Consider the following 106,518-nt stretch of genomic DNA (forward strand, 5'->3'; position numbering starts at 1 on the left):
TGGAGGACATAAGGAGGTGGGTCTATTCTCCGTTACCAAGGACAACCTGGCTGGTGCTGTCTGCCAACCCAGGAAAAACAGTATATAATGTTAAGACATTAAGTGACCTGACACATTAATTTCACTCTAAAATGCAATGCATGGCATGAACTGGTATGCCAGTTGGGTAACAGATCGTTTTTCTAGTGGACGTGTGTCTGAAATCTGATGAGAGGTTATGTACAGTTAGTCAAAATTATAAAACCTACTAACAGATTTGAAACAGAATGGAATATTTGATACTGAACAGTAGTGGTTACTAAACTTACAGAGCAATAAAAAAGAAAATCCCTGCTGTTTGCATAATGCTGAGATGTAACCATGAATATGTCTATAACATGTAATTGTCTGTTGTAAATTCTTAATAGAGGAATATTTTTTGATATTTACCTTGATACCTGGGGAACATAAGGAGGTGGGTCTATCCTGTGTTTCCAAGGATAACCTTGCTGGTGCTATCTGCTAAAAGGGTATAGAAGACATTAAGTGACCTGACACATTCATTTCATTTAAATGCTCTGCATACCATGCACTGTTATGCCAGTTGTGTGACATTATAACAAACAATCCTAAACTGTATGGGTAGGTGTTCTTAACTGTCTCAAACGTGTTTCGAAAACTGTTCAACTGTCTGTGATCACTACTATATCTTCTTTACCTGGTCAGATGGAAAACTACTGACTGCCTCATCTTGGTTGTGGCCAGTGAGCATTGGGACAGCAGGATCGACCAGGTCAAGTGGTTTCCAGCGCTTCTTTTGTGCCTGGGATCTTTTATTTTTTCTCGGCATCTGGTAGAATGTCAGCAGAAAAACAGAATATTAATTGTTGGCATTTCAAGCATGTGATCAGACCCAGCTTTCATTTTAAGTCAAGCATAATAACCAGGTAGCTGCATTGGTAGCCAAAAGACTTTACAATGCAGTAAATCGACAAACAGTAAATGAATCAAAAATTCTGATGTATACCAGCAATTTTTTATTTTAACCCTCTGATACACAAGATAACTACAAGAACCAAAAAATAATAATAAATCTCTCTTTTCTTTAAATAGACATATTGATAGTGTCACTGCCCGGTCTTAAGGCTTTGTTAAGTAAAGTTCCATAACAGTTTGTATATTGTAATTGGGAAAGTGATTACCTTGAAAGTTGGGAGGCAGATTTGTTGACCACGACAACTACTCCATTTTGGTGTACAGTAATTGGGAAAGTAATTACCTTGCAAAGCTGGGAGGCAGTGTTGTTGCTGGGGCGCTGGTAGAATGCCAGCAGCAAGCAAACCCAGATGTTCACAGCTCCTACTTAACACCTTAAACTTTCCAAACAAATCTTACAAGAACATTTGGCAAAGTGATTGGCTTGCACACCTAGGAGACAGTCTTGTTGCCCACAACAGTTTTGTTATAGAGTAATTGGAAAATTGGGTACCTTGCAAGGCTTACAGGCAGTCTCGTAGCTGGGAGGCGGTCTTGTTGCTGGGGCTCTGGCAAAGTGCCAGCAGCAAGCAGACCCAGATGGTCACAGCTCCTATTTAACACCTTAAACTTTGCAAACAAATCTCACAAGAACAATAGAAGTACATTAAAGAATGTAAAGAATGTTACAAGAGGACTCACCTGTACTTCTTGTTGTAGATGCTGATATCCATATTTAGGTCCATCTGTGTGACTTTTAGGCGAGAGTAGGCCAATAGGGAGTGACACTTGGCAAGTCCATATCCCTCATACCCTTGCAGTCATTTTGTGTTAGTGAATAACACAATAAATGGGGTTATGATAACTGTGATATGTATTCAGAACACCTGATTGGAGGCAGGCGTATGGCTGTGATATGTAAATGTGATCAATCAATGTGTGTTTTTCGGTAGTTGCAGCAGTAATCAGTTGTGCATATCCTCTTGACTGCAACAGTTCTTGGATGGGTTTTTTTCCTCTGCTCATAAGGTCCTCATTGAAGTCTCCACAAACAATAATTGGTTGGTGATTCATCATTTCCAACGAGTCCAAAAGACATTGCATTTGTGGTAAAAACCTCACATGGCTGTAATTTGGTGGCCTGTATACAGTTGCTATCAAAGCTGTGACTGGCGATTCAACCTTGACAACAACAAATTCAAGGTCAGTCACATTTTGCAGGTATTTTCGGGACTCTGCTGTAAGAATTGTGTTGTAGTAAATTGCAACTCCACCGCCATTTACCTTTGCCATGTCTGTATGATTTGTGTAAGAGACGTGTCTGTTGCGTGTGGCCATGTTGTATTGTTCCAGCTGGAAGCGGGGAGAAACCGATGATCCAGACAAGTGTGTTTCTGTTATACATAAAACATCAGCAAGGCTGAGTTCATGGTGGCATCTCATGTCCTCCATGTGAGTTGGGAGACCTTGTGCATTATGATGGATAATTGTCAACGTGGGGACTGTGGGATCTACTGATTTTAAGAATTGCAACAGTGGTCTTGCATTCTCAAATGATGCATGTCTCATATTTTTGAGTGCATCTGTGATGGCAGGATCAGCATAGATTTTCTTTTCATCAAAGTCTGTGATGTACAGTCCTTTAAGTGAGGTTGTGCGGCTGAGTGCAACATAGGCCATTCCAGGTTCAAAAACACGCTTCAAGCATACTACTGCTGATTCCATTGTCATGCCTTGTACTTTGTGAGCTGTACATGCAAAGGCCAACTTCATTGGAAATTGCCTGCGAACCACTCCTTTTTTACTTGTGCATTCTTCACATTTCTCAATATACACAAGATTGTCTGAGGATCCTTGTATTTTTCTGCGAAATTTTTGCCCAGAATTTTCATTGTCCAGCGTGAGTCCAATGAGATTCACAGTTTTTGGTCCATCCTGTGTGGCTGTCACAATGTTCGTGATTGTTCCAAATGTCCCATTAACAAGCCCATCTTCAACATCCAAATTTCTGATAATCATAACACGCACTCCAGGTGCAGCTTGTATGTTATCAGGTAAATCTCCTTTGTTGCCTTTCATCATTTCTGCCAGGAGGACCATGTCACCCGTTCGTGGGTCTTTTCTGTAGTCTTCTGCCTGAATATTTATGATATCAGAATGAAGAGCAGTTACAGTTGCTGAATTGTGTTTGTCGACCTCTTTGTTTGTAGCATAAATGTGTAATACATTAGATGGACAGTCTTTTATGTCATGGATAGCCTGTGTGAGCAAGGCTTTGTCATCGGCTTCAAGAGAATCTGTTTTTTGCTTCACTCTTATCCTGTTCAGAACTTCAGCAAAAGAATGATCATCTTTCTGTCGCATGATTTCTGTCAGGTTGACCATGTGGAAATAGTCTTTCCAGAGATCAAGGACATTGTCCTCATACACACAGAGTGGTTTGGCTTTTCCAAGGGGTGGCAGCTGGTAAAAGTCTCCTACTGCAAGGATAGACATCCCACCAAAAGGTTTCTTGTTTCCTTTGATCTGCTGAAGTCTCCAGTGGATGTAGGCAAAAAGGTCTTTAGAAACCATAGATATCTCATCAATGATCAGAATCTCTGCATTTGAAAGTGAAGCTCTCACTTCATCCAGTGCATTCCCCAGTCCCTGATAAGGCTGTTTTAAAGATCTTGGCAGCTTTAGCAGAGAGTGCAGTGTTTTCCCAGATATGTTAAAAGCTGCAGTGCCAGTAAATGCAGTCAGCAGTACTGCAGGGTAGGACATGTCTGCTTGGTCTCGGAATCTGGGGAGTTGGTGCAAAATCTTTGTTGCCTCCTCATATATGCACTTGATAACATGTGATTTTCCACAGCCAGCTCCTCCAGAGACAAAATAAAAGAACTGCTCAGGACAGTGACCCCACACAAGTTTGAAACACCACTCACGCACTGCGTAGAATATGGATGCTTGGGTTTCATTCAGACTTTGGTACATTTTTCTGACAAAGTCTGGGCTCAGCTTTGGTGCTATGATTGCTGGCATGGTTCCACTGCTGCTACCACTGACTTGGTAGTCAGGAACAATGTCCATTTCATTTTCGCCAGTGTCATGTCTGGATTGTCGTTGGGCCACACACTCTAAACGATCTACTTCAACCTCAGGTGCAAAGGTGTTCCATGCATTGATAAGTGGGCCTTGTTGTTCAATCTGTTCCAGTGCCCTTTCCATTGTTTTGCCATGGCCTTCATATCGCTTTTTGTTAAAGGTAACAATTGGCCGTACTGCATAACCATGTTTTCGTCCACTTTTGTAGAACTGCTCGGATGTGGGGTATTCTGTGTTTTTAAGGTCATCATTTGATCGATGTGGATAATAAAGTTTTAGCAGTCTGCTATAAAACTTTTCTGGTTGTTTCTTTTCTGAGAACCGAGGATATCTGATTATTGCAGGTTTCCCTTTTGTTCTTTTTTGAATATAACCCATGTTATTCAAAAGACGGATGGCATTTTTGGACTCTGTTTGACGGCCGTAGAGAATCCTGTACTCTGAAGCAAATTCACCCAAACACATTCTTTCAAAGTCAGGTGTTCTGGGTCTGTTTGCATATTTTTCTGGCAATCCGGACATCCACACATTTTCATCATCTGGTGCCATGCTCTGCAACCTGCTCATCGGGAGACTCATTTTCAGGGCATCATCATCAGTCTGTATGAAGACCACACTGCGTGAACACTTTTTTAGTGGCAGGCTGCATGTCCTTGCCACGGATTCTTGGGCACTGACTTCTCTGTGTTTAGCATATGCCTGCATTATCTGTTTCATTTCATCTCTTTCATTGACACTGGACTTTTTTACTTCCTGGATGACTCCATTAAGAAATTGTGTCATCTCAAATTCGGGTTTAGAGACATAAGACATCATGTACATCAGGCAGCTGTAGTCATCAATGACATATTGGATGTCCATGTTGGCATTCCAGGCCCTCAGCAGATCTGCATTGTATGCATTCACCCAGCAGTCATTAGGTTCACGCTTTAAGAGGATGACATGACTATTGGTTAAATTGAAGACACAATCCAAGTATTGTTCATAAGTTAATTTGCATTTGTGAAGCAGCTCAGACAAGTCTTCAAACGAGGAATTTGGGTCGCAGAGCAAATCTCTCAATGGCTGGAGTTTTTCTTTGGCCTCTTTCATTTTTTTTGCGAGAGCCATTCGTCTGTTCTTTTGCTTTTCATTTGTGCCTTTCTCCTTACTTGTGCTATGCTGCTTATCATTGTGATCATCATCATCATCTGGGCTTGGGAAAGTGATCATTGTTTGATCTACAGGTAGTTTGGGGAAGCCAAACCTACATGACACATTACCTTTTTTACAGGATCTGGAGTGATTTCTGCTGTGGACTTGAACCTCAGACACAATTTTGTGAAGTTCAGGATCGGCATTTTGGTCAGGCATCTTACATGTTATGTACTTGTCAATAAATTTGTACACGTGGTCTTCAAGGTCGCTTCCAAATTCAGGTGCATCTTTGACCCAAACCAGTAAATGGATATGAGGGCTACCTCTGGCCTGAAACTCCACTCGATAAAAGTAATCTTCTACTTCACCGATGGGCTGTGCTGGGGACAGGATCAGTGTTGTCATTAGTGCATCGACTCTTTTTTCAAACAATCGCATCACAGTCACAGGGTTGCTTCGGAGAATTTCACACTTTGTGTTCCAGTCAAGTTGTGAAAAATCCACCTGTTCACCTTGTTGAGTTTTTATGACCTCAACAACCTCAGGCCATCTCATTTCAGCAGCTGAAAATGTCAGGAAAAAAGTTGGCTTTCCTAACTGTCTGACCATAGCATGTAGGTCTTTCAGTGCCTTCTCCCAATAGGCTGGAGTACCTCTCAGAGGTTTCATGAAGCGTGTTGCGTCTTTGTTATTTATCAGTTTCTCCACTTCGTCTTTATTTTGAAGCATTCTGTTAGAAATTTTACGCCCATCCTTGGTGATTGCCTTTCCTTTGCGCAATTGGATGGACATGCTGTTTGTAGCCATGTGTGTTTCTGTTACAAACTGTGCAAAGAATAGGTAGCTTTGGTCAGTTGCAAACCGTGTGTCTGCAGAGAACAGCCGTGTATTAAAATACATGCTTGGGTAAAGTTTCACTTGTCTGGCTTCATCTAATGTGTTCTGTCCAGTTGGGAACTGGACAGGAAAGGCCATGGCTTCAAGTTTAGGAACAGAGAAGAAGCCAACAGGTCTATTTCCTTGCGCGGGTGCAATGCTAAATATTCCTTCACCATATGATAAAATGTCCTGTGCTATATCTGGTGGTTGCATACAGGTGTCTAGAACAAGACCAGGTCGAAGTTCTTCCTTTTCTTTCTCCATATCTTGTAAGGGCTGTTCATTTGACTGTTCAGGCTCCATTAGTTGGTTTACATCATGACATGGCTCAAGCAGTCCAGCTGTTGTATCCTCAGTGGTTCTTCTTTCTGGTACAATTTGCTGGTCGAAGTTTCTGGGCAGTGCATCTTGAATATCTGCATCAGCAGTGTCATGTTCCGTCTCGATTATCTGATTACTTGTGGGATCAGCAAAAGTAGCTTCATCATCAATAGATACATCTTTGTATTCTGAATGCATCTCTTTTAGCTTTGATAATCCTGCTAACACGTTCTTCATGTTTACAGTGTAGAAGTGTTGGTAACCTTTGAATCTGATGTGTCTCTTCAGCTGTACCTGCAGGAGCTGGGCTTCACTGTTAGGTCTGGGAAGACAGTTTACTGTGGTTTCCACATCCGATGGTACACAAACAACAGCCCCATGTACGGCTCTTTGCTGTCCTTTTGGTAATGCAATGATTTTTGCAAACGGGAGAATTTTAGCAGTCAGTTGTCGTTCTAGTACATTTAATCGACTCAGTTCAATTGGAATGGTTGCTAGTGCTAAATTGTTTGCTACTGCGACGGATGGCATCTTGCCTCTTTGTAGGTGGTTGTCACAGTTGTAGCAAATCCACTCTTCCATTCTTTGTTTTGGGAAAGTACAATTAGCTGAGCATTCCCTGTCACAAACATGGACAAATTTTCCTGTCAAGCAAGTGGCAACAATGTTACTATTAGTAACATACTTTGATCTTTTGCAATGTTTAACTTGATTAGGAAACAGAGTTCTGTGGCACACTGTACAGACATGGGTGGGTCCTAACTGAATGGCTTCACGGAAAGCTAATGTGGCTGCTTGCATCACACTGTTCACTACAAGCTGGGGCTGTGCTTCAGACTGTGGACCCTGCTGGAACTGTGTTACTAGTCGTCTGTATTTCTTCTTTATTCTCTGTGCACACAACTTTTTATAAATGGCAAAAGATGCAGTGGTAGCCATTTTGTGTCTCTGGTACTGGGCACAGCGCTGTATATGGTGCAGTCTGAATTGTGAGTCATTGTGATACCTGGCATAAATTGATTTTTTCTGTTTGTGCCTGTAGTTTGGATCAGATGCATATTTTGTTCTTATGTATTGCTTCTGTCTGGTTTGAAAGTCAGTATCCGTGTTGTACCTTTGGACCAGATATTGCTTCTGTCTGGTTTGAAAGTCAGTATCCGTGTTGTACCTTTGGACCAGATATTGCTTCTGTCTGGTTTGAAAGTCAGTATCCGTGTTGTACCTTTGGACCAGATATTGCTTCTGTCTGGTTTGAAAGTCAGTATCCGTGTTGTACCTTTGGACCAGATATTGCTTCTGTCTGGTTTTAAAGCTGGTATCCGTGTTGTACTTCTGAACCACATATTTTTTCTGTCTGATTTGAAAGTCGGGATCCGTAGTATATCTTCTGATAATGTAGTCTCTCATTTTTTGTTGAAAATGACGATCACTTTGGTATCTCTTCACCTGGCAGGCTTTTACTTTTTCTTGAATATGAGGATTTGCGTAATATTTTTTGGCTGATAACAGTCTTTGTTTACGGTAATGATAGTTTTCAGCATATTGAGTTTTCATAGCCTGTAATTTTTTCATTCGAAATTCACGACAGGAGGCATATCGTTCTCTTTCGTGTCTTCTTTTGTTTGTCTTCTTTGCCACTTCTTCAGTTGAAGATTTGTCTTTAGCTTTTACATACTCCCTCTGAGCTTGACGAATAGCTTTCTTACGTTGTCGTTTATTTAATTTGCTCACATTTCTTGCTGTTCGGGGGGTTTTAGCCATTTTGTCATCTGGTGAGTTTAAAGTATTGTCTAACATCGTCATGTGGGTTTTGGCTGATTCTGGTTCAGGCATTTGCGCAGTGGGATTCGTGATTTGTGGTTCATCATTTTGTGTTGATGATGTAGCTGTAGCTCCTGGTGTTACCTGAGTTGACTGTCCAGGGGGTTCCGTGTGAGTGCTGACTGTTTTGAAAGAAACAGGCACAAACTCATATCGTGCATGCTTGCCTTGATTTTGAAAAAGGTTATGCAGGTGGGTGATCAGGTCATTCACATGAGTGAAAGTGAGCATGACTGCTGTTCCATTTGGCTGACGTAAACCCGCTGCACTTCTTGAGTGTGAATCAAATAATCCATACCTCCCAGATTTGTCACGGAAAACCGCAATGCACTCAGGTGAGACCATGAGCAAAGCAAAGTTCACATCTGTTGACAGACATTCAAGGCGAATAGCAAGAGGCAACCACCACTCTGTTCTTTGAGGACTGTTCTCTGCTGCTTCCAGAAATCCATAACTTATGTCATCCATTTTCACACTGTAGACATTTGTGTCAGTATGAAGTTCTTTGGGCAGGTCCTCCATGGTCAGATGATCCTGTGTATAACGCTTCTCCTGCAGAAGATTTGTTTTAATCCAACAGTAGAGTGCATCTCCCTGTTCAAGGACCTTATCAAGCATGGCTATGTTGAACTGGTATTCCTCATTAAGGTAGGCCAGGAATGTGAGGGCATTACATGTGCACTGATGATTTCGAGAGAATTCTGTGTACCTCTCATCACTCTGACAATGAGTTGCACTGACACTCCAAAACGGCTGAACTGTGTTGCTCTGTAGCTCCTCCGTCAGTAGGTCTTCATTTGTGTCATGGAAAGGCTGATCAAGAAATGCAAAGGTGACACATATTATTGTTAAACATTTTATGATATGTGTTTCAAGGTTGAGCAATAAAATACATTTAAGTGTTGCTGCAATAATGTAGAAAAATGTGTTTTTATTTTTTTAAGTGTCAACGACTGAACATAGTGTAAAGCGCTTTGGGAGCCTTGGAGACTAAGTAAAGCGCTATACAAATACAGGCCATTTACCATTTTTAATTATGTTAAAATAATTAAGCAATGTGCAGGCAAATTAATCCAAATTATATCACTCGTCAATCATAGTATAGCATAATCTGAAGATAAACAGCATGAGATATGCCAGAAAGAGAAAGGCAGAAAGACAGTGACAGGAACAGTGAGAGTGAGTGAGAGAGAGCAGAGGTGGAAAGTAAAAATGACAAATATTTCAGATATCTGTAATTTGCTTGAGTGCTGTTTTTTTTAACGAAGGTCATATCTGTACCTTCTGCTCCTCATATTTTCAAAGCAGTTAATTTCTTTCAGTATAACACATTATTTTAGGTTGCTGCGGGCCTTCAAACATCAACTAAATTGCAGCCTAAATATAAATATATGAAAGGAAATCCTGTTTACGTATTATTCGTAAGAGGATCTCAGATGCTCTTAAATTAGATGTAATTCGTTCACTGATTTCAGATTAAACCAGATGGTTCTGTACATGTGCCATAAAAACACGTTTCATAGTTGTGTTACATTTTGTAAAGAAATGACACAAAATTCAGTTAGAGGTTAAATTGTCATGGTCCTGGGCCATGTGGGCCCAGTATTCTTAGTTCTTTGTATTTTTGTATTTCGTTCCTTATTTAGGCCATGTCTTCTGAGTTGCCCTGTTGTGTTGTTCCTTATGTGTTTTCCCTTCGTGACTCTTACCCCCTGTGTGCCCCTCTGTGTATTTATGAGCCCTCGTCTCTCTTTGTGCTTTATTCTATGTGTTCCCCAGCCCGTTATGTCTGTGTTTTCCCCGTGCTCTCTCTCCTCCTGTCTGAACCTCTGTGCCTGTACATGTCATGTTCAGTTCACCCCGCCCTGTCTCGTTAGGATTATCAGTATCACCTGTGTTCCCCGTGTGTGCCCACTTTCCTCGTTTACCCTCTGTGTATTTCTGTCTGAGTCTCCCTCTGTTCAGCGTCGCGTTCTCCCTCATGTTGTGTGGATCTTCCTGTGTCTTCCTGCGAGTGTTAGTTTACTTTTCCCAGTTAGTTCTGTATGTCCTGTATTCTACCGTGCCAGCATTAAAGCTGTGTTCTTTAAGTTTATCCCCGTGTCTGTGAGTCTGCATCTTGGGTCCTTCTCCTGCCTGCCACACAACGAACCGTGACAGAAGAACGCGACCACGATATGGACCCAGCGACTCCTGGCAGAGACGTAATACAAGCGGTGGAGTCGTTATGCTACCAGTGGAGCCGAAGCTCTAGCGAGGAGGAGAGGGAGGAGTTACTTTCCTCGTTGGGGACAAGCGTCACGGTTTTTCCCTGGTTATGGGAGGCGCTACCCCCTCTGATCTCGGACTTCCTCCGCACCATCCTCCCAGCCTGCCCTCGGCAGCATCAGCGGTCCGGTGTGCGGACTGCGTCACCACAGCCCCGTGGCCGCGCAGCCTCCCCTCCGCCTGCTGTGAGCATACAAGTCGGCACGCTGAGGTTCGCCACGGCACCACACTCCTCTACGCTGGCGCCGTCCCTCTACTCGCCGGCTTCCACTTCGCTGTCGCAGCTCAGTCGTTCACCCTCACCGCCTCGACCGACCTACCCGTCTTCCGCTTCCTATCTGGCACGGATGTGGTCAGAAGACGAGGAGCCGGTCGCCACAGAAATCGAAGTTTCATCCACGACCACCTCGAAGAGGAAGTGGCGTTCGCGTCGCCGTCGCCCAGCGCTACGGCATGTTTCGCCCTCCAACGAGCCACACGAGGATGCGGGGGAGGTCATGGATTTCGACCTGGAGGAGCGGCAGCGTGCAGCATGCGATCAACTGGATGAAGAGCTCCGGTGGAAGCCGTGGCTAGCTCCTGACTATGAGGAGATCTTCCGGGGAACCCGCCTGGCTCTCGGGGGTCCCCTGAGCTTCCGGGAACTCTCATCTACCGCTCCATCAGCACCCAGTTCACCAGCCTCTGCGACGCCGCCCGGCGCGCATGAAGCGCCGTTGTCTGGTTCATCGGGAGCTGCAGTCAAGAAGGAACGGCGTTCACGCCGCCGTCGCACCACCCCACAGCCGGACATTCGGACTCCTAATTCACCTGCTGTGGTGAGTGAGGACTCTGTGTCTTTTCCAGACATTATGACTGTTCATTCAGGAGCTGTGTCTTGTGTGGCGGAGGTCAAAGCGAGCTGCTTATCGCCTGCGCAGCCACCCTCAGTTCAGTTAGCACCCTCGCAGCCACCCTCAGTTCAGTTAGCACCCTCGCAGCCACCCTCAGTTCAGTTAGCTCCCTCGCAGCCACCCTCAGTTCAGTTAGCTCCCTCGCAGCCACCCTCAGTTCAGTTAGCTCCCTCGCAGCCACCCTCAGTTCAGTTAGCTCCCTCGCAGCCACCCTCAGTTCAGTTAGCTCCCTCGCAGCCACCCTCAGTTCAGTTAGCTCCCTCGCAGCCACCCTCAATTCAGTTAGCTCCCTCGCAGCCACCCTCAGTTCAGTTAGCTCCCTCGCAGCCCTTCACAGCTCAGTCGGCTACCCTCCTGGAAGCCCCCGCTGCCTGGTATTTTCAGCATCGGCATCTTTTCCCGTCAAGATTTATCGCTAAATCATTCGATCCTCCCTTAGGAGAGAGACTGCATCCTCGCTGCCTTCACCCCAGTACACCAGTGTCACCTGGGTCTCCAGTGTCACCCCCAGTTCAGTCTCCAGTAGCTCCAGTGTCACCCCCGGTGCAGTCTCCAGCAGCTCCAGTGTCACCCCCGGTGCAGTCTCCAGCAGCTCCAGTGTCACCCCCGGTTCAGTCTCCAGTAGCTCCAGTGTCACCCCCGGTTCAGTCCCCAGTAGCTCCAGTGTCACCCCCGGTTCAGTCCCCAGTAGCTCCAGTGCCGCCTGTAGCGCAGGCCCCAGTAGCTCCAGTGCCGCCTGTAGCGCAGGCCCCAGTAGCTCCAGTGCCGCCTGTAGCGCAGGCCCCAGTAGCTCCAGTGCCGCCTGTAGCGCAGGCCCCAGTAGCTCCAGTGCCGCCTGTAGCGCAGGCCCCAGTAGCTCCTGTAGCCCAGTCCCCGATAGCAGTATGGTCCGCTGGTCAGCTTAACATCCAGCCAGGGGTCTCGAATCTCTCTGGCTCTGCATCAGCTCCTGCTGGGGGCTCGGATGAGCTCATCCAGGACTCCGCGGCTCCCACGCCGCCATCTACCTCGTCAGCTGGAGGGTCCGAGGGGCCCGTTCAGCCTCATGCCTCGTCAGCTGGAGGGTCCGAGGGGCCCGTCCAGCCTCATGCCTCGTCAGCTGGAGGGTCCGAGGGGCCCGTCCAGCCTCATGCCTCGTCAGCTGGAGGGTCCGAGGGGCCCGTCCAGCCTCATGCCTCGTCAGCTGGAGGGTCCGAGGGGCCCGTTCAGCCTCCTGTCTCCGCTGGAGGGTCCGAGGGGCCCGTTCAGCCTCCTGTCTCCGCTGGAGGGTCCGAGGGGCCCGTTCAGCCTCCTGTCTCCGCTGGAGGGTCCGAGGGGCCCGTTCAGCCTCACGCCGCATCAGCTGGAGGGCCCGAGGAGCCTGTCCAGCCGCCACCTGCGACCGCCTCGTCGTCGCCTGGTCCGGCTGCATCTGCCTGTGCTTCTGCTACGCCTGGGCCAGCCTCTGCCTGTGCTTCTGCTACGCCTGGCCCAGCCTCAGAGTCTTCGTCCTCGTCTGGCCCAGCCTCAGAGTCTTCGTCCTCGTCTGGCCCAGCCTCAGAGTCTTCGTCCTCGTCTGGCCCAGCCTCAGAGTCTTCGTCCTCGTCTGGCCCAGCCTCAGAGCCTTCGTCCGCTGCAGCCTCAGAGCCTTCGTCCGCTGCAGCCTCAGAGCCTTCGTCCGCTGCAGCCTCAGCCTGTGCTTCGCCTGGTCCCGCCTCGACTGGTCCTGTGCCCACCGGGCCTCGGCCAGTACGCCTGACACTGGAAAGCCGCCGCCGCTGCCTTCCGCGCGGCCGGCCCCCTGAACTGCTCCGTCGTCTCCTTCGCCGCCGCCGCTGCCTTCCGAGCGGCCGGCCCCCTGAACTGCTCCGTCGTCTCCTTCGCCGCCGCCGCCGCTGCCTTCCGCGCGGCCGGCCCCCTGAACTGCTCCGTCGTCTCCTTCGCCGCCGCCGCTGCCTTCCGCGCGGCCGGCCTCCTGGACTGCTCCGTCGTCTCCTTCGCCGCTGCCGCTGCCTTCCGCGCGGCCGGCCTCCTGAACTGCTCCGTCGTCTCCTTCGCCGCCGCCGCTGCCTTCCGCGCGGCCGGCCTCCGGACCAGCTCTGCCACCTGTGCCACCCGCCTGGTCGGCCCCCCGACCGTGTGACCCGTGAACTCTGGTGCCTGTGGGCTCTGGGTCGGCCCCCTGAACTTTATTTTGACTATGGTCATGTGCTCCCGTGTTTTCTGTTGTTTACTTTGTTTCCCGTTCTGGTCCCTCCGTCCTGGTCCCCCGCCTCCCGCCCTGGGTGGGTTGTTTTCTGTTTTTGTTTTTGTTTCTCGGGTTTGGGCTGTCGGGAGCCAGCCCTTTAGGGGGGGGGTGATGTCATGGTCCTGGGCCATGTGGGCCCAGTATTCTTAGTTCTTTGTATTTTTGTATTTCGTTCCTTATTTAGGCCATGTCTTCTGAGTTGCCCTGTTGTGTTGTTCCTTATGTGTTTTCCCTTCGTGACTCTTACCCCCTGTGTGCCCCTCTGTGTATTTATGAGCCCTCGTCTCTCTTTGTGCTTTATTCTATGTGTTCCCCAGCCCGTTATGTCTGTGTTTTCCCCGTGCTCTCTCTCCTCCTGTCTGAACCTCTGTGCCTGTACATGTCATGTTCAGTTCACCCCGCCCTGTCTCGTTAGGATTATCAGTATCACCTGTGTTCCCCGTGTGTGCCCACTTTCCTCGTTTACCCTCTGTGTATTTCTGTCTGAGTCTCCCTCTGTTCAGCGTCGCGTTCTCCCTCATGTTGTGTGGATCTTCCTGTGTCTTCCTGCGAGTGTTAGTTTACTTTTCCCAGTTAGTTCTGTATGTCCTGTATTCTACCGTGCCAGCATTAAAGCTGTGTTCTTTAAGTTTATCCCCGTGTCTGTGAGTCTGCATCTTGGGTCCTTCTCCTGCCTGCCACACAACGAACCGTGACATAAATGTGATTGAAACAGAATACAGTGACATCCATCTTGATAAAAGATGAGTGTCACAAAGCCATGTTTGTATTTATTTGCATTGCTTTTCACTGTGGATGTCAATTTATGAGAAGCTTTAAGTATTAAATGGTATAAACTTTTTTCTGAACACACACACACACACACACACACACACACACATATATACATATACATATACACATATACACATATATATACATACACATACACATACACATATATATGTACACATACACATATATATGTACACATACACATATATATGTACACACATATACATATACACACATATGTATATATACACATACACACATATGTATATATACACATACACACATATGTATATATACACATACACACATATGTATATATACACATACACATATATATATACACATATACATATACACACATATATACATATACATATGTATGTGTGTGTGTGTGTGTGTGTGTGAGATATAGCTAAATAGACAGAAATAGCTGTTGAGATGTCTACATTTTAGGAATCCGAAGAAAGACATTTACAAATTTAGTAAATTTGTACATGTTTTTAAAAAGTACATATTTAGTCTAACATTTTAGTATATTTAGTACGAGTTAGCAAGCATACTTAAGGTGAAAGACTAAATATCAACTGGGCTGCCACGATTTGTCGACTAGTCACGATTACGTCAACTAACAAAATCGTCGACGACTGATTTAATAGTCGACGCGTCGTTTGAAGCTGGAATAAGTAGCAGGATTTAAGAGTGTAATAACGGACTGAAACAGAAGATGGCAGCATTGCATGTACAAGGATGTCAGCTGCCGTTAAACCCCGAAGAAGAAGAAGAAGAAGAAGGAGAAGGAGGAGCTGTGTCCCAGAATTCATAGCGCGGCCCAGCGCAGTTTCCAACAATGGCGGCAGCTAGTTAGTTTTAATATTACTCTTATTATTCTTTCTGGGTCACAAAATAAACGTTTAACATATTTTCAGGCGCGAATGTAGCTGTGTAAACCTCAAATATCTGCTCAGTTTATCAGGACACCACATATTTTCAAAAGCGCTCCGACGTTTTCGGAGATGTCTGTTACCCACTAGCTCGTTAGCGAGCCGGGGGCTAGGCTCACTAGCGCAGTGAGAACACCGGACTCCCGGCAAATCGTTTTCAAACCCACCGCCGTCTTTCGCTACTCAGGTTAAATATATATGAGTCACTTAGATAACTTAAAATGTTATTGTTTGGCTTTTTTTTAGTATTTTATTTGTTCCTGAGTAAATCGGTTTGGCTGAGATTAAAGTTATAGTTTTTACACAGCTGAATAAACGTCAAGCAGACAGCTGATTATCAGAAGTGTGAGATGCTGGAGAATTTACTCCGGTGTCCTGTTATATTTTAGATAGCAAGGAGTTTATTAAACTTCACCGAAACAATCTGCAAATTTCATTAAAATTTAATAAACTATCATCTTGTCTTTATTTTTAGTTAGCAGAGACCTGAAACACTTAAAGCTGTAAGCTAATGATAGTTATATAAGAGCAGATGCTGCTGGTGCAATAAGCTGTAGTTTTACGTCCAATGGATGATGATCTGATTAGTCGACTAATCGCAAAAATAATCGGTGACTAGTCGACTATCAAAATAATCGTTTGTGGCAGCCCTAATATCAACCCCGGTGATTATACAGCAAAGATTGCATGTATACTAATTTGTTATAGACATTTGTGGACATACCTTTTTAGGTGGAGAATTTGATGCCGTGTGGAAATCATCAGTTGCCCAGACTCGTTTTGCTGGTGGACGAGTGTCTGAAATCTGATAATGGGTTACATACAGTTAATCAAAATTATAAAAACCTACTAACAGAGTTGAAACAGAGTGTAACACTGGATACTTTAAAGAAAACATGAAACAGTAGTGATTACTAAACTTACAATAAAAAATAAAAAAGCAATAAAAAAAAAAATCCCAGCTGTTTGCATCATAACTACTAAGAGATTTGAAAGTGAGTGTAACTTTAGAAACTTTAACAAAAATATGGAACAGTAGTGGTTACGTAACTAACAAAGGGGATACAACAAAATTCTTGCTTTCATAATGCTAACATGTAACCATATGTCTTTAACATTTAATGGTAATGTAACTGTCCACTATAAATCCTTAATGGAGGAAGACGTTTTTTTAAATTTACCTTGCTGCCTGGAGGACATAAGGAGGTGGGTCTATTCTCCGTTACCAAGGACAACCTGGCTGGTGCTGTCTGCCAACCCAGGAAAAACAGTATATAATGTTAAGACATTAAGTGACCTGACACATTAATTTCACTCTAAAATGCAATGCATGGCATGAACTGGTATGCCAGTTGGGTAACAGATCGTTTTTCTAGTGGACGTGTGTCTGAAATCTGATGAGAGGTTATGTACAGTTAGTCAAAATTATAAAACCTACTAACAGATTTGAAACAGAATGGAATATTTGATACTGAACAGTAGTGGTTACTAAACTTACAGAGCAATAAAAAAAGAAAATCCCTATAGAAGACATTAAGTGACCTGACACATTCATTTCATTTAAATGCTCTGCATACCATGCACTGTTATGCCAGTTGTGTGACATTATAACAAACAATCCTAAACTGTATGGGTAGGTGTTCTTAACTGTCTCAAACGTGTTTCGAAAACTGTTCAACTGTCTGTGATCACTACTATATCTTCTTTACCTGGTCAGATGGAAAACTACTGACTGCCTCATCTTGGTTGTGGCCAGTGAGCATTGGGACAGCAGGATCGACCAGGTCAAGTGGTTTCCAGCGCTTCTTTTGTGCCTGGGATCTTTTATTTTTTCTCGGCATCTGGTAGAATGTCAGCAGAAAAACAGAATATTAATTGTTGGCATTTCAAGCATGTGATCAGACCCAGCTTTCATTTTAAGTCAAGCATAATAACCAGGTAGCTGCATTGGTAGCCAAAAGACTTTACAATGCAGTAAATCGACAAACAGTAAATGAATCAAAAATTCTGATGTATACCAGCAATTTTTTATTTTAACCCTCTGATACACAAGATAACTACAAGAACCAAAAAATAATAATAAATCTCTCTTTTCTTTAAATAGACATATTGATAGTGTCACTGCCCGGTCTTAAGGCTTTGTTAAGTAAAGTTCCATAACAGTTTGTATATTGTAATTGGGAAAGTGATTACCTTGAAAGTTGGGAGGCAGATTTGTTGACCACGACAACTACTCCATTTTGGTGTACAGTAATTGGGAAAGTAATTACCTTGCAAAGCTGGGAGGCAGTGTTGTTGCTGGGGCGCTGGTAGAATGCCAGCAGCAAGCAAACCCAGATGTTCACAGCTCCTACTTAACACCTTAAACTTTCCAAACAAATCTTACAAGAACATTTGGCAAAGTGATTGGCTTGCACACCTAGGAGACAGTCTTGTTGCCCACAACAGTTTTGTTATAGAGTAATTGGAAAATTGGGTACCTTGCAAGGCTTACAGGCAGTCTCGTAGCTGGGAGGCGGTCTTGTTGCTGGGGCTCTGGCAAAGTGCCAGCAGCAAGCAGACCCAGATGGTCACAGCTCCTATTTAACACCTTAAACTTTGCAAACAAATCTCACAAGAACAATTAGCAAACTGATTGGCTTGTAAAGCTGAAATGTAGCCTTGTACTGTATGGTTGAAATGTCCCACTGAGAGACAAAGAGGAACTTTACTCCCTTCCAAACAGTAAAGTTCCTCTTTGTCTCTTTGTTTTAATTACAAACAACGGCTCTGGAATAAAATGGCATCCAGCGCTAAACACACCAATTTTCTAGATATCAGCTGAACACACACATAGAAAATATAAGGGGGGCACTTACCTTGGCTGAAGCAAGAGTTGAGGTGTTAAAGGCTGCTGTAGTTAACGCCTTATAAAAACAGAAAAAGAGGTGTGAAACGCGGCTACAACGAAGCTATTGTTTTGGACGCGGCGACAGTCGCCACTTAAAAGTTTTAATTACAAACGATACCTCTGGAATAAAGTTACATCCAAGTGCTAACCACACCATCATTTTGTAGATATCAGCGTCCAGACACAGAAAATCACTTTCAAAGTCATTTTCAAGCCGGAGAGGCTTACCTATGCTCAATATCCGCTAGCTAGCCACCACCGAGACAAAGGGCGTGAAATGCGATCGCCAAGATACACATACAAAAAAAAAATCACTTCGCTTCTTAAAAGTTTTAATTACAAACGATACCTCTGGAATAAAGTTACATCCAAGTGCTAACCACACCATCATTTTCTAGATACCTCATTTGTAGATACCATCATTTTGTAGACCTCGGCTGAATACCCGCTAACTAGCTTTAGCATGTGCCGAACATGACCACGACAAAGAATCACCCTGACACATTAAAAAATCACTTTCAAAGCTAAATTTCAAACCGGAGAGAGAGAGATACACTTACCTTGTCAAACCTTACACTGTTGTTCCGAATACTTCAGAAAATGACGTTCGGAGGAGAGGTGGACAGATGCATGCGGGTCCAGCATACGCTACGGTGTCTTCTAAGGTCAATTTCAAACTGGAGGAGGGGCGGACTGACGCGCGCCGTTGATAGTGTCATCATTACGTTAATCCGAATAGGCCGCACCACTCCCGGCATACCACTAGAATAAAGGAATTATCGGCCCATATTAACGAAAAATAAGTCCAGTGTGAAACAGTCGCTTGGCGAGCGATCGGGTGGTTTAGCGAGTGTCAGCCTCTTAAGTTTAAGACAAGCCCGGCTGCTTTTTAAGCGACGCGGCGCTAGCTACCCAGCTAGCGTCAGTACACAGGAACTACTTCCGGTAGTTATACAAAATAAAAGCGTCCCCCATTATAATCCGCTATAATGCTCTTATTGTGAAGGGCAAGCGGGACGCCATACTTCCGCTGTGCGCGCCGTTGATATATACCTTGGCACACCACAAATGAAGTTTTCTTGTTCTCCATTCATTTCAATGGGAAAAAACTTGCATTAAAATATTCATATTTAAAAAACTATAGAAGTAATAAACACCAAAAGTCATAGCAACTCATTCCAGCTCCAGCCGCACACAATGATATATCATATGTGAACCTTGTCTCAAAACTGTGGGGCGAGTTAAGGTCCAAAATTTCAGGCGGAAAAAGAATAATAACTAGAAAAATTTGCATTTCCTGCGAAAATGCAGTGTGGATGCTTAAAGCTGAAGCTGTATGCAAAAAGTAGCTGAAAAAGCTGAAAAGTTGCAGAAATTGTAAAAACTTTGCAGAAGCAAAAGAAGTTTGCTAAAATGGAATAACTTAGCAGAACTGCAATATCTTAGAGGAAACATAATACTTGGCAGAAATACAATAGCATAGCAGAATTTAGCAGAAATATTGTAACTTACCAGAAACATGATAACTTCTCAAAAATACAAGAATTTAGGAGAAATAGTATAAGATAACAGAAAGAATATATTTAGCCAAAAATACTTAAACATTACAGAAACACTATGATTTAGAAAAATAGTACAACAGAGCAGAAATATTGTGATTTACCAGAGACACTGTGATGAACTATGAATATTGTAATTTTAAATTGAGACTATGTTTTAGCACAAATATTATAATTTGGCAGAAATACTATAATTTAGCAGAAATACTATATTAAGCACAAATCCTATAAAAAGCAGAAATGGTATGATTAAGCATAAATACTACATTTAGTAGAAATACTTTGTTTTAGCACAAATCCCATAAAAAGCAGAAATACTGTACTATGATTTAGTAGAAAGACTATAATTAATCAGAAATACTAAATTTAGCAGAAATACTATATTAAGCACAAATCCTATGAAAAGCAGAAATAGTATGATTAAGCATAAATACTACATTTAGCAGAAATACTATATTAAGCACAAATCTTATAAAAAGCAGAAATACTATATTAAGCACAAATCCTATAAAAGCAGAAATAGTATATTAAGCACAAATCTTATAAAATAGCAGAAATAGTGTGATTTAGCACAATAGTAATAAGTTAAACAGAAAAATTGGAAAAGCAAAATGGACAGCTGAAAAAATGCTGAACATGCTGAGGTTCCCTCAAATATACTTGTTAAATGACAAAAATCAGCAAAAAAATTTATGACTGCCACACAATTACAAATATGTACACATGAGGAAACACACATGCACAGAGAGACACACACACAAGATCCAATTCAGTCAACCAGTCTAAATATATTGAATTTGAATCTTACAATGGGATCATCCCATTAAAAGGCTTTCTCTCTCTCTCTCTCTCTGTCACACACACACACAAACACACACACACACACACACACACACACACACACACACACACACACACACACACAGGGAGAGAGAAGTAAGTTTCTTGGTCAGCCTGGGAGCTGCTGAATTTGAATCCACCAATCAGAGAGCCTGTGCACCTTTTCCTGCCAAAACAGGTGCTTCTGTTTACACACGCAGCACAGAGACACACAGGATTTTTGCAGTCTATTTCTCATAGTGACGACTCCCCTCAAACAAATGACCATAATTTCCTAACCGTGGGGGCTAGAAGGGTCATTCTTACACCGTTTTATTCAGAAGAGCTGGGGGAATCTTCAAGTGTTGACAATTTATCATTAAAATATGAATTTTTAGAGATATATGACATGGATGACTTGTTGACTTAGAAGCCACGAATTCCCCAATATGCAAATTTGAATGCCTGGAGCCCACATACATGATTGGCTGGCTGGGAAGCTGTGCAGGCCCTGATTTGTGGATTTGAATTCCTCAGCCCTCAGATATGATTGGCTGGCTTAGAAGCCATGAAGGCCCCAATATGCAAATTTGAATGCCTCAGGACACATAAATGATTGGCTGGGAAGCCGTGCAGGCCCTGATTTGAAAATTTGAATTTCTCAGTCCTCACAGAGGATTGGCTGCCTGGGGACCTGGCAGAAATATATAGAAATACTATGATTAAGCATAAATACTACATTTAGTAGAAATACTATGTTTTAGCACAAATACTATAAAAAGCAGAAATACTATAATTTAGCAGAAATACTATATTAAGCACAATTCCTATAAAAAGCAGAAATAGGATGATTAAGCATAAACACTACATTTAGTAGAAATACTATGTTTGAGCAAAAATCCTATAAAAAGCAGAAATACTATATTAGGCACAAATCCCATAAAAAGCAGAAATAGTATGATTAAGCATAAATACTACATTTAGTAGAAATACTATGTTTTAGCACAAATAGTATAAAAAGCAGAAATACTGTAATTTAGCAGAAATACTATATTGGGCACAAATCTTATAAAATAGCAGAAATAGTATGATTTAGCACAATAGTAATAAGTTAAACAGAAAAATTGGAAAAGCAAAATGGACAGCTGAAAAAATGCTGAACATGCTGAGGTTCCCTCAAATATACTTGTTAAATGAAAAAATCAGCAAAAAAATGCACAGGGAGAGAGAAGTAGGTCAGCCTGGGAGCTGCTGAATTTGAATCCACCAATCAGAGAGCCTGTGTACTTTTTCCCGCCAAAACATGTGCATCTTTTTACACACGCAGCACAGAGAGGCACAGGATTATTGCAGCCTATTTCTCATAGTGAGGACTCCCCTCAAACAAATGACCATAATTTCCAAACCGTAGGGGCTAGAGCGGTCATTCTTACACCGTTTTGTTCAGAAGAGATGGGGGAATCTTCCAGTGTTTACAATTTATCATTAAAATATGAATTATTAAAGATATTTGACTTCTAATGCACCATAACTGAGTAGAACGAAGCAAAAACTGCCTTGACTTGCCCTCAAACAACGCTTTGTGACTTGAAATCTATTTGGAGTATCGATATCATTCTTTCACCGTAAGAGACAGCAGGCTTTGGTGAACAATCATGGAAATTTTCAGGTCTCTGTGGAAATCCAACAAAAAGTTATGACGAGAGAAAAAAGTGGTTCATTTCCACAGTTTGAAATCTGAAGAAATCTGAGCGAAGGACGAATTTCCTACCCTCAAACAAGTCCAACTCATTTCAGAACGGTAATAGGTGAGAAAGAAATTCTTGAATTGTGAGCGTCAGGGGTGTCTGAAGATATTCGGGGACAAGCCTCATGTCTTAACTTTGCTTCGTTAAGGAGATATGACGATTCGAATATGCCTCTCATTACAGAAATCCAGCGGTGATTTTGAACAAGCTCTCCATTCACTTTATATGGAGAGTTTTCTGACATTGTGTTGGTCTGAGGAGATTTGCGAAAATTCTATAAATCCCACAACAATGATAGTGACATTTCCTGAAAGCCAGCAAAAATACCTACGTTTTGATGTATAATTTGTGGAAGTTGAGTGAAAATTGAGCAAGTAGCAAACAGTTGTTCGGACATGAAGAGAAGACTGCAAAACCTTCAGTGACACACTGGAAGCAAAGAGCATAGCAACCATAACAACGCATGTATTTTGTGAAAAATCACAATTTTGCAACTCAAAACTTTAAGAGGCATAAAAGTAAAACAGTAGAAGATTTGAAAAAGCTGAATCATACCTGAATAGCCCAATAATTTGTGAACATTTTAAAATTTGAATGGTTGTTCTAGGTGAAAATATGAGGAAGTAGTTAAGTTTCAAAAACAAGCAAATTTTAGCAGAATTGCAGAAGTTTCCCATTCATTTCAATGGGACAAATTAAAGGAAAAAAGCTTAATATTTTAAAAAGTATAATAGTTAAAAATACCAAAAGTCATAGCGCACATTAGCAGAAGAAGCAGAATAGTTTAAAATTTGAACGGTGAAAATCGGCTGAAAATTGTGGAAGTAGTTAAGTGCCAAAAAGTGTACGGAAGCAACTAGAATAATAACTAGAAAAATTTGCATTTCCTGCGAAAATGCAGTGTGGATGCTTAAAGCTGAAGCTGTATGCAAAAAAGTAGCTGAAAAAGCTGAAAAGTTGCAGAAATTGTAAAAACTTTGCAGAAGCAAAAGAAGTTTGCTAAAATGGAATAACTTAGCAGAACTGCAATATCTTAGAGGAAACATAATACTTGGCAGAAATACAATAGCATAGCAGAATTTAGCAGAAATATTGTAACTTACCAGAAACATGATAACTTCTCAAAAATACAAGAATTTAGGAGAAATAGTATAAGATAACAGAAAGAATATATTTAGCCAAAAATACTTAAACATTACAGAAACACTATGATTTAGAAAAATAGTACAACAGAGCAGAAATATTGTGATTTACCAGAGACACTGTGATGAACTATGAATATTGTAATTTTAAATTAAGACTATGTTTTAGCACAAATATTATAATTTGGCAGAAATACTATAATTTAGCAGAAATACTATATTAAGCACAAATCCTATAAAAAGCAGAAATGGTATGATTAAGCATAAATACTACATTTAGTAGAAATACTTTGTTTTAGCACAAATCCCATAAAAAGCAGAAATACTGTACTATGATTTAGTAGAAAGACTATAATTAATCAGAAATACTAAATTTAGCAGAAATACTATATTAAGCACAAATCCTATGAAAAGCAGAAATAGTATGATTAAGCATAAATACTACATTTAGCAGAAATACTATATTAAGCACAAATCTTATAAAAAGCAGAAATACTATATTAAGCACAAATCCTATAAAAGCAGAAATAGTATATTAAGCACAAATCTTATAAAATAGCAGAAATAGTGTGATTTAGCACAATAGTAATAAGTTAAACAGAAAAATTGGAAAAGCAAAATGGACAGCTGAAAAAATGCTGAACATGCTGAGGTTCCCTCAAATATACTTGTTAAATGACAAAAATCAGCAAAAAAAGTTTATGACTGCCACACAATTACAAATATGTACACACGAGGAAACACACATGCACAGAGAGACACACACACAAGATCCAATTCAGTCAACCAGTCTAAATATATTGAATTTGAATCTTACAATGGGATCATCCCATTAAAAGGCTTTCTCTCTCTCTCTCTCTCTGTCACACACACACACACACAAACACACACACACACACACACACACACACACACACACACACACACACACACAGGGAGAGAGAAGTAAGTTTCTAGGTCAGCCTGGGAGCTGGTGAATTTGAATCCACCAATCAGAGAGGCTGTGCACTTTTCCCCACCAAAACAGGTGCATCTGTTTACACACGCAGCAGCACAGAGAGACACAGGATTTTTGCAGTCTATTTCTCATAGTGACGACTCCCCTCAAACAAATGACCGTAATTTCCTAACCGTAGGGGCTAGAACGGTCATTCTTACACCGTTTTGTTCAGAAGAGATGGGGGAATCTTCAAGTGTTGACAATTTAATATTAAAATATGAATTTTTAGAGATATATGACATGGATGACTTGTTGACTTAGAAGCCACGAATTCCCCAATATGCAAATTTGAATGCCTTAGACCACATATGTGATTGGCTGGCTGGGAAGCCGTGCAGGCCCTGATTTGTGGATTTGAATTCCTCAGCCCTCAGATATGATTGGCTGGCTTAGAAGCCACGAAGGCCCCAATATGCAAATTTGAATGCCTCAGGACACTTATTTGATTGGCTGGGAAACTGTGCAGGCCCTGATTTGAAAATTTGAATGTCTCAGTCCTCACAGAGGATTGGCTGCCTGGGGACCTGGCAGAAATATATAGAAATACTATTATTAAGCATAAATACTACATTTAGTAGAAATACTATGTTTTAGCACAAATACTATAAAAAGAAGAAAAACTATAATTTAGCAGAAATACTATATTAAGCACAAATCCTATAAAAAGCAGAAATACTATAATTTAGAACAAATAGTATAAAAAGCAGAAATACTATAATTTAGCAGAAATACTATGTTAGGCACAAATCCTATAAAAAGCAGAAATACTATAATTTAGCAGAAATACTATGTTAGGCACAAATCCTATAAAAAGCAGAAATACTATAATTTAGCAGAAATACTATCTTAGGCACAAATCCTATAAAAAGCAGAAATACTATAATTTAGCAGAAATACTATATTAGGCATAAATCCTATGAAAAGCAGAAATAGTATGATTTAGCAGAAATACTGTATTTAGCACAAGTACCGAAAAGTACCAGAAATACTATGATTTAGCAGAATAGTAATAACTTATTGAAACACAAATGCACAGAGGGACACACAAACACAGGCTCTAATCCAGTCAACCAGTCTAACTATGTTCAATTTAAATCCTACAATGACATGCTGCCAAATAAGGGCAGGGTCCTCTCTCTCCCACTAAACACACACACACACACACACACACACACACACACACACACACACACACACAGGGAGAGAGGACTAAGTTTCTAGGTCAGCCTGGGAGCTGCTGAATTTGAATCCACCAATCAGAGAGGCTGTTTACGTTTTCCCGCCAAAACAGGTGCATCTTTTTACACACGCAGCACAGAGACATAGACCTGCTTCTTTCAGTTTATTTCACATAGTGAGGATTCCCCTCAAACAAATGACCATAATTTCCTAACCATAGGGGCTAGAGCGGTCATTCTTACACCGTTTTGTTCAGAAGAGATGGGGGAATCTTCAAGTGTTGACAATTTATCATTAAAATATGAATTTTTAGAGATATATGACATGGATGACTTGTTGACTTAGAAGCCACGAATTCCCCAATATGCAAATTTGAATACCTGGAGCCCACATTCATGATTGGCTGGCTGGGAAGCTGTGCAGGCCCTGATTTGTGGATTTGAATTCCTCAGCCCTCAGATATGATTGGCTGGCTTAGAAGCCATGAAGGCCCCAATATGCAAATTTGAATGCCTCAGGACACATATATGATTGGCTGGGAAACCGTGCAGGCCCTGATTTGAAAATTTGAATTTCTCAGTCCTCACAGAGGATTGGCTGCCTGGGGACCTGGCAGAAATATATAGAAATACTATGATTAAGCATAAATACTACATTTAGTAGAAATACTATGTTTTAGCACAAATACTATAAAAAGCAGAAATACTATATTAGGCACAAATCCCATAAAAAGCAGAAATAGTATGATTAAGCATAAATACTACATTTAGTAGAAATACTATGTTTTAGCACAAATAGTATAAAAAGCAGAAATATTGTAATTTAGCAGAAATACTATATTAGGCACAAATCTTATAAAATAGCAGAAATAGTATTATTTAGCACAATAGTAATAAGTTAAACAGAAAAATTGGAAAAGCAAAATGGACAGCTGAAAAAATGCTGAACATGCTGAGGGTCCCTCAAATATACTTGTTAAATGAAAAAATCAGCAAAAAAATGCACAGGGAGAGAGAAGTAAGTTTCTAGGTCAGCCTGGGAGCTGCTGAATTTGAATCCACCAATCAGAGAGCCTGTGTACTTTTTCCCGCCAAAACATGTGCCTCTTTTTACACACGCAGCACAGAGAGGCACAGGATTATTGCAGCCTATTTCTCATAGTGAGGCCTCCCCTCAAACAAATGACCATAATTTCCAAACCGTAGGGGCTAGAGCGGTCATTCTTACACCGTTTTGTTCAGAAGAGATGGGGGAATCTTCCAGTGTTTACAATTTATCATTAAAATATGAATTATTAAAGATATTTGACTTCTAATGCACCATAACTGAGTAGAGCGAAGCAAAAACTGCCTTGACTTGCCCTCAAACAACGCTTTCTAACTCTAAATCTATTTGGAGTATCGATATCATTCTTTCACCGTAAGAGACAGCAGGCTTTGGTGAACAATCATGGAAATTTTCAGGTCTCTGTGGAAATCCAACAAAAAGTTATGACGAGAGAAAAAAGTGGTTCATTTCCACAGTTTGAAATCTGAAGAAATCTGAGCGAAGGACAAATTTCCTACCCTCAAACAAGTCCAACTCATTTCAGAACGGTAATAGGTGAGAAAGAAATTCTTGAATTGTGAGCGTCACGAGTGTCTGAAGATATACCGGGACAAGCCTCATGTCTTAACTTTGCTTCGTTAAGGAGATATGACGATTCGAATATGCCTCTCATTACAGAAATGCAGCGGTGATTTTGAACAAACTCTCCATTGACTTTATATGGAGAGTTTTCTGACCTTGTGTTAGTCTGAGGAGATTTGCCAAAATTCTATAAATCCCACAACAATGATGGTGACATTTTCTGAAAGCCAGCAAAAATACCTACGTTTTGATGTATAATTTGTGGAAGTTGAGTGAAAATTGAGCAAGTAGCAAGAAGTTGTTCGGACATGAAGTGAAAAATGCAAAACCTTCAGTGACACACTGGAAGCCAAGAGCATAGCAACCATAACAACGCATGTATTTTGTGAAAAATCACAATTGTGCAACTCAAAACTTTAAGAGGCATAAAAGTAAAATGGTAAAAGATTTGAAAAAGCTGAATCATACATGAATAGCCCAATAATTTGTGAACATTTTAAAGTTTGAATGGTTGTTCTAGGTGAAAGTATGAGGAAGTAGTTAAGTTTCAAAAACAAGCAAAATTTAGCAGAATTTTGGAAGTTTCCCATTCATTTCAATGGGACAAATTAAAGGAAAAAAGTGGAATATTTTAAAAAGTATAATAGCAAAAAATAGCAAAAGTCATAGCGATCATTAGCAGAAATAGCAGAATAGTTTAAAATTTGAACGGTGAAAATCGGCTGAAAATTGTGGAAGTAGTTAAGTGCCAAAAAGTGTACGGAAGCAACTGGAATAATAAAGTAGAACTAGAAAAATTTGCATTTCCTGCGAAAATGCAGTGTGGATGCTTAAAGCTGAAGCTGTATGCAAAAAGTAGCTGAAAAAGCTGAAAAGTTGCAGAAATTGTAAAAACTTTGCAGAAGCAAAAGAAGTTTGCTAAAATGGAATAACTTAGAAGAACTGCAATATCTTAGAGGAAACATAATACTTGGCAGAAATACAATAGCATAGCAGAATTTAGCAGAAATATTGTAACTTACCAGAAACATGATAACTTCTCAAAAATACAAGAATTTAGGAGAAATAGTATAAGATAACAGAAAGAATATATTTAGCCAAAAATACTTAAACATTACAGAAACACTATGATTTAGAAAAATAGTACAACAGAGCAGAAATATTGTGATTTACCAGAGACACTGTGATGAACTATGAATATTGTAATTTTAAATTGAGACTATGTTTTAGCACAAATATTATAATTTGGCAGAAATACTATAATTTAGCAGAAATACTATATTAAGCACAAATCCTATAAAAAGCAGAAATGGTATGATTAAGCACAAATACTACATTTAGTAGAAATACTTTGTTTTAGCACAAATCCCATAAAAAGCAGAAATACTGTACTATGATTTAGTAGAAAAACTATAATTAATCAGAAATACTAAATTTAGCAGAAATACTATATTAAGCACAAATACTATGAAAAGCAGAAATAGTATGATTAAGCATAAATACTACATTTAGCAGAAATACTATATTAAGCACAAATCCTATAAAAGCAGAAATAGTATATTAAGCACAAATCTTATAAAATAGCAGAAACAGTATGATTTAGCACAATAGTAATAAGTTAAACAGAAAAATTGGAAAAGCAAAATGGACAGCTGAAAAAATGCTGAACATGCTGAGGGTCCCTCAAATATACTTGTTAAATGACAAAAATCTGCAAAAAAATTTATTACAGCCACACAATCACAAATATGTACACATGAGGAAACACACATGCACAGAGAGACCCACACACAAGATCCAATTCAGTCAACCAGTCTAAATATATTGAATTTAAATCTTAGAATGAGATCATCCCATTAAAAGCCTTTCTCTCTCTCTCTCTCTCTCTCTCTCTCTCTCTCTCTCTCTCTCTCTGTCACACACACACACACACACACACACACACACACACACACACACACACACACACACACAGGGAGAGAAAAGTGAGTTTCTAGGTCAGCCTGGGAGCTGCTGAATTTGAATCCACCAATCAGAGAGCCTGTGCACTCTTTCCCTCCAAAACAGGTGCATCCTTTTTACACACGCAGCACAGAGAGACACAGGATCATTGCAGTCTATTTCTCATAATGATGACTCCCCTCAAACAAATGACCATAATTTCCTAACCATAGGGGCTAGAGCGGTCATTCTTACACCGTTTTGTTCAGAAGAGATGGGGGAATCTTCAAGTGTTGACAATTTATCATTAAAATATGAATTTTTAGAGATATATGACACGGATGACTTGTTGACTTAGAAGCCACGAATTCCCCAATATGCAAATTTGAATGCCTGGAGCCCACATACATGATTGGCTGGCTGGGAAGCTGTGCAGGCCCTGATTTGTGGATTTGAATTCCTCAGCCCTCAGATATGATTGGCTGGCTTAGAAGCCATGAAGTCCCCAATATGCAAATTTGAATGCCTCAGGACACATATATGATTGGCTGGGAAACCGTGCAGGACCTGATTTGAAAATTTGAATGTCTAAGTCCTCACAGAGGATTGGCTGCCTGGAGACCTGGCAGAAATATATAGAAATACTATGATTAAGCATAAATACTACATTTAGTAGAAATACTATGTTTTAGCACAAATACTATAAAAAGCAGAAATACTATAATTTAGCAGAAATACTATATTAAGCACAAATCCTATAAAAAGCAGAAATACTATATTAAGCACAAATTCTATAAAAAGCAGAAATACTATATTAAGCACAAATTCTATAAAAAGCAGAAATACTATATTAAGCACAAATCCTATTAAAAGCAGAAATACTATATTAAGCACAAATCTTATGAAATAGCAGAAACAGTATGATTTAGCACAATAGTAATAAGTTAAACAGAAAAATTGGAAAAGCAAAATGGACAGCTGAAAAAATGCTGAACATGCTGAAGGTCCCTCAAATATACTTGTTAAATGAAAAAATCAGCAAAAAAATGCACAGGGAGAGAGAAGTAAGTTTCTAGGTCAGCCTGGGAGCTGCTGAATTTGAATCCACCAATCAGAGAGCCTGTGTACTTTTTCCCGCCAAAACAGGTGCATCTTTTTACACACGCAGCAGAGAGAGGCACAGGATTATTACAGCCTATTTCTCATAGTGAGGACTCCCCTCAAACAAATGACCATAATTTCCAAACCGTAGGGGCTAGAGCGGTCATTCTTACACCGTTTTGTTCAGAAGAGATGGGGGAATCTTCCAGTGTTAACAATTTATCATTAAAATGTGAATTTTTAGAGATATACGACATGGATGACTTGTTGACTTAGAAGCCACGAATTCCCCCAATATGCAAATTTGAATGCCTGAGGCCACATATATGATTGGCTGCCTGGGAAGCCGTGCAGGCCCTGATTTGTGGATTTGAATTCCTCAGCCCTCAGATATGATTGGCTGGCTTAGAAGCCATGAAGGCCCCAATATGCAAATTTGAATGCCTCAGGACACATATATGATTGGCTGGGAAACCGTGCAGGCCCTGATTTGAAAATTTGAATGTCTAAGTCCTCACAGAGGATTGGCTGCCTGGGGACCTGGCAGAAATATATAGAAATACTATGATTAAGCATAAATACTACATTTAGTAGAAATACTATGTTTTAGCACAAATCCTATAAAAAGCAGAAATACTATATTAAGCACAAATTCTATAAAAAGCAGAAATACTATATTAAGCACAAATTCTATAAAAAGCAGAAATACTATATTAAGCACAAATCCTATTAAAAGCAGAAATACTATATTAAGCACAAATCTTATAAAATAGCAGAAACAGTATGATTTAGCACAATAGTAATAAGTTAAACAGAAAAATTGGAAAAGCAAAACGGACAGCTGAAAAAATGCTGAACATGCTGAGGGTCCCTCAAATATACTTGTTAAATGAAAAAATCAGCAAAAAAATGCACAGGGAGAGAGAAGTAAGTTTCTAGGTCAGCCTGGGAGCTGCTGAATTTGAATCCACCAATCAGAGAGCCTGTGTACTTTTTCCCGCCAAAACATGTGCCTCTTTTTACACACGCAGCACAGAGAGGCACAGGATTATTGCAGCCTATTTCTCATAGTGAGGACTCCCCTCAAACAAATTACCATAATTTCCAAACCGTAGGGGCTAGAGCGGTCATTCTTACACCGTTTTGTTCAGAAGAGATGGGGGAATCTTCCAGTGTTTACAATTTATCATTAAAATATGAATTATTAAAGATATTTGACTTCTAATGCACCATAACTGAGTAGAGCGAAGCAAAAACTGCCTTGACTTGCCCTCAAACAACGCTTTCTAACTCTAAATCTATTTGGAGTATCGATATCATTCTTTCACCGTAAGAGACAGCAGGCTTTGGTGAACAATCATGGAAATTTTCAGGTCTCTGTGGAAATCCAACAAAAAGTTATGACGAGAGAAAAAAGTGGTTCATTTCCACAGTTTGAAATCTGAAGAAATCTGAGCGAAGGACAAATTTCCTACCCTCAAACAAGTCCAACTCATTTCAGAACGGTAATAGGTGAGAAAGAAATTCTTGAATTGTGAGCGTCACGAGTGTCTGAAGATATACCGGGACAAGCCTCATGTCTTAACTTTGCTTCGTTAAGGAGATATGACGATTCGAATATGCCTCTCATTACAGAAATGCAGCGGTGATTTTGAACAAACTCTCCATTGACTTTATATGGAGAGTTTTCTGACCTTGTGTTAGTCTGAGGAGATTTGCCAAAATTCTATAAATCCCACAACAATGATGGTGACATTTTCTGAAAGCCAGCAAAAATACCTACGTTTTGATGTATAATTTGTGGAAGTTGAGTGAAAATTGAGCAAGTAGCAAGAAGTTGTTCGGACATGAAGTGAAAAATGCAAAACCTTCAGTGACACACTGGAAGCCAAGAGCATAGCAACCATAACAACGCATGTATTTTGTGAAAAATCACAATTGTGCAACTCAAAACTTTAAGAGGCATAAAAGTAAAATGGTAAAAGATTTGAAAAAGCTGAATCATACATGAATAGCCCAATAATTTGTGAACATTTTAAAGTTTGAATGGTTGTTCTAGGTGAAAGTATGAGGAAGTAGTTAAGTTTCAAAAACAAGCAAAATTTAGCAGAATTTTGGAAGTTTCCCATTCATTTCAATGGGACAAATTAAAGGAAAAAAGTGGAATATTTTAAAAAGTATAATAGCAAAAAATAGCAAAAGTCATAGCGATCATTAGCAGAAATAGCAGAATAGTTTAAAATTTGAACGGTGAAAATCGGCTGAAAATTGTGGAAGTAGTTAAGTGCCAAAAAGTGTACGGAAGCAACTGGAATAATAAAGTAGAATAAAGAATAAAGAGAAACAGGAACTCAATAGTGTGGATGCTTAAAGCATCCACACAATAATAAAGAACTAGAAAGCGAAAATTTCTGAAGAAATTTTAAGTGTGCCTATGCCGCCGCCAATGAGTGTAGTTTGCCATTCAAACGGCTACAGAGAGCAAAACTCAGCAGAGCAGCCATTCTCCACCATGAACTATGATAAAACCCAAACACCGCTCGCACCTCACAGATGACAGCTTACAGTTTTGTGTAAAGATGAGGTGACTTCGTACAGCCCCGATTTGTAGACGCTGTGCGCAGAGGTTCATAAGCAGACCCGACAATGTTTGCATGAACACGCTGTGAAGCATTACGTTATGGACCACTTTTCACACATAGTTGCTGTACCCAAACAGCTGGCTGTAGCTTTTCCTCTCACAGCCCGACACATACAAAAAAACAAAAAGCAGAGAGAGCACAGACTTTACACCTGAGAGGCGTGATTGCAGATGCCCCTGAGGTGGGTCCACCTCCCCTGCAGCGGCACTGCAGACCACGCCCTGCCACACACATCAAACACGTAAAATAAATATTTATGCACTTTTGCATTCACTTTTTGTTTTTTGTTATTTTTACACAGTGTTCTGAATGATTAACATAGTCTACAGCCAATCTTGTGTATTATTATACAAACTTTGGTTGTAAGATTCAGATCACTATTTAATAAAAGCTAAATATTTTATATGAGAGTAAGAAAGAAAAGTATATCTTTGTGTCCCCCTCTCCCTGTTAATGCCCTACCTGGCCCCAGGTAGTTCAATTCAACCAGGCGTTCAATTTGTGGCTCGGACTGTTCCGTTTATTCAGATGCTGGGGCAAACACCACTCCAACTCTGCTGCTGGCCCTTTGCACATCACAGTAAACACTGCGTGATTATCAACATAGTAAAATACAACAACATATATATAAAAAAAACACATTAAGCAAAAATAATCATGTTTTTACAAAATTCCACGGTCTCAGGAATGAGTATGACACAAAACTAACATAGCAGGATTACCAGCAAACTGCAGCTGAAAAGCTAATGCTTCATCTTAGTCAATTACTAAAATGAATCAGTAACATCAGTAAGCATGGACGCGGTTCAGTTGTGAGTTGGTAATATCCATTTTAAAGTTAGTGCTTAGCATCTCTTATAACACTAAATAAAGAGAATAGACAAGTCAAATACTCAAATATAAACATAATACAACATAGTTAACATAATCAAATATAAAGATCAGAAATATATAATACACTTCAAACTGCTCACACTATGCAACTAAATAGCATTAGTGCGAGGTTAAGCAACCGTCAGTACACAGGAACTACTTCCGGTAGTTATACAAAATAAAAGCGTCCCCCATTATAATCCGCTATAATGCTCTTATTGTGAAGGGCAAGCGGGACGCCATACTTCCGGTCAAACTACGTTCGCTAGCTAGCCGCGGCTAGCAGCAACATCGTGAGAAATCTCTTGCTAATATGGGATGTTTTGACAAAACGAGCAGATATTTGACGATTACACACCTACATTCTCACCTGAAAATATCTTAAAAGTTTACTTTGTGACCTAGAAACACGAATAAGAGCAATATATTAAACGAAATGGTGGCCGCCATTGTTTCACTCGGTAGAGGCGTGCTTTGCATTGTGGGATTTTGAGTTTTAAGGCAAATTTGCACTAAAATGTAAATATTTACAAAACTATAAAAGTTATGAACACCAAAAGTCATAGCATAGTAGTCCAGACCCAGCCGCACAAAATGATGTAAAATATGTAACCCTTGTGTCAAAACTGTGCGGCACATAAGCGTGGGAAAATTTTCACTAAAATATTAATATTTAAAAAACTATAGAAGTAATAACCACCAAAAGTCATAGCAACTCATTCCAGCTCCAGCCGCACACAATGATATATCATATGTGAACCTTGTCTCAAAACTGTGGGGCAAGTTACGGTCCAAAATTTCAGGCGGAAAAAGAATAATAATAATAATAATAATAAATCCGAGCAATAGTAATAAGTGTGCCTTTTGGCATAGGCACACTTAATAAAGAGAAACAGGAACTCAATAGTGTGGATGCTTAAAGCATCCACACAATAACTAGAAAGCGAAAATTTCTGAAGAAATTTTAAGTGTGCCTATGCCGCCGCTAATCAGTATAGTTTGCCATTCAAACGGCTACAGAGAGCAAAACTCACCGGAGCAGCCATTCTCCACCATGAACTATGGTAAAACCAAACACCGCTCGCGCCTCACAGATGACAGCTTACAGTTTTGTGTAAAGATGAGGTGACTTCGTACAGCCCCAATTTGTAGACGCTGTGCGCAGAGGTTCATAAGCAGACCCGACAATGTTTGCATGAACACACTTTGAAGCATTACGTTATGGACCACTTTTCACACATAGTTGCTGTACCCACACAGCCGGCTGTAGCTTTTCATCTCATAGCCCGACACATACACAAAAAAAAAAAAAAAAAAAAAAAAAAAAAAGCAGAGAGAGCACAGACTTTACACCTGAGAGGCGTGATTGCAGATGCCGCTGAGGTGGGTCCACCTCCCCTGCAGCGGCACTGCAGACCACGCCCTGCCACACACATCAAACACGTAAAATAAATATTTATGCACTTTTCATTCACTTTTTGTTTTTTGTTATTTTTACACAGTGTTCTGAATGATTAACAATGGTCTACAGCCAATCTTGTGTATTATTATACAAACTTTGGTTGTAAGATTCAGATAACTATTTAATAAAAGCTAAATATTTTATATGAGAGTAAGAAAGAAAAGTATATCTTTGTCTCATACTCTCATCAGACAATACATGAACCTCTCAATAAACAAAATATTTGCTCGGCTTAAATGACAAACCGCTATTTTACACAGTGGAACACTTATTTTTAAACAAAACCAATGCAGTTCGCCACTGACAGTGCTTACCTTTGCACATCACAGTAAACACTGAACCAAGATGGCGCCCACGCGAACGAGAAATCTGAACTACGGTGTCCTGCAGAGGACAAATGGTCAAAATTGCTAAAATTTACAACATATATGCAGCTCAACAGCGACACCTTGTGACTTATTCCAGTCACTACCTTACATATACATAACGTCTTACCTGACATTCAGTTCACCGGACACTCATACTGAATCACCAGCCCATATAAATGAAAAATAAGTCCAGCAGCCAACCAAGAGTCATCACGAAAGACTAGGGGTGACACGACAGCGTGAGCGGGCCTGGGTGTCAGCCAGCCCAGCCTGGGTGTCAGCCAGCCCGACCTGGGTGGCAGCCAAGCCGCGCTAGCCAGCTAGCCGCCATGCGGCGGTGAAACGAGAGCGTGAGCCGGCCTGGGTATCAGTCAGCCCGGCCTAGGTGTCAGCCAAGCCGCCCTAGCCAGCTAGCTGCCATGCGGCGCTAGCAGTAACATCGTGAGAGATATGGGACTTCTTGATAAAATATGGGACTTCTTGATAAAACGAGCAGATATTTGAAGTTTACACCCCTACATTCTCGCCTGAAAATAGGGGAGGCTGTCATAAAGTTCAAAATCAGTAACTTAGCGCGCACAGCTGTATAGAAACTCCGTCGTGCTAGCTAGCACGCAGTACAGTTATTGTAACTGTCAGCACAACGAAAATAAACTACACCTAAACTCGGTTTATATCTGACCCAAATAGAGTGCAGTTAATAACGTCTTACCTGAAATTCAGTTCACCAGCCGCCTGCTTCTCCTGCATTGGGTTTCCCTTATCCACGATTGAGCTCCGCGTTAGCCACCACCGGTCGATCGGTGTTTCTTTCCCCGCATACGAGGGGAAGAGACATATACCGGTGGCTAACGCGGAGCTAGCTAGCCACCGGTATATGAACAACTCAGTTATTTTTTCCACATCGACCAGCATCATCGGCCCATATAAACGAAAAATAAGTCCAGCTAAGACAAAGACTGTTTGCGGAGCGATCGGGGGTGAAAGGAGTTAGAGACGCCTCACTGAAAGCCAAGCCTGGGTGCTTTTGAGCGAAGCGGCGCTAGCTAGCCGAGCTAGCTAGCCGGCTAGCCGGCCGGCCAAACTAGCTAGCCGGCTAGCAGCAACATCGTGAGAAATCTGTTGCTAATATGGGATGTTTTGACAAAACGAGCAGATATTTGACGTTTACACACCTACATTCTCACCTGAAAACCGGTCGATCGGCGGCCGCCTCACATGTTTCTTTCCCCACATATGAGGGGAAAGAGACACATACCGGTGGCTAGCTAGCTCCGCGTTAGCCACCACCAAACAACTCAGTTTTTCCTCATCGACCAGCATCATCGGCCCATATAAACGAAAAATAAGTCCAGTGTGAAACAGTCGCTTGGCGAGCGATCGGGTGGTTTAGCGAGTGTCAGCCTCTTAAGTTTAAGACAAGCCCGGCTGCTTTTTAAGCGACGCGGCGCTAGCTACCCAGCTAGCGTCAGTACACAGGAACTACTTCCGGTAGTTATACAAAATAAAAGCGTCCCCCATTATAATCCGCTATAATGCTCTTATTGTGAAGGGCAAGCGGGACGCCATACTTCCGCTGTGCGTGCCGTTGATATATACCTTGGCTTTACATTAATTGTGAGAAAACAAAACAAACAAATAACTCACCGTTGAGTCGATTGTGAGGTAGTGTAAAGACGAATGAATCGGCTGGGTTATTGCACGCTGTCAACTGGTCTGAAGTGTAGGATTTGTCGATATCTGACAAGTAGGCCAACCACAGGGACACAGCGGCCGCCTCGCATTACTCCCGACATACCACTAGAGTGAGCCAGCACACCACAAATGAAGTTTTCTTGTTCTCCATTCATTTCAATGGGAAAAAACTTGCATTAAAATATTCATATTTAAAAAACTATAGAAGTAATAAACACCAAAAGTCATAGCAACTCATTCCAGCTCCAGCCGCACACAATGATATATCATATGTGAACCTTGTCTCAAAACTGTGGGGCGAGTTAAGGTCCAAAATTTCAGGCGGAAAAAGAATAATAATAATAATAATAATAAATCCGAGCAATAGTAATAAGTGTGCCTTCGCATAGGCACACTTAATAATAATAATAATAAATCCGAGCAATAGTAATAAGTGTGCCTTCGCATAGGCACACTTAATAATAAATCCGAGCAATAGTAATAAGTGTGCCTTCGCATAGGCACACTTAATAACTAGAAAGCGAAAATTTCTGAAGAAATTTTAAGTGTGCCTATGCCACCACCAATGAGTGTAGTTTGCCATTCAAACGGCTACAGAGAGCAAAACTCAGCAGAGCAGCCATTCTCCACCATGAACTATGATAAAACCCAAACACCGCTCGCGCCTCACAGATGACAGCTTACGGTTTTGTGTAAAGATGAGGTGACTTCGTACAGCCCCGATTTGTAGACGCTGTGCGCAGAGGTTCATAAGCAGACCCGACAATGTTTGCATGAACACGCTGTGAAGCATTACGTTATGGACCACTTTTCACACATAGTTGCTGTACCCAAACAGCTGGCTGTAGCTTTTCATCTCACAGCCCGACACATACAAAAAAACAAAAAGCAGAGAGAGCACAGACTTTACACCTCAGAGGCGTGATTGCAGATGCCCCTGAGGTGGGGCCACCTCCCCTGCAGCGGCACTGCAGACCACGCCCTGCCACACACATCAAACACGTAAAATAAATATTTATGCACTTTTGCATTCACTTTTTGTTTTTTGTTATTTTTACACAGTGTTCTGAATGATTAACAATGGTCTACAGCCAATCTTGTGTATTATTATACAAACTTTGGTTGTAAGATTCAGATCACTATTTAATAAAAGCTAAATATTTTATATGAGAGTAAGAAAGAAAAGTATATCTTTGTGTCCCCCTCTCCCTGTTAATGCCCTACCTGGCCCCAGGTAGTTCAATTCAACCAGGCGTTCAATTTGTGGCTCGGACTGTTTCGTTTATTCAGATGCTGGGGCAAACACCACTCCAACTCTGCTGCTGGCCCTTTGCACATCACAGTAAACACTGCGTGATTATCAACATAGTAAAATACAACAACATATATATAAAAAAAACACATTAAGCAAAAATAATCATGTTTTTACAAAATTCCACGGTCTCAGGAATGAGTATGACACAAAACTAACATAGCAGGATTACCAGCAAACTGCAGCTGAAAAGCTAATGCTTCATCTTAGTCAATTACTAAAATGAATCAGTAACATCAGTAAGCATGGACGCGGTTCAGTTGTGAGTTGGTAATATCCATTTTAAAGTTAGTGCTTAGCATCTCTTGTTGCTTCTTTACAAGCTCACTTTGTCGGGCTCTGTTAAGGCCAAATTGCCCAGAGTACGAAAGAAGGAGGGAGCTTGAGGTTCCGTTTCAGGCACTTTATTGTCACCGCTTAATTTCTGGGGCTGTAACACAGCGGGTGTACATAAGTGTCTGTCTGGGTGTGTGTGTGTGTGTGGTGTGGTTTCCTACAAAGGAAATAACCAAGGGAAATAACACTAAATAAAGAGAATAGACGAGTCAAATACTCAAATATAAACATAATACAACATAGTTAACATAATCAAATATAAAGATCAGAAATATATAATAAACTTCAAACTGCTCACACTATGCAACTAAATAGCATTAGTGCGAGGTTAAGCAACCGTCAGTACACAGGAACTACTTCCGGTAGTTATACAAAATAAAAGCGTCCCCATTATAATCCGCTATAATGCTCTTATTGTGAAGGGCAAGCGGGGCGCCATACTTCCGGTCAAACTACGTTCGCTATTTTTAGAAACGTTCCTAGCGTTTAAAATTTACCTGATACTACAAGTAACAGCGCACACAGCTGTATAGAAACTTCGTCGTGCTAGCTAGCACGCAGTACGAGTTATCGTTAGCCACCACCGGTCAATCGGGGGTGAAAGGAGAGACTGAAAGGGTGTTTTTTAGCGAAGGCTAACTGCTAGCCGCGGCTACATCGTGAGAAATCTCTTGCTAATATGGGATGTTTTGACAAAACGAGCAGATATTTGACGTTTACACACCTACATTCTCGCTTGAAAATATCTTAAAAGTTTACTTTGTGACCTAGAAACACGAATAAGAGCAATATATATTACACGAAGTGGGAGCCGCCATTGTTTCACTCGGTAGAGGAGTGCAATGCATTCTGGGATATGTAGTCTTCTACCAAGCATACAGCAAAAACTTGCATTAAAATATTCATATTTAAAAAACTATAGAAGTAATAAACACCAAAAGCCATAGCACACCATTCCTGATCCAGCCGCACAAAATGATATAACATATATGAAGCTTGTGTCAAAACTGTGGGATCAGTTACGGTCCAAAATTTCAGGCGGAAAAAGGAAAATAATAATAAAAACTAGAAAGCGAAAATTTCTGAAGAAATTTTAAGTGTGCCTATGCCGCTGCCAATGAGTGCAGTTTGCCATTCATACGGCTCCAAAAGAAAAAAAATCCAAATAAGGGTAGACAGGCCGTACTACTGCTGGCATACCACTAGAGTGAGCCAACACACCACTAATTAAGTGCGTGAGCGAACACACCACAAGTTAAGTTCTTCCCATTCATTTCAATGGGCAAAAACTAGCATTAAAATATTAATATTTAAAAAACTATAGAAGTAATAAACACCAAAAGTCATAGCACACCATTCCTGATCCAGCCGCACAAAATGATATAACATATGTGAACCTTGTCTCAAAACTGTGGGGCGAGTTACGCGCGAAAATTTTAGGCTGAAAAAGGAAAATAATAATAATAATAACTAGAAAAATTTGCATTTCCTGCGAAAATGCAGTGTGGATGCTTTAAAGCTGAAGCTGTATGCAAAAAGTAGCTGAAAAGTTGCAGAAATTGTAAAAACTTTGCAGAAGCAAAAGAAGTTTGCTAAAATGGAATAACTTAGCAGAACTGCAATATCTTAGAGGAAACATAATACTTGGCAGAGATACAATAGCATAGCAGAATTGAGCAGAAATATTGCAACTTACCAGAAACATGATAACTTCTCAAAAATACAAGAATTTAGGAGAAATAGTATAAGATAACAGAAAGAATATATTTAGCCAAAAATACTTAAACATTACAGAAACACTATGATTTAGAAAAATAGTACAACAGAGCAGAAATATTGTGATTTACCAGAGACACTGTGATGAACTATGAATATTGTAATTTTAAATTAAGACTATGTTTTAGCACAAATATTATAATTTGGCAGAAATACTATAATTTAGCAGAAATACTATATTAAGCACAAATCCTATAAAAAGCAGAAATGGTATGATTAAGCATAAATACTACATTTAGTAGAAATACTTTGTTTTAGCACAAATCCCATAAAAAGCAGAAATACTGTACTATGATTTAGTAGAAAAACTATAATTAATCAGAAATACTAAATTTAGCAGAAATACTATATTAAGCACAAATCCTATGAAAAGCAGAAATAATATGATTAAGCATAAATACTACATTTAGCAGAAATACTATATTAAGCACAAATCTTATAAAAAGCAGAAATACTATATTAAGCACAAATCCTATAAAAGCAGAAATAGTATATTAAGCACAAATCTTATAAAATAGCAGAAATAGTATGATTTAGCACAATAGTAATAAGTTAAACAGAAAAATTGGAAAAGCAAAATGGACAGCTGAAAAAATGCTGAACATGCTGAGGGTCCCTCAAATATACTTGTTAAATGACAAAAATCTGAAAAAAAATTTATGACAGCCACACAATTACAAATATGTACACATGAGGAAACACACATGCACAGAGAGACACACACACAAGATCCAATTCAGTCAACCAGTCTAACTATATTCAATTTAAATCCTACAATGACATGCTGCCAAATAAGGGCAGGGTCCTCTCTCTCCCACTAAACACACACACACACACACACACACACACACACACACACAGACAGACACAGAGGGAGAGAGCTGCCGAATTTAAATCCACCAATCAGAGTGGCTGTTTACGTTTTCCCGCCAAAACAGGTGCATCTTTTTACACACGCAGCACAGAGAGGCACAGGATTATTGCAGCCTATTTCTCATAGTGAGGACTCCCCACAAACAAATGACCATAATTTCCTAACCGTAGGGGCTAGAACGGTCATTCTTAAACCGTTTTGTTCAGAAGAGATGGGGGAATCTTCCAGTGTTAACAATTTATCATTAAAATGTGAATTTTTAGAGATATACAACATGGATGACTTGTTGACTTAGAAGCCACGAATTCCCCAATATGCAAATTTGAATGCCTGAGGCCACATATATGATTGGCTGGCTGGGAAGCCGTGCAGGCCCTGATTTGTGGATTTGAATTCCTCAGCCCTCAGATATGATTGGCTGGCTTAGAAGCCATGAAGGCCCCAATATGCAAATTTGAATGCCTCAGGACACATATATGATTGGCTGGGAAACCGTGCAGGCCCTGATTTGAAAATTTGAATGTCTAAGTCCTCACAGAGGATTGGCTGCCTGGGGACCTGGCAGAAATATATAGAAATACTATGATTAAGCATAAATACTACATTTAGTAGAAATACTATGTTTTAGCACAAATACTATAAAAAGCAGAAATACTATAATTTAGCAGAAATACTATATTAAGCACAAATCCTATAAAAAGCAGAAATAGGATGATTAAGCATAAACACTACATTTAGTAGAAATACTATGTTTGAGCAAAAATCCTATAAAAAGCAGAAATACTATATTAGGCACAAATCCCATAAAAAGCAGAAATAGTATGATTAAGCATAAATACTACATTTAGTAGAAATACTATGTTTTAGCACAAATAGTATAAAAAGCAGAAATACTGTAATTTAGCAGAAATACTATATTCGGCACAAATCTTATAAAATAGCAGAAATAGTATGATTTAGCACAATAGTAATAAGTTAAACAGAAAAATTGGAAAAGCAAAATGGACAGCTGAAAAAATGCTGAACATGCTGAGGGTCCCTCAAATATACTTGTTAAATGAAAAAATCAGCAAAAAAATGCACAGGGAGAGAGAAGTAAGTTTCTAGGTCAGCCTGGGAGCTGCTGAATTTGAATCCACCAATCAGAGAGCCTGTGTACTTTTTCCCGCCAAAACATGTGCCTCTTTTTACACACGCTGTGCTGCGTGTGTAAAAAGGCACAGGATTATTGCAGCCTATTTCTCATAGTGAGGACTCCCCTCAAACAAATGACCATAATTTCCAAACCGTAGGGGCTAGAGCGGTCATTCTTACACCGTTTTGTTCAGAAGAGATGGGGGAATCTTCCAGTGTTTACAATTTATCATTAAAATATGAATTATTAAAGATATTAGACTTGTAATGCAGCATAACTGAGCAGAGCGAAGCAAAAACTGCCTTGACTTGCCCTCAAACAACGCTTTGTAACTCGAAATCTATTTGGAGTATCGATATCATTCTTTCACCGTAAGAGACAGCAGGCTTTGGTGAACAGTCATAGAAATTTTCAGGTCTCTGTGGAAATCCAACAAAAAGTTATGACGAGAGAAAAAAGTGCTTCATTTCCACAGTTTGAAATCTGAAGAAATCTGAGCGACGGACGAATTTCCTACCCTCAAACAAGTCCAACTCATTTCAGAACGGTAATAGGTGAGAAAGAAATTCTTGAATTGTGAGCGTCAGAAGTGTCTGAAGATATACGGGGACAAGCCTCATGTCTTAACTTTGCTTCGTTAAGGAGATATGACGATTCGAATATGCCTCTCATTACAGAAATCCAGCGGTGATTTTGAACAAGCTCTCCATTCACTTTATATGGAGAGTTTTCTGACATTGTGTTGGTCTGAGGAGATTTGCGAAAATTCTATAAATCCCACAACAATGATAGTGACATTTCCTGAAAGCCAGCAAAAATACCTATGTTTTGATGTATAATTTGTGGAAGTTGAGTGAAAATTGAGCAAGTAGCAAAGAGTTGTTCGGACATGAAGAGAAGACTGCAAAACCTTCAGTGACACACTGGAAGCCAAGAGCATAGCAACCATAACAACGCATGTATTTTGTGAAAAATCACAATTTTGCAACTCAAAACTTTAAGAGGCATAAAAGTAAAACAGTAGAAGATTTGAAAAAGCTGAATCATACCTGAATAGCCCAATAATTTGTGAACATTTTAAAATTTGAATGGTTGTTCTAGGTGAAAATATGAGGAAGTAGTTAAGTTTCAAAAACAAGCAAATTTTAGCAGAATTTTGGAAGTTTTCCATTCATTTCAATGGGACAAATTAAAGGAAAAAAGCTTAATATTTTAAAAAGTATAATAGCAAAAAATACCAAAAGTCATAGCGCACATTAGCAGAAATAGCAGAATAGTTTAAAATTTGAACGGTGAAAATCGGCTGAAAATTGTGGAAGTAGTTAAGTGCCAAAAAGTGTACGGAAGCAACTAGAATAATAAAGAATAAAGAGAAACAGGAACTCAATAGTGTGGATGCTTAAAGCATCCACACAATAATAATAATAATAATAATAATAATAATAAATCCGAGCAATAGTAATAAGTGTGCCTTTTGGCATAGGCACACTTAATAAATCCGAGCAATAGTAATAAGTGTGCCTTTTGGCATAGGCACACTTAATAAATCCGAGCAATAGTAATAAGTGTGCCTTCGCATAGGCACACTTAATAATAAGAATAATAAGAATAATAAGAATAATAAATCCGAGCAATAGTAATAAGTGTGCCTTTTGGCATAGGCACACTTAATAAACCAGGAAAGTCTTGAGTGCAGACTATACTACAGTGCACAGCCTCTTTACTCTTCCTATAGACAGTGAGCATGATCTAATTTATTCCTGTGTGGCTTTTATTGTGTGGATGCTTTAAGCATCCACACTATTGAGTTCCTGTTTCTCTTTATTCTTTATTCCACTATTTTATTCTAGTTGCTTCCGTACACTTTTTGGCACTTTACTCCCTCAGTTTTCAGCCGATTTTCTCCGTTCAAACTCTAAACTGTTCTGCTCTTTCTGCTAATGTGTGCTATGACTTTTGGTGTTTATTACTATTATACTTTTAAAAATATTACACTTTTTTCGTTTAATTTGTCCCATTGAAATGAATGGGAAACTTCCACAATTCTGCTAAAACTTACTTGTTGTTGAAACTTAACTACTTCCTCATACTTTCACCTAGAACAACCATTCAAACTTTAAAATGTTCACAAATTATTGGGCTATTCATGTATGATTCAGCTTTTTCATATCTGTTACAGTTTTCATCTTATCCCTCTTAAAGTTTTCAGTTGCAAAATTGTGACTTTTCACAAAATACATGCATCGTTACGGTTGCCATGCACTTGGCTTCCAGTGTGCCACTGTAGGTTTCGCAGTCTTCTCTTCATGTCCGAACAACTGTTTCCTGCTTGCTCAATTTTCACTCAACTTCCACATATTATACATCAAAACGTAGGTATTTTTGCTGGCTTTCAGAAAATGTCACTATCATTGTTGTGGAATTTATAGAATTTTTGCAAATCTCCTCAGACCAAAACAAAGTCAGAAAACTCTCCATAGAAAGTCAATGGAGAGTTTGTTCAAAATCACCGCTTGATTTCTGTAATGAGAGGCATATTCGAATCGTCATATCTCCTTAACGAAGCAAAGTTAAAACATGAGGCTTGTCCCAGTATATCTTCAGACAAAATTCAAGAATTTCTTTCTCACCTATTACCGTTCTGAGATGAGTTACACTTGTTTGAGGGTGGGAAATTCGTCCTTCGCTCAGATTTCGTCAGATTTCAAACTCTGGAAATGAACCACTTTTCTCTCGTCATAACTTTTTGATGGATTTCCACAGAGACCTGAAAATTTCCATGACTGTTCAAAGCCTGCTGTCTCTTACGGTGAAAGAATGATATCGATACTCCAAATAGATTTAGAGTTACAAAGCGTTGTTTGAGGGCAGGTCAAGGCAGTTTTTGCTTCGCCTCTACTCAGTTCTGGTGCATTAGAAGTCAAATATCTTTAATAATTAATATTTTAATGATAAATTGTCAACACTTGAAGATTCCCCCATCTCTTCTGAACAAAACGGTGTAAGAATGACTGTTCTAGCCCCTACGGTTAGTAAATTATGGTCATTTGTTTGAAGGGAGTCGTCACTATTAGAAATAGACTGCAAAAATCCTGTGTCTCTCTGTGCTGCGTGTGTAAACAGAAGCACCTGTTTTGGCGGGAAAAAGTACATAGCCTCTCTGATTGGTGGATTCAAATTCAGCAGCTCCCAGGCTGCTTGACTGAGCTAGAAACTTGATTCTCTCTCCCTGTGTGTGTGTGACAGAGAGAGAGAGAGAGCCTTTTTATGGGATGATCTCATTGTAAGATTCAAATTCAATATATTTAGACTGGTTGACTGAATTGGATCGTGTGTGTGTGTGTGTGTGTGTGTGTGTCTCTCTGTGCATGTGTTTCCATATGTGTCCATATTTGTGATTGTGTGGCTGTTATATTTTTACAAAACATTTTGTACCTCCAAAAAAACGGCGTTTTTCGCCTCTCTCCTAATCTAATCTAATTCTGACTGGTCATCACCCTGTTTTTCCAGGTGCCTGCTCGCTTTCCCAGTGGTGCAGTTGGTAATGACACGGGTCTTCAACACAAAGGTTGTGGGTTCGATTACACCTTTTTTTTTTTTCTTTTTTCTTTTTTTTTTTTACACCTTGGTCAAAATGTTTTTTTTTTTCCCTACAAATTAATACACTATCACAGACCAGTAATTCATATTGATCATTTATTACAATTCTGCAAACTTTTATGATTTTACCAGCTTTTCTAATATGGACCTCACATTCTTGTTAACACTCCATGGCACAAATACTCTTCCCTTTAAGGTAGGTGTGTGTGTGTCTGTGTGTGTGTGTGTGTGTGTGTGTGTGTGTGTGTGTGTGTGTGTGTGTGTGAATATTTCTCCCATTTTAAAGTATTACTCCTCCATAATTGTATTTCTGCTAAATCACAGTACTTTTGCCAAATCATGGTTTTTGTGCCAAATCATAACATTTGTGTTATGTTATAGTATTACTACTAAATGGAGTAATTTCTGTCATGTTACAGTATATGTGCTGATTACAGTATTTCTGCTAAATCACAGTATTTCTACTATATTATATTTTTCTTTCTAAATATAGCATTTCTGCTATATAATTTGTGCTGAAACAGTATTTCTGCCAAATGATAGTATATCTATCAAATTAGTGTTTGTGCTAAAACATAGTATTGATTTAAAATTACAATATTCATAGTTCATCAGTGTCTCTGGTAAATCACAGTATTTCTGCTATGTTGTACTATTTTTCTAAATCATAGTGTTTCTGTAATGTTCAAGTATTTTTGGCTAAATATATTCTTTCTGTTATCTTATACTATTTCTCCTAAATTCTTGTATTTTTGAGAAGTTATCATGTTTCTGGTAAGTTAGCAGAAATATTATAAGTTCTGCTATGCTATTGTATTTCTGCCAAGTATTATGTTTCCTAAGATATTGCAGTTCTGCTAAGTTATTACATTTTAGCAATGTTCCTTTGCTTCTGCAAAGTTTTTACAATTTCTGCAACTTTTCAGCTTTTTCAGCTAGTTTTTGCAGACAGCTTCAGCTTTAAAGCATCCACACTGCATTTTCGCAGGAAATGCAAAGTGTTGTAGTTTATTTTATTTTTTTCCAGATCCGCTCTGATAAAGATAAAGCAAGGAAGCTCTATTACAGCATCACTGGTCCTGGAGCTGATCAGCCGCCTGCTCGTCGTTTCATAATGGACAGAGATACGGGCAATCTGTATGTAACACAGCCACTCGACAGAGAGGAAACACCAGAGTACACGGTAAGCATCTCCAAATGTTTTTCCAAGTGATTATTGCATTTGATCCCCATTTTAAAAAGTTGTTTTTAAATCTTTTTTTTTAATTCTTTTTGTTTGTTTGGGTTTTTTTTTTTTTAGTTTTATAAAAACATCTTGTTTTGTCCCAGTGTCATGTTAAACACACAATACTGCACAGTTAATCAAGGTTCAAGGTTCTTTATTTGTCACATGCATAGTTATACAAGTATAACACACAGTGAAATGTAGCCTGACACGCTCCTCGACATGTGCAAAAATGGGGGGGGGGGGGGGGGGGGGGGTGTAGAGGAAGAACAAAATATGTATGTGTAAAACACCAAACACCCAGCACGCCCCTGCGGGCGGTTTATCCTTCAAGCTCGGGTCCTCTACCAGAGGCCTGGGAGCTTGAGGGTCCTGCGCAGTATCTTAGCTGTTCCCAGGACTGCGCTCTTCTGGACAGAGATCTCCGATGTTGTTCCTGGGATCTGCTGGAGCCACTCGCCTAGCTTGGGAGTCACCGCACCTAGTGCTCCGATTACCACGGGGACCACCGTTACCTTCACCCTCCACATCCTCTCGAGCTCTTCTCTGAGCCCTTGGTATTTCTCCAGCTTCTCGTGTTCCTTCTTCCTGATATTGCTGTCATTCGGAACCGCTACATCGATCACTACGGCCATCTTCTTCTGTTTGTCTACCACCACTATGTCCGGTTGGTTAGCCACCACCATTTTGTCCGTCTGTATCTGGAAGTCCCACAGGATCTTAGCTCGGTCATTCTCCACCACCCTTGGGGGCATCTCCCATTTTGACCTCGGGACTTCCAGGTTATACTCGGCACAGATGTTCCTGTACACTATGCCGGCCACTTGGTTATGGCGTTCCATGTATGCCTTGCCTGCTAGCATCTTGCACCCTGCTGTTATGTGCTGGATTGTCTCTGGGGCATCTTTACACAGCCTGCACCTGGGGTCTTGCCTGGTGTGATAGACCCCAGCCTCTATGGATCTTGTGCTCAGAGCTTGTTCTTGTGCTGCCATGATTAGTGCCTCTGTGCTGTCTTTCAGTCCAGCTTTGTCCAGCCACTGGTAGGATTTCTGGATATCAGCCACCTCCTCTATCTGCCGGTGGTACATACCGTGCAGGGGTATATATATATATATATATATATATATATATATATATATATATATATATATATATATATATTCTTGGATGTTCGTTGTCTCATCCTGAACTGTGGTGCTGACACACAGATATCCAGAAATCCTACCAGTGGCTGGACAAAGCTGGACTGAAAGACAGCACAGAGGCACTAATCATGGCAGCACAAGAACAAGCTCTGAGCACAAGATCCATAGAGGCTGGGGTCTATCACACCAGGCAAGACCCCAGGTGCAGGCTGTGTAAAGATGCCCCAGAGACAATCCAGCACATAACAGCAGGGTGCAAGATGCTAGCAGGCAAGGCATACATGGAACGCCATAACCAAGTGGCCGGCATAGTGTACAGGAACATCTGTGCCGAGTATAACCTGGAAGTCCCGAGGTCAAAATGGGAGATGCCCCCAAGGGTGGTGGAGAATGACCGAGCTAAGATCCTGTGGGACTTCCAGATACAGACGGACAAAATGGTGGTGGCTAACCAACCGGACATAGTGGTGGTAGACAAACAGAAGAAGACGGCCGTAGTGATCGATGTAGCGGTTCCGAATGACAGCAATATCAGGAAGAAGGAACACGAGAAGCTGGAGAAATACCAAGGGCTCAGAGAAGAGCTCGAGAGGATGTGGAGGGTGAAGGTAACGGTGGTCCCCGTGGTAATCGGAGCACTAGGTGCGGTGACTCCCAAGATAGGCGAGTGGCTCCAGCAGATCCCGGGAACAACATCGGAGATCTCTGTCCAGAAGAGCGCAGTCCTGGGAACAGCTAAGATACTGCGCAGGACCCTCAAGCTCCCAGGCCTCTGGTAGAGGACCCGAGCTTGAAGGATAAACCGCCCGCAGGGGCGTGCTGGGTGTTTTTTATATATATATATATACACATACACACACACACACACACACACACACTGGGTGAATGTGCAGTAGTAGCAGCAAGCAGGTGAATTCTGTACATTAATATGAATAGACATCTGACTATTTTACAGGATAGACAATATAAACATATTTAAAATTAAAGGAATTTGGAATGTACATTGTGCCTTGATTTAGAGTGTCTGGAAGAGAGTCCTGTCTCAGTCAATTATAGATGATGTGAGAGGGCGGGTGTGTGTGTTTAGGGCACGGATGGCAACAACAGGTTCTTAATGTTAAATCTTCAGTTTACAGCAGTATTGAGCCTCTTCACATTTAACAAACCGTACTAGATTTGTTAAACTTTTCCTGCTGGAAATTGCAGATCTTTTTATTCATTCAAAAAGGAACATGCAACACCCTTTTGAGATACAAAAACAAAGCAGTGATATGCGTTTATAAAAAACAAAACAAAAAAAAGTGAGGCCTCAATATGTGGATATGTAAATGTCTAGCCAGTAAGTCTTTTTACCATTTTTGGGTTTGTTTTTTGTTTTGCTTTTTTTTTTCCCCCTAACCAATTCATTAACTCAAATGCAGTGTTTTTTTTTTTTTTTAGTTATTATTATTATTATTATTTTTTAAATAAAGCATCAAGTCACAGCGACAGTCACCAACTGCAATAAAATCTTTGCCTTGTTTTTATTGTGTGTAGAGATAATGTAGTAAATTTAAAGGTGAATCTGAAACTTTCTAAATGAAACGTATTAAAATCTTCCGTCTGTGTAGTTGCTAGCACATGCTGTGGATGACGGAGCAGGACCAGCTGAGGCTCCTATGAAGATTATAATCAATGTGATCGACCAGAACGACAACAAACCTTATTTTACAGTGGAGTACAACGCAAATGTTGCTGAGGCCACGGCCATCGGTATGTATAGAAACCTTATTGCAACTGGACTTCTTTGGTGGTGTTCTTTGTTTTTGTTCTTGTGTATAATTCTTATCCATGATGGAGTTTTCACCAAGTCCACTATATTTAATGAATCTTAAGATATTCAGAAAATCAGAATGACACCAAAATCAACAGGGTATGTGTTGGGTTGGAAAGAAATAAGCAGACTTTTTGCAGCAAGTCTGTTTTATTTAATAAATCTGGTAAATGAAGCAGTGTGAAGGTCTTCAGAAAATTCTGCTCTTGTTTACCTTTTTCTGAATTCCTCCACTCCAGGGACGGAGGTGGTTAAGGTTGAGGCCAAAGATGACGATGAGCCAGGTACTGACAACTCAGAGCTCCGCTATCGTATTCTGAACCAGGACCCACCGCTGCCCACTGACAACATGTTTGAAATCAACCCAGTTACTGGAAGCATCAGAGTCGCTGGTAGCGGATTAGACAGAGAGGTAAGACCTGTTAAACACATTTAAAACACAAGTGTCCTTTTACACCTATGGGCTGAAAAAACATTTTATAATGAATCCGGATCAGCAGTCTGTCACTGCTAGAAATCAATCACAAAAGGGTACTGCAAAAAATGTTTTGTTTTTTGATAATGAAACTCAAATTTGACACAGCCTCTGAAGTACAGTTATAGTTTATCAGTCTACATTTCTGGTTTGTGTCATGCCTCTGGACACACAATTCCTACTTGGCAAATAGTTTGTCAGACAAGTCTGTGTCTTCCATGCAAACTATGGGAGATCAGAGCAATCTGTTTTTGGTGCAGCATCGTAAAACTCTTTGAGACCGACTTAACACAGCAACAACAAACAGCCTTGTGCCAAATGGTCAAGGAATACTTTATTTTAAAAGGTTTGGCCACGCCTCTCAAAAGCATCATGTTTGTCATAAGCAAAATATTAAATGAGTTTAGCTTCAGCTTCTCAGCAGAATCTGCCTTCATAGATGAAGAGCTTTAGTCCGTCTGAAGGCTGCGTTAGTCTGTAAACTGATGTTAGTGTTTCTTCCTTCCTGTTGATGACCTGATCTACCTTAACAGTCCCTGTATCTTACCAGAAATATCCACAGTACACTCTGACAGTACAAGCAGCAGATATGATGGGAGAAGGGTTAACTGGAAAAACCAAAGTCATCCTCACGGTGACGGACAGCAATGACAACGCTCCAGTCTTCACTCAGAAATCTGTAAGTACGAAGTAACTGGAAACTTCCTGTTTAACTGCTGCTTTTTCACATGGTTAAAGCAGAACATTCATCCTGTATCTAACTGCATTATTAATGTTGCACTCACACATACTGACACAGCAAAAACCCACAATGGGTTTATGGTCATGACAAAATTACATACATGCATACATGCATACATACAAAATGATCTTCCAATAAATGGTTTTATTGAATCTAAATCTCTCAAAACAAACAGCAAGAAAACTCTTAACAAGCAACGATGCTCAGATGTATTTAAAGTCTTTGCATGATAGCTACTTCTCTCTCTGGGTCATGGTTGCCATAAATTGTGAGTTGTGGCTTTTTTTGTTTTTTGTGCCAAAAGACTCAAATGATTTACTCCACAGTTGTAGACTTGCATTAAGTAATGAACCTAATATAATGACACAGACTACAAAATGAGGCCATTATTCTCCATTCCTAGTTAGGAGTCTTTAGATCTGTTTTCACTGCTGTGATTTCTGACCCATCCTTTATTTTCTCACAGTATACTGCAACAGTTGATGAAAACAAAAAGGATGTTGTGGTGGTTAGGATGATAGTAACAGATGAGGATGAACCACAAACTCCAGCCTGGAACGCCAAGTTCAAGATCGTCAGTGGTGATCCTGATGGACTTTTCACAGTAAAAACGGGAACTAACAAACAGGAAGGAATCCTTTCTATTGCAAAGGTACGAAGAAAATCAGGAATTCATTCATAATATTGGGAGATGCTTATCATCTATGAATGTTTGTGTCATTTGATGGCAGCATTTTTGTGATTTCTTGTATCCTCACAAAAATCTGTGCCAACACCCTCATGTTGTGTGTGGTTTTTTTTTTGTTTTTGTTTTCCTTCCTCCTCCCTTCCTTCCAATCAGGAGCTGGACTTCGAGAGGGCCAGCAAGCACACTCTGTTGGTTTCAGTGGAGAATGAGATTCCTTTTGCTGGTGTTTCTGTGGTCACTTCTACCGCCACAGTGGTGGTGAATGTGAGAGATGTGAATGAAGCTCCAATATTTGATCCAAAGGAGATTCTTGTGGTAAAACCAGAGGACCTTGCTGTGGATGAAGCCGTGGTGCAGTACACTGCTTCAGACCCAGACACTGCACGCAAGCAGACAGTCTCGTAAGTCGGGGGGTGGGGGAGAGACTTTCTACTGCTAAAGAAAATGTATCATTGACCTCATAAGTGCTGCAAAAATTCTATTTCTTTCTAAACATTCACTTAAGTTTGGAGCTAAAACCCTCAGTCACATTTGTTTTTCCTAAGGGACTAAGGATTAAATTTGTGGATGAAACCCTAAATGGTTAAATCTCACAGATAAATGTCAAGTATTTAGATTCTTTGTTCTGTCTGATGGTCGAAATTCATTCATTGTCCTTATGTTGGGCAGATAAAATTACAGAATACTGTCTATAGCGATAAAACACTAAATATCTGTCTACCATAATGGTATATTAGGTCCTTAAAAGACCAAAATACAGTTAATTATATTGACATTGTCTTAATTTGTAATGTTAAGGTCTTAAAGCATTTTTCTTTTTTCTTTTTTTAAACCCTTAGTTGTAAAAAGCTCGTGAGGTATTGTCACCACCCTACTGGATGGCGCCATGGACGCCAAAGTTTGTGAATCTGATAACCTAAGAATGAGGCAACTTGGGACATTCAAATTCATACCATATAGGAGGCTGATGGATGGTACTATTGGCCACCAGTATTTTTAAATGATGCAAGAATCCTGTAACGGTTAATGTGTTTAATTCTCGCTAAGGTGTCACCGTGTATTTAGCCTGAGGAGAAAGTAGAGGATGTCCAAAATCGAATAACACACTGTGCCATATTGTGAAACATGCTAATTCTAATCATCCTGCCTGCACAGTATTGCCATCTTTTCTGTGACTGTCTTGTACAGGTACAAAATATTGACTGACCCAGCAGGCTGGCTGAACGTGGACAATGACACAGGTCTTATTAAAGTGAGCGCGAGAGGATTTCTTTGTCACAAACGACAGATACACTGCAACCATTGGTGCCTATGATGATGGTAGGTGGCAGTTAAGACTATTACAATTTATAACTTTTTCAGACATGGGAATTTTATTAAAGTTATGGAGGAACACTTGTTAAATTGGATAAGTTGGACTAGCCTGTATAATGTCCCGATAAAGTTGCAGGACAAGAAATCCTATGTTGCACAGACTGATCACTGAATGATGGGAATGGAATCTTTTTTCAAATTCCAGCACAAACGGCCTTTCCTGGGACATTCCCAACTAATAACATTGCAACCCTTGATTTGAAAAATTTAATAATTAGTAATTCAGTAATTAATTTGATCTTAGCCATTAGTTTTAGCCCTCAAATCTTTGTTTTAAAAGCCAAGTGCCAGTTATGAGGATCAGAGGTCTAGAGGAAAGTCTGTGTGCATTACTATGAACTTGGCTTTCTTCAATAAAGTGAAATATCATTTTAATAAAGGTTCTCCTGGTGGTTTTTTTTCTGTTACCAGATGCAGTCCCGGCTACAGGAACTGGTACCCTGATCATTCAGCTGGAAGATGTCAATGACAATGCTCCTGTCATTGAGCTGCGTAACATTCAGGTGTCTTATTTCCCATCAGCTCAACAGCGGTTTTGTGTTGAACACGTCTAATAGTGCACAATTGTTCCTTGTAAAGTCAATGTATTTATAAGCACAATTTAAAAATGATACAGGTTGACCAAAATGTTCAAATAAATTGAATAAAACAGAGCTTTAAGTTCTGTTAGGACTGTGTGAGGTTAAGAGGGAGCTAATCCGTTTAGGCTTAAAAACAAACAGAATTTTGAAGTCATTTCTAAAATGTTCTGGAAGCCAGTGAAAAAAGAGCCAACACATGGGAAAAATGGTCTTGTTTACGTGTGGCTGTCAGGAGTCGGGCTGCTGCATTTTAACAAGTAGTAGACGAGAGAGCAGAGCACGGCTGATTCCAAAATGCTCTGCTGCAGTAATCAAGGATGAAATAAAGGCATAAATTACTTTCTCAAACAGTAAAATGTAGTGAAGCTAGGATGGGGTCAATTAAAAAGTGCAAGTCCAAGTGTGCAGTCATGTGATACAGCATAAAGAAAAGCTTCACTGTGACTTTGTTTCCTCAGGTGTGCAACAAGGATCCAGCTCCTCACCTGCTGTCAGTAACAGATAAAGACGGACCAGAATTTGGACCTCCGTACTCGGTGTCTTTACAGGGCATGTCAAAGACCAACTGGACCGCTAGGATGAACGACTCCAGTATGTACACTGCTAACATGTGACAAGTATAAACTGATAAGATGGCCAGACTTTTTAAATATTTTGGTTCAGAAACCAAAATATGTATTTTTCCTGCTAACATGTGATTTGCAAATGTCAGGATTGTTTAGGTCGGACATGATTCAGTGTTCACCACTGAACATTGAGATTAGAGTGATTGGTGCAACATGGCTTTGAAGAGGTGGTAAAGCTTTGTGAAAGTGAGACAAAGAAAATCCATGAACACAGAATTAAGTAAAATATCTGCTGTCTTATTTCAGGAACGGGCATCATCTTGAATTTGGCCGCTGAGCTGCCCAGTGGAGAGTACAGTGTTATACTGAGAGTGGCAGACAAACATGGCTTGGGGCAGGACAACATCATCACAGCTGAAGTGTGTGACTGCAGGGGTGCAGAACCGACATGCTTAGGTATAGGTAGCAGCAACCTGCCCCTTATCCTTGGAATACTTGGAGCCATCCTGCTGCTCGGTGAGTCACACATCTCTAGTCTCAGGACGGTGCATCTCTTTCCTTTCCCGGCTAAGTAGGATTTGGTTGGTTACTGTGTGCTAAATGTTGTGCTCGGTGTTCAGCGCTGTTGCTGCTAGTGCTGCTGGTTACAAAACAGAGGAAAAGGGAGGAAAACGAGCCACTCCCGCTGGATGATCTTGTCAGAGACAACGTCTATTATGATGATGATGAAGAAGGAGGTGGCGAGGATGATCAGGTAAATGGGCACTCATTCTGATTACACATCAATCAAAGCTGCGCACACACAAGTCTCAGGAACAGAAAACCTGAGGTTTTCTTTTTGAGATGAAATGTTTAAAAAGGCTGATCAAATTTGTTCCATTTCAGTGATTTGACCCAGGCTTTTTACTGATAGAAGAGTTTGAGTAGACAATGGGCTAAGTGGATGAAGAGAGTGGATTGCAGAAGTACAGCAAAAATATTCCATGTAATAATGCATCATTAAATCACCTTCTTTCAGGACTCTGACCTGAGCGTTCTCCAATCTCCTCGGCCTGCCAACCCCGAGGAGATTGGCAACTTCATTGAAGATGTGAGTGAGATTCTAAAGCTCCTTAAAACTTAATGAAATGTGGTACTGAGGTGTGAATTCAGTGCATCATTTGATAACATTGACCACAGTATTACAGAAAATGGGAACCTAAGCAGCTCTTACTGCCTCATGGAAGCACTTATGTCATTTGAAGGGAGTGCATACATTTTCATTGCTTTTTGTCTAATGTTATCACACATGTTATTATCTTGCTCAAGGATATTTGGTCTGCAGTGTACCAACCTTCCGATTGGTAGGTGACCTGCTCTAAAATCTTAGACATACTTAAGCTGGATGGCATTACTTTGGCTCCAGTCATGGTGAAGGGAATTTTAATTTATTTAGTTTTTAAGAGAAGAAAAAGAATGAGTTGTTTAATTGACTTGCTCCCAGATAAGTGGCAGAAGATGGATGTTTTGGCCAAGAGTACATCATGTCTGTGCTTTGATAATGGTCACGTTTATTATTCTGTTACGTTATTGTGCTCCATGTGAGGTAAATGAAGTAAGTTGTGTAAAATTTCCTCCAACAGAATCTGAAGGCTGCAGACAACGACCCAACAGCACCCTCTTATGACTCCCTCCTGGTGTTTGACTATGAGGGAGGTGGTTCTGATGCAGGAAGTCTCTCCTCTTTGAACTCTTCAAGCAGTGGAGACCAGAACTATGACTGCCTCAATGAATGGGGCCCTCGCTTTAAGAAACTGGCCGACATGTACGGAGGAGGAGATGATGACGATATGCTGTAATCGTACCATATCACATGGCTGCATGTTTAATTTGTAAAAGCAAGCCAGAAAGGGACTTTCACCTACACATTTTGTTTTTTATAGATATATATGTGCACTGTGGTTTACCTTCTCACTGCAATCCCGTTAGCAGTTATCGCACTGATCAGAAGCCAAAGGATGAGTTTTTGTTTTGTTATGAATGCATTAGGCTCTGTATGCTTTTTTTTCTTTTTTTTAAAAACACCTGTTTGACCTTCAGCCTGAACACTAATACCTTGGCACTTATTCTGTTGAATAAGTGCTGGAGCCACAGTGAACACTTCTAATTATCTGGTGCTTGCCATGATTTTAAAATCCTATTTTTAGACCGGCCAGATTATTTGCCTTGTTTTAAAAAAAGACTTACTTGTTTCTAAGTCTGGATTTTAGATAATAAACTTAAATTGAGAATAACCATATAATTGTGTCTATATTAGTACAGAAATGGGAAGAATAACTCTTAAAATAGCCTACATTAGGTCTCTCACCAGATGTCTCTCAAAATATCACTTGTTTCAAGATAGAGTGACAAACTCAATTTGCTTGATTTAGGAAATTCACAAAAGGCACCTGTTGAAAATATGATTTATTCAAAATCATGTCTGACTTCAAAGTTGTACATATAAGGGAAAAAAATTAACCACAATTTATGATACAAATCACATTTCAAAGACAGCTGTTTGTCCCAGCATGCCAGCATTATGTGGTACAACATTGACATTGGTTTAGCGAACATTTAATGACTGTCAACTGATATCATCACAAACTACACTAAGCCAATACTTGGTGCAACCCTAATCTTAAGGGTGATTTCTATGGGAAATAATATCAGAAAGACTGCATTTGATTGGCACAAACACACTGTCCCTAAAACTAATAGAAAAGTATGAAGTATAATCAATGAGCTCATATTTAGCTTACTTTGTTTTTGTTTGTTTAGTTTTTTTATTTTTAACAACAGTAGTGTAAGGAAGAGAACTCCCTTACTATATTTATTTATATTATCCGTATAGCACTTTAGAGCACACCTTTTACTTTATTAAAAGCACCTTATCAAGCACTTTATTTAGCATTGCACTTTAAGCATGGATTTGCACACAAGAAGTTTAAATATTTATTGACTATTAGTAGTAATATAGCTGTACCTCTCTTTGCCCCCCCACACCCCGAGGGCATTTTCCCCCCTCCCTATCCCCCGCCGCGTCCATGTGCGCATGCACGTGCGCGAGAACGGACTTTTTGCACGTGCGTGTGTGTCCAGGGGTCATATGAGTTCACATGTGTTTAATAGAGTATTATTTAATGAAACCATTGTGTTTTAATTAAACTCTTTTTGAAGGATTTAAAGGATTTCTTTCTTTCTCTCCCCCTCTTTCTTTCATTCTTTTCCCCCTGTCCTATTAAAAAAAAAAAAAAAAAAGCAAGGCAGAACTTACTGTTCTGGTAACACCACGGGTTGTGTCTTGATTTTTTGATGAAGACTGAGAATGCGCTCATCCATAAATGGACACTGTGAATACAAAAAAAGTGTGTCGATTTTAGCAGGATCACTAGTACCAAAAAAATGTTAATGTTTTTACCATTCCCCAACTCACCTCTCCAAAGACGAAGCAATACAGCGTCACTCCCATGGCCCAAACATCCAAAGCCTTAGCAGAAAAGCAAAACAGGTTTAATTTGATGTGAAAATGCTTGTTGGGTAGCTGAGATTCAAAATTTCATAAATGTTTGGAAAGCAGGAACATTCTAATGGAAAAAGAAAAGCAAAAACAAAAGTTCTTGCATTTCTGAAAGTCATCCCAAGAGGGCACTAGTTAGCCGAATACTGCTTCACCTTTCCAGAGAAGTTCTTTCTGGTCTCAGAGAGCGTTTCAGGAGCAAGAAAAGCAGGAGTTCCAACTGTGCTGGTCAACAGGGCGTCAGCTCCCTCAAACTGGTTACTAACTCCAAAGTCTGCAATCTTGATGTGTCCATCTTCTCCCACCAGCAGATTCGACGGTTTGACGTCTCTGTGGCTGATCCTCTGGTAATGTACTATTAACAGAAAAAGCAAACAAACTTTATTATCGCAATCGGGTCACATTTGTAGTATTCACTTTATGGCAGAATTAAGATGTTCTAATGGTGAAAAACGGCTTGACCATTTTTTTTTTAATGGCTTGGACTCGTGAAGAAAAATCTCTGGTAGTGTAGTTAGACAGCCAGGTAGACGTTTGGTAAATGGTAAATTATGTCCACACTACCTGGTTAAGATGTGAAAATGAGAGTTAGGTGTGCCTTAATTATTGAAACTGTTTTTAACTAATCTACCTGCACCATGACTAAAACAAGCCTACTTTCCTTTCCAAATGACTCCAGACTGTTTTTGTGTCCATCCCTGCTTGCACTGATATGCATTAAGAGCCGGTGAAATTATGTGAAATGAACTTTGTGGAGTGTTGCTAGAGTCAAGAGCAGCTCAGACGAAGGCCTTGTGTAAATGGCAGGGAAGAGCTGTAGGAGGACAGCACTTGATTATACAATCTGAGCTTCATCTTCTTACCACAATCATAATTCTAATGGAAAGCATTAGCAGACTTGTATCTCTATAAGGACATGCTGATACTATGCAACATCACTGTAATGAGCTAATTTTTAAACAAAACTATTAGTATGGGAAAAACATCTCTGGCTGATATTTTTCTCCAAAAGACTGAATTAAAGAAATGACGCAATTTCAGATCTATGGTCCAAGCTGTATTTGTGCTATTATTAGTTCACCTGGTCAGGAAAACCTGGGCTACCAGAATGCAAAAGTGATGTCATATGAATATATACAAAGTTATATGACCAAGGAAAAATTAAAATGAAAAACTGAATCTCAGAATTTTGTCCAAACAATAATAAAAAGGATATGCAGCTTTTGGAAAAAAATAAATAAATAAATAAAGGATTGTATAGGTCTCAGAGTTCTGTTATTTAGACATAGGTGATTTAATTAAACTACTTTAGGGGTATTTTAACTAGTTAGGAGCCTTTTGCATTTTCTTCAGAGCTATTTAGGAGCAAATAACAGGTATCCCTTTAGAAATAAACAGTGATACTTTTAAAAAGCGTGTATTCCCACACGGCATTTAATTTAGCTAGTTTAGGAAGATTTCACTTTTCTAATAGTTTCACAGGCTAGTAGTTTTTTAAATAGAGCACCACAAACAACATGTATCCCTTTAGAAACAAACTGTGATACTTCTAAAAGTACATATTCACACTAGAGCTGTATCAACCTCAATGTGGCTTTAATGCAACTAGTCTTATAATTATCTACTAGTCTGCAACAGTTAGACTCCATGATTACACATAGATGATTTAACTACTTTAGGGGCATTTCACTTTTCTAAAAGTTTCACAGACCAATAGTTTTAAATAGAGCACCGCAAACAACATGTATTTCTTTTAGAAATAAGCTTCTAAAAAACACATATTCCCACACTCTGTAACAGTTAGGCTCCCAAAAGTCTGTAAAAAAGGTATGAAGCATACAAAAGATGCTCCTTATCAAGAGCATCCCAGCCCAAAGGGGTTTCTCACAAACGGTTAATTCCCACACGCTGCAACAGTCATATTCCCACACTCTGTAACAGTTAGGCTCCCAAAAGTCTGTAAAAAAGGTATGAAGCAAACAAAAGATGCTCCTTATCAAGAGTATCCCAGCCCAAAGGTGTTTATTCACAAACATTTAATGGCTTTCATGCAACTAGTCTTATCATCTCAGAGGTCAACTGAAAGTAGTCCCACCTATATAAAAACACCCCATCAGACACACCGTATTTTTCTCATCACTTCACAACTGCAGCAAGGTATATCGTTTTAACTTTTTATTTTTTCACTTGAATGTGCGTTGGAGCCGACTTCGCTACCCGCACAGAGCGTTTTTGACACTCGGGCGCTGCTTATACAATAGAGCAACAATACAGAGTCTTTCTCTGCTCCAAGAAATCCGAGGGCCTTTCACAAGGTAAGCATGTCTGTTATACCCAGTGCATAAATGTCTGTATGTCAGTGCTAATTATTCAAAACCTGTTTAAAACGTGACACACATGTTGTCCGAAAACATTTCCTCTAAATCTGCAAAGTTACTGATTTAAAAAAAAAATATATTTTCGAATTTTTAGTTGCATGTCAAACATATGATAGACTCTTGAGCATATTCGTATAGCTAAATTCACAATGGTATAACCGTGCTAAATAAAAGAGGCCCAAGCACCAATGCACTCTAATCCACTCCGCTAAACTGTATGTTGATAAGTACATGAAGCGTACCTCTACCTCTACAGCTGAAAACAGTTTGTATCCGCACTCTGAGGGTCTGCTGAATTGTTTTTAATACGGCACTTTTTGACGAACAGCAGATGATGAAATCCTCTTTATTGTAGAAACTGTCCCTAAGCTATTGTTGCTCATACTCACTGAGGTCCCTAGCTACTTCCTTACTATGTCAGTAAACTTTTTTGAAAAGGAAGCTGTTGTAGATTTAAAGAAACATCTTAATTGAAGCAAAGGCAAAAAAAAAAAAACTGGAATGAATTTTATGTGACTGTTCATATTAAAGCCAACAAGTGAAAATCCAAAAACGGCTTCAATGCTTTGTATTAATGATCTCCCCCTCTCTCTCTCTCTCTCTCTCTCTCTCTCTGTGTGTGTGTGTGTGTGTGTGTGTGTGTGTGTGTGTGTGTGACAGACAGAGAGAGACAGACAGACAGAGAGAGAGAGAGACACTTGCTGTGTATTTAAAAAACAAACGCTCAAACAAACCAAAGAGAATGACAGAGGCAGAAAGACACTGTTTTATTTGTGGTAACCGATGATGTCTTGCTATTGAATTGTACAGTGCATCCTGAAGCCATATGTGTTTGTCCCATCCTCTCCTGGCTTTTTCCCCATAACCCCTAACTCTAACCCTAATTTAAAACAAATGTGTGAATTCAGAGAAATTTGAAGTATCCAGATGAGGTGCTGTTGTGTAACACCACAAGCTAAAACAGCTGTTTTTAATTCTAAATTTGGCTGTTTAATAATCAATCGTTATTGTTCATAAAGTCACTGCGTTACAAAAACAATCACGTGAGCAACATAAATCTTTGCACAGGCAAACATATAATCATCATGTAGTGCCTATTAATGAATGTCCAGACAAATAACACAGAAAAATGAGATAATAAATAAATAAATATAATTTGCTTGGAACAAATCCATTAAATATAACGGTGCTTTGTCTTAAAGGGGCTAATGTTGCAATACCTTCAACTGTAAGAGAATCATTATTAAAAACATCCTATACTGTATGAGCGTGCCTTGGGACATAGATCACAATTTGGAGTCTAAAGCGTCATTAAATAGTCAGGAATTTATATGTTTGGGCATCATGGCAGTGCAGTGGTTAGCACGGTTCCCTCTGGAGCACTCCTACAGTTTGTCTCTCGATGCCCTTGTGGGCTTTTTTTGGATACCCAAGCTTTCTCCCAAAGTCCTAATACAAGCATTTTAGGTTAACTTGCACTTCAAAGCTAGAGCCTCCAGCTGTGCCACTGACCCTGAGTTGAATAAGAAGAAGAACGTGGATAGATGGATGTTTTGATGATTTAAACATATTTCTTCAAATCACCTCCCAGTACAGTAGTTTTGATGACAACCCATCTTAAGCAATGATTGAGAATCCAGAAGTCTTGGGTGTAGATAAAGGCTGTATCACATTTACTCATCTACTCGCTGTGCATGCAGCATAAACATTAGCTCAGCACAGTTAAATGGTGGTTCTTATGTAACAAAATAGTCCCCATGAGACTGACGGGATATGAGGAGTGTTGTGAAAAGTCACCATCTGACCTTTGCTCTGGATTTCATCCTCTGCTGGCCAAATTTTTCTCCAATCAATCAATTCAAATTATATACAGTGTCCTAAAATGGGGAGAACACTTAAAGAAATTTACAACCAGGCAAGTGAATGGTATAAAATAATAATGTTTATCAAAGACCATGCCGGGCTTCTTCACATCTAAACAAGGCCTTCTGGTGAGTTTTGTTGTTTTGAAGATGTTGGCATTTTTTTAATCCATACAGAAAAATGTAATCCTTAAAATGAAAATCTCCAAACAACAATCTATGAAGTGTTTACTCATTGGACAGGCTTTCAAAACACTACATTGGAATAACTGTTTAATGAAACCTGCTTTTTCAAATCTGCTGTTTCCACAGTTAATGTTTCCTTTTTGTAGAGCATTTAAAGAAGGAAACTGTGCCTACTTCTTTTTATAACCAAGTCCATTAAAAACTATGAAAACAATCTGTGGGCCAACTAGAGCTGAGTTTATGGAGACAGAAACACAGAAGACAGCAAGGTAACTAAATAGACATCTTTTTGTCTTCCACACTCAGACAAATAATCAAACTAACTAACATCCCTGCTTTCGAGTACAAACTCTATGGTTGTTCAAGATGCAATACGTCTTACAACATGCTGCTGATTTTATTTATCGTTTCATCAGAAAAGACACTGCAAACTGCTCAGATTCAAATAATTTATTTTACCCAGAAAAACAAAAATATAAAATAAAATAAAAAAGTTAAAGAGAATTCTTTGTATTTCCTCTCACAGTATGAAAATCACAGATTTAATATTGCATACATCTACTGCATACATCACCTAAACATCCAGAGCAGCACAGGTGGTGTCACGGTAAAAAGCAATGTGATCTATCTGCTATTCACACTGTGTGTGTTGGTGCAAAGAAGCAAACTGTGCACAGTGAAACACTGTGTGGCATAAATATACTTGAAAACAAATATTGACATCGGCATTACTTTCTTTAGCATTTTAGATAAGCGGAATATAAACATTTAACAAATGGGGTTTAACCAATGTGAAGTGTCTGTTAACAACCATAGCTCCTCTTGTGCAAGCCCACAGTGGATAAACATAAGCAGGATGATGCGTGAACAGATAATGAATAAAAACACAATTTATTCTCAGATGAGAAATTAGAATTGCTGACAGATTATACAGGTTAATACTGAACACTTAAAATGTCCTGATATCTGCTACATTTTAGTGCGCTATAACCATGTCGCAATGTTTATATAAGGTTTATAAAGTGCTGCCACAAAGTATCCCAAAGGTCAACTGAGCAGAATTTATCATCATAACAGAAGTTGCTACAGTCTAGTTTCCATTCAAACACTGCACACATTTGAACACATTTCAGAAAATCATTAAGCTCAAAGCAAACTTCTATGCATATCTGTTTCCATATGTATGTGTGACTGCATGAAGGTGGATACTTGAGTATAAGTAGCTGATGATGTTAAATTTATTGCTGGGTGTTATCACAACCACTGCAGAACAACAGTGTGCAAATTATATATTACAAAAGATCACCAGCAAAATTAGTAGCACTGCCAAAGAATGCAGAAAAAATGAAATTATATTTACATTTGTTTCATATATTAATTTAACTAATGCTCCCCCTCGCCATTAGTTCTCACATATATACTGTATGCTTCTATCTGACATGCTTCATGCACGATTAGTGTATAAAAAGCTAGTTTCAATTGCACTTTGCCACATTTCACTGTTATCAATACACACATATTTTTTTGAACTTTAAAAGTATTTTTTCTTCTTTTTTTCTGAACTTACACCTCAGATTTTATATCCAAAATGGTCAAAAAATGCAGGTGGATGGAAATATCTTTAAGTCTTTTGACTTACTCATACAATGATTCTTGATAAATCAAAGATGCGTGGATTACCATGTTAGCAGATGACAGCCTTCAGACAAAGATTTTGAGAGTTGTCACCATCAATCTGCAAAAATCTACAAGGAGAGTCTGTTGTGCAGGTGAGGTCGGACCGAGTCCATTAAACAGACTATTCTGTCCTGTCTCTGCAAACTGCTGGAAATCAGGTCCCATTTGGAGGAACACAGTTAAACAGTCAGAGGCTACACTTTAATTTATCGCTGCAAATATGCTGAGACATGGTGCTTTACATCGGCAGTGCAATGGTCATGAGAGTCTGTGTACTTGAGATACAACCTTTCTAGAGTTCATGAAGTCTTTTCAAGATCGCAGGCACTGATTATCACATAAAACTGAACTGAAGAGCTGGAATTAAACCCAGTTTTTCAGCACACTAAAGTTTCTAATACGCTTCGTATTACAGCATTTCCTTTTTTGTTTGTCGTTGTCCAACAACCCTGTCCGCCTCGCCTCTCAGCTGCTCCAAATCGTCCTCTGAGCTGTGCCGCACCCCCCTTGAGAAAATCTTGCGACGTGACTGGGAGCTAAGGTCCAGCAGATCAAAGGAATCGGAGGAGAAGAGGCTATCCTCGCTCACAACACTAGAGGGGCGGCTATGACGGCCCTCAGCATCCCCTGCAGTCTGGAGGAGATGCTGCAGAGCCTCTGGGAATATCGCAGGAGTTGGAGAGGGAGACGACTGGTGGTTGTCAGGAAGATCCAGGCTGCGAGAAAACTTTCCATTACGTTTCAAAATACCCTTACGTCTTCTTACTGCTTCTGTGCGCATTGTGGGACTGTCTTCAACTCCAGGGAGACATGTTTGTTGTTTGTGGGAACAGGACTCACCTGCTTTACTGTCTGTACTTCCTACACCTGAGCCCCTTCTGTCTGATGAGGAACCATAACCTGACTCCCCACCATACAAGTTCTTTAGTATCCCTTTCTTGGGCATTTTGGACGACGGCTGACTGAATGTAGTTGGAGACAGAAGGCTGGTTGATAGGACGTCAACATACGCATGAGTAAGACTGTGTGTTCGACAGGGCTGCAGTGCAGTGTTACAGAGCTGAGAGGGGGAGTTATCCCTGGGAGGGGTGTGAAAGACTGAATCTAAACTTCTCTGGTGTTTCAGAATACCTTTGGGCTTTTTTCTTTCAAAAGTGGAAGTGGAGGAAATCACCACGGAAGAAGCAGTTGCTAAACAAACGTCACTGCAAGCTCCCTGTGCAGTCTGGGGAATCGCATTCTCCTTGCGAGACTTCCTAAGACTCGATATTCCACCGCGCACCCTTGCACCTCCCCCACATTCGTGCTTTAGAGGTAAGCTGAAGTAAAAGGGGTTGGAAGCGTGTTGAGGAAGACCGGAAGAGTCTGAGGACAGGCAGTCTGCATCCACCGTCAAACTGCTAGCAGCAGCAACCTGATTCTGCCAGTCGATGTAGCGAGCCAGCAGCGGGGAGGGGCACTCTTGGTGTGGAAATGATGGGCAGTCACACACACTCTCTTCATATCCCCAGTTCACCCACCAGTGGTTAGCCACGTCCTCTATCGTGGCTCTCTCATCCACACGCACTGTCAGCAACCAGCCGATGAGCGCACAGGCATCTGGAGGGGACAGAGTCAACAGTTATTTATGGCCACTACGCTGACAAACCAGATCCCATTTGACAGCTTTAAAAATATATATAAAAAATAAAGTTATGAAGCTTTACCAGAGGGGGGGTTGGGTCTGCGATAGCGACCTTGGCTGATCTGCTCTGTGAGTTTTGTGTGACTGGCCCCATCGAATGGCATGCTGCTGTAAACAAGGGCATACAGCAACACCCCCAGTGCCCAGCAGTCCACCTAAGACACAAACACATACAGAATGAAGTATTACATTATTTTAAAGCATATTCATGAACAAAAGAAGATGTACTGTGGTTTAAAGCTACACTAATCCAGAAGATATGAATTTTACACTGCTAAATTAGTGTAATTTAGCATTGCACTAATATAAATAACAATGTTGGATTCATGAAAGACACAAAATGCAGCAGAACCAGCGACATCATAATTTTTTTTACATTTTAAAGAGCTTTTTTTCATGCCAGCATCTGGTGCCTACAATACCCACAATGCAAGTTGTTAGAATTAGCTAATGTACTAGAAAGCTGTTGTTTTAAAAGAAAACCAGCCACATGTGGTGACATTAAATGATGATGTAATCTCACCAAAAGCAGCCCTCCAGTCTTGCAGTAAACAAAACTGATTATTCTGTGAACATTTTAAAGCAACCTAACATCCATAATGCTGGGAATTAACAGCATGTTGACCAACCTCTGGTCCCTGGTATGGGAGCCCTTTCACGATCTCTGGGGCAGCGTAGAGCGGACTTCCACAGTAGGTTTGCAGCAGCGTGCCCTTGTGGAAATTATTTGAGAGGCCAAAATCAGCCAGCTGCAAAAAAGAAAGAATGCAAATTAACATATTTTGTTAATAATTATTTTTATTTCTTCCTACTGCTGACACTATTCAAAGCTTTCACAGCTGCTGGATGTGTCTGCGCTCATTTTCTGTGTCAAGTAAACACAAGAGGTTCATGTGACACTGTGAATCATAGATGGCGTAACTGTCACATTACAAGACAACAGATCTCAGTCCAGATGTCTCTCCACAAACTCAAAACACTGATATCTCAAACTTTATGTCACAGTGAACTAATCAGTTCACACTGAATCCTGCACTGAGTTTCATTCACTTTAGCACTCGGCCTCACGCAATCTAAATTCCTTTTCAGTGACTATGTACGGAAAGCTTTTAGTCATGTGGGAAAGAAAATACACAATAACTCAAAAGCAATTCCTTTTAAAGGAGCCAAAAATACTGCAGGTATGCTGAGCTTTTGCCAGAGTAAGTGTGAGCGAGGAAAAGGGGAGCGGGCCAAAAGCATCAGGCTGCTTACGCCCACGTAACGGAACAATCACTCACTCGAGGCTCCGAAAGCCATACGCAGACATACTGTGTCCCTCCTCTATCTGCGAAGATTATAAACATGCATGCTGGCTCACTATCAGCCCTCGTGGTGTTAAAAATATTCACAATGACAGCTTCACTTCCATGGTAGAGAGATACGGGGAAACAAAGACCTCATTGAAGAAGACAACACTGTAAATGCAAGCCAGCTCACTGTTCATATATATCCAGTGGCAATTAGCACATTTCTTTGGACTCCCATATGTTTGCATGCATTCAGCCTATAGTGAGACAGTTCTTCATGAAGCTGGAAGAGTGAATGAACGAATACCAAATGCTTACGAAAACAAAGTCAAACACAAAGTTACACTCTACAGACTAATATTCTACTTTAAACTTGACATGACCTAACATTTCACATATCCACCTCTCTCTGCCCCATACAGATGCCATTAAGCAGCTATTGTGCAGACATAACAACGCATTGCACAGAGCCTCGGTCATTTCCTGCAGCAGATGCCGAGAAAGGCCGGTGCGGTGAACCTCCGGTGATGTGGTTGGCAGTGAATGAAGACCCGCAGAGAAGTCTGCACATAGCGTTTTCTTTTGACAGACAGAGCACACATACGTAAACCCCCTGACTGGCATGAATCCTCAAGATTGTCGCTAAATTCCCGGCATTCCCTGCTGATCATGCACAGCTCTGATATAGGGAGAACAATGCCCAAATAAGGCAAGAAATATTCCCTGGGTTCTTTTGTAAGGCCTTACATTGTGTTTTTTCACATTCACTGTGCATTGCTCAACAACACATTGAAATTCCTCTGGGTAGAAAATGCTTCAACATATATCCTGAAAGTACACTGTGTTTGCATTTTATGTTGGAGGTGGCAAAAAAATCCACGTAGCATGGATCAGATGATAATGGGAAACTATGAATTATGCATCATTAAATGCTCAGGAAATGTGGGAAGATGACTCAGTTAGTGCACAATATTTTCTTAGGATCCTACCTTTACATTCAAATCTTGGTCCAAAAGAATGTTCTCCAGCTTGAGGTCTCGATGCACAACCCCGTTCTGCAAGACAGGAGAAACACACTTGAGGTCCTGCTCTTGGAGAGTCTGAAGGAAGATCATCAGACTGTTTAATTATTCTCAAGCATGAGAAGGTGCTCTGTTTTTTCATCGGATGACAGTTTGAGCCGCCGACTGGCATTAAGCACAAGTGTGCAAGGAAAAGGCAGATGACTCAAAATCTACACTATTTGTAGCAAAATAAATTGCATATGTAGTACCTCATTAGGTGTGGTCACCCAGGAAATCATGTGACACTTTAAACATTCATGTCAGTTTGTCTTAAACAAACTTTATTTCATTTATTAAATTCTCTTCTTATGTGAAGGAAAGGGCCAATGACCTAAGACAGTGCTTTGTGTGCTACATATAACTGCACTGTGTGTGTATGTGTGCAAGCACGGCAGACACACATATGGTTAGATGTGGTTTATCAGGTCAATATTCTTATTATCATTTAAAATGCCTGTGAACGGAGCAGTGAATGGCCCTCGATTATTTCCATTTTTCTCGTGAAGCCTTGCTCGTCTTTCCATGTGCACCGCATACTTCTGAGACACATTCAATAATTCATTCACGCTGGAACATTCATGTCTATTTTGGGACAATATTCAAGGGCACGAGGAGCCCAAATTCCATCACCCTGCACACCACAGAGACGCAGAAGCTGAATGATAAGTTTAACGTGAGCAGATTCACACAGAGTCCAAACTGCCAAAATAAGAAAAGCAAAACAACTGCCTTTTTTTTTTCCATGTCCAGCTCAGCTGACAGTCAGGCAGATATCCTAAGTTCCACTGTAATGCACTTCTGTTTAAACAGGACTTAATAACTCCTCGATAATTCCTGCTTTCTGGCCTGATTTTATGTACACAACAATAAATCAGAGAAACAAAGAAGTGTTTGTTTCTATGCCAAGGCTTACAGTAATGTTGAAGGAGGCTCATTTAGCGTTTGTTAAATGTGTCAGTGTGTGACTGTAAAGAACAATCGAGCCTTATAATGCGCTCTTAACCCAAAGAGATGTGAAAACTCAAGTCAAGTTTTTCTGCAGTAATAGGATTAGGATTTATTGGTTTAAGCGGTACAGTATTTGCATGTGTGCACACGTGCCTGTGTGCAATTTGCTAACTTGTAATGTATTCCTGTTGGGCACCTGCAGAACACATGTGGGTAGGTTGTTTGGTGTGTATAAACCTTATGGCAGTAGTGGACAGCAGATGTAATCTGTCTGAAGATGCTGCGGGCTTCTGTTTCTGGCAGTCGCCTCCTCTCCTGTATGTAATCATACAGCTCTCCTCTGCTGGCGTACTCCATCACAATCACAATCTTATCCCGGCTCTCAAACACTGTCAACACAGGAAAACAGAAACCTTTAATGATGTTTTGGCTGTGTAGGTTTTCAACTCCTGTGTAATCCGTGTATGCAAATGCTTATTGATTTCAATAAATCTTCATAGAAACAGTAATATCTGCAGTTTCTGTCATTTGTACAACTTTAAAAGAGTCTCACCTGATGAATGGCTACCAATCGAAATGATATACTTAAGTATAGTGACAGGTGTGGGGCTAACTGGAATTTTTTATCTTATTGATGGACTATAACATCCTCCTCATTTGTTCTATTGAACAACAATACCCATCCAACAATAAATGGGAGACCTTTAGTGAATAAGGGTAAAAATCTTCTATTTTTATTGTTAAGTAACACTACAAGATGATGAAACAAGATACCAAAGACCATCTCTCAAGGCTGTTTTAGAAGTTTTACAATTCTTTTCCATCATATTGTTTCATTTCTGGGTGCTGTAGCTTTTAGCAAATCATTTTTGGGGAGATTACTTCTTGCTGCAGTGAGTATTTTGGTGGTTTAGCCTGAATTGACCCAGAGTGGTATTTGTAGTAGTTTTGGGATATTTTTCCCAAATTAGTGCATCAGTGATATGATTTTAATTTAAGTATTTGACAACAATGCAAGTTTATGGAACAGAGTAAGAAGACATGTGTACGATTCTTTGTACAAATAGGAAATACTTAGTTGGGTCGTGTCATTGTTGGTTTTGGGCTTCAAATAGGATTTGTGAGCATTACCAGCGTTATCCCTTAGCCCCTGGCATTGTTAAACAACACTGCTGTAAATGCTGCTGTGTGTGTTGTGGAACTTAATACCTTTCAACTGACTTTCTTTAAAATATTGACTGCCTAAACGCTAGCTGGATACCAAACTATGAAATTGTCTGATTACGTGGGAAGGTGTGTCAGTGTCATCTTACCCTCATGGAAGCGTATGATGTTGGGGTGCCTGAGTGAAGATGTGATCTCAATCTCTCTCTGGATGTGAATTCTGTCCAGGTCGTCGGTGATGCGCTCCTTGCGGATTGACTTGATCGCCACCTTGGAAGGAAGACAAAGTTTAGAGGATATTATACAAAAAAGGTTGTGTCCAAATTTCATACACCATGTGTTAAATCTAGTGACTGAGTAATAAAACTTGAGCCAGTAGATTTAATTTCCATAAATTCCTCAGAAAACACACAAATTTAACCATTTTCTGCTTTACCTCCATCAAAGCAACAAATAAATAGACAGTTCATGCATCATCTGCACAGCCAAACATCGAAACAAAGGCATACTGTACATACTGTTGATGCTTAAAAACACACACGCTCATACACTAATAAAATCTCTGGGTATTAGACATGATTATGTGGGTTTAAAGGCTGCATGGTGAGAGCAGATCTCGTGATGTGAGATGTTCAGAGGCAGAAGGTTGACAGCTGCAGTGTTCACACTCTGCTTCTTTAATCCCATACACCAGTGCAACCCGAAGCTTCTGAACACACACACGCAGGCCCGCAATAAAAACATGCATCCTAAAACAAACCTATAAAACTGGTTGGATAGAATAAGTGTCACATAATCAACACTTTACAAAGACGAGACAAGTGCATGCAGGCAGACAATGAGGCATCGGAGTGTGCCTAAAATACACAAAGGACAACAGAGACGTGGAATATAACAAGTAGCTGAAGCCATGGGACTAATTTGTGAGGCTGATATTTAAACATGGGACGAAACATGCGCTGTATAATTTTGCATGTCCCTGTGGGTGAGCTTCCACAGGTCAAAACTCGAGTTTTCTCAGCTGGCGGGGGGAAAAAAATGTCTCCGAAAAACTGGAAGAGACACAGTTCGCACGCTCCATCAACCATGATAGTTATGCAACACAACACGAACACCATCCAGGGAACCCCTGAGACTGAAGTGACCTTCTGATTTATGAGGTCATCAGCTGAAGGGCAGATATTAAAAAGTTGGGGAGGCAGATTCTGATGCTCACTAAAGAGCCATTTATGACCCAAATACTTAAAGCAATGTGAGGAAGAGAAGGGGAGACTGTAAAATCAGTTACTGGGATGATTTAGTGCAATATAACAGATAAAAGTTATGGATTAGACACGTCAAGATATAGACTGGGAGTCAAAAAATTCTACTGCCGTCTCAGCTCTAATTTACTACCAAGACTTTGAAGTGACACATGACACAGGGAATACAGACCCTCTGGGTATGGTTCAGGGCAAAGTGAGCATTTTATCTGACTGATTTCAAGGGGCCATGTGTGAGTAGAGGAAGCTGTGGTTGTTTGTGTGATCTCACCCTTATGCCTGCAAATATCCTGCAGATGCATCACGCAGAGATATGACCTCTAAAGTATCCTTCTCACCAACAACATCTCATCGTTTCCTCTAAAAACTGCAACCATGCAAACTGCAACAATGTGTAGGAAACACAACGCAGCATGTGGGAGTCATTCAGGCGTTCTCTGACATCATCACGGCCTATATTATGATGGCATGGCAATTTTAGATGTGCAAAGGGATGTACTAGCTTTCCCATCCCCTTCTTGTTTTCCTGCTGACTCCAGTCTTGACTTATTGCAGGTGTGTTTGTCTGTATGAAGTCATCATGGGGGTTGGGGTGTGCACCAACTTCCTTCCTACCCTGCTATTCTCACAAACACACAAATGTATCCCAGGAGCCTGAGCATCACTAAAGGTCCCTGCTGCATCTGTGAACGATTTAGCGGCAGAATTATACAGGCTTCCTGCCAGAGTGACCCTTGACCTCCAATCATCTACACACAGCCTTAAGCCGTCCCTTTCCTTAACCAGGAATTGCAGAACTGATGGGAAACTGGGCAAAGACATATACATTAAATGCAAGAAAGGAAACAAGAATTTTTTTCTGATGGCATTATCTGATTGCTTCAATTCCTTTTTTTCTTTTTCTTTCTTGCCTACGATATTTAAGCTTTAAAAACAAGTGAGGCTCCAAACCAGGGTAAGTGACCACAGAATACTTAGCTTGCATAACCAAGGCTGGTTATTCATCTTTCCTTTTGCTTTACCCTGTGCATTCATGAGGATGACTTACATTCCTTTCTTGCAGCGTCACAGGAAAACCACTTAGACACTTTACAGGAACAAGTCTCAAGTGAGCTCCTTAATATAAAATCACTCATAGTGCCTTCTCTTCCTGCTCTTCTTCCTGCTTTCCTCTCCCATCTCCCCAAGCTCACAAAACAGCCCGCTAGCCTTGTTTCCAAAAATAATGCCTGTTTTGTTTCAAAGAATCCTTGGTATGTGCCTGCTAATGGCTCAAGGAATTCAGCTTTTCCCCCTTGTCCTACCAAACCCACTCACCCTGCACGCACGCACGCACGCACGCACGCACACACACACACACACACACACACACACACACACACACACACACACACACACACACACACACACACACACACACACACACACACACACACTCTACATGGCCTTGTTCATCTCTCTGTATCCTACCAGCAGTCTCTTATACATGCTTCACTACATGTTAAGATATAGAATAGAATTGAATTGTACACAACAGAAAACAAGTTGCAAAGTGCTTGAAAGTCGTGCAAAGAAATGACCTGGTATGAATAGAGTCCGTGTGTGAGTGGCATGAGTGATGAGGGTAACTCAGGCCATGGCTCAGATTAGTGAGGTGATTGGGCAGGGGTGGGGTGTGGGGAGAAAGTGTTTTTTGACAGTCTGAATGTCCCAGGGGAAGAAGGTGTTTTTGAGTCTGAAGGTGTGGGACCTGATTGACCTGAGGCGCCAACCAGAAGGCAGCAGGTCATACAGGTGGTGGGCGCGGTGCAAAGGGTCGCCTGTGATGGCCCTGGTTTTCCTGAGATAGGAGGATCTGGCGATGGCTTCCAGGGATGGTAGAGGGCAGTGACTGATGTTTTAGGTGATGTTAATTACGCTCTGCACAGGCTTCGTGTTCTCTGTTGTGGCCCCTGCGTAGCAAACACCCAGGAAGTAGAAGAGCACACTCTCCAATGAGGAGCTGTAGAAGGCCACTTCTGGTCCAGGTTATTCTTCCTCAGGACACAGAGGAAATGAAGCTGCTGTTGGGCTTTCTTTACCAGGGTGTTGTGGCTCCAGGTGAGATCCATGGAGATGTGGGTGATTCTACAGATTCCACCCATTCTTAATTTATAATGAGTGGGGAGTAGACCTATCTTTGCCTCATGAAGTCCATTATGAGTTCTTTTGTTTTAAGGGAGTTAAGCTTCAGGTTATTTTCTGAGCACCGTCAGGACATCATTGGCATACGTGTCGATGTCATTAGTTGGCTGGGTTGGTGTGCAGTCATAGGTGTACAATAGAGGGCTGAGAATGATTTGCTCTGTAAGCAAACTGGTGGGGGTTGAGGGAAGGGGGGTAGGCAGTCTCTGATATACTGAGACATTTTCTAGTTGGTGAGGGCTACGACGTCTCCACACCTGGCGGGGGTTACTATCAGTGAGGAGATCTGGCAATCACAGTTGAAGGAGCCAGACAAATTGTGAGAAACTCACTCTAATCAGGATCATCTTTTTTGTCGCAATCAGATTATGGAACTGTGTTTATTTACTCAAATAAACCAGAAAGGAAACTGATGAGGCCCCGTCCTCTCAGATCACAGCACAGAGGGAGGGATTAAGGTCTGACCAGACATAAACCCACGATTATTCAAACTAATCTGGCACCACATTCTGTTTTAACCTAGATATTCAGATTGTGAAGTTAAATAGAAACTTGTTATGGTATTATGTCTCGCTCTCTGTGTGTGTGTGCTTAAGTCTGGGTTTTTAGGGGTCAGACTCTAGTTGGAGCAGACCTATTGTAGTGATTTTATCCCCTTTTTCAATTGCTGAGTGAGTCAGACCAAAGGCATCTCAAGCTGGCAGCACAAGAAATGGGTTCAGGATCAACGCATATCCTACCACACGCAGAGCGCCCCCCACGAAGTTCTTTCCACCTTCAAATTAATATTTAATTACCACTGAGCAACACTGTGGCAAGTGCAACACGCAAGCACAGACGCATGAAGACACAGGCGAAAAGTAAAAGCATGGGAATCACATTACACTTTTTATAGGCTTTTTACAGGGTCAGCAGACGAGGTTAGGAGGTCAGATCAATTTCAGAAACTGATAATTTATCGTTTCCTTTCACCACATTTCGCCCTTTGTTTAGGAAATAACGAGTCCTTCAGCCACACAGCTCCGAAAAGCTTGAGGCAGTATAATATGATGGGTTATGGTGACCATCTTACCGTCTTCAGGCTCGCTCTCTCCACCGCTTTCTTCACTTTGCCGTAGGTGCCTTTCCCCAGCGTCTCCATCACCTCATAACGGTGCTTTAAGTTGTGCTTGTGCTGATGCTTTTTTACTTCAATGGACGCTGTGGCTGTGGATGCCTGGCCCAGCGCCTCCACGCCTACTTTCATGTTTCTCTGTCGCTTCTCCGCGTTGCAGGCACGGCGGCTGTCCATTCTCGGTGACTGCTCGCCGCCATGCTGGCTGCTGGACGCCGCGTCCTGCAGGCAGCCCAGCTCGGAGCGTCCGCTAGTGTTCATTGCGTCTCTGCTGTCCGCCTCACGTCTGCCCATCCTCTCTGCGCACTTTGCGCACCTGTCAGGAGCAGCTTTCCTCGGGACCGGATCCCCAAATCAATTTGAGTTTTGATAAAAAGCAGCTGGAGCTCTTTTTAATGATCGGGTTGTCCATATAGAGTCTCACACGTTTAAAGGAGGCTTCTGTAATGGTCTGAAAATTAAGAAATGCCCCAAAGCCGTCTGATCTATCGGCCCAGCTGTTGTTTTCTACTACCACTCTCAGTCTCAGGAACACAGCAACAGGAGCGACGGGAACCACACGCTCCGAGGCGAGGGGTGGAGCCTCCACAAGGCAACATCCCCGAGCGTCACACTCGTTTGGGATTAATTTGGGTTTTTCCAGCGAATACTTGACCTACCCAGCGGCAGAAACACGGGGGAAGAAGGCATGCGGGGAATGTCCTGCGGGTCAGATTTACCCTAAATCCATCACTTCAATCAGACATTTGTGGTGATGCTGTGCCATGCAGCGAGCTTCGAAGACTCTGAGGAAGTTGGCAGAGACTTTGCAGTCAGAGAAAAGGGATTTTATTCTTTTATTTAAAACGTACATTTTAAACAGTAAAACAAAGAAACAAAAAAAACTGTTATAGATAAAGTAACCTTGGTTAAACGTCATGAAATAAGACAGCAGAAGCAAAGGACAGTGAGAGATACATGCTCTGTGGCTGTGTTGTGTGCAGAGTACAACTAACAAGTTAAGGATGGTTTAGCTGTCAGCAGTTGTTAAACCAGTATCTGCACTATATCTGCCAAATTTCCCTAGCAGAACTTAACACCAGGTAATGTGTGGCCCTTAATTTAAAACACAGCCAGAGAGAGTGAAGCAGCAGCAGCAGGTCCCACTCCAGCTTATGTGATACAAGGTGAGTTTAAAAAAGTGGAAACTACAAGTTATTCCAAATAATCATTAGTGTCAGTAGCAGTTTCAGCTGAAAGGACTGAGCTTTATCATATGCTGGACGAGGAGTTCACAGCTACAAGATATTTTGAGGAAAGCAATGTGTTTGAAACTGAAGATATAGCATTTTAAAATACCACAGTGGCTCTGCTGCTTTATTAAAAGAAACGCTTTTGTTAGTTCTAATGAAACCGCATCAGGCAGGACACCAGCATAACTGTGAGCTCTCTAGTAGATGTTTCCGTGCATGACTAAATCACCCAGAATATCTGCAAGACCATTAGACTGCAGTACATGACGTCTCTGGCTTTTGTGGTTGGTAACATCAAAAGAACACTAACAGAAAGTGGGCTTAAAAGTAGGACAAGGGTTAAAATGAGGTTTACTGTTCTTTGTGGATTTTTGGAAATTGTTAAACTTATTCATCCTCGACTGACTCCTTCGTTGGGTTACCCACCACAAGCATATTATACTGGTTCAAATACTTCTTTCTCATTTGTTTCTCTACTGTTGTTAAAATTTGATGACATATAAAGTCATATTTTTGGAGCTTTGTGCAAACTTTTGACTTAATCACAGCAACATTTGTAATGACAGTTACATACTGGAATTCAGTGCATGCAGCATACAATAAGGCAATGCCAAAGAAACAGTTTTAAACTTGTGGTTGAAGGTTGGAGATCAAAAGACATGCTGCTGAGGCATGAGCATGCATCTCTGAAACATCAGTGACATTTTTGCATGAAAACAACATTTCAGTTGAATGCAAAAGTTTAAACAACGAAATGCTTAAATAAATATATTTCAAGTGTAAGCCAGAAGAATGTGGCCACATGTTGAACATGCTGGCTTTTTTCCTTGTTGTAGTGTTGAGAATAGATTTGTGATGAGATCACAATCCATTGTTTCCACTGCAAACAAATAGATGTGAGTGAACAGTGACATCTAGTGGTCAGTTTTAAAATAATCTTTATAATTAATTTAATAAATGAAAATTCTCTAATTCATAAGTTTCCTTGATTACACATTTTTAAATGAATATTATATTTGGTATTCTGCATCACCTTCAAAGCCCAGCCACAGCAGTCAAACGGTGTACGCTTGGAGTTTGTCCCTGTTGCTATCCTCTCTTTCATAAGTGATAAATGGGATTAAAAAGGTAACATTATGCACATTAATTTAAAGGCAGCTAAGTTACACAGTGTAAGATATATGCACTGGGGGAGTCTCCTGGGATTCAACAGTTACTTAGTAACTTCAACAGTAACAGTAACTTAGTAAACAGCACTCAATCATTGAGATACTGAAGTTAATGAAGAATAAATGTCAATAAAACATGAATTTCATGTTTCTTTGTTTGAAGACCTAAAAATTAGATTTAGCTTGAAATTTAAAACTGAAATAAATACTTGCACTTTCCAATAATCCCACTTACAGTTGATCATGGAATATTTAGTAAGAAACAAAGGAAACGCTCTGATCTTATCTTTTTTCTTTTTCGTTTTTTTAGGAGTGACCGTTTAGGGAGAGGTTCAATTTAAATTGAGTTTATGCGTATGAAACATTTGCTTTTTGGGTGATATTTGTTGCATTTCTGAGATGTTTTGAACTTGCATGGCTGCTACTTTGGTCGGTTCTCTTTTGTAATATATACCACGGGGCTTTCCATTAGCACGAACACAAATCCTGTGGGCTTTAAAAGAAACAGTGAAACCAGTTCCTGCTGAAGTAAGGCGTCAGTGGTATTAATGAGATGAAATTCAGTCTCCTTGTCAGTATAGCTCTGAGTAAACTGGGACAGAAATGCCTATGAGCCTGCTGAGTAATGCTATCAGAGTTCACTTTATATCAGAACTGCCAGATAAGAGATCATTATGGCAGCTGATGCAGAAAAAGGTTTCTGAAGGAAAGCAGTACAAAATCATGTCTACCTGAAAAGACAACAGAAAAAGAAGTCACAGAGAGTAAGAAGACTGAAGAGAGGTTATTCTTTCCACAACACTGTGAGCTGTCAGTCGGGCTTCTGAATCACTGTCCCAGCAATCCTCCAGGAGCTCCCTCAGCGCAGCTCCCTGAGAACAATAAACATTTAGTCCACACATTACAGACACCACAGGTGTAAGTGGTACCACAAAGCCCCTATGCAAGAATACCTGTGGTAGCAGTTCCCAGTGTTCAGGTATACAGGGTCTTTTGTCCATATAGGACACGTACAGCATGAGGCTCTCCAGTGTTACATTGCTTCCCAGCTCTAGTTCATATGGCAAAAGATGCTGTGGTGCAGCTCCGCCTGCAGGTGGAAGCAGTGCTATTAGTTTTTTCTAGGCTTAGTGAATTGAAAATATGACTTGTCAGCCCAGAAACCAATGCATTAACTATCAGATTTCAAGCAACTGGGAAACCAGGCCGGCTGGAGCGCACTATTCACCAGTTTCTGATTCAGATCAGTTTTCCCCTTTCAGTGACACACCCACTGAAAAGCCAGTGTGGTAATTGATATTTTCTGAGAGGAATGAAAGCTGGACACTCTAGCAACAGCCTGAAATTGTACTGTTGATAATGACAACCCATTACAATAATAGGCTCGCCTTAAAGCAGAGAAAACTGAATGACCTGCAGTTTTTTGTTTCTAAATTCAGACTACATTAAAAGTATCATATTTGACTCCAAACACATCAGAAACACTGCAGGTGTATGACATGACATTTATCATTTGCACTGCTGCACCATTATTGTTTGTTTGTTAATTTATTTCAAACGTGTAAACAATATACAGGTACACTTTGTAAAGAAAATAAGAGAGAGAGAGAGAAAATACTATACAAAAGTCAATACATTTCAATATTGCTACCGTTCTGATTCATTTACATGTTGAAAGGGAGTGGGAAGAAGTACACACTTATTTAATCCCACCCCTTTGCCATAAGTTATCAGTTAATATTTAGTCAGCTTCCTTACTGATATAATTTGTAATAAAAATAGTGAACAGATTTCTGAAATAATATATACTATATACTATAATATCACATCATGAAATTTTTTAAATAGAGACATTCACTTATTATCAATATTTTCCCTTTCTTTATAGTTCGAGAAGATCATATTTTTATAACTCTTTTTCAACTGTTTTCTGTTTGGACGTTGCTTTAATTCCATATTCAAACTGTTCCACAGTTTCACTCCATGAACAGAAACACAAAAGCTTTTTCTTGTAGTACGTACCTTACATGTAAAAAAAAAAAAAGATAATTTCTAGTCAAATAAAGCTGCACTTTACAGCTACACAATATACAGCAACCTTTTTACAGTTTGCCAAGCCGTTTAGGTACTCTGAATAACTTTACCTTGGCCTTCTGTACTACTCTAAAGAGCCTTGGACTTATTTTTGAACATCATAACATCATATCATCTACTCATAATGACTAACCTTCAAATAAATCATAGCAGCACATCCAGATCTCCCACAGCAGCAGACCCAAAGCATAAACGTCACCCTGTATGAGAAACATGCTTTCGTTCAGGTTCACAAAGCCTTCCAGGATCTCAGGAGCCATGTAGTGCAGCGTGCCCAGTTGAATACACTACAAAAATACAAATTTATCTATTAGAAATAAGTAATAATATTGGATGTTTTGATTTCATGTAATTCTAGTGTGAAATTTTAATTACTTCAAAAAACAGCAGCAAGTCTAGGTCTTCAAGTTTTTTTGTTTTGTTATTTAAATAAGAGGATTTGAGTGGATAAACAGTAGTACCTGTGTCTCACCTTTGTGTTTTTATTCTGGTTGTGCCTGCGGTAAGGCTCTGAACAAGAACGCAGAATGGTGGAGCATCCAAAATCACACAGGGCACAGGTACCATCTGCCTTCACCAGCACGTTGGAGCTGCTGAGGTCTCTGTGGGCCACAGGAGGTTTGTGCAAATCTGTATGAAAAATCCAATAAACAATATTTTGTTCCTGTAGCTTACTCTCACATACCAAGACAGCCTCACATAAACAGCTTATCATTATTTAAGATTTGTGGCCACATTAGATGAATCACTGCAGTAGATCCATTGTTTGGATAAAAACAACTCATCTTTATTCTTGATGATAATAGTTTAAAAACATGCATTCTATGCTTCCCACATCAAACAGACAACCCATGCACACATGCATTTGTTGCAATATTATTCTGGCCAGTACCATGGCTGAGAAGGTCAGAGTGGAGATAGGAAAGTCCCTGTGATAGCGACTGGCACAGGTTCAGTGAGAACATCCAGCTCGTGGTTTGTTTTGACAAAAAGGAATGAAGAGATCCCTGAAATCAAAGGGATAATAGTCATTCGTACTTGAAGCATACAGTGGTTTCAAATACATAAAGCGCTATAGACTTAGAGCCATCGAACATAAACTATTCAACCATAAATATAGAAAAGCAATTATGTTTCACACATTAGCATTAGTTTTAAACTTTATGTAGAGCTGTTCTACTCTTACTGATCAACTGAAGTCCTACAAGGTTTAACCATACAGTACCGGATTATCCGATCTATGTCCAGGTTAGAATAACAGCTTAATATGACATGAATGTCTTCTGACTATGAGAATGTGAGAGCTCCACACAGAAAGACTAAGTTCAAACTAGGAAGTTTCCTGCTGTGAGGCAGCAATCCTGACCCCTGACCCATTAAACCTTTATTAATGGTTTTGTTCAGTATACCCATCTTAAAATCTTTACAATCGTTTCCACTTAGTGTTTGCAATAATTTTATTAGCCTTACTCTACGATAATTCTGTCTCGGACTAGACATCTGATCAGAAATGGTTTTAATGATGAATGAATCACATAATGCGACATGTTTCCTTCAGTCTCCGATGGGATCAAAAAGGAGCTGAAGTCATTGTGATTAAATAAGAGATGTGGGTAGAATAGCTGGTTTAATAAATATTTTTAAACACAGTGGCTTAACCTGGCATATAATTTGACATTTTTAGCGCCTGTTCATTTATTCATTTTTCTTTAACATTTACTCACGTTACTTTAGATAATTTGAATAAATATTTTTCTTTTACCTATATATTCTATTTTTCACTTGTAACAGACTCTTAGTATTATTTACAAATATTTCTCTGGTCTGTTCCATGCAGTTTTTTCCTTGAGCAGCTGTTGTTTTCGTGCAAAGGTTTTCACTCACATATTCAGCAAACTGCAGCACGATGAACCAGCTTTTGTCATCTGGTTTCCTCCCAGCACCGAGAAAGTTCACAATGCTAGTATGCTTTGACAGCAGTAGCTCATAAATCTCCTTTTCTGTGTTAAAATTATGTTCATAGGCTGCAGGTAAAAATTTGACAGCCACCACAGAGCCCTGGTATGTCCCTTGAAAAACAGTTGCAAAATGCCCTCGGCCCACAATCTGCAGGACATAAACAAGTAAAGAATCAGAACCTGTATGCATTTCTTGCTGATAATTTGCACACTACCTACTGTGGAATTAACCTGTTTCATAGCAGAGCATACCTGCTGTAGCTCGATCTGACTGATGTCGATCTCAGAGGTTTTTGTCATTTGGCAGGAACAGGAGGGTCGGATGTGGTAATGACTGGGGGACTGTAGATTCTTCTCTGAAATATTATAGTAAAGAAGTGATTTAGTTGCCACTCATAGAAAGTAATCTGGTAGTACAATAAAGCCACCATTCATTTGAAAGCTTCCTGATTAGTTACTGAGAGCATGGAAATGTGACTGAAGAGTAGCAGAGGGAGTACCGTAACACAGATAAAAACCAAGGTCAGCGTAGCACATAGAATGAAGGCATTTCAAGGCCAAGACATCATGGGAACTCAATTTAAGTTGAGAAAATGTAGAAACAATAGCTTTATTCTTCTGTGGAATTAAAAAAGACAAATGGACACATTATTACCATATTAATACTAAAAATAGACGGGTAAACCTAATATCTCATCACAGTTGATTGATGTGAACATGCAATGCAAATATTAAACACTAAAAATGTAAAACTGAAGGCAGAAAATGGACCTTAAACAAAACAGTCTTCAACCTCTGAGCTGGCCAGCTTGTTGTCAACTTTTATCACATGCGATGTTATCCCTTAATGAAATTCACGCAAGTTACACATCCCAGAGAACGACTCAACAAGTATGGAATGCCAGGACTGCCAAAATGAATTAATTAAATAGACCGTTAAATAATAAATAAATACATCATGAAATAATTAATTAAATGTGTCAATAATTAATCAAATATATATATATGTAATTAATTAATTAAATACATATTTGGACATATTTAATTAATTATTAATTATTTATTTCACATTTTAATTAATTATTGACACATTTAATTATTTCATGATAATTTTATTATTTCATTTTGGCAGTCCTGACCCTAGGAATTAAGACTGCCAAAATGAATAATTAATTAAATTATAGCATTAAAAAAAATAAATAAGCATTAAAAGTGACATTGTTATTTTTAGGAAAATAGCAAACTGAATTTGAGTGTTTTTGCCCTGCATGCTGGACTTCTCTGAGAAATCTGAGGGTAAAGCATAACTTTGAAGGTGTAAAAGAAGATTCACTATTTTTTCTTTTCTTTTCTTTTCTTTTCTTTTTTTGCAGTGGAGTCAGTCAGGTCAAACTGAATTACTCAAGTGGTATTTAAATCATAAATAATGTTTTTGAAGAAAAAAGAACTTTACTTTTCTTTTTTAGGCAACTTCTCCATTGAGCAGCAACGATCCAGAAACACATAAAGAGCAAAATCCCAACCAGAGGTTTCACAGCCTTTTTCATGAAGACGACTAAAAAGGGGAGAAAAAAGGATTAGGTGCCAGTTGAATTCTGAATGAATGATCATATCTATCGCACATGCGAATGGGTGAAGAATTCAAGGAAAAACACAACAATTTGAGCTAGAGATCTTTGTAATGGTGTGTGAGCCATTTTGCTGGCATGGTGATGGCTAACTGTTCCAGATACTGACAAATCAATGCCAAGTGTTGGGTGTCTGGTAATGTTACACTTAATGTTGATTTTTCCTTAAATTTGTCAACCACCTGAATATATATTCAGCATAACAAGAGCCTAACAAGAAAAAGATCTTTGGTTTGATTCCCCGAGGGGCACAAATTCCTTTGGGGTTGCCTCGGGAAGGACATGAAGTGTTTTAGGCTTTTTAAATGCTTCTAATTGTATTATGATATATTATTCTTAAATTATACATTTATTTAGTAATTCACGGTTATATAACCTTATTAATACCATACCTGAAAAATAAGAGTAGGGGTGTGAAGTCTGTTCTTTTCCCCAAGTAATGTTGCCATTGCAGAGGTCTGTGTTGCACATGCACGTCAAGAATTGATTGTTGATGCGTGTTTGTGCCTTGCAGGTTTCATCTGGGCATGACTTTTCAATTCTGTCACAAGCTGCAATCGAAAAATCAGGAGCACGACAAACAATATTACATACTTCATTATACTTCACAGCACGTGGCACATTTCAGCTGTTACAATTGGCGCGGGAGCTTTCTTTAAACTAGCTTATCAATCATTAGATTTTTTTTGCTAATGTGCTAAAAATGTGTTGTTGTTGTTGTTGTTGTTGTTGTTGTTGTTGTTGTTGTTTTCAATCACCCACTATACACTCCACGTACTTGCCCAGACATACGGGCTTCTTACCAAGAATGTCAGCTTTTGGTGTGCCGTTAATGATCCGGTAGTAGCCCACGCAACAGTCCGTGGTCTCACAAACTTGCACTGACCCGCTCACACTGCCCGCAGCAGTGTATTTCTTATTCTGCCTGTAGTTATGCTTTGTACTTTCTGTTATTTGAAAAAAACACCTTCTCTTCTGCTGTAAGGGCTTGCTGTAGATGCACATAATACATTCTGGGAATAAAAAAAAAGAATAAAAAGAAAGTCGGACGTATAATGTAAGATGACAACGGTGATTAATAACATAGGAGTCTAAATTAGCCTAGTCAACAGTCCTTTTACAACACAAGCAACACAACCTGTAACTATTAGCAGCCATCATTAATCAAAATCAGACACAGAAAAAGGAACAAACAACACAGCAGATTGGCAGATGATTTTAAAAATACTCACCCAAGGCCAAAATCAGCCACCACCTTTCTACTAGCATGTTTATTCACCCTGAGCGGCGAAGTTGAATGACTGTCCTGAGAATGTGAGATTCGTTTCTCATGCTTGCAAGCGCACCTCCCACCAGCCCACACCTGCTCTTGTATCCTTGCGCGAGGACACTTGTTGTCTAAAACATTAAATTTAGCCTCCCAGACTATCGGCATCATCTATCATCATCAAGGTCTCACAAAATGGCAATTTCAAAGAACTCTGGAAGTATGTGCTAGGTTATCTCAAGTCACGATTGCTGTATCAAATACTACAGTGAAATCTGCATTCATCTTAATGAATTGAAATGTTTTTTTAAGGGCAATGTAGAGTTTTTTTAGACTGACTATATCACTATTATTCGTTTAAAAAAGTGCATGAAAGACCAGGTATTGTGTGAATGCTTGGGAATTTCCGATTGTATGACCCACTGTCTTCAGATCTGACCCAAGAATACTTTGGTATACAGATGTGTTCATTGGTGTTCATTGTTCTACCATGTTGATTGAAGCATGGAGAGTCTTTTGGGATTTTTGTAGTTAATGAGCATTGCACAGTCTGACCTTGGGTCAAATCTACTTGGACGTCCATTCCTGGTAAGATTGTGGCATTGCGTTAACACACACCTGAATCCTCCATCTTTTTCACGTCACTTTATTATTTCATTTTATTATTATATCATTTCAACATGCAGTTATCCAAAAAAAAGGAGAGGAAAATATATTTAAAATGTTTTCTCACTAAGAGGTCACCAAGTTCTTCTGCTGACATCCTTTCAGTCCAAGTAATGTTTGACAACACACAGAAAAAAACAACAACAAAAAACAAGTAGCAGTCAGTGTGAGGCTTCTGTGGTTTCTGTAGTTTGATGGAAGAGCAAAATAAATAGCTTGTTAAATATAAAATTAGCTTTTTTTTCTTGCCATCCTTCTTTTTACTGAAAGAAGAGTTAAAGTGGTGGAAGGGACTTTTGTATAGGCAAGATTTTGTGACCTTAAACTAACACGTGCAGTTTAACAGTTTATACCACATATAGAAATTACACAGAACAGAATGTTGATTTTTCTTTTATTCTTACATTTACAGGTAAAATTTATTGCTTGGACAAGACATGTAACAAACAGACTTTTGACTGAACATATCATACAACACAATATATATTTAATTACAGCTAATGTCCCATTGATATATAACATAAAACTGCATTATCTAAAGTTTGACTTTGGATACTCATATAGCAAAAAAATAAGTTGTTAGTTAATTATAGTGAAAATTAATCTGGTTATTCTTTTTTCCAAATACCAAGAGTGAATAAAGCTTTTTTGAATGAGACTTTCCGGGTTTAGCGTATAGACGCTTACTTTCCACACACACTGGCCCAGCAGGAGCTGGATTAGGGTGTGAAGAGATCTCGAGGATTAAGATTAGCCACCAGACAGACGTCGTAGCTGTCGTGCATGGCTGCTCGTCTTTCCACAACTGTCCACACATTGTCTGCAGGGTCCAATTCCAAAAGTTCCTTGGTGATGATCTCATGACGGCCTGCAGCCATTAGAGAAAAATTATTTGAGCGCATGCAAAAGTGCTTTTAAAAATTATTTGACAGGCATTCAGTAACTGACCAGCCCCCTTGTAGTATCCACAGAGATAGAGCTTTCCATCCACTACTCCTACGTTGGAGGCGTTCGTTCGAAGGGAAAGTAGGGATGTGGGGATGGTTGGTCCTGGTCTCCAGGTGTCTGTATCTGGGTTGTAGATCTCCACGGAGCTCAGGCAACGACGCGATTGCCCACGGTCCTCTCCATCGCATCCTATACCACCTGGAAACAAACGCATCTACTCTTGCTCCAGTGCAGAAATTTCACAATACTAACATAGATACAGTTATGTGTTTTGGTAGACTGACCTAATACATAGATCTCTCCATTGAGTACAGCTGACCCACAGCGGTACCTGGAGTACTTCATGCTGGCACACTCTGTCCATCTGTCTTGGCCGGGGTCAAACTGAAACACACGATTGCTGAGCTTGTCAGGCTCGTCGTCAGGGTGATCCTGAATGGCAGGATGAGAGATTTAGGCAGAGAGATGAAGAAAAAGATGAGGACATGGGGACATATTGGACAAATGAGAAGCAGAAATATTTCAGTAACTATTTCACCATCTCTATCGTGTGGAATTGTTTTTAAAAAACGAAAATGATTTTAAATAAAAGTACAATACTGATGTTAATGTTCAGGGGAAAAACAACCAGTTTGTGGATTTTATAAGGCAAGTTTTTGTAAATTTTTGAGACTTCCACAACTTCAGTATGATTTTTTTCCCCGTGAAAAACCTAAATAAATTTTACATTACATTTTAAACTAATACCATGTAAAAAAAAAAAGGCCAGACACAACAAGTATGATAAAAATTCAAACTCACATATACAAATACATTTTTTCTTTTATTTTGTAAGAAGGTTCCATAAATACTCAGTTTAAAAAGATGAATTTTTGGGGCAATTATTTCATGGCTCAGGCTTTAAACGGTTAAGATGGTGAGTCTGGGTACCTGTGGTGTCCACCCCCCCCAGCACATAAAGATGCTCCTTCAGTGTCACAACAAAGTGACTGGCTAATGGAAGAGGCAGAGGAGCAAAGCTGAGCCAGCTGCCTCCTCTCTTCAGCGACCATCGCTCCATGCTGTCTGTGATGACGTAGTGATTACGCACTTTCATCTGACCACCGATTAAATAGAGAGCATCTCCTATGAGCCCTAAAGCATACATGTCCCTGTAAGCTGCTGAGCACAACTTCCCCCAGCTGTTCTCCTCTGAACTGTCATACCTGGAAGATAAACAAGTAGTTCATTTGTTAATTCAGTGTGGTGCCTATTGATAAAAAGATTTCTGATATGCAAAGGGATTAAAACCTGTAGATATCAACCCCCTTCGTTCGATGTTGGTCTTCTGCTTCTACGGCCACCACTATGATGTTTTCTCGGCTCACTGCGCCTGCTGTGATCTGTCCCACTATGCTGCAGCCCCTCAGGGGAGAGGGGATGTAGTAAGTCTTCCTAGCATGGGGGTCAAAGCAAAAACTGAGGTCAGCAAGTCCTCCACGCCGCGCAGGGACGCCCTCCTTATTCACACCACCCAAACAAAGGAGCAAATCTGTTGTCTCCATGCCATAGCGAAGAGCTCGGCGAGGAGGAGCTGCGGCCTCGCAGAGACCTGACGTCTGGAGAACAGCATCAATCATCCCAAAGCACTCAGTATCCCGCAGAAGCACCTGAGAGAATCATAAGTATAAGAATGATATATCTATATACTTAACTCAGGACAAATATAAATAGGGAGTCTTGCTCCTTATTATATTTGGACCTCATTCCAATCTCTTCATACCGGGTTTCTCCTCCTTGCTTTACAAAGAAATCCAGGATCCACAAGCTCCAGTCGGACATGCCTGAGCAACTCCACAGCCTGGGCTTCCCTTTCTGAGTCACCCCTGTACTTTTCCACCCAGCGCAGCACCAGCTCCAAAACAACCTCCTCCTGTGATACGTTAAGGTCATCTAAGCCAAGCAGTTCCCCAAGACTTTGAGCATTCAGCTCTAGCACTTCTTCTTCTTCACAAACCTAGTTAAACAAAGATAAAGAAAGACAGTATACTGTAAGTAATGAATATAAAATAAGAATAACATTGCAAAATGAACAAAAGATATTCAGAGATTTCCTCAGTGTTCAAAAGCTTCACTGAACTTTGATTCTTCTGATAATTTAGGGCAGGCCTAACTTCATTAATCGTAGGTTCATGAACATTTTTAAAGACTATGACTGAGGGATTCTTTCACATTGGTAATACTTAAACCCTACCTGTGAAAAGTGTTGACAAAGATATCGCAAGGCACAGTCAGCGAGGCTAGTTGCTCCCAAGTTCCTGGCCCAGTGGTACAGACCAACACAGTTTGACGGGTCCATACAGGCCTCCATGTGACTCTGGCACAACCTTACCTCAGTAAAAACAAGGAGAGTACTTCTTAAGCATAAAACTTGCACTTTAGCAGGTGACACCTTTACCAATTACCCCTCTGTCAGTTTCACCGCACCTGAAGCCTCCGTCTACATGTAGCAGAAAGGCAGCAACGGCCACTCCCTGGATGTTGTTGTTTGTTAGTGGGAGCTCGCCACAGTACATGTAGTCCAGCAGCAGCCTTAAGCTTTGTGCAGAAGTGTCTCTGAGTGGTATTTCTCCTCCGTGCGTCTCCTTCAGACCACATGTAAACATGGCCTGGACACAATGATTCACCAGAACAGTAAGAAATGATACAACTACAGCCTTGCGTCTCATTAATGCATTTGCTTGGAGTAGTTCAGAAAAAAATAATAAAAAATATGGTAACACTTTATAATATGGCCTGCAACGAACGGCTTAATTCCCCTGCAATACAACATGATTTCCAATGTATTTTATTTGAAATTACCGGAAACAAAGAAATAATTATACTGTAAGTAGATTTTAGTATTATGTTTAGAATAATAAGTAATATGGAAGTAATTTTATGTAGTGCATAAGTGCTTTTGAGTATTGCATATCTTCAGGTATTTTACAGGAAAATAAAAATAATTGCATTGCAAATAATTTAAATAGTGTTCTTCATTTTCCTTCAAGCATATGGTTTATTGTTCCTGACTATTTTACCTGGAAGTAAGGACTGAATGCAGACAGCACCACCTTGTGGCAATGGAAGGGGATCCCTTCAGCTAGCAGCACCACGTCAGTGAGCTCCTTAGTTGTTCTCATCCTCTCTAGCTGCCTTAGCAAAAGTGAGCCATGCTCTGCTTGAGCAGAGTGCAGCACCTCAGCATCCATGGACTCTTGTTTTGAAGAGAGGGGAGTTGTGGAAAATGCATCAGTAATTACAATTAAATAAATCAATAAACAAAATGAGTGAACATCTGTGAAAGTTTGGTCTATGCACACTTGTATGCAGTTTCAACTGCATCTACCTGCTCTTCACTATCGCAGCTTCGCTGTTGTCAGTAGGTACTGCATGGAAAGTTTTCTCCCACGTGAGACTGAATGACTATGCACTTTTCCTCCGTGGGTCTGATCCATGCACGGAGCATATTTAGTTCCACTTTTTGTTTATTCGCGTTGAGCTAATGAGTACCAAGTGTATTCATTAGCTCAGCCGGGAGTGCTTCGCATGAGTGAGCTAACTCATGCCAGTCACAATGGCCATTATATTATGAACACATGAGCAGTGTGAACTCTTATCATGCTTTTAAGTGTGAACAGCGGTTCAAATGAGCACATCTTTCTTTTGTTTTTATAAATTACGTTGACATGTACACCAATCATGTTAAAGAGTCTGCCTTAACTAATGCAACATTTAATATACTTCATAAAGCTAAATAGCATTGACCTGTTTGTAGATTACGTTCTACTACATGTTGACCTGTGGTTCCACCCCTGCAGCTGATAACCACACTCTGTGTGCGTGAGCTACACATAAACAGCCCACAGACACGCACACACGGTTCAGAGAAGCAGAAATAGCATGCATTATATTTGCTAAGCACATGCAGAAAAACAGTTACCATACCAGTGTTGTCCAAAGAACCAAGATTAGAAGTATTAAAATGAGATTACGTCAGTTTTCCTTGCCAAAACTACAACACAGGCTGGGCTGTTTGTGTCAAGTTTTTGTTTGCTGCCAGTTCTCTCGTGTTCTGTGCCATTTTGTTTTGGTGAGTGGGGGTCAACAGCATGTTCACTGTCAAAAACGAGTTTAAAATAGACCAGCAAGTGCTGGTGGGGCTGCAGGCCTGTTCAGGTTTCTATACATGACTGAACAGTCTGTCCTTAAACTCATTCATGCAGCGTTTCACTCTCATTACTTTAAAATGTGCAGATTTCTCTTTATAAAGAGAAATCTGCACATTTTTCCTTAAAATAATTCTATAGAATTATTTTAAGGAAAAATGTGCAATTTCATTAAGAGACCACATGAATAATTAACATGACGTGAACAGGTATGTTTGAAGATAGTTAACTAAAATTAAATTAAAATCTAAAGTTATGTGATTTTTTTTTTTTATAAAATAAAAATTAAAAACTAGACTTTGAAAGAAATTAAAACAAATAAATTAAAACTAAGGAGAATATAAAACTAACTATTTGTTAATTTGGGAAACTCACTGATGAGGCTTTAATGCAGGTGATTGTTGAGGCTTTGGATGTCCACAAGACTGTGAGTCAACTGTTTTCAAAAAGTTCTATTGATTTTTCTGCCACTGCAAAAAAAATGATTTGTTAAAATTATGAAATAAGTAAAAAAAAATTTTAAAGTGAAATGGTAAGTTATTTTCTCCATTTCCAACAATATTCCCAGAAGTTTCAGTTGGGAAGTCTATAATTTGACGTTTCTGTCACTTAAAGGAGGACTTTTAAAAAAATTTTTAAAAAGCTGGAGCAGCTTCTCTGGTTACAGATGGTACCTACACCATTTTGGTGCTTTAAATGTTGTTGGGCCCTAAGTTCATAGTAGTGACAGATACTAGAAAAATAAAAAAAAATGGGGAAAAAGGTCTGAGCACATTTGGCTCTCTAGTAAAAACAAAACAAAAACAAAAAACACACAAAAAAAAACTATTTAAACATTTATACAAAGGCAACATTTCAATCCACAGCTTCTGTTTTTCCTGAAAGTCTGTCAAAAAAAAGAAAGAGTGGACATTTTCTAGAAGGTATAATCAAATCACTGTTGAAAAACATCACAATAACATATCAACAACAAGTCCAGATAAGAAACAGAAACTGGTTTTCAAGGGTGCTTTCCAAAATAATTTAAATTATAACCTTTTCTTGAACTAAAAGAAATCGGTATCATCCATGTAAGCTTTATTATCAAAGCATTTTTATTACAAAAATCAAAAATCTATAAAACAAACAAACAAACAAACAAGCAAACAAAAAACTATTCTGAAATGCTGCTGTTGTATAAATGTTTTACATGTGAGTGAAGTTGGCCCCCCCCCCCACCTTCTTCAAATCCAACAAAAGTGGTATCAAACGTTTGTGCTGGTTTGTGCTGCAAAATTTTTTGTTTATGCTGCCTCTGTTTTAAAGATATTAATGAAAATGTAAAGGTCAAAAGGTCAACCAGCCCCCCCACATTACCCAAATCAAACAAAATTGATGTCAAACGTTTGTGCTACGTTTGTGCTGCAAAAATTTTTATTTGTGCCGCTATCATTTTAAAGATATTAACAAAGATTTCTAGAGGTCAACAGAGGTCAACCAGCCCCCCCATATTAATGGAATCAAACAAAATTGATGTCAAACGTTTGTGCTACGTTTGTGCTGCAAAATTTTTTATTTGTGCCGCTATCATTTTAAAGATATTAACAAAGATTTCTAGAGGTCAACAGAGGTCAACCAGCCCCCCCATATTAATGGAATCAAACAAAATTGATGTCAAACGTTTGTGCTGGTTTGTGCTGCAAACATTTTTGTTTGTGCTGCTAACATTTTAAAATTTTTAATAAAATAACGTCTTGATGCGTGCTTAATCATCCAGGTAAGTAAATCCCAAAGGTTGATTCTGTTCATCTGGACATTTTCAGTTGGAGAAACGTTTCGTCACTCATCCAGGTGACTTCTTCAGTCTCAGCTGACTGCAGGTTTCCCCAACCTTATAAACAGTACATTTGCATAGTGAAGGAAACTAGCACCACTGAATGAACAATGTGCTGGGGGGTTAGTTCCATGATTGTTAGTATGCAAATTCTTATGACCATTGATCAATGACAACTAATCAAAGCCTACTGATCAATGGCCATGAGTACCATTCACAGAAAGTGGGGAATGGCTACAATCACAGCATTGTAAGATGGCAAAAGATGTACCCTTGGGCCCCCCTTCTCGATTCAGAGATGGTCAGCATCCTGACAGCCCAATGGACGAAGCTGTCTCTCAGTCTGCTGGTTCTGGCCCGGAGGCTCTTCAGTATCCTTCCTGATGGCAGCAAATTGAAGACGCTGTTGAAGGGATGAGTGGAGTCACCTGTAATGGAGAGGACCTTCTAGATGAGGCAGGTGCAGTAGATCTCCTGGGGAGGGAGGCAAGAGAGGTCCCCACAATGCTCTCGGCTGCTCTCACTACCCGTTGTCATTTTTTCCTGCAGAACCCAGTGCAGGAGTCATACCACACAGTGATGCAGCTGGTGAGGATACTCTCAACTGTGCCTCTGTAGAAGGTGCTCATAATGGGGGTTGAATCTCTTGTGCTTCTCAGTTTGCAGAGGAAGTAGAGTCACTGTTGGTCTTCTCCACATTCAGGGACAGGTTGTTGTTGCTGTACCACTCTGCCAGATGGTTAACTTCACCCCTGTAGTAGATCTCGTCGTGGGTCAGCAGAGTGAAGAGAAGGGGGCTCAACACACATCCTTGGGGAGCCCCCGTATTCAGTGTTCTTGGGCTGGAGGTGTTGCTGTCGACCCGTACTGTCTGCTGTCTTCCTGTCAAGGAATCTAGCAGCCCCGTTATACAGCAAGGTGCTGATCCCCAGCAGATCCAGTTTGTGAATGAGTTGCTGGGGAATGATGGTGTTGAATGCTGAACTGAAGTCTATGAACAGCACTCTGACATATGAGTCTCTAGTGTTCAGATGTGTGAGGGCTGAGTGAGGGGCAGTTGAAATTCCATCATCGGTTGAGCGTTTTGACCGGTATGCGAACTGAAATGGATCCAGGTTGGGGGAAAGCGATAATTTGATTTGATGCATGAATGTGAGAGTGAATGAATAGTGGTATTGTAAAGCGCTTTGGGTGCCTAGAAAAGCGCTATATAAATCCAATCCATTATTATTATTATAACCGTTCAAAGCACTTAACTTAATAATGATGGAGGTGAGTTTGACAGGACGGTAGTCCTTAAAGCAGGAGATAGATAACTTCTTGGGTACAGTAATGATGGTGGAGGCTTTGAGGCATGTGGGAACGATCGCCTGACCCTAGTGATGTGTTAAAGATGTCTGTGAAGACATTTGTGAGTTCCACAGCATAGTCCGTCAGTGCTTGTCCAAGGATGTTATCAGGACCTGGAGCTTTGCATGTACTGATTTTGGCAAGGGATCTCCACACACTGTCTGGGGATTGTGTCACCACTGTCTGTAGAGTGGGCTTGTAGTCTGTGATGGTTTGTATTCCTTGCCACTGCCTCAAGTATTTCTGCTGTCGCTGAAGCTTTGCTGTAGCTGATGCCACGTGACAGGTTTGCCCTTGCTGTTCTTAGACTCACCTAATTCCCGGCTCTGAAGGCTTGCATTTTTCAACCTTAGGAGCATTTAAACCTGACCTGTGAGCCATGGTTTCTGATTGGCCCGGACAGTGATAGTCCTGGTCTCTGTGACATCATCGATGCATTTTGGGATGTAGGCAGTGACCGTTTCTGTATATTCCTGAAAGTCTGTGGTGTCGTGTGTGGCAGCCTGTGGTGGAAAAGCAATGCCTCTGAGGACCCTTCTGGCCACACCTGTACCGGCTTACGAACTGGTTTGGTGACTTTGACCAGGGGCCTGTGGGAACCCATGGCACACCTAGATTTCTGCCTGTAGCACAAACGTAGCACAAACGTTTGACATCAATTTTGTTTGATTTGGGTAATGTGGGGGGGCTGGCTGACCTTTTGACCTTTACCTTTTCATTAATATCTTTAAAACAGGCAGCACAAACGAAAATTTTATCAGCACAAACCAGCACAAACGTAGCACAAACGTTTGATACCAATTTTGTTTGATTCCATTAATATGGGGGGGCTGGTTGACCTTTGATGACCTATAGAAATTTCTATTAATATCTTTAAAATGATAGCAGCACAAACGAAAATTTTTGCAGCACAAACCAGCACAAACGTAGCACAAACGTTTGACACCACTTTTGTTGGATTTGGGTAATGTGGGGGGGCTGGTTGACCTCTGATGACCTCTAGAAATTTTTATTAATATCTTTAAAATGATAGCAGCACAAATGAAAATTTTTGCAGCACAAACCAGCACAAACGTAGCACAAACTTTTGACATCAATTTTGTTTGATTTGGGTAATGTGGGGGGGCTGGTTGACCTTTTGACCTTTACATTTTCATTAATATCTTTAAAATGATAGTAGCACAAACGTTTGATACCACTTTTGTTGGATTTGGGTAATGTGGGGGGGCTGGTTGACCTCTGATGACCTCTAGAAATTTTTATTAATATCTTTAAAATGATAGCAGCACAAACTAAAATTTTTGCAGCACAAACGTAGCACAAACGTAGCACAAACGTTTGACATCAATTTTGTTTGATCTGGGTAATGTGGGGGGGCTGGTTGACCTTTTGACCTTTACATTTTCATTAATATCTTTAAAACAGAAGCAGCACAAACAAAAATTTTAGCAGCACAAACCAGCACAAACGTAGCACAGTTGATTGACACCCATTTTGTTTGATTTAATTAATGTGGGGGGGCTGGTTGACCTCTGATGACCTCTAGAAACTTTTATTAATATCTTTAAAATGATAGTAGCACAAACGAAAATTTTAGCAGCACAAACCAGCACAAACGTAGCACAAACGTTTGATACCATTTTTGTTGGATTTGAAGAAGGTGGGGGGGCCAACTTCACTCACATATGTTTTACAGTCCACAGACTTTTGCTCTTTTTCTTTGCTGATAAATGCTTTTTGAGGTGTTTTTGGTCACACTTGCTATTTACTTTATCTAAAGTGAAACAATATCAACTGACAAGTAAGTGTTACTTTTTTTTTTTTTTTTTTTTTTTTTTTTTTAATTCATTTTCAGGCACAACAAATACCTATATTGAACATAAAATACACAAAACAAAAAACAAAACTTGCCTGAAAAAGGAGTGGGACGAAGAAAACCCACCCCTATACTCACTCATCAACAAAAAAAAACAATAAACTTCCCGCAGCTACGCCCATCATTGCATACAGACCCATCAACAGCCCCGGGCAGATACAAGCATCTAAGCGGCAGCTCGCAACCAACAATTAGAGCCTTCATAACTGAATACAGAATATATAAATTATAAATTGCATTACCACAGGTAACAGGCAGTAATAACTACAAGTAACAGACACACATACATATACATACATATATATCTACACACACAAGTACATATATGTACATACATACGCACACTTTATTTTTTATTTTTTATTTTGGAATCCATACCAGCAATGGTAAGAGGACAGACATTACAGAGCACACTAAAACCCATCATTGAGTATACTGTGACCAGACCAACTGTTTGTAGAGAAATTTAAATCTATGAATATTTTTGCATTGTTTCAATTGTAAACTCAGACTGTTCCAGATTTTCACACCACATACAGACACACAAAAGCCTTTACGGGTTGTTCGAGTTCTGGGTAATTTGAATTCTCCAAAGCCTCTCACATTATAAACCTTTTCTCGAATTTCAAATCTAGTTTGTAAATTTGCCGGTAAAAGTTTAGTAAAAGCTTTATACAAAATTATGGATGTATTGTAATTAACCAGATCCTGGAATTTAAGTAACTTTGCCTGAAGAAAGAATTTGTGAGTATGATCTAGATAACCAGCCTTGTGAATAATACGCAGTGCTCGTTTCTGTACTGTGACTAATGGATTAGTTGTATTTTTATATGTATTTCCCCACACTTCCACACAATATGTAAGATATGGAAGAACCAGGGTACAGTACAGAGTACGAAGTGCATCTTTATCAAGGAATTGTTTCACTTTGTTCAAAACTGCGAGGCTTCTGGAAATTTTGGTTTTTATGTGTCTGACGTGGGGTTTCCATGAAATTTTGTTATCAATTATAACTCCCAAAAATTTGTTTTCACTCACATTATCAATTGGTACACCTTCAATGATAATTGGTAATTCTATATTATATTTTAAATTACCAAAAAACATTGCTTTAGTTTTATTTATATTTAATGATAATTTATTTATCTGTCCTTTAATAAGGACAGATCCTTTGGAAGAATTGAATGTGATTTACTGAGATAGAGAAATTAATCAATTTGGCGATTTGACTCCAATTACCCATCATGACAGAACAGAAACCCAAGCGGTGAGAAGATTTAGGAGAGGACCCCCCTCCCCCAAAGTCTAGACGTGGGTAGTGGTGAAAATGAAGACTGAGACTGAGGTGGAGATGGGGAAGAGGTTGGAGTCTAAAAGGGAGAATGACGGAGAGCATGGGTTTTAAACCAGGGGTGTCCAACTCCAGGCTTTAAGGGCCAGTGTCCTGCAGGTTCTAGTTCTCACCTGGTGTCAACACACCTGAATTAAATCATTAGTTTATTACCGGGGCTACCGAGAACTTCAAGACATGTTGAGGAGGTAATTTAGGCATTTGAATCAGCTGTGATAGATGGAGGGCACATCTAAAACCTGCAGGACACCGTCACCTGAGGCCTGGATGATTGATGATGGACTAGAGTAATAATGTTGGAATTGAGAATGACAACATGGTGTCATGGTCTGGGTGAGTCACAGTACTTTTCCACAGTGGTTGCTCTCGGAGCCACCATCGCTCCTCCCAGGATCACCACCTGTGACTGATACAGGGAGTGCAGAATTATTAGGCAAGTTGTATTTTTGAGGAATAATTTTATTATTGAACAACAACCATGTTCTCAATGAACCCAAAAAACTCATTAATATCAAAGCTGAATTGGAGGCCTATCTCCTTTTTTTTTTTTTTTTTTTTTTTTTTTTTTGGCCTGTCCCGTTTGGCTCTTTTGCCATCAGAATTGTTGTCTAAAGGCAAAGAAAGATGCCCAACGGATTTACTTTACCAAACTGACCATCCCAGCCTTGCCGTAATGGTCCATTTGATTCACCTTTTATTGTTTATTTTATTTTCACTTACTGAATACGGGACAGACTTGACTGGGGGAAAGAAGGGGAGAAAGAAAGAGGGAAAGAGAAACAGCTGAGAAGAGGGATGGGGGAGAAGGGCAAAAGACAAAAACCAACAGAACGGGCAGAGAAAAAAAATGCATATATCAATCACCTGGATCACCTGCTGAGAAAGAAAAAAGAAAACAAGCAGAAGAGAACAAGAGTAATAGAATAAACAACATCACAATGATATATGGGAATATGACAGTAAATACTAAATGTTAAACATTATTGTGCAGCACATAAGATCAACAGAACACAGTGTGCTTTGAGGTAGGAGCCAAAAAGGGTGTAGTTTGTGGGTGTGATCACCCGTGTGTACACCTGTGAGCATGGACGCGCTTGTTTTTTGTTTTTTTAAAAGGTTCCTTCATGTAATAATCTGCTAGAGGGTGTGGGGGGGCCACAGCCCCGTCCTCCAGGGCGTGAAGCAGGTGTGGAGGAGATCAAAACTCCAGACATCCAGAGGCCCCCAGAACACAAGAGACCAAGGAAGACCAACAGAGGGGCAGCTGCGCCACTGTCCCGGAAAGAGCTGAGGAGAGTCCCAGATGAGGGCTCACTCAGCAGCCGCGGAGCAGAAGCCAGGGGGAGTTGCAGTGACGCGCCCGTGAGCTCCGCCGGCAGCCAGCTGCGCCTGAGTGACCGAGCCCCAGGCCGAGAGGCCGGGGGCACCCCACCTCCGAAGTGGCCCGAGCGAGCCCCAGGCTCCAGGCCCCGATAAGCGGCCGCCAAGGAGTGAGCCGGTGTGTACCTGGACGCCCATCCCCGGACACAAAGAACCACCAACGCACCGATGTCTGAGGGGGTCCGCCACTGGCAGGGGAAGTGGTGGTAGGGGGAGATAGGCCTCCAAACCTTGGAGGGCCTGAGATGTCCCCAGAGAGGAGGCCTATCTCCACCTACCACCACTTCCCCTGCCGGTGGCGGACTCCCTCAGGTGTCGGTGCGTTGGTGGTTCTTTGTGTCTGGGGGTGGGCGTCCAGGTACACACCGGCTCACTCCTTGGCGGCCGCTTATCGGGACCTGGAGCCTGGGGCTCGCTCGGGCCCCTTCGGGGGTGGGGTGCCCCCGGCCTCTCGGCCTGGGGCTCGGTCACTCAGGCACAGCTGGCGGCCGGCGGAGCTCACGGGCGCGTCACTGCAACTCCCCCTGGCTTCTGCTCCGCGGCTGCTGAGTGAGCCCTCATCTGGGACTCTCCTCAGCTCTTACTGGAATAGTGGCGCGGCTGCCCCTCTGTTGGTCTTCCTTGGTCTCTTGTGTTCTGGGGGCCTCTGGATGTCTGGAGTTTTGATCTCCTCCATACCTGCTTCACACCCTGGAGGACGGGGCTGTGGCCCCCCCACACTCCCTAGCAGATCGTTACATGGAGAAACCTTTGGAATACAAGCGCGCTGATCCACACAGGTATGCACATGGGTGTTCACTGCTCGTAGACCCAAATTACACCTTTCTTGGCTGCTACTTCGAAGCACATCTGTCCTGCGTGCTGCACAACAACATTGAATATTTAGTATTTACTGCTGTTTACACTTAGCTAGATTAATGCGATGGTGTTGTGTTTAGTATGTTGCTTTGTTTTTTTTTTTTTGTCTTTTTTTGTTTGTTTTCTATTCTTCTCTCAACAGGTGATCCAGGAGATTTTTATTTTTTTTCTCCCCCCCTTTCTCACTGTCCCTCTCCCCTTCTGTTTTTCCTTTCCTTCCTCTTTCTTTCTCCCTTTCCTATCTCTCACTCATGTCTGTCCCGTCTGTAACATCTGAAAATAAATTATAATAAATAATAAAAACAAAGATCGACCAAATGGACCAATACGGCAAATGGATTTACCATTTGGCAAAGTAAATCCATTGGGTATCCTTGTTGGTCTTCAGACAACAATTCTGATGGCTAAAGAACCAAATGGGACAGGCGAGAAAAAAAATAAAATAAAAATATCAAAGCTGAATGTTTTTGGAAGTAGTTTTTAGTTTGTTTTTAGTTTGAGCTATTTTAGGGGGATATCTGTGTGTGCAGGTGACTATTACTGTGCATAATTATTAGGCAACTTAACAAAAAACAAATATATACCCATTTCAATCATTTATTTTTACCAGTGAAACCAATATAACATCTCCACATTCACAAATATACATTTCTGACATTCAAAAACAAAACAAAAACAAATCAGCGACCAATATAGCCACCTTTCTTTGCAAGGACACTCAAAAGCCTGCCATCCATGGATTCTGTCAGTGTTTTGATCTGTTCACCATCAACATTGCGTGCAGCAGCAACCACAGCCTCCCAGACACTGTTCAGAGAGGTGTACTGTTTTCCCTCCTTGTAAATCTCACATTTGATGATGGACCACAGGTTCTCAATGGGGTTCAGATCAGGTGAACAAGGAGGCCATGTCATTAGTTTTTCTTCTTTTATACCCTTTCTTGCCAGCCACGCTGTGGAGTACTTGGACGCGTGTGATTGCAATCCTACAATAGCTTCACTCGCCTGAACGCTAATCTCCAGTCACTCTTCAACAGCCACTAAACTCTCAGTCTGCCTGCCTCCCTGCTCTTGCTGTTTTGGAATCACGGATCACTACTACTGACTCATCCAGGCCTCCTCCTCTCTCTCATTAATCCACCTGCAATCAAGTAAGACTGTTCAGACAAATCAGATTGGATTTATTCTGTTGTTCCTACAAGAACCAGCCTGACTCTTCCCATCTGTTTCAGTGCCTCTCCGTCCTCGACTCTCGCACCACCACTCCCCTTGCTGTGCCCTGTCTGCCACAGTTCATGTTCTGGGATATTCTAGTTTAAAATCCCCTAAAGCTCATGTACATAGTGTCTCACCCACCTTCATAGTTTGTATATCATAGTATGCCACTGGTTATTCATAGCTTTCCCGTGGTTCATGTTTCATGGTGTGTTGCAGTTATTTACAGTTTACATTCATTGTAGTTTTTGAATATCATTGTGTCTCGCAGTTCCCGTTCACTGTAAAAAAGTCATCTAGCTTGTTAGCTAATAGTTTGTTTCCTCACTTTAGCATTGCGTTAGGTTTAGTTTCAACACTGTTATTCCATTACGTTATTGTAAATAAAAGTTACTGAGTCTCAGTTTGAATCTGTTTTGTGCCGTGACACGTGGGGGGGAAAGGAAGTAAAGTAAAGAACAGAAAAGCAGGAAAGTTGATCCTAGTTTGGGTAAAACTGACCTTTTGTTCACAAATATCAAAAGTCAGAAATGTTTGTACTGTGTACAAAATGCTTACTTTTATTTGGTGATTGTACATTTTCACATGTGTTGATGTCACCACAGGGAGAAAAAAACAGTAAACACAGAGAAAAATCACAGAATGAGAGAATGTTTAAAATATCGACTAGTACTGTGTCTTCCTTTTCTCATGTGTCTTGTATGCAAGCTCGCATGAATGCACGTCTAAACACTCATGTACAAACACATCAAAGATAACAATAGCTAGAACTGGATTAGACAAATGTTGCACATTGGCATGAGGCATGCAGCAACTTTGTTCAAACATCTACTGAAGCAAATGATTGCTGAAAATAAACCCCAAAAAGGCCTTGACACACAAAAAGTACATAATGGCAATTATACAAACTTTTTCACATATTCAGATTTTTCAGGAGGTGTGTCTGCTTCCTGGGCGGGTCGTAAAGGTCACACTTTGGCTAATTATTCACAACTGTTTTAACAGACAGTCAAGCATACTGCAATACACAACAGTAGATACAAGAAGCGTGATGCTCGCAGATTACAGGAAGTGTAGATTAATCAGTGACACATACGCCGGTCGTCTGTAGATTAACATCTCTGAAATGTGCCTCCTTGCAAATGTTGCATCCTGAAACTGTTGTCACATGGCCAGCCCCTATCCCAGTTTTCCAACAGGACCTTTGTCCACAGATTTACCACAGTTTATGATGATGAATGTGTGTGCATTGATAAAGCAAAAGTGTCTGCAGAGCTGCTTAAAAAATGTTGAATTATTATATGCTTATTGTTTTGAACAAACCCTTAAACTTAATATATTATATTAGTTATTTTTTCATTCTCCCTGAAATGTTTCCACAAAAATGTCAACAGAAAGGAAAAAAGCAGTCAGGAAAAAATGGGAAAGGCTAAAATATAAGACATTTCTTAAATAAAAAAAAAAAGACAACTTAAAAGTGACATCTTCCTAAATTTACTAAACTTACACAGATTACACAAGTGGGCTCAGCCCAGGCCACACTGAGCACACTCAGCCGTTATCTTGCCAAACTGGCTGTTTCATGCAGGACTTATGGCACTGCTTTGGTGTCTGTTTGCGTAGGTCTTTAGCTGTGCAAAAACAAAAGGTTGAGGCTACAGAGAAATTTATACCATCTCACCTGGCAGGGATGACATTATTTGTAGGTCACAGGCTAAATGTTTAAGAAGTTGGCTTCACTGAGAAAAGAAGCCGGAGTGGAGACTGAGACTGAAGAAGTCACATGAATGAGTGACTTAACGTTTCTCCCACTGAAAACGCTACGTCCAGATGAACAGAGTGCCAGAGTGGAGTTCACAATAAAGAGGGAAAAGTGTAAAAGAAAATATATCTGTGTTTAAAACTTAATTTTACTCCCCTATACGGAAGTTCTTTCTATATTTTAGTTCTGCTTTCTCAGCTACTAAGGCACAAGATCATATGGAAAACATGTAACACTACATGTGCTGCATGTATAGCACTGTTGTTGACCAATAGTATTAACATAAACAAGAGTAGGCCACAGAATATTGCACACATTTTTCACACTCCCTGCAAAGATATGGGTCTGGAGAGCTCTTAAATCATTTTAGCATTTAAGAACAATGCCTTAGCATGACCTTAAAGAAGAGAAAATGACAGTCACTGTGGTTTGCATATTTCAAGATATTGCTGCAGAGTAAGATTTGTCATCCCTCAGGTGTTGGGACCATAGATGTTCACAAGCTGATTGAAGCGTGACTTTGAGCCAAAGATGAGGACCACTTGCATACACTGTCCTTAAAAAAAGATAAGCAAATGTGTAACTTCTTTAAGTTACTTGAAGACGTTTGTCCTTTAGACAAAGGTCACTCCTTTAGATGCAGATGGACAGCTGAGTCTTGTCCTGTGGAGGTGGCTCTTCTATGTTGTGCCATGCGCTTGTGAAGTGGCTGTTTGGTCTCTCTGATGTAGAGGTCTGGGCATTCCTTGCTGCACTGTACAGCAAACACCATATTGTTAAGTCTGTGTTTTGGAGTTTTGTCTTTTGGGTGAACCAGTTTTTGTCTGAGTGTGTTGCTGGGTCTGAAATGCACCAGGATGTCGTGCTTGGAGAAAACTGAGTTTCTCTGATACACCGGCTACATAGGGGATGACAATGTTGTTGCGTCTGTCCTTCTTATCCTCCCTCGCTGGTGTCTGATCTTCTTTTCTGTGCCTCTTTGCTGACTTTAAGAACGCCCATTTAGGATAGCCGCACGTTTTGAGTGCTTCCTTTACATGTGTGTGTTCCTTCTTTTTTCCTTCAGGCTTAGAGGGAACATGTTGTGCCCGGTGGTGTAGGGTCCTAATTACTCCAAGTTTGTGCTCCAGCGGGTGATGGAAGTCAAAGAGGAGGTACTGGTCCGTGTGTGTGGGCCTCTGGTAAACTTCGATGTTGAGGTTGCCATTCTCTTCAATGTGCACAACGCAGTCCAGGAAAGGCAAACAGTCGTCCTTTGTGTCTTCCCTGGTGAACTTGATGTTTTTATCCACAGCGTTAATGTGCGCAGTGAAGGATTCCACTTCTTGTGTCTTGATTTTGACCCAGGTTTCGTCTACATATCTGTACCAGTGGCTGGGTACTCTTCCTTTGAAAGAGCCAAGAGCCTTCCTTTCCACTTTCTCCATGTAAAGGTTGGCTACAATAGGTGACACGGGGGAGCCCATGGCACAGCCATGTTTTTGTCTGTAGAAACCCTCGTTGTATTTGAAATATGTAGTGGTGAGGCAGAAGTCTAACAGTGTGCAAATCTGATCGGGTGTGAAGTTGGTCCTGTCCTCCAAGGAGCTGTCTTCTTGTAGTCGTTTTCTGACGGTCTCCACTGCCTCCATGGTGGGTTTGCAGGTGAAGAGAGAGACTACATCAAAGGACACCATGGTTTCATCTGGATCCAGGGGAAGTTTCTGGACCTTGTCGGTGAAGTTGGTGGAGTTCTTGATGTGGTGTGGGGTGTTTCCCACGAGAGGTGCCAGGATGGTAGCAAGGTGTTTAGCAATGTTGTAAGTGGCTGAGTTTATGCTACTGACTATGGGTCTGAGTGGGACAGCTTCCTTGTGGATTTTAGGAAGTCCGTAAATGCAGGGTATGGCATCCCCTGGGTAAAGGCGGTGATATGTAAGGCGGTCAATGATTTTGTCCTTTTCAAAGTCTTGAAGGCAAACTATAACTTTCTTTTTGTAGCTGCTTGTGGGGTCTAGCTTCAAGGCTTCGTAAGTATTCGTAGGGATTCTCCCACTAGGTTTAAATCTGGGACTCCCCACCATTTGACCTTAGAACTGAAGAAGCTTCTCGGATGAGAGGTGAAACGTCTTCAAGTAACTTAAAGAAGTCCAGACGCTTTTCTTTGCAAGCTCCTTTGACTAAACAGCTTGATATGAATTTTTTTTGCTGCACCCTTCTGTATTTCCTTTTCTGTCTTTACTATTTTTCCAAATGCAGAATGCAAAAGCAGTTTTGAAAAAGCGGAATCCATTTTGTTGGTTGCTTGGTCGGTTGCTCTTTAGGAATTTCCATTTATATTTAACCTTTTTACTTCTAACTCAGTCAGGGAGAAAAGCTTTTTTGGTGACAAAACAATCTGAAACCCTTTACAAGCGAGTGAGAAAAGAAATCATTTTCAGAGCACCTTTTAAAATAAATATCACAAAGTGCTTCACAACATAATGTTAAAAACATAAAAACAAAAAACTGGTTTAAAAGAATGACATCTGAGCTGCTTTTTAAAAGAAATCCTGAATCTGCAGATCTCAGGCTCAGTGGGCGAGAGTTCCCGAGTCTGGTGGCCACTGTTGTAAACGCTCCATCTCCTTTAGCTCTCAACCTAGTATGATGCACAGCCAGCAGACCCTGATCACATGACCTCTGCGACCTGCAGTAGTATGCATGTAAAAGTTGACTGATGTATGCTAGAGCTTTTTCATGCAGAACCTTAAAAGTCAACACAAAAATGTATATATGTGTTAAGTGAAAACACACAAGGCTTCACCTTTCCATCCCTGCAGTTAGAGTGTTTACATGTTAACAAGCGTTAATACAAACAAAGGGATGTGTGGTGAGATCCAGTATTTGAAAAACCTACAGAGAAAGTGCCACATCAATCATAAGAAAACAATGGGTTCATTTTATGAATATTTTTCTCTATCACTTAAATTGTACTCTTTGATATATGTATGAAGCTCATAATTATAATGCCCTCCTTGGAGCAATCTGCTTATAATGATTGCTTTGTCAGCTGTCACTTGATCACACAAAAACATGAAGAGGCTTAAATGACAAAATAAATGTATAGTTTCATACAAGCATGAAAAAAATTCAAACTGGCACGTGCAGAAACGAAACTTTTTCTTTTAATGTTTAGAACAGAAAAAAAAGTCAGAGAAGCAGAGGGACAAACTGCTACACTTTATCCATGACTAAAATGAACCAAAAACAGAACAAAAGCTGGGCTTCAAGGGCTCATCTCCTAGTGATATGGGTGTTTTGTCTTGTACATCAACCTGTCATCCTCATTTACAACATCATAAAAACATAAACGTCTGAGGACAGCATTTAAAATGTGAACCAGTTAGAACACAAAATCATAAACAATGTCTGACTAAAGTTATGTGTTCTGCCAAGTACAGTTCATTGACATGTCGTCCTAGATGCAAAAGAAAAAAATTTTTAAAAAAAGATTGATAAAGATTGATACAATTCTCTTGTAAATATTAACATATTTGCCAAAAGTAACAAAGACTATGCTTTTCAAAATATAAATACCTTTTTCAGTGTGGGCAACATATAAATCCTTCATTTAGTTCAATGATTCCCTCCCAGCTATATCACTGACTATGTTATCTATCTTTTTCTGTTCAAGGTATGAAGAGCCCAATCAATAGTTGAAGTCATTTTGACAAAAACCTTTAAATGTTAACCAGCTCAACATTAAACATTGCATAGATGCCAGCGGTGTGATTGATGAGTTTGTTTTATAAGGCCAAATGGTTCAAGGCTAAATGGCCAGAATTCTTTATATTTAAGTGGCCGTACTGACAGACATACACAGATCATGTGTACAGACTCAAATTTTTAGGGTTTGACATCCCCCCCAGATGACTTTTCAATATCTCTAACAAAAATAAAACCTTTCTATGTTGTTTTTTGATTTTTCAAACATGGCATGTGTAACAAAGTTACCTTATATGTAAACAGGCAGCTGGGATACATAAGATTAGCTGGTGACATTTAGACCACGAGGGTGTTGCCTGTTTTTACTAGTCTGCCAGGTTCAAAGAAACATATCAGACACCGTAAGAAATATCTGGCATGGATTTTCTGCTGACAATGAAAATGATGTTATTTTATCTCTTTACTGAAGCTCAGCAATAAAGATAATAGATAAACAATAAAGATAGTAAACATTTTTAAATGTACAATGACAATAAAAGGTTATTCTATTCTAGAAAGTGTTTATAGATGATTTAGAAGCAGATTATGAGAGAATGGTTCAGAATAGAATAGAATAGAAATATCCCTTATTGTCCCTCACTGAGGAAATACACTTTACGGAAGAAAACTAAAATTAAAATAAAATTGAGTAAGTGTTTAAAAAAACCTCTGTATTAATGCACATTCGTTACAT

At 40.2% G+C, this 106,518-nt stretch overlaps 2 protein-coding genes and 2 pseudogenes across 3 annotated transcripts; 1 reads left to right on the forward strand and 3 right to left on the reverse strand.

Annotated features, from left to right (window-relative positions):
- Positions 1-46,327: 46,327 nt before the first annotated feature.
- LOC146610164 (cadherin-1-like) lies at positions 46,328-56,833 on the forward strand (annotated as a pseudogene).
- An 8,021-nt stretch (positions 56,834-64,854) lies between these two features.
- On the reverse strand, positions 64,855-75,802 carry LOC146610165 (NUAK family SNF1-like kinase 1). Its single transcript, XM_085344904.1, has 7 exons — positions 75,304-75,802; positions 70,935-71,055; positions 69,859-70,010; positions 68,599-68,664; positions 66,950-67,069; positions 66,343-66,475; positions 64,855-66,235 (listed from the first exon to the last, which is right to left on the reverse strand). Exons 1-7 carry the CDS (start codon positions 75,637-75,639, stop codon positions 65,046-65,048), a joined length of 2,118 nt encoding a protein of 705 aa, XP_085201030.1. The 5' UTR covers positions 75,640-75,802; the 3' UTR covers positions 64,855-65,045.
- Positions 75,803-78,501: 2,699 nt separating this feature from the next.
- Positions 78,502-84,695, reverse strand: LOC146610166 (bone morphogenetic protein receptor type-2-like). Its single transcript, XM_085344506.1, has 11 exons — positions 84,659-84,695; positions 84,230-84,439; positions 83,819-83,977; positions 83,252-83,353; positions 82,051-82,154; positions 81,725-81,946; positions 80,733-80,847; positions 80,313-80,470; positions 79,974-80,127; positions 78,700-78,836; positions 78,502-78,618 (listed from the first exon to the last, which is right to left on the reverse strand). The coding sequence occupies exons 1-11, from the start codon at positions 84,693-84,695 to the stop codon at positions 78,502-78,504; spliced, it is 1,515 nt and encodes a 504-aa protein (XP_085200632.1).
- Positions 84,696-85,859: 1,164 nt separating this feature from the next.
- On the reverse strand, positions 85,860-90,407 carry LOC146610167 (kelch repeat and BTB domain-containing protein 12-like; annotated as a pseudogene). The gene is made up of 10 exons (XR_014905003.1): positions 90,274-90,407; positions 89,367-89,542; positions 88,774-88,955; positions 88,541-88,673; positions 88,070-88,303; positions 87,598-87,956; positions 87,238-87,512; positions 86,592-86,739; positions 86,308-86,505; positions 85,860-86,227 (listed from the first exon to the last, which is right to left on the reverse strand). The product of XR_014905003.1 is annotated as a kelch repeat and BTB domain-containing protein 12-like (transcript).
- Between the last annotated feature and the right edge of the window lie 16,111 nt (positions 90,408-106,518).

The sequence above is a fragment of the Diplotaxodon limnothrissa genome, linkage group LG20 (assembly GCF_057381915.1).
Source record: "Diplotaxodon limnothrissa isolate DT_005_m linkage group LG20, D_limnothrissa_male_GT1.1, whole genome shotgun sequence".
Taxonomy (NCBI): Eukaryota; Metazoa; Chordata; class Actinopteri; order Cichliformes; family Cichlidae; genus Diplotaxodon; species Diplotaxodon limnothrissa.

Bases quoted from the DNA above. Each gene is read 5' to 3' on its own strand.
- LOC146610165 (XM_085344904.1), bottom strand. From the start codon at position 75,639: ATGGGCAGACGTGAGGCGGACAGCAGAGACGCAATGAACACTAGCGGA. The intron at 71,056-75,303 runs GTAAGATGGTCA...CTTCCTTCCAAG, and splicing joins AGAGAGCGAGCCTGAAGACG to GTGGCGATCAAGTCAATCCG. The intron at 67,070-68,598 runs GTAGGATCCTAA...TCTTTTTTGCAG, and splicing joins ACCAAGATTTGAATGTAAAG to CTGGCTGATTTTGGCCTCTC.
- LOC146610166 (XM_085344506.1), bottom strand. From the start codon at position 84,695: ATGCTAGTAGAAAGGTGGTGGCTGATTTTGGCCTTGG. The intron at 83,978-84,229 runs GTAAGAAGCCCG...TTTCGATTGCAG, and splicing joins ACCAAAAGCTGACATTCTTG to CTTGTGACAGAATTGAAAAG. The intron at 80,848-81,724 runs GTGAGTGAAAAC...CTTTGATTTCAG, and splicing joins TGCTGCAGTTTGCTGAATAT to GGATCTCTTCATTCCTTTTT.